Genomic DNA, 144179 nt, shown 5'->3' on the forward strand with positions numbered 1-144179 from the left:
AGGCACATACCGAATAGGAGGAGGAGGAGGAAGAGGAGGAGGAAGTGAAGGTGGAGGAGGGACAGCGAGGGAGAAAGTGTCTCTGGATGCACTTGACGTCTCTGAGAGCAGCCAGTTAGTAAATACTTGAAAAGAGACATTTTTACTCTGTATCTGGTTCCTTATTGGATATTAATGTTTTCCACAAAAACAGTCCAGAAGTATGTAAGTTCTAACGAGTGAGTAAAGCTGTATTGAGCACTTTCAGAATAAAGTCACTGTAAGAACTTTTGAACTGATTTTGAAATAGTCACCCTCTTATACTGACGTCCCTTAACCCTCCTGTTATGTTGCGGGTCAAATTGACCCATTTCAAAGATCAGAAATCTAAAATAAAAAAGTTAAAAGTATTATTTCGCCTTTCTAATGTCACAGTGGATGAATGGCTAGTGGCATTCAGAGGTTCCTTCCATCTTAGGTAATATATGCCTTCCAAACCAGCTAAATACAGCATCAAAATCTGGGCAGCATGTGACAGACGAGGTCTCTCGTGTTAATTTATGAACAACACTTAATAAAAAAATAAAAATGTAAAATAAAACAAACAAAAATCTATGTCATGTAAAATTGTTGTATTTATATTTAGGTCTTTTTTTCAGTTTTAACATGAATTTCATAAAAAAATGAGTGAGTTATCCTCATTGAACCATGATCTTTGAGAAATACAGAACACTATTGCACTAAATATTGATTTAAATGGTCAGTAATGGAGTTAATAGTAAGATTTAAAAAATGTATATTGGGGTTTTTTGGGGTTCGGACACTTTTGGATCATTAAATATTCCCCGGGTCAAGTTGAACCAGGAACATTATTGCTGTTCTAGAGAAACGAACATAACAGGAGGGTTAATGACATACATAGTTAAATGATATTATCAGTGATAAGGCTGGTGTTCAGGTCAGATTTTCCTCCCTTTGCCTCACAACTATCAATGCTACCATGGACTGAGCTCATTTTCTCTAACGGTAGCTAAAAGGAAACAGATGGTATTAGAAAGAGCTACACAGGTGCATCAAAACTGCACATTGCTGAACGCGATTGGAAGTCTTCACACAGGAAGACAGTTAAACCTTTTTCTCTCCGGGCCAAAACAGACTTTATGGTAATTCAGCTACTGTCAGGAAATCCACTGTTGATCATGTATAATCCTGCGCAGGATGCTACCTTCCTTTGTGCTTCAAGCTGAAGGTATTCCAGGCACATTATTATGAATTAGTAAAGATGTAGAAGTGGACAAACCCCCCCACCCCCCACCCCACACACACACACACACACACACACACACACACACACACACACACATTTACACACATACACACTCACTCCTCCAGGTTTCCCCCCCTGGCCGGTTTGGAGGGAGATAAAGGCATCACAGACCACTCCTCACAATGGAAGCACTTCCTCCAGGCCTAATGGCCTCTGAGCCACAGCTTTTGTCCCCTGATTAGCCAACCCATTCAGGGCTCAGCCCCCTAATTGCGTAGCCTGTTTAGCTACCCAGCATTACAGTAAGAATTAATGAGACACAATTACTGCACCCAGGAAATCTCCCGTCCCAGCGACCACTCCGATCTGCAGAGGGACCCACTGAATAAAACCTCCTTGAGTCTCGAATTCATCCTACTGTCAAAAAAAGTGGAACACAAGGTTTTTCCCCCCTCGCAGGAGAAAAAATACATGTATTTATTCGAAGCTATCTCATAATTAGGCCCTAGAGTGAATGAGTGAGTGAGTAAGGGCAGGGGAGGAAAAGAGGAGAGGAGAGGGGGAGGGGGAAGGAGAGAAAGCAGCATTCAATAGCGAAAAGGCCCACAGATACAAAAGGCGGAATAATGACAGGCACAAGAGTGAAACCTGCTTGCAGAAATGAGGAGTAAGATAGGGGACAGAGAGAGGGGGGAGGGGAGAAGATCCAGAGAGTCAGATTCAAACGCAAAGTTTAGCTCCAGATAAATATCACTGTGGATCAGTATAGATTCAGAGTGAGGTTAGCAGCTCAGTCTAAAGCTCATGCTGCACAGGGACACTCCTGAGTCTCGTCCACCCGGGAGCAGATTGTTGCCCAGAGCAAACACAAGTTGTGCAGAAGGGGCCATCTCTAAAGTCACTTCACATCTCATAACCTTCTGAGACACAAAGTGCAGCATGTCTGAGTAAGGAGGAATTGACAGTGACTCAGGAAGGGAACCTAAAATGCTGTCATGCTGTCCTGCTTTGTTCTGAGTTATGAGCTGTATATGGAGGGACTCTGACTGGACAGATGTCCAAATGAACACAAAAAAATAATTCAAAGTTTTGAAGCGGTACCATCAGGAAATTCTCCATAGATCATGCATAATCCTGAACAGGATTCAGCCTATAAAAACTGAAGGTATTGCTGGCACATATTTATGTTTGAGCAACACAGATTTAGCATTTTACACAGTTTTAAGGCACACAATGAAGCAGTCTTGAAGTAATATTAAGAATACTCACATGGTAATTATTCTTTTCCGGCTCAGAAGCTAAAAATCTTTAATGTTTTATTGCTCTGCTCTAGGTTTCAAGTCTAATATTATGTCTGACATATCTTTATTACTTCAAAGCCTGGTTAATCAAGAACTTTTTGAAGACAAGATTACAAACTTTCTTTTTAATCACTGGAGATTTGCTGATTGGTTACACAATACCTAAAGTGGCTGGATGCTAACATTAGCTCTTTTACTTACAATAAGAAAAAGGTTATTTCGCATGTTATTTTTTTAACCGAATGTCTGTGGTAAAACTATAATTCATGAATTATTGCCTTAAAAATCCAAAATTAGGGCATGGATTTAGCCTAATGGGTGAATCACGTGCCCATATACCAGGCAGACGGGTTCGGTTCCAGCCTTTCCCGCATGTCATTCCTCTCCTGGTTTCCCTCTCTACCCACTGTCCTATCCTCTACAAATAAAGGTGTAAAAGCCCAAAAATATAACTTAAAATAAATATAATGTTTGCACATTAGCAGAAAATGTGACCTGTTCTTTGAGGTTTATAATGCTTATTTTCTATCAAAGTAGTGTTGAAGCTTCAATGTCCCCATATTCAATTTTCTAAATTTTGTAATAAACCCAAAGATTGAGGATAAAGTGACTTTCCTATTTTTACCCGTGTGGAAATGTTAACACTACATTTGACCCTCTAATGTTTGCAGAAGTGTTGTGCATACTTGAAAGGTATGCATTTTGGAGAAGGAAGAAACTAGAAAATCCAGAAAGAAGTCTCAGAAAATCTGGAATATAAGACACCGGTTTATGAGACGCAGTCTGTGTTGGGGGGGATTTGAAAAACTGTCTTTTTGCATGAAGTCTTCCATCAATCAATCAATCAATCAAGCTTTATCTATATAGCAGCTTTCATACAAATCAAATGCAACCCAATGTGCTTTACAGCGATTGAAAAACAAGAAAGAAGCAGATGTAAAACAATGACAAGACATATTAGGGAAAGATACTAATGATAATAATAAAAATAATAAAAAAGCAAAATTAAAATTAAAATATAATACATTAAAATAGAGACTAATGCACACCGACAATAAAATGTGTAATTATAATAAGGTAAAGCGTCAAAATTAAGAATACAAATAGTTAAAATAGATTTAAAAAGGGTAAGGATAAGAGTTGAAAATAAAACTAAGGCTAAAATTATCAATAAAAACTGAGTAGATAAAATAAATAATTTGCACTACTATAAGTTATCACACGCTGCCAGCTACTAGCATGCACACTGGGCAATCACTTGCTTCTTCAAGAGCATCTTCTGAGTAAGATGCAATTGTTACCTGTATATTAGTTGCATAAGTTTATAGGACAGAGCTCACTTATTAGAAGCCAAAAAATTCATGTGTACTAAGCACCAACATGCTGACCGACCCAAAGACCTCATTTGGCCCCTGTGTTTTTGGAGCTCGGGACATTCTGGCTGTGTTTGTCTGAGCGCTGACCTTTTGTTATCATCAACTCTGTAAATATTCACTCTCTGTCTCATCTGCTGTCGCTGTTGAGTAGTTTTTAACTAGAGCGGACCAGTTAGGAGAATGGGAAAGGTTGAAATTCTCCTGCTACAATTAACAGGGGCGTCACTCATCAAAATTCTGTCTGCAGCTCCTTGCAGACGAGGGAGCTAATCAAACACAAAGCGTATTGATTGCTCGCACACACCGAGTCGTGTGGTCCACAAATGCAGCTTGGAGTGAGCGAGTGTGTGGAGAGCTTTTCAAGTCCTCTTATGTTGGTTTGTAAGTTCTGAATTTGCAAAAGATTAGCCTCCATAAAGAGGATTAGGACTTTTGTATGGGAATATTTTCAACACTAGTGTAGTCATTTCAGGAATGTTCAGTGGAGCTTTCAGAGTGCCGTGTTTACTCACCTGTCAGTCTGTTTTCTCTTTTCTTTTACTGATTGAAACAACACACACACACACACGCACACGCACACGCACACACACACACACACACACACACACACACACACACACACACACACACACAGGGAGCACTCACTGAGTCTGGTACCGTTGACTGTGCAAACGCAGGTACATTAGCCTCAGTGTTATCTGCACTGGGAGCCTGTCTGTCTCCGGCTCGCTCAGAGAGGTTTACCTGAATGGCCTTTGTTTCGCAGTGACCTCCCCCCCTTAGAGCAGGTCGCAGCCCGAAGCTATTCTACCCTGGATGCGACCCTCCTCAAGTTTCCAGCCTCTCAGAAAAATGGAAAAGAAGAAGAGAGGGAGGGGGGGCGACAGGGAGATGTAAAAAGAGAGGTCAGAGGCTCAGGTGAGCTTAGCGTGTAGCCTGTCAATCAGACATCATACAGCTGAGCTCAGGGGAGGCTCTCCCTTCCACTTCACTGCCCCCCCTCCTCAACCTCAGCTCCTCTGTCCACCTTTATATGTCTTTTGTGGCACATTAAAAAACACTCAGAGTTCTTCTTCACAATTTGCAGATTTTGACAGACCATTTTTCTAGTAGCTCTTGCACCCAGGTTGACTATACAGCCTGCATTTGGCCCTTGACAAACATAACTCGGGGAATCCACAGGATGCGTGTGCGCCGCGTTACTGCTGCGACACGGCTCTGCTCCGTCCCGGGGCTTTCGCCCTGGTCCATAGGATGCGTGTTTGGAGCGGCGCGCACTCCGGAGCAGGAAACCCAAGATCCCTCGAGAACTCCAAAACGCGCGAGAACAACAACGTATAAACTTTTCCTCGTCCATGGTGTCGGATATCTTTTGAGACTGACGTCTGGCCCGATGCCACAGGTTATGATGTAATGTTGAAGAAGTGGTGAAATTTACGATCTTGTGTTTGCACATGGTGTTTATTTTGAAAGTGAGCGGATGTTGCATACGATCCTCGTGCCTGACTTCCGGGATAGTTCGATCATTTCTGTGTGGATTGACGCGTGCTGGGCGCGGGGAGCGGCGAAAATAGACTCTCCGCGTATCTCTGGCAGAGCGGCGCGGCGGAACGCTCCAGAGACGGAGCTGAGACGCGCCGCAGCGCGCCCTGTGGACTCTAGAGCATTGACTTGAATGGGAACCTATTTGCTGCGACGTGCGCGGCGCAGCCGTAACGTAACGCGACGCATCCTGTGGATCTTGGGCTTAAGTGTTACACTAGACTTCTCTCATGTGCTTTTAGGCCTGTGACAACAGTTAAGCATGTTATGATGACAAGCTACAACAAAAATGACACAGATTAGACAACTTATAATCATTAGGAAAACCTTTAAACACAGCTCTTAACAGCATATTAGGAGTAAAAACTCAACAGGAATGCAGTCACGACCCTCATGTTTATCCTCTCTGATTGCACAATTAGTGTAGCAGCCGACTAAGCACACTTGCATTGTCTGGAGATGCCAATCTTAATGGTGTCACTAGCTGATAAAGACGTCGGCAGTCTATACGAGGGCAGATAACATCAGCAGTGTGAGAGTCGAAGCATTATTATTACGCCAAGCCTTACCTGCCTGATGCAATCAGTGAAAATAAAACAAAGTGCCCTCAAAGGAGCTCAGTCAAGCCTGCTAACCTCATTTCAGCAACAAGATTATTTCAATTGATCCAATTACCGTGTGCTGGAGTGGAGACCCCGCGATGTTAGAGGTGGAAGAGAGTGTCAGGAGTAAGCTTTTATCTGGCTGGGTTTTTTTGCAGTCAGATCAGGAGTGGACACAGAGCTGCAGCTGTCAAATCAGGCAGAAACAACACAACAGAAAGTGTGGATACATATCCTGTGGTCAGAGGAAATCAAAATGTCATTGGCCAAACAAGAAGAAGAGAGTCACACTGTAACATTTACAGCACAATGACTCCGTGTCACACGGTTTACCATCTGTGTTTGTTTTTAGTTCTTTTTCTTTGACTCTTTGGACGAAATGGTCCTCTTGCTGCCTAATTGTGCGTCTACATGCCTGTTTTGTTAAGGTCTGGTATTAGACGGACCCACTGATGTTGTCTTCAGTTAGAGCCAGTCAGAGATTGGGGAATAGGGAATGGGACATCAGCTGCTCACACTGTAATCCCGCAAACAAAAGTTCCACCATCACTATGCCTTTGTACTTACACATCAAACCTTGGAACAGCAGGGTTTCATATTGCATTATGGTGTTTCAGAAGCAGAAGACGTATGGCGTGTAAACACACAGCAGGAGCTCCACAAACACACATTCTCAGACGTGCCCACACACACAGCACTGTTTCGTCCTGCCAGCTCCAACACTACACATCACCACCATCTTCCTACCATTCCGTCTGTATTACTAGGCGCGAAAGCAGATCTGAGGCGCAACAACTTCACTTGTTCTCTGCGTTACACGTTGCAGATGAGGTAAAACTGGAGTAAATATTCAAACATAAGCTGGCAATATGTAAGAGTATGTAATCTTCCTTCGTGGCTAGCTAGTCAGCCAGCTCAATGTATGACAAAATCCAGTAAAATCAAAACAAAAATGCAAGGGGTGGCTCCTAATAAAAATACAATAGCATGTCTTTTTCCTTTCTTTTCTTTTTACTTTTTGCAATTGATTCTACTTTTTCCATGTCAACTGAAAATGACATAAAATGGATCCATTGCTCTGGATTGGTTTGGCCCAAATAAAATGTGTCCCATTTGTACAGAAAATTCACTGTCCTTAAGGGCACACTCACATTAGACCCAGCTGCCCCAAACTGTACCCTTCATCAGTCCCCACCTGGCCTACACTCATGGAGATCAAGGTGTGGGAAGTTAGCAAAATAGCTTGTGTTTGCAATTTCAGATGTAAACTTAAAAGATAGACCTGTTGTGTCTAGTTTATGTGCTGTGCTGACTTGCCTTGGTCTTCAGTATAATAAACCCAATCCACCTCACATCTCCCGGCCAGAGCATCGAAAACAATTCAGCACTTAAGCATAACCAACATATTTAAGCACAACCAAACTGACTTCCGGTATGACTCAAGGTTACAGGCAGCGAATTTAAAAAAATCAATGCATTGGTTTGCACGACTTAGCCTAGCTAACTCTTCCTTTTCAGATACTCAGTCAAGACTTTTGTGTTATAAGCTCTTCACAGATGGAAATCTTAAACACCCCAATCTCACTCCACTCTTAGCTGTCGCCCACATACACGGTATGTAATCACAAATGACCCTGGGTTTCCTTCCCCATTACTGTAAACCCTGACAGTCATCACTTCTGTATTTCCACGACGTTGTCTAGAAAGATATGCTCAGACATGCCCATGAGGGCTACCACAGGAGTCCAGTGACTTAATACTATGGATAACACCTGGTAAAGAAACTACTAATTATTTAAAGATAACATAGGCAATATTGTGGAGGTATGGATATTGCTAGAACACCGAACTCTGACATACATATACATGTTATTTAAGTTGAGTGGCTACATTTCTGCTCAAAACACACTTATGTAAAGGTTTGCAAAAATGTCTGGGCTTGGACACCTGGTGGAAGGGATGGGAAATATGTACGAGTGTGTAGTCTTTATTTGTGGCTAGCTAGCCACCCACCTGAACTTATGATATTGCATTAAACTATTGATAACAATGGAAGGGGTGGCTCCCAATAAAAAAAATAACAATAACGTGTCTTTTTCCTTTCCTTTCCTTTCCTTTCTTTCTATTTTTTGCAATTGATTCTAAGTTTTCCAAGTCAACTGAAAATGACATAACATGGATCAATCGCTCTGGATTGGTTTGGCCCAAATAAAATGTGTCCCATTTGTACAGAAAATTCACTGTCCTTAAGGGCACACTCACATTAGACCCAACTGCCCCAAACTGTACCCCTCATCAGTCCCCACCTGGCCTACACTCGTGGAGATTAAGGTGTGTGAAGTTAGCAAAATAGCTTGTGTTTGCAATTTCAGATGTAAACTTAAAAGATAGACTTAAAGCATGACCAACATTACTGAAAACAACCAAACTCAAATTCACATACATTGAATTAGAAAAAGATCAATGCATTGGTGTGCATGACTCATTGTGCACCAGAAAAGTCAGCTTAGCTAACCACCTTTTCAGATGCTCAGTCAAGACTTTTCTGTGGTATAAGCTCTTCACAGATGGAAATCTTAAACACCCCAATCTCTCTCACCGCTGTTAGCCTTTGTCCTATACACGGTATGTAGTCACAAATGACCCGGGGTTTCCTTCCCCATTACTTTAAACCCTGACAGTCATCACTTCTGTATTTCCATGATACGCTCAGACATGCCCATGAGGGCTACCACAGGAGTCCAGTGACCTAATACTATAGATAACACTTGGTAGAGAAACTACTAACTAACAACATTAATGACATTGTGGAAGTATTGATATTACTGGAACAACAAACTCTAACATATATATGCATGTGATTTAGGTTGAGTGGCTACATGGGCAGAAGGTACCAGGTACTGGATCACTCACACTCATATCTGCACCACCCACCCAGGTGTTTCCTCAGCTCATTATGTTTGACGAAGATCTCAAATTAATACCTCTTTGTCTCATTCAGTCAGTCATTTATTTAAGCTCAATGTGAGGGCTGCATTATTACTGTATATGTCTGTGTTTATATAAATAAGCATGTCTTAATCAGGCTGCTAATGAGCATTGTAACATGCTCGGGGTAGCTCACAAGGGACGTCTCTCTGCCTCTGATGACTACAGTAAGAGCCATAGAGGGTTTGATCGGAGCCCGCCAAGAATGAGACGTAAAATCCACAAGGTCGTTCATGTTTTACACATCTGCTACCTCTCTGCTTCTCCGTCTCTCACCCTCTGGATACAGTTTCCCACTTTCCTACCTTGTCGTTTTCTGCCTCGCCTTCTGTCTGGCGGTCATCCTTGCCCTCGCCATCTGTTTCGCAGTACGCCACACACGGAGACGGAGGAGGAGGGAGATGGTGCTGAAGAGAGGGAGAAAAACATGAAGGAAACTCTACTTGCTTACAGTGACATTTTCAGAATCATCGGGGTCATGGTTTAAGGCTATTTTTACACAGACTACTACCTGTGATAGATATGAGAGTTTAACTGTACTTAAAGACTGATTCCTTAATTACAAACTAAGACTATTAGAACTGTTTAGGGCAGTTAATTCTGGAGCTACAACAAATTAATATTATTAATTAAACAAAACAACAAAATGGAAAAGGCCAAGCAAAAAACATACTTCATATGTCCATGAAATAAATCCAAAAACATCCAACATTTAAAAAACACAAAAACAAAACACCACTGGGAGCATGAGGGAATTAGACACATGGCAATCAAGCAACTGTGTGACAATAAGATACAGGTGAAACTAATGAGTGTAATCAAAGTGGAGGGAAACACACATGGGCAGGAAGTAAAACCCAACCGGACACACAGGGAGCAGGAACTACAAAATAAAACAGGAAACACTATAGACTAAACCAAGAAACATGAGTGAAAATTAAACTGACACGGACTACAACATACATGACATGACATGGATCACTAATAAACAACAAAAGGAAGACACAAGGAGGAATTGTAACAACAGAAAACACAAAGGGAAAATAAACTATACAAAAGGGACTCGTGACACATGTTTGATGCTGCTGTAGAAGTGTGTATGTTGGTTGTGATGAGTGGAGCCACACATTGGTTTCATTTGTAGTCAATCACTCAGTTCCCCACACATAGCTTGGTTTAGTATTTGTTTTTTTGTCTTGCATTTAATCTTAAATTTTTTTCAATCATGTTCTATTAATCATATTTCTTTGTCTTTAAGTTACCTGGCTGTGGGGGGATGGCACTTCCTGGTCTGAACAAAAGGCGTGGCCAAGGGCAGACGGGACTCTTATGCTGAGGCCAGCTTCTTGGAGCAGACCATGTGCTCTGATGTCATGGGGGGAGTTTTAGGTTTAGTTAGTATTGCTTTGAATTTAGTTTAATTTGGTGTCCATCTTGTTTACCCCTTGTGTTAAACTTGGTTTGACCAATCCACTCTGTAAGTCCCCTTTCTGTCTCATTGTGGAAGGTCTGTTTGTTTAGTTCACACCTTATATTTTGTCTAAACGGCGATCCTGGCTTTTACAAGTGGACGCTGGAACTGCATGTTTTTGGACTTGCACATTGGCCTAATTTTTCAACCCTGTTAGTCGCCACTAGAACACAGAACTGTTTAACCACTCCTCTGTTGACGTTTCTGTGAGCTAAACCCTTTATGAGCTGGGACTAGAAATTTGACAAATCATAGATCTAATGGCCCTTTTCCACCGGCCCGTCTTAGCCCTACTCTACTCGACTTGACTCGACTATACTCGGTTTGTGCTGCGTTTCCACGGGCGCGGTACCTCGTGTCAGATACCAGTTTTTCGTACCTGCTCTGCTTTGGCTCTAAGCGAGTTGAGCCGATACTAAAAGGTGACGTCGACGGACTGCCGGCCACTGATTGGTCAGAGAATGTCGTCACCGAAGAGTCATGAGCGCAGCTGTGTTATGATGACCCCGTCCACCGTGAGTTGTTACTCGGGCTGGTGGAAAAGGTACCCAAACTGAGTAGAGTCGAGTCGAGTAGGACTGGAACTGTGTAGTGGAAAAGGGCCATTAGTCATATATCTATCTGTATCTAGATAAGAGCTTGTACCAGACAAGAACAGAATCTCCCAACACAGAAATGTGGAATCTCTGAGAATCTATGAGTCCAGGAAAGCTGCACACAAATTGTTCCATTACAGTATTTAAAAAGCAGTTGTGGTGAAACTAAACTCATCCCAAGTGTTCCTGCTGACGAGGCAAGATCTAAACCCTGGCTTTTAGCTCATAGCAGTTGACATAGAGAGACATTAGGTTAAAGGTGCACAGGTAGAGGTGGAACAGGATGCATTCAAAGACCGCATGAATAGTAATGAGATGAGTTAATTAGCAGGACTCTGCTTTCTCTTTCCTCCCTGCAGAAATTAGCGTGACCCCTCCGCAATCTGGTCAGAAACAAGCCGACCTCTTCCACGGGATCCCACTGCTGTGTGCTGAAACAGCAACAGGAGTCTGAGCATGAAAATTAAATCACTACAACCTTCAAGATCCAAAGACAAGTGTTCCTCCTTATGTGTTGAAACCAGATGGTAAGTCTACCTGCTGAAGTGCCGTCCATGTGTCGTTCCAGGCACGCAGGCCTCATCTCCAGTTACACACAGGGGTTAAAAAATCTGCTCCTGCTATTATATGGGCTTGTGATTGTGCGTGTGTGTGTGTGTGTGTGTGTGTGTGTGTGTGTGTGTGTGTGTGTTTCCTGAGTCATTGGATTCTCCATGGGCTCGCTTACCTTTCTGCACAGAGAGAACAAGTTGCATGCTGTTTTACAAGAGGGGAGATAAATCTGACAGGAGTGTCAAGTAGCAGGCGTCGTAGCAGCCAAGAGCAGACCTCTGCTGGCTGGCCAGATTCTTGTGGCATCGGATAGCAGAAAAGTCCAAACAATTACACGAAAACACACAAAAACTCAAAGACACACACTCGCTTAGCTCAGGGAAGGCAGCCAACAACAGTCAGTTCTTTGGCTGCAGGAGAATGGTACAGATTCTCCTCATGGAGGCAATGTTGTTTTTTAATTAGCTGTGTAAGAGAAAAGTGGATCTGCTTCTCTCCAGATTTAACCCACTGTACAGATGTGTGTGACACATTAGGATTAGTTGCTTATATTCAGTTTCATAAAAGAATATTATAATATATATTTTGTTCTTAAACGTGGCATTTACATAGACTGTAGGTCAAAGTTTTTATGAGTAGATAATTGCTTTATCCAAATTACAAAACACCAGATTTTCCTTTTTCTTTCCCCATTTTTTAGGCATGCAGATTTTTGTGATTTGACCTGATTTAAAAGTATCAAACCATCTCTGACATTTTTACTGCCCCCTTATTGACTGGATGGAGAACCTTATGTTTCATTCCTGTTTCAGAAAGAAAACCTATACCACTCCAAATGAGCATATAGCCTCGATTTAGCGCCAACCAGGGGTTACAAAACACCATATCAGATGACCTTTTTGTGAATCCTAGGCATGGGTGTGCTGGTCTACTCACAAAAACTGCTTGAATATTAGTGTGCCACCTGCTCAACAACAGCTTCATTGGACAACATTATCAGCAGCGCCTGATGTAAGTCGATCATGTTGTTTCAGCTGCTGCAAGTTAAGGCTGAGGTTGATTATTTTCTACCAGAAAAGGATCCTGAGATAAAAGCTTGAGTAATCAGAGAAGGACGAGTTGTGACTGATAAGACACGTTCAGCAAGCAAATTTGGCCGTATTCGTCATCGTTTCTAAAGGACTCAGTTTCGGACCGAACTAAAACACAACCCCAGAGATTTTAAACCGACACCTGGTCAGCAGAGTTTCTAAAGGTCCTTTCTTTAAGGGTTCAAAGACAGCAGTGATGAGTGGACTGGTGAAACACTTACAGAGCTTTTAAAACAAGAATCCCAAAGGATGGCCTGAAAAATAAGTTTCTGTCTTTTCAAATGATCCGATGACTTATCAGAAAAGTAATTCTAGACCAAGAAGTTATGTTTTGAATTTAAAATAATCCTTGAATTTGGAGACACATGGTTTGCTTTAGACAGGGACAAAATGTTGTGAATCTCTGCATAAATGATGAAGATTTCCCTTGCTTTCTTACAAGCTATGTAATGAGCAGCTATGAAAATGAATGTCACAAATACTGATATTTTGCCCCATAAATACTCAACTAACACTTCTGAATATTTCACAATTTGGCAACCAAGAATGATAGCCAAATCACTGTCTGTGAACTTAAGACCACTGCAATTATTTATTCCCCATTTCCATTTCCCTTATTCCTATTCTTATGCCTTGTACAAAGAGAGCACAGTTTACCAAAGTCAAATTCCTTGTGTGTTCAAGCATACTTGGCGAATAAAGCTGATTCTGATTCTGATTCTGATTCTGATTCAGAGCAACAGAGTAAAACCTTCATTCTTCCTGATTTGAAAGAGGTATCACATTTTCTTTAGGTTTCTGTACATCAACCGCAGTATCTCTAACCAGCATTCTAAAATGTGCAACATGAAACACTGATTGACTTGTTCCCTTGAAAGCGGACTTGTGCAGCTTCGTGTCTTTTCTCCCACTGTGTTTTTAGTTTTTGCTCTACATGTAAACAAACACACAGAAACACACGTACAGGTCCTCCTTCCTGGTCTCTCAAAGAGGGGCAGTGGCTGTAAGGATTTACAGGGGCCGCCTGTCCTCCCAGCAGTAGGCTGATTAGAGGGGTTGGCTGTGTTTGTTAAGGTAATGGGCCCTAGGTGAGCTAATTCACAGGGTACACGCTCTATGCTCTGTCACCTCAGGAGCACCCCGCTGGAGGAGGAGGAGGTGATCGGTGGGGGTTGGGGCTTGAGGGGGAGGGAGGTAGGTTTCCAGCACTCCCTAAAAATCCCCTCAGCCTTGCTCCTTCTCCTCCAGCCCCACCTGAAAGTGATTACCAGGCCAGCCATGAGCAAACAAGCCCCATATGGAGAGTGTATAGTGGGACTGAGGCTGGAGCCCAGGGAGCCCTCCTCCACCTCTTTGGAGAGAGGAGGCCTGAGCAAACACAGCTAATGAAGTCTTAACAAGCAGCCCCGGGTTAGCGCGAGCCCGCTAAATGCCACGGAGGCTCTTGGAATTGTGTCCAGCAGATTGGCTAAATCTCCTCCAAGCTTTCCTTTACAAGATAAAGTTGCATTAGCATATCTCCATCTCGCCATCTCAGAGGTAAGTCCAGGATCTGGCAGAGAGTCACACTTGATGGGGCTTCCTTTTCTTCAGCGGGAGCACTTGATTCTGACCGACAGAAAGGGGCTTTAAACTGAACACTTTAACTTCGGGTCCTGATGTAACTTGGGTTTTATTCATTGGTGGCTGAGTGTTTCTTCAAGGCTTTGAGATATTTTCTCACAGTGTGTAGCTCAGCGATGAGTGGATTTCCTTTAGACTGGATGGATGTCCTCTCTGCTCCATCCTTCTCTCTCCCACTCTGTGACTGCTGTCTGAACCCTCATTTCTTTCTTACCCTTTCAAACAACATAGTATAATATTGAGGTAAATATCACACCATATATTGTATCACAAAAGCCCCTTTCATGTATACACTGCACTCTTTAAAGCCTCTCCATATTGTCCACATGGGGAGAGATATTGACCCAGAAGCAGTTGCCATTACAGAAGAAGGATATGTGAAAGGTGACTCAAGGAAATCTCAAGGACTTCAATTATTTAGAAAACACCAGTTTATCTTTGATCAGGCCTATACACTCGCATAACTCTGCTGCACCAACCAGCCGAACTTGTTTCCCAATCAAAAGCAAACAGCCTTTAAAAAGCTCCATCCTTGTTATCTCACACCCGCGAATCACTCAATCAACCTCCCGATGCTCGGCTCAGTCTGGGTTGTTTTACTCGTCTGTGGGTCAGGGTTCTCTATAAGGACCTGGCTCCAATCCAAACACAATACCACCAAACTTCAACTCCAGCAGCACTGCATCCCAACTACTGCGCACAAAGTTACATTATGCATCAAATGTGAATGAGGGGTATATTTTACAGTCTAATACCACACATTGGCTTTCAGGCACCCAAACTGCAGAAATTCTGCGAATGAGTGTGTGTGTGAGTGGAGGACAAAACGTCTATTCACAAACATCCCTCTTGTTGTAAAATGAATATCAAGTTTCGAACAGATGTGCTGATCACATGGTTGGCCTCTCTGGCCTCATTTTACCAGAAGCTGCATGGTTGTGTGTCCTTTAAATCTCATTATACAACATTTTCTAAGGTAAATGAAATGTTATGTCTGTGAAAAACATCCTCAAAAAGTTGTCTACAAAGACAAGTATAAGTATGAGACAGGTATCAAAATGAAATGCTTGTATCTAACTTTATTTGAACATTACTTTGTGTGCAGTGTTTCAATAAAGTTTTTGGCAGTTTTGAAGATTTGTTTCAGAAAACTGCAATGGATGCAAGTTCTAAAAGTTTTAGCTCTCATCCTTACATTTTGTGTCTAACTTCTTGTATTTGTATGAATATCACCGAAGTAGTAAAAGTGTTTTTATACTTTTTCCCTACATGTTCAATCTGTATCTTTTTGTAGTCTTACACAAGCACCTAGACAACCTTTTTATTTAGATCTGATCATGAACATATTGTTATATTTGTACAAATCTCAACTGGAACACAGAAAATATTTGTCAAAAGTTGCTCTACCACTCCACACTAATACTCTGTTACAAGATAAAGTCTGGAATCCTTATTTTTTCAATTTTATTTTATTTTATTTAACCAGGAGAAAACCACATTGAGATTAAAAATCTCTTTTTCAAGTGTGTCCTGGCCAAGATCCGCAGCAGCACATATCAGAAAAGTTACAGACAAACAACACATCATTCTGAAACATAACAACACATCATGGGTTTTAGAACAAAAGTCATCAGTCAAAGCATCTGCAAATTGAAGCATCTTCCTCAAGAGCCTTCTGTCTGCTTTTAAATACATTTAAAGAGACAAGCTCACTCAAACCTAGGCTTTTCTGCAACAGGTTCCAGGCTGCAGGTGCAGAGGATACTATTTTTACCCATTTCAAGACGCAATTTGGGGACTGGAAGCAAAAGCAAGTTTTTGCGACTGGGTCACAGAGCAGAGGCTGTAGCTTCCAGTATTTTTTAAATGAATAAGATTCCGTAAATACAAGGGGAGCAAGTTAAGAATTGCCTTATAAACAAGGACATGCCAGTGATGTAGTCTAGTCTAGACAATGCAGTCCAGCCAACTCGAGCATACAGGGAGCAAAACCTGTAATGAACCTCAGAGCTCCATGAAAAATGGTGTCCATAGAGTGAAGGCAATGAGTGGATGCATAAATATATAAAACATCACCATAATCAATCAAAGATCCTGATCCTTAACCTTACTCGCCCAAAGACAAGAAAATGTAGCAAGTTTTACTGAAGGTATTGACAGCAAAGGTAATCATTCTGCTGCTGAATGGCTTCCTATAGCTGCACGAGTTAACTTCACTTCACACTGGAAGAGGTTTAACTTTGGAAAAACTACCTGAGGTAGAAAAGTATTAAGGGTCACTGCAGCAACACAAACAAAGACCTCAAAACATTGTTGGTAAAACATTATCGAATAGACTGTGTAAAAGTGATATGAAGCTACAACCAAATATGCCCCAAGAAAGCCACATACCAGCGATTGTGTTTGCAAAGAGTGGGCACTTCTCTGTAAATAAGATAAGTCCCAACAAACTTTTCAGAATGTAAGAAAAATTTAGGTTTGGGTATACACATGTGCATCCATTAGACCTGCAGACTCCAGGTGAAGGTAATAAAAACAGAGCAAATTATTATGCACAACTTCTCTGAATATGTTCCATGAAAAGCAATGATCAGTTGATTTGTGCATTGCCTTCACAGAGTTCAGCTCCAGTGCGTGTGCAGAGGAAACAGAGAATTAAAGATAAAGATCATTACTACATGTGCACTGATTACAAATATTTGTTGTCACTGTACTTCAAAACAAATTTACACTGCCAGTAATTGACTAACAGATGTAGTTTCATAGCCCTCCACAAATATATCATGTGTAAGACTTCATATGTGTAGTTTTTGAAACATAATCAAGCTTCCAGCTGAGTAAAAAGACATCTGTAGTGGATTAAGTACAAAATACAGAAATATACAGTAGTAGTTGTATTTTGGAGTAGAGTGTAATAACACTCTTTTCCAATACAAACAGACACAACGTTTTTTATGTCTGGTTTCATTTACTTCCGAGTGTCTCTGAGTGTCATTTGAAGCACACATTAATAGTGTTCTAACAGCAGGAGAGATCAGAATATCCTGAGCTTGACAAAGACACACTACATCAGGTCTTTATACAGAAGTAACGGGACAATATCAGATATGAAAATACAATTTAGCACCGTAAGATTACTGTCAGACGACCACAGAGCTCCTCGGACACACTCACTGATAGCAGCTTAGTCTCTGCTGCTGCTGCTGCTCGCTCTTTGCCTCGCGCAATTACGCCTCCCGCGGAGCTCTATGCAAGCGTTAAACGAAACATTAGCACCTCATTTAAAAAATAAAACAGCTTTTCACAAGGACAGACAGCTCTCCAGGAAGTCTTATCATGCGCAAATTAGCCAATTTACCAAACTGGCCTCTCTCTCACACACTCATTTACTCACTCACACTAAGAAACAGAAACACTCATCAGCTGTAGCCACATCCTGCATGTAACTATTGTTGTTGTTACACTATCAGAGATGGTATGTAAAGAGGAGCTACCTAAAGTTCAGTCTTTAGAGGAGAGGTTATAATTCCTGAAAACAGCACGTCATGGCTTCAAACCGGCTCTGTAATTACTTAATTATGATTATTACGCTTGAAATTATAGTTTGGTATTCCTATGTATGTTTGAGGGGGGTTATTATACCTTTATTTGTGTTTATTTCAGGCTAGATTACAACCTGTGCTTATGAATGTGTTATATTTCAGTGTGTGTGTAACACCAGATGGGAAGTGTGATTGCTTCTTATCCATCCCTGCACCCCGGTGCCACTGACACTGGCAAAACCAGTATCCTCATAATCTTTATAGCAAAACATGTAGGTACAAAACTTGATCGACAGCTGGAAAGCACCGCCCCTACTGATCTGTGATTGGAGGAAAGACGCCGGGGGTGTCGCCAGCATGGCTCTTGTATATATCGTCTCCGCGTCGTCTCCCAGCCGTTGATTTGTATGGGAACCGGGACTGAGGTGGGACGAACCGAATGAATGTAGCCGCTGTGTTTTGAAGACAGAAAGAGGCCCACATTTTCTATTTTGTACCGGTGGACAGCATCTCTTGTTTTTGTTATTTCTGATTCATCTTTGTAAGGATACTAGCAGCTTTTCCAAAAGGAGGTGGACTCTCCTCTCAGCCATCTTGCCTGCTGCTCGCCGCCCTGAAGGCTGCTTTCTCTCCTCCTCCTCAGCTGAAAGTAAACACGGCTTGCACATTGCCTGCAACTCCGTGCAAGACCCCGAGAGAAGCGAGATGGGCTCGCTGTGCGACGTCTGAGCGGAGCGGAGGAGAACGCAGAGGATTTATTTCTGTTTGGTACCAGAGCAGAAGAGGGGGGACACGACGCGCCGGAGCGATGGACCTGTTTGGGATATACCTGCTTCTCTCTCTCGCTCTCTTGCCCCGATCCAGCTGCACCACAGCCAAGGAGATCACCTGCCAGGAGATCGCCGTGCCGCTGTGTAAGGGGATCGGCTACAACTACACCTACATGCCCAACCAGTTTAATCACGACACGCAGGACGAGGCGGGACTGGAGGTGCACCAGTTCTGGCCTCTGGTTGAGATCCAGTGTTCCCCGGACCTGAAGTTCTTCCTTTGCAGCATGTACACCCCGATCTGCCTGGAGGACTATAAGAAACCTCTCCCGCCGTGCCGGAGCGTGTGTGAGCGAGCCCGGGCCGGCTGTGCGCCTCTCATGAGGCAGTACGGCTTCCCCTGGCCGGACAGGATGAAGTGTGACCTGCTGCCGGTGCAGGGGAACCCCGACACCCTCTGTATGGACTACAACAGAACTGACTCCACCACAGCGTCCCCTGTTCTCTCCAAACCCACCAACCACCCTGGGAAGGGTTTCAGTCCTCCTAAAAATAAGCCGAGTCGCCCCGGCGCGCCTGGGAAATACAAGCCGCCTGGTGCGCCGTGTGAGCCGGGCTGCAAGTGTTTGGAGCCCATGGTGCAGGTGAACACGGACCGACACCCACTTTACAACCGTGTCAAGACGGGTCAGATCTCAAACTGTGCCATGCCGTGCCATAACCCTTACTTTACGCACGACGAGCGAGCTTTTACCGCCTTCTGGATCGGACTTTGGTCTGTTTTGTGCTTCGTGTCAACTTTTGCCACTGTTGCCACTTTCCTCATCGACATGGAGCGTTTCAAGTACCCAGAGAGACCCATCATCTTCCTCTCTGCCTGCTACATGTTCGTGTCTATCGGTTACATTGTCAGACTGATCGCCGGGCATGAGAAAGTTGCCTGCAACCGGGAGTTCGACCTGGAGCACATCCACTATGAGACCACCGGCCCCGCGCTCTGCACTGTGGTCTTCCTCCTTATCTACTTCTTCGGCATGGCAAGCTCCATCTGGTGGGTCATTTTATCTCTGACCTGGTTCCTTGCGGCCGGGATGAAGTGGGGGAACGAGGCTATCGCTAGTTACTCCCAGTACTTTCACCTGGCTGCCTGGCTCATCCCCAGCATGAAGTCCATCGCAGTGCTGGCGCTGAGCTCTGTGGACGGGGACTCAGTGGCTGGGATCTGCTACGTGGGGAACCAGAACTTGGACAACTTACGGGGCTTTGTTTTGGCCCCCTTGGTGATTTATTTATTCATAGGCACTATGTTCCTCCTGGCTGGATTTGTGTCTCTGTTTCGGATCCGCAGTGTCATCAAACAAGGGGGTACCAAAACGGACAAACTGGAGAAACTTATGATCAGAATCGGCATCTTCACGGTGCTGTACACTGTGCCAGCCACTATTATTGTAGCGTGTTACTTTTACGAGCAGCACAACAGGCAGAGTTGGGAGATCACACACAACTGCTCCAACTGTTTGTTAGAGAGGGACCGCAGGAGTCCGGACTATGCAGTTTTTATGTTAAAGTACTTTATGTGCCTTCTGGTGGGCATCACGTCCGGAGTGTGGATCTGGTCCGGGAAAACTTTGGACTCGTGGAGAACTTTCTGCACGCGGTGCTGTTGGGGGAGCAAAGGCACGAGCGGCTCCATGTACAGTGACGTGAGCACCGGACTGACGTGGAGGTCAGGCACGGCCAGCTCCGTGTCCTGCCCCAAGCAGATGCCATTGTCCCAGGTTTGAATGAGAGAAAAAAGCAGCTTACGAGGACTGCTAATTGTTTGGGAGATAACCCATCACTCCCTGTCTGAAGCAATTTGCATTGTAATGAACTGCTGTTGAGGTGTCCCCCCTTTACCCCCCCCCCCCAACTCACCTCTGCAGGGAGAGCTGACTGAAACAATGTACCTGGTAATCACACACACCTCTCTGAGTAGATGGATTAGAGGTACACACACAATCTGGGCATTACCTGTTTTAGGCAGAGAGACAGTCCGGCTCCTGACTAGCTTCATACAAAGAGTTTTTTTATTGCTGACACAGTGCCAGATAACATTGTACAATTCAATCACATCAAAGATGGTTTAAATTAAGCCTTAAAAGCGCCCAACTATTTTACGGGTCTTCACTTTTTTGTAATTTCAAATGTATTTATACAAGAGTTATGTAAACTTGTACATTTGTGTATAAAAGAAAACTTTATAAGCTATACTGTATATTTGTACAAAGTGTAGATGTCTCTTTTTGTGAGAGAAAGCAAATACGACCTTTATTTTGACAATAAAACATTTGATAAATCTGAACTCTTTCTCTGGTGCAGTGTTTTCCCTGTGCAGGGCTCAGATTTTTGTGGTGTTCAGGACGGCAGCAACAGCAGCTTTTTAAGAGTCCCGGCTCCAGAAAGGAAGCCCTTTTAACCATCAGAGACCGGTAATTAGAGGCAGGGGTTGAGTTGGAGCATCTCCATAATTGTTAAAGTCCTCTTCACATGCCTGCCGAAGCCCGCTTTCTTAATTTAGTAAAAAGAGGGAGTGTTTGAATGGGGGGGTATAAATGGAGGGAACAGACCCTTTTCATCTGCACAAACTTTGATCTCTCTTTTTTAGCAGCCCAGAAGAAAGGTGGTGTGTATTAGGAGTGTCTGTCTGATGTGCCAAGGTTCCCCCTAAATGTCCCCATTTGGATGCTTTGATGGACGTCCTGCTATTCAAAGAGCATTTTGGAGCTCTCTTTTCTGGGGTTTGTCAGAGCTGAAACCTGCCAGAGCCCCCCGCGTCTTGTGTTTGAGTTTTTTTGCTCGCTGCCTGAATTGAAACATCTTCTCCCTCAGCTCAAGCTGTGTCAGCGAGTGCAGGGGCCTTGACATGAATGATATTGAAAAAGCAATGAAAGCCCCACAGGTGGTCTGTTCACATGATCTCACATCTTAGGGGCCCTAATCGAGGAGTTTTTTTGCTACAAATGTATCTGCTTTAGTCCCAATTAACCCAGTGCTCTGGCAGGGGATGATACAGTGTAACCCAGAGCAGAAATGTCTTTGATTTACTGGTCAATGGTGACAGAGGGCTTTGTGCTGATTGCTTTGTTCCTACTTTACTCGTACACTGAAGACGTCAACCCTAAATGTGTTTTTTTTTTCATCAGAGTAGAGTAGGCATGCAGCTGCTGTGAGAGTAACTCAGACACATACATCTTACATCTGTCAACAGACACCAGGCAAAGGCAACCAATGTAACACAAAATGTGCTTTTCTTGAGGTCAGAGGAGCGTCTTCAGTAGCATGTTGCTTCCATGAAGCTCACCTGCAGCTCTGAGTGGTTTTAGTACTTCTAAAGTTACCTGAGAACAAGTGTAGGAGTTAAAACTTTCAAACTTGTTCATGTAAATGTGGCAGCTCTCTCTGTTTGGTAAAGTTGTTGCACACATGTTAACGTCTGATTTATTTTCCATCAGTAGTCCCTGTTGCTCTCAGTCATGAAGTTTGTTTTTCTGGTGTTTACCTCAGAAACCTCAGTCAGTCAGTCAGTCAGTGTGCAGCTCCAGCTCTCACTGCCTGCCTCTTAAATTGGCAAAGGCATGACAAACAGCACCACCTAGTGGTAGAAGCAGCATTGCACACCTCAGCATTCATCCACGCTGAAGTTCAGACTGAGCGCTGGGAAGTAGAGACTGAGAAGGAAGAGTCTTAAACTTAGATGAACACATACAATACATTGTGAAGGGACACACAGTTTTCCAGTACTCATATACAAGATGAAAAAATCAATGGCATGAGAGAAAATGTGACACACTGAGCTTTGAAATGCAGGCCCAAAACCGACAAACATTGTTCTGTTTCAGCTCCTCAGGTGTGAGCATTTGCTGATCATTTTCTGTGTTCTAAAGGAAATCATACAAATAACTGTCAATATGGTTTTAAGAATTTTTGATGGACATTTTCTGTCTTTTTTTCATTTAGGTTAAGACATTAGGAGAAAAGGGAGGGGAGGAGATATTATTATTATTTAGCATTTTCAGAAAAAGTTAGAGTGACAAGAATGAAGTTGATTTTCAAGTATCAGCACAAGGCATGGGAGGAAAAATAAGAGGAGGGAAGTATTAAGAATTGGACATTTCCAATTCAGTCTATTTATTTGGACTTTGTTTTCAAAAGGCACAAAGAAACCTATGTTCTTTTGCTCATTCCGTTTGACCCTGCCCTTAAACACTTAAGTGAGGATGAAACTGCAATTTGGATGAATATAAACAGAATCAAAAAGAGGAGTGACTTAGCCTCCAGAGACGAGCAGCACTTCAACCCACATGTATAATCTTTGTGAATAACATCCTAAATGGCGTAAATCAAAAGTGGCTGATTCACAACACTCCTGTGACTACATAGTTCAAACTGAAGGACCACTTAAACTTTCCCAAAACTGACTATTAGCTTCTTTATTTTATTCTTCCTGGTGCTACTTTTTAGTGAGCCTTTTTTAAGAAGGAGGTCAAATTTAAGGTCTACACAAAAGGTCGTCTGCTGGTCTGTAAAGATTTATTTTCACACACTAAACACACCACTCTGACTGAACCACACCTCCCCCGTACCCACCTCTTTGGCTCCCCATACCAACTGTCCAGGCCGTTAAAGCAGCATGTTCGAGCGTGGACCTCATGCTCACATTGTAATTAACACAGAGGAGAAAGTCTGAGAGAGTCATTAAGAGAGGCTTCACACAGACAGGGCATGGCTCTCACAAAGGTTTTAGTCCAGGTACAGTTTTATTAGGAGCTACTTTATGGACTTTAAGGTGCTCCACTGATCCTGTCAGGGCTTGTTCTTCACTGTGACCATAAGAAACAGCATTTTCAGGTGGTTCCACCTGGGCTGCAGACGTGTAACAAACGTAAGCTAATCTGTGAACCGAGAACTCTTTGGTTCATCCGTGCATGAATCTTCCGCCCGTCTCCTCTGATTGAATTGTCTCCTCACCCTGTCTGTGTTCAGGTGTAGGAGGATCATTCTGACATGCTTGTCTATAAAATATTGATGTCGCTGTTTGATGAGAGGCAGGCGGAGATGAGAGCAGAGGGGTGAGAGGAAGGTCAGGCTTGTTAATACTATTGATCCCTGTGATTCACCTGGGAAAAGGTTTTTTATTTTGTACACATCTTAATGCATGAGAGGAGATGGAGCAGCTGTAGACAGCCGGTGTTGTTCTGTATTAAAGATGAAGAAGCACAGGGGAGAGGCATGTTTGGTGAGCACATAAGTTGCAGAAACAAAACTTAGACACATTAAATGTACATAAAATGGCTAATATACTCTGGGTTTAAGTTGCTTTACTAATCTGTGGTCTCTTACTTCAGAGCATAAATCCAAACTTAGGTTTAAGAGCTCAAACATGCATTACATTAGGCTTCTTAAATCAAATATAGGAGTCACTTCCTATCACTTCTCCTTATTTTCCAGGTTGTGTTCAGTCAGAGGATGATGAATAATAAAACCAGAGTTTCCGTGGGTGTATTCCTCCTTGCATTAAGCATAACAGTGACCTCGAGTTTCTGTGACCCATTTTAGATTAATGTTGCAGCTCCTGACCTCCAGCTCAGCCACATTACTCCCAGCAGGCCCGTACAGACGCAGATGTTGGAAAATAGACGAGTCTATCGCTCAGGCTGGAAGGTTATAGTTTCTGAGGGACGAGGACGTCATTGAAGCTGTTACAGTTTGGTTTTTACATTTCAAAAGTTGAGTTAAGGAAGATGTCTGAGGTGAGACACCAAATAAGAATCAAGTTTTTAATTCAGCTTCACTTTAGACTGAGCCTAACAAAGATGGCCGCCCCCCTGTTGGCAAAGTAACAATGCCTCGTGGTTTAGTAGTCCTTACAGTGCACCCCTGCTGCCTCCTCCAATCCAAGGAACCTACACCTCCTCACACACATACACATACACACGCACACACACACACACAGCCTTAGAACACTGTGTTCCTTCAGTCCTTCACTGACTGACTGACATGTACACAAAGGGAAAACTTCTTTCATCTGTAGCCCTGAATGCTTTTCTCCCTCTCTGTTTTCAGTCTCATCAGGCGAGGCCATCAAGCAACAAATGAGCTCACATCCAGAATTAGAGATGGGTGAGATGCTTGGATCTATAAAAGAAGTGTATGTAGCCATTATGACGTCACTCTTTGGTGTTTGGTTTGTTGTTTTAAAACCTTGAGTTTGGCACTTCAGCCAAATGTGACCATATTTGAAACCAGTGAGAGGATGCACAGGCTGGACCATGTGCAGAAGATATACCCAAAATGAAATAAAGAGCTTTCATCTTTCAATCAAACCTTTGTGTTTTGTCCTGTGGTCAGTATTCTGAGTGCATGTGTAATGTGCATTACTTTTCTAGGATGTTTACACTTGTGAATACTGTTATCTGACTCCAGAAAATCAAACACACTTAACTCATTTTTTCAAGGAAATAGTTTAAAGCACATTGTATTTTATATTAAGTAATATTATTGAAATATAAAGTATGTACAGTTTAGTATTCATACTTGCCTATGTTATAAATAAACATAGGCAAGTAAGTAATGAAAGGTTAGTCAGGTTTGTTTTATTCTGACTTTTCTGATTTGATTTTCAAGTGACATGATTAATTTACTGTATATCGCACCCTTTTGATAATGTGCAAGAACAGTCAACCAAGGAGATTCTGTAACAAGCGTGGTCAGTTAAGTCATCTTTTTGCCTTTCGAAAGGTTTTTTTTTAATTCAGGTTCTCTGATTTTACAAAGGGAGCACATTCCAACTAAAAACCTCTTCAGGTTCCCGACTACACAGAGGCCATTTAAAAGGTAAAGAAGTCAGCACAGCTTGTGCTGAAACACATACGTTGCTAGTCTGTACACTACTTGGCCCAGATTAAAATTCATGAAAGAAGATTAAGTGTGCTGACTTTTTAAACTTTGAAATCTCTGATTGTATTTCTTACAGTGGAGGAGAAAGAGTGTCACAAAAGGTAAGCATTATTCCTTCTAAATCACAGCCACACAAAGAGTCACAGCAGTCATTAAGTCAGGCTGTTAAACATAGTAGATCACTATATCAGTCTTATTTACTTTCATTATTTACTTAACTCATTTATTTTTCCCAGACAGAGTTCTGTCTGTACCTTTTGTTGTGCAGAAATATAACTGTATCGCACGCAATACCAGCTCTGTCCACTTGATGGAGCCATTAACTAGATTGTGTCTTTCTGTCAGTTATTCCTCCATCATACCAAATGCATGAAAATCAACCCCATGTAAATACAGTGGTATCCTATAGGCCAGGGGTTCCCAAACTTTTCAGCCAGCGACCCCCAAAATATAGGTGCCAAAGACTCGTGACCCCCACTGTCCCTCAGAGTGATTTAATGTGGCTTCATTTAGCTGGTCTGCAGAAAATGACCCTACCTATATGAGGATGTGGTTGTGTTTCCTGCACCGTTATGAATTAATCTACAGCTACTGATGCTTTTGATAATTAACTGTTCACTAACTCTAAACTTAGGAGTCATCTGGCAAAAAGAAAGGCAGAAAACCCATTACATTTTCTATTTTCAAGGTTTTATTTCAAGTTTAGCTACTATTTCTGTCTATATTTTTACTAGAATGGGTAAAATGTACTATTTTTAGATAACTAAAAAAAAAAAAAACATTCTGGAAGACATCTCACGACCCCCCATTTGTGTCTTGCAACCCCCCAGGGAGTCCCAACCCACACTTTGGGAACAGACCATAGTGCACTCCTTGCATCCTAATGCCAGATGTCCTTAAACTTCTTCAGGAGAGTCAGGGTGATGAGCTCCCTGAAGGTTTGGACAATTCAACACAGTCATACAGAATTAAATTGTGAACAACATCCACTTTTTTATCAGATTTAAAAACAATCTTATATCATAATCATCCTTAAAATGGCATAATATGATTTTGTATTTCCTTTGAAGGAAAGATCATAGGCCTCTGAGGTTTGAGGTGGAGAATGAAGAAGATTTTTGTCTGTCTTTAAATTGACTGTCAACTACCTGCCTTGTCTCTTGTTTTGTGTTAAAAGTGAATATACAGTTGATTCTCATGGCAAGACAAATGAGAACCGTTTGGCTCGTAGTGAAAATGAGCATTGTAACAGCTCATAGTTGCTTGCCCCCTCAGCCCAACTTTCTTTCAAACAATCGATCAACACAGGATGTGACACAGCGGTGATAGCATGCACAAGATGATATTTGCTTTGATTTTACATGCAGCAACCTGCACATACACTTAAGATGTGATTTTAGTGGACCACAGCGAAGACTGCAAAACATCACTAAACAGGGAGTGCACACTGGAAGAGCAAAGTCTGTCTTAAACTGGACACACTGATAAATATTTCAAAATGTGTTTCACCTGTTTGTCTTCTGTTTCAGATTTAGAGAAAGGAAGTATCACAAAAACACCCTTCCGAAGATACACGCTCTCAAATCAAAAAGTGTAATCACAACAGCATGATGGCAGTTCACATTCTGTACCAGCAGAGGGCAGCACGAGTCCAAACTACAGAGCAGCTATAGACAGGGCAGCACAGTGGACTGCATTAAAAAAAGGTACACATAAAGTGCTTTGAAAAGCTGTATTATAAACCAAAATAATATACACATCCATAACTGTTGTACATATAATTATTATTTAACATTCAGGAGTCACTGACAATCAGAAACCATTTAAAAAATGACTTTAAAAAGAAACGTAAGTCACATATAGATATTACAACAGTGTACATGTATCATTAGATACGGTGTTGAAACTTAACAAGAAAACAGGACTGGAATAAAACTTGTGATAAGAATAAGGTAGTTAAAAAAGTAATTTGATGTGAGTAAACAAACAAAGTTAACTCAGTCCCTTTATGATGAACATATCATGCAGTCACTTTCTCTGTGTTGTTCTAATTTACTGTTTGTACATACAGAAATGTGATGCACTGGAATTTGTATATTATCCAAGTGTTCATGAGCCACATTAAAACAAACAAAAAAATCATTATAAGCTCAGGGCAACTGCCCAGCAGTTCTGCATGTAGGAGGACAGGTGGTGAAGAAGAAGGAAGACCTGGGCTGTGCTGTGCATTTCAGGGCAAAATCTGGTACAGACGATGCAAGTACATCTCCCAGAAGACACGTTAGAGTCAAGGGTGATACGAAAAATTGAGTTTAACCTACAAAATGAGGTCTGCATTCAACTAAACCATATTTTTTTACTCAGGCTAACTCTATTCCCTGAAACCAACTCCTAGCAGACGCTGATACAAGTGTAGTCAGACATCAAAAAGGAGGCTGTGCAAAAGAGTCTGTGTATTGGATAACGCAGATAATGTATGCATACCTTTTCCTAATTCCTGAATAATGTGCATTGCTTCTTAATCTGCATAATTGATGGACTACTTACAAACATACTGTTTGTAACTGGATCTTTTTGATGTGGGCTTTTGATCTTAACACTGGCTGAATACAGGAGGTATGGCACCATCAGACCTTGCTGCGGTCTGAAGAACCCCCCCCCTCTCACCCTGTGGTCACCTCAGGTAGATGCTGTAGGTGAGCGGATAGGTGAGATATGAGGCCAGAAGCTTTTGTTTTCACCTTCAAAGAGACCTAAAGAGGAGGAAGATCAAGGGCTATCAGTTTGCACAGAGAGCAGCCCCTTGGCTACAGAGAGGCAGATACAGGGTGATGATGATTTAATGCAAGAGGCATCCTCATGATCATCTATCTGTGTAATATGGTATAAAGATTTCAAGAAAACAGATAGGGAATGAGTTAATTTAACAACATAGCAGACTCCCTATAAATATCGTCTCTCTGACAGGGGGAGCTGGTGTCTGACCCACATTTATCCAAGCTTTGATCAAGGTGAAACCAAAGCCACAGTGTGCCCAGAGCTGATATCCTGAAGGGCAGCAGGCAGAGCTCTCCTTTGCTCTATTTCCAGTCTCAGTGTTTGTTAAGGCTTGTGTTGCTCTTAAGCTCCACAAGGCCCTGAAATAGAGTGACAAGCTGTCTCCATAAATACAGAGCTCCTATGGGGGAACATAATTGCTTTGTGAGCATTTGTCAGCCCTCATAGTGTCCTTTACTTCTGAAGGAGATATCTTTTTCTCCTCCGATCATGAAAGCTCCAGATTTCTGCTTTTCCTTTGGGCCTTGCCCTCGGAATCCAGGAGGTCACCAAAACTCCCAGGTACAAGACCCAGAGGGTAGTCATGACCTCTGACCCCAGTGACCCTAACACAAAGGAGGAGGCTCTATGGTGGTACCATGTTGAGTAGTGGAAGGCGGGGGTTGTCTATATGGGACAGGTCAAGGCTTGTCTTTGTTTATGGACAGTGTATCCGGGGAAGAAGAGGAGGGGGTAAAACAACGGGGGGAAAACAGGTGGACTGCTCTCTTTTAGAATTCCTCAAGGTTGAGGTTGAGGGCTGCATTGTCCTGACATTCATGACTTGAATTCTTGTCTCTTTGCATCACTTAGCTTCAGAGCTCCTCAAAGGCAGCAGGATCTGATTGTGTGATAGAATCGCAGCAGATTTGATTATGTCATGAGTCGAAGGTGTCTGTTGAATGCAGTGCCGTTTTGGATACCCATCAAGTGAGAGTACAGTCTGCAAAAAGAGGATGAGAGCAGGGTTGTGTTTGCACTGCTGCATTGAAATGTGCCTTGAATGGTCCCATTTCCTGAATTTGGAAATGATCTGACTTCTGTGTGTTTATTGAACTTTTAGGTCATAATTTGGGAACAGCTTGAACACTACTAAGAAGATGTGTTTTATTTGTTAGTTGCTACCTAGACAGAAAGGCAGAAACACCCTTATGGTATGAATCCTGAGGGAGGTATCAGGAATCAGAGACTTTGAGGTCTACTGCTAAATACCCCATACATTCAATTGCAATACATGGATTACCAAAAAAGCTTTTGACCTTCAAGCCAGCTTTTGATTTGGTCCAACATTTGTCAGCAGGAAACATCAAGACTCTCAACTTGAATTCAGCTACCAACATTTTCTCCAACTTTCTGAGTTTCTGTTCCAATTATAAGGAGCTTCATAAAGTTTCCCTTTCATGGAACTGATTTTCAGATCATTTGGACACCATGCAAATGCAGGGTATGCCTTGAGGTATGTCTCAAAAATAACCTGGAGATAAATCAACCCAACCCTTCTGAGTCATACCCACTCTGATCTCTTCTCCTGCCCGTCCTCATTGGTCTGCATCTCTGGGCTGCTTCCCAGCTCAACCAGCGTGTACTGACCAACCCTTCTGGTACATGCTGCTACTGTTACATCCCCTGTTGGTGCTGCTGATCCTATGTGAGATGGCCCAAGGTCCCGTCTGGGTGGAGGTGGTGGTTTGAGTCTGCTGCGTTTGCTAACTCGGATAGATCTTGGTGTTCCCATCGGCTCTGGAGGGAAAAGAGTCAACTCGCTGCTGTTCATGTCTAGAGCTTCATCTTGAGGAATGGAGCAGCCGTTATTCCCGTTGGTGTTGCGGCCTGGCTGTCCAGGAGAACTCGTAGAGATCGCTTCCTGTCCTGAAGTAAGTGATCCCCCAACACAAGAGTTCTTACTGCCTCGCCTCTTCCTGAAACTCCCTTTCTGACTAGCCTCTGCCTCCACATCCGGCCGAGCCGGGGAGGCGCTCTGGTCTGCTCCTCTTGAGGTTCCTCCTGCAGAGAGGAAACACTGCTCCTCCTCATAAATCTTCTCCACTATCATCTTCCTCTTGCTTTTGTGTTTCACTGAGCGCTTTATTGCGCAGATAAAATCCAGAGCATTTAGGAAGAGAGACAGAGCAGCCACTCCAAGCATAAAGTTGAGCATCACTGTCTTCTCCGTGGGTCTGGAGATATAGCAGTCCACCTGGGTGGTGCAAGGTGGGTGTTGGCAAAGGAACCTCTTGGGGATGTAGAAACCAAATAAATAGTAGTGAGCAGCCCCAAACCCTGCCTCCAGCACCGTCCTGAACAACAGATGAAGGATGTAAGCACCTGTGAAGCACCGGATCAACTCTCGTTCAGCCACCAAAGGCGTCTTGTTTCCAGACTTCTTTCTAAACGGCTCCCGGTGGATCTTAAACAGCGGCAAGGCTTTGGCTTGTCCCTCAGAAAAAAGGTCCACAGTAAGGTTGTTCAAAACCTTGTGGACCACGTAGATAATGAAGATGACGTAGGGTAGACACAAGGTGACAAGCTGCACCAGCCAGAATCGGAAGAGAGAGATGGGAGAGAAGAGATCGTAGCAGACGTTGGCACAGCCGGGCTGGATGGTGTTACACACAAATCTCTCCTGCTCGTCCTGATACAGAGGGAAACCAGCCAAGAGGAGGATGAGGACACGGAGGAAGATCATCACAATGAGCCACACCTTTCCTAGGAAATAAACACAGCAGTATTCAAATGTACTGATTTGACAATGCCTTGAAAATGTATGAAACTTGAACCTGCTCAGCTGTACAGAGTGAGCTTCAGTAACAGAACATTCATCATATAAAGGTGGATTTAAGCTTTGGCTTTATGTGTCTTCATTTGTTGGAAACTGTAACTGCAAATGAAGACAACTCACCCATCAAAGTGATGCTGTGATTGACAGAGATAAAGATGACCTCAGAGGCGTTTGATCCAGCCATGCTCGCTTTGCTCAAGATCTTCGAAAACCTTCTAGTCCACAAGGTAAGCCCTGAACCAGAATCTCAGAACCCCGCTCCTTCTTCAACCTTCCTGCGGCACGATTGCTTCAAGTTGTACAATTACCTCCAGGCTGTTGGACACAATGTTCCCTCAGCAGTCACACTCCTCTTGAAGAACCGTTCGCTCCATTCCAGCAGATAAAATCCAACAAGATCCATCTGAGTCCCCACAAAGTCTCTGAAAGTCTGAAGTAAAACCATCTGAGTGACCCCTTCCTCTCTGTCCTGCAGACAACTGCCCGTCCTCAGACAAAAGAAGACGAGAGCGAGCCCCATTGTGGGTCTATTCTTAACACACTTCCAGAGGCACGTTGCCGTCCTGGCATTGCAGAGATATTTTGGTGCTGCTGGTTGTCCTTACAGGAGGGAAAAAAGCCTCCCGGCTTACTCGCTCCAAAATGCTGTATTAAGTTCTCGAGCACAAAAGTGAGCATGTTGCAACTGGCTGTTCCATAAAAATAAAAGCACTTACCGCTTCATGTCCTGGTGATGAATCAAAATAACATGTAGATATGCAGACTGGGGATTATCTCCTGTGAAATGTAAGGAGGCTGTAAATTGTAGTTTCCCACAGCTGATGCCACTTTATGAAGGGTAAGGTCCGACAGTATGGTCCTTTAATGTGGGGGAAATGAAACTCTAGCAGAAGCTCAAATTAGGACAAAAAATCTAGATCAATCAGCTGCTACAATAGATTTAAAATACGATTTAACTTCTGTAAATGAGTATCTCCCTTGTAGAAATACAACATAATGCAGCTCTGCTTTCTAAAAACCTTTAAAAGAGGAATGATCTGTCTCTTTTCTAACATGCTGCGTTGACCTCATGGACAAGGTCTCTGCTGGAACACAGGGGACACAGGACAGTTGGCTCGGCTCATAATCACTACAGATCAGTGGTCGTTAGCACCTCTATACTGGCTCACTGTGAGATTCCCACATGGCTCATTTTGAGTTGATTATAAGGGTAGGATTGGGAATATAAAACAACTTACGCCTGGAACTTATTTAAAGAGCCACTAGAGTACCAAAACTACAGGGGAAACAATGATCTGCATTAGAAAAGATTGAAAAAGTAATGAAGAATACAATGAGTAAAGACAATATTACTAAATTCCATATTGCTAATTTAACTTCAAGGATCAAACTAGTAAGGCTGATTTGGTGTATGTTTTTACCTTTGGGTCTGGTTGGTTTCCACCACATCCACACACTTACTTTATATATTCTTAAAAAAAAAACCCTTCTGTGTTATTGTGAGGAACAAAAAACTAAAGCTGAACAAAAACTCAGTTTCAACCCATAAATGAAATATCAAGTTACCTGCTATCCTCACACTATTTCACAGAAGTGAGTGACTTGGTTAGCTTCATTTAACCCTCCTGTTATGTTCGTTTCTCTGGAACAGCAATAATGTTCTTGGGTCAATTTGCCCCGGGGGATATTCAGTTATCCAAAAGTGTCGGAACCCCAAAAAATCCTAATACACATTCTTTTTTATCTAATTTTTAACTCCATTACTAACCATTTAAATTGTCTAAAAACAAGTTTTAGTCCATTGGTGTTCTTTAATTCTCAGATCATGGTTCAATGAGGATAACTCACTCGTTTTTCATTAAAATTCATGTTAAAACTTTTTTAATGTACATTGGAAAGCCCTAAATATAAATACAATAGGTTTACATGACATAGATTTTATTTAATTTTGCTTTACATTTTGAATTATTATTTTTTTTTTATGAAGTGATGTTGATAAATTAACTCGACTCTTCTTCTGTCACATGCTGCCCAGATTTTTATGCTGCATTTAGCTGGTTTGGAAGGCATATATTGCCTAAAAACGACTTTAAAAAGGGTCAATTTGACCCGCAACATAACAGGAGGGTTAACTGGGGGTGGCTGTGGCTCAGTAGTAGTCTCTCAAGCAGAAGGTTTGGGGGCTTCAATCTTAGGTCCTGCCGCCCACATACTGCCAAGAAATACAAGCTAACTTCCACATGCTGTCAGTCAAAAATTCATTTATTGGTAATGTTAGCATTACCATTCCCCCAAAAATTATTTGTATATGGAATTTTTGAATGCACAAATAAAGTTTAGCATTAAAAACTACTTCAAATACCAAAAATATGCTGTGTCTTTAAAACAAAACAACCAACAGATTTCTGGGATTTCTCACAATCAGCCCCAAAATAAAGACAATTCACCTCTTGCATTGTGCATGTTCCTGGACCCGTACTTTTCTTCACTTACTTTAGTCTGCCCGGTTACTAACAGGTTCATGAGGAACACCTGAGTAGATAACCTGCAACAGGACATTTCATTGGTGTTCCCAGAGGAATCTGCTCCCTACGAAGTCTTTCTCCAAGCACATTACAGGTTTTATCTGGGGTTATTTGGTGTACATAACCCCAGTGACAGATCAGTTTTCTCTAAGCAAAGAGAATGAGACTACTATGCCTTATATTCTGTCTTGAATGGATTTTATCACAGATTTACACTGTGTCAAAGTCAAAAGTTTGAGTTTTTACTTTATTTTCAGGGCAAAATATCAGCCTGAGATCCACTGAATGGATTACAGTCTGTATTGAAAGTGAATTCCTCCTGATCCCCTTCATTTTTCCTTCCAGCTTTTGAAATTAGTGTCATTTCTATGCATGCTAACTACCCTCTAGTTTCAGACCAGAACATTTCCCATCTGTCCGGCAGCTTCTGCTGAGGAGTTTTCCCGCCTCACTGATTTACCTGATCAGCACCTGATCCCGCAGCTGTTCCCCTTTTCCCTATTAGCAATAAGATTAGCATAATTAGATGAAGAGTCTGGGTTGTGTCCATCCATGACTAGCTCTTGTGTAAAATTTGCTGGTGTGAATAGTATAACAGCAGAATTTAAAGGGATAGTTCAGTTTTTTTTTAAGTGGGGTTGTATGAAGTGTTAAGAAAGGAATCCCCAGCCAAACAAACAAGACACTAAGCTGTATGTGTTGATGTGATTTCAAAGGTGACCGTCTGTATACAGAATTTCAAATGTCCATATTTCACGTCATCAGAGGTGTTGGGCAGTTGCTCTTTAAAGCTCTTTACAGCACCTCTTCGTTGCATTGAATTCACTCGTATGGCAATTACCAGAGCAGGGATTGAAATGCAAATCAAGGCTAGTGTGAGGATTAAATGTGTCCCTCAGTGACAATATGGCGGCGTGTAATCTCTGAATTATTACAAGCTCTAAACCATTTAAATGATTCTTTCTGGGAGAAGAAACCCTGCTGAGTCACATTAATTCTACAATACAAAACATCAAATATATTCTTGAAGTGACATTGGGAGCAATCCAGGTGACAACAAGGAAGTGTGAGGTCTCCGATTAAGTGAGTTTTACCGTTCTGGATTCTATTCTGTATGTTGTTTAAGCCAGCAGCAAAACAGGCAGTAATGGTTACAAAATCATCTTACAGGGCAAACACTCACAATCAAAATAACACTCAAAGTTCTCATTTCTGCTACACAATGGCTCAGTTTGCTACTCTAAGGCTATGTTCACACTGCAAGGCTTAATGCTCAATTCAGATTTTTTGTTCAGATCTGATTTTTTGTTTGCGTGTTCACATTACCATCTATAATGTGACCTGTGTCTGATTCCAGTGTGAACTGTTTGCGGCTCCGAACTGCCCCGCATGCGCAAAAGAACAGTAACAACAACGTCACATGCAGCTGTTTCACAAAAGTAAACATGGAGGAAGTCAGCATTTTCACCTTTGTTACAAAGTTGTTGTGCAGTGGGAGCCGGAGAATGGATGACCAGGTGTGGAGGAGGTCAAGTATAAAGAAAAAGAGAGCCAAATTACTTGTTTCGGCTTTTTGCTGAGCTGTGGCCGCAAATACGACTGAGAGTTCTACGTGGATGTGGACACGGAGTCAGGAGTGGTGGGTCTGCAACGTTAATAGTTTCACAGAGACAGAGTTTATTCAAAACTTCTGGATTTCGAGGGCAACTTTCAATTACATCTGTCAGCGGCTGTCCCCAAGACTCCTTCAGCAGGACACTCAATTGATTTAGGACCACATATGGAAGTGGTCTAAATCTGATTTGAAAAAAACTGATTTGGGCCAGATTTGAGTGTTCACACTGCCTCTAAAAAATCTGACCTGGTCACTTGACCCCCAAAAAATCGGATTTGGGCCACTTTAGCCTGCAGTGTGAACATAGCCGAAGTGTTGAAAAACACAAGTTGAATAATAATGCAGAGACCACATGACCACTGAGTTTTTGTCAGTGGAGTTTGGTGGCTTTGAGGTGCTGCATCGACAGTTTCAAAAAGAGGATGTTACTTTTTGACTAAAAAATCTATCTCTGTCGGGATCCTCTATGTAATGTTGTCAGAAGCTTAAAATAACATCTGAGACCAACAGTGAAAACAACAACTTCACTCAATGTACTTTGGTTGGTCTTTGCCACCAAGGATTATGTTGCAGGCATCACATACCATTTCTTTACCACCAGCTGCCTCGAGCAATTCAAAAACTTTTGAACCCATTTATCAATTTCAACTCAAAATAAGTTCAAGTAGAGCGCAACTTTAAACACAGGAGAATTCCCCCAATAAAGACAAACGCTTTGTTTATTACAAGGTTTTAAAGTTTAATTCTCGCACAGGTTTTCCTAAACATTGCTTCAGAAGAGAAGAATTGGGAGCACTTCTATAAATCATAGTTAGAAACATACAGAGAGGAAGAGAGAACAAAGAGAGGGATTTGAATTAGAGAAATCAAGCACAGGATGGCTGAATCATTGGAAAGGAAATGAACACACCAACAATTACAACAGAGTACTTTTTGAAAATATCATTAATAAAAAAAACTCAGTTACAGCAGTTGACTGAAGTTCGAACGGGAATCTTTGTGAACGAGGCTGAAGAAGTGAAATCTGAAAATTGTCTTCAAAGAGAGAAAGAAAAATCGGAGAAAAGTAAAACTCTATGCAGAGGTAGAGTTCAGTGCACAAGGCTATGACACACACCAACCAGCTGACAGAACGCCTCTGCTGTCCGAGTCCACTTTCCACCTCGCATCTGACCACGTATTCCAACCTGGGCCGTATGCCGCACACATACAATAAATAGGATATACAATCTTTGAAAACCTCTAACAGTTTAAACTCACAACAGCAACTCCAGTAACTTTCTTAAAGACAGATTTTAAGTTTTCACTCATTCAAAGCACCACACAAAATAACAGCTCTCTCCAAGTCCTTACAGCTTTTTTAGAAACTCTCCATGTGCAGGAGGACGGAGTCAAAACAACTCCAACAGGAGCCTCCTTCATTTCTCTTGTTGACACCTGCAGCTCATGTTAGAAATCTCTCCAGTAGGTTGACGGTAACAGAACTTTAACAGATGTGGAAGTTGGTGATAAAATGCACAAAATAACAACAAGGCTTGAAGGAGTACACTGATGCCATAATTAAATCTTCACCTTCTGTTTACACAGGGAAATTCATTTCAAAGAAAATGTTGTGTCTCCAACCAAGATTACAGTATGTCATGATATTTCTGAGGAAATTGTTACCTCTCTGTTTGATGACTTAATGGAGGAAACTGTAAGTTATAAGGCAGAAAATAAATCGTTTCAATAGTTTAAATGATTAATGGACAATACAACAATTGTATCAACACTCCAGGTGAGTAAACTGGATGGAATTAAACCAACTACAATCAGAAGTTTTAGGTTTACCCTCCTACCTCTGATTTAAAAAATATCAGTTAGCGTAAAGTATGATGAAAAATTGTTTGATCGTTCAACCACTTCCAGTAGATGTCTGAAACTATGGAGCCCCAAACTGACCTCATTTAATAGATAAAACTCAATACAACAAAAACAATACCACAAGTCAGTTAAAAAGGAATAGAAAGGGGGTGCTGGTGGACCTAGCGGTCAAGGTGCCCCGCATACAGAGGCTACAGTCCTCATCGCAAGGGTTGCTGGTTCGATTCCCAGCTGGTCAACCATTTCCTGCATGTCTTCCCCTACTCTCTACTCCCCACATTTCCTGTCTCTCTTCAGCTGTCCTCTCAAATAAAGGCAAAAAATAGAAAGCTTTGCACTTTTTCTCTTAACTCCTAAACCACAACTTTTCAGCTAGCCAGTCGAGCAAACTAAAAAGTTGTGTTTCAGGAGTTAAGTACTACCATGAATCATGGATGAAGCATGGATGTATAACCGAGATCTACAATCTGAACAAGCGATGGCGTTTATTAAGTCCTTGAATATCTTAAGAGTTTCAGGTTAACTTCAAGGTTATGCAGCCCGGGGTTTACCAATCATCAGCCTTGGCCGATTATCTGGGCAGAAATTTGGCATTTGGATGATATTTGGCCAATCTCTATCCGTGTTTTATTTTACCCATAGCCAATCAAATTAAAAGATTAAAATGTATGCTACTTTAGCTCTGCTGCCCTTGCGTCTTCAGTCAACACTGTCTTACCTTATGGCCCTCCTACAACACGATCTGATTGGCTGTGTGATGTGACCGTACTGTCACTGTAACTGGTTAATTGTTGACTCCTGTACATGATGTTTGGATAAACTTTAATACAGGTTTTTAAAACAAAGTGTTGAAGTTCTTAATATTCCAAGTTCTACATTTTGACAGAAAGCTTTTCATTTTTATTGCTAATGCGTATCGGTTGCAAATACAAGTTACTGATCTCATAAACTACTAATCAAAAGGAGTCGGGACGCTGGTGGCCTAGCGGTCCAAGCACCCCACATACAGAGGCTACAGTGCTCGTCGCAGGGGTCGCCGGTTCGATTCCTGACCGGTCAACTATTTCCTGCATGTCTTCCCCTGCTCTCTACTCCCCACATTTCCTGTCTCTCTTCAGCTGTCCTATGGAATAAAGGCAAAAAGCCCCAAAAAATACAACTTTAAAAAAGATCAAAAGGAGTCAAATAAATGTAAAATCAATGTAATCTATCAGTTGATTTGTCCTGTACCCTGTTTATATATAATTCAACTAGTTTTACTTCTGTATTTTGTGGCGTTGTATTTCTCACTTGTCAGATTGTTACCTCATCTTGTCGGTCAGGGGCTCCATCAGAATCAGACAAATCAAAGGAAAATTCTGACACATAGTTGAGTTCAAAAATCTTGAAGAAATGACAAATTATAGCGCCTGAATTGTCTTGTTTTATCTATATACCACTTATGTAACACATAGAAAGCATGGACACAAGAAAACAGAGAAAACTCTAAAGTGGTGTCTCCCATTCAAATCCTAACACTTCACCTTCCTCTGCTTGATTTGTCATCAGAACAAGGAGTCAAACAGATTTACCGTTCCCATCATGTACAGTAAGAACTGACCCAATATAAATATTCTAACATCATTCTGTTTTACAGTACAACGTCAGTCTACAGACTTTGCACACTGGCACTGTATTTACACTTTACAGAGACAATTAAGCAAAATGTATACAATCTTTCTTTGTGAAAGCAGAGCTGGATTTAATGCTTTTCATTCATTTCGGTCCAGAACAACAAAAATTAACCCTGAAGACTCATGCTTTTAGTGGCTCCTAAATGTCAATAACTGTTTGTGCTGTTTGTTTGTAAGCTGGAAGAACCGTACAAAATGTTAAAGAAGAATTACTTCAAATCATTTGTTCTTTTCCTCCAGTAGAAAGAGGAGACGTGTTACACTAGCTTATTACAGGCACCACAGGTCAGGACGATGGCAGTGAATTTGAAGTACACAATATGAACTCTACAGTACGTCTCACAATCTGATCACTGTTCTCCAGTCTGTGTCCTCTCAAGTGTGCATGCTTCATCATATTTCATCACAACAACAAAGCAAGGCATGGATATTGCTTCATGTGAGTAGCTGTGTTTGAGGCGGGGCTGGATGGCTTTCCTGTAAAACCGTGTTCTGACCAAAAGTGAAGCTAAGTCATTCATGCTTTGTGTTCCCAACCTGCACGATATCATCTGTTGAGTCACTTTAGTTAGACTCAACATGTGAATATTTTCCTTTCCAGATGCAAATGACCAACCAATAGCCAATCTAACCAATGGCTCTCAACATAAACCCAGATGTGCACAGTACATTTTCCATGGACTGAGTCTGGATGAAATTTCCTGCTGCCGGTTACTTGAGGCTGACCAGTGCCCAGTTTGATGACCGGTTAGATCGGATCAGTACCAGGATTTCTCTGATCCACAGAAACTACCAGAAACCCTGCTCAAATGTCTCTGCTTAGTGCTAGTTTCACTGTATCTAGCAGGTCACGTCAACTTAAATCTGGCTTCCTAAAGTCATATGAAACACAAATCAGTGGATTTTATTGTGATTTATTTCCTAACAGGGTAGCTAATGCAACTGTGTAAATGTTGAAGATTCATGCAAGAGAAAAAGCAAACAACTTTCAAATGCTTGGTTTTTTAATAGAGTTGGGATCAACCATTGCCACAGTAACCTCAGGACTCCATCGCAGAATCTCTATGCTGAGAGGCATTCAGGATCACACGTTGATCAATGCTGACAACAACAAACTCTGGCTGATTTCTCACTTCCAAAGAGCACACATTTTCTTTACTTCATTTTTGGTCAGAACTGCCCTTTAGGGAAATAATTGAGGAAGTGGAATTAGACATGATTCTCAGGTCCTTTCAAAGCCCCCAAAGCCAAACACTGACCCTCTCTTTTAATGTTAGTTGTATATGGCTACAATTTAAATGAATACTGTAGACTCTGTCATGATATGTCCAGTTTATCATCTGTAAACTTCGAACGACAGTGAATGTACATGTCTTCTCTTTGTGTATGCTTGGATGTGTTAGCAGAGGTTTCTGCTGGATGGGAATGCAGGAGCAGAAAACACCAACAAAAAAAACACAAAAAAAAGAGGAATTGAGCATTTTAAAATTCATAATGTGCCTGTAAGCTGTCAAAAGAAAAGCTCCCGCCTCAGAAACTGAAACAGGAGATTAGAAAATAAAGGAATGTACAAGCAGGTTCCCTCAATCAGCCGCACACGCCAGTCCAGCCTCAGAGGGGATTATGGGACGCTGTTTTCTCCGTCGTCTTCACACAGTCTCTCACATCACCAGCTTTACTTCTGTTTGGCCTCTTTTTTTTTCTTCTTCTTCTGCAGCTTTCATTCCAACAACTTTCACTCACACTCTTCAGTTTGGTTCAGCTCAGCTCTGTTTGGTTCAGTGCAGGCACCCAGTGAGACTTCTTTTATGTACAACAACCACAGAGGGTGCAGTCACACTTATCAAAGTGCCAGATTGTGAGTGTGTGTGTGTGCGTGCGTGTGTGTGTGTGTGTGTGTGTGTGTGTGTGTACATGTGTGTGTGTGTGTGTGTGTGTGTGTGTGTGTGTGTGTGTGTATTCCAGACTGATCCACTGATCCACAGGACTGCAGCCCACCTGGTTCGACCTGCCTACTTGGCAGAAACACAGTTCAGTTTGTGTGACAGGTGCCATCTCTGCGCTGCAGGCGGTCAGTGTTAGGAAATGATGGCCGGACACCACCTCACCACCGTCAGGTTGTCTGCGCTCACCGACCGTTTCTTGGCTTGTTTCCTCAAGTCCTTGTATTTGTCTTCACACAACCGAGAGATGGCCTGAAGGACAAAATGGAGCAGATGAAAATGGTGAGGCCTGCTTTTTGATGGCAAAAACAGGAAGCATTTCAAACACACACACAAGCTCTGTCACCTGGGAGTGAGACAATCAAGCTTTATAATCCCAAGAATTTGGCTGAGGGGTCAGAGGATTATCTATTTGTGGTTTTGTTGTGATGATTGGATTCAAGTCTTTAAATAGTTTTTCTTTGTTTTCTTAAAAAAAGATTTAGAAAACCTTTTATTTTTGTCCTAAAATGAAAATGTGATTTCTGTGCTCAAAATATTTGACAACATTCCTAAAATCTGCATCGATCTATTGATCATACTATATATTATCAATTAATATTTTTGAAAGAAGACAGCCGTTCCCTTTTCTAAATCAATAACTTTTTCTGTTCATTTTGAGGGACGCATGATGGGGATATTATTGAGCCGATACTGATATTGATAACTGATAATAACCTGCTGCTGATGGCTTTTAAATGATCTTGCTAATACAGGCTTAACAATTAATACAAAAAAAGGTGATACTAGCTGGTCTCACATCAGCGAAAACGCTAATTTCAACAGGCTGGAAACCCCCACATGCACTTTCCTTTTGAGTATAGGTTCTAACATACTTAGATATCGTGTACCTTGAACTTTCAACAGCCAGAGTTCACAGGGCGAAAGAGGCAAATATAGAGACTTGGCAAATGATTTTTAGGAAACTCAAAACCCTTCTACATTGATTATGTTGATATATGGTGGCCTGGAATGGGGGCGGGGGGTGGGATGAGGTTTTGGGCTTAATTTTCTTATTATTGTCATTTATTAATATTGTTTTATTATATTGACTATGGTTTGTTTTTGCTCTTCTCCCCTTATTTGTATGAGGTTAACTTCTTGCACAAGCATGATGTTTCAGCTTGCGCTAATCAATATATTGTTTGTAACAACCTGCATAAAAATATAAATAAAGGAAAAATTTGATCACAAAAAAATAAAACCTGCTGATGGTTGCCAATACCCATGGGTTTACAATCTATTTTATATATATATATATATATATTTGTATTTCAAAATTTTCTGTTTATGCACACCTGAGGCTTATAAAGGCAAAGATTTAGTGAGGAAAGGCATTTCTTTTCACAATAAATACTGGTAACTGAAAATCACTTTTGTTAACACATAAAAAACTAGAGAACAGATCTGACTCCTCAATTGTCTTTTCTTTGAATTCACTGTGAACCGGAGCACTCCTGTGCAGGTAATGTTTTGGTCATGTTTAATTCTTCTTCTAGCCACTGGACTAATGTCAGAGGTCCATATGTCAGTGGTAAAACTCATGTCCCTGATGTTGTTGTAGATCAGACTGTGAATGTGTGTAGAGATCACATCATGCAGGGCAGGGAGGGATAAGTCTGTAAAGTAGCAGCGACTCCAGATACTGTTCTCAATACCACTAGCAGGGGAAAACTTTCATCTTCCACCTCGAAAAAAAGTGGGTCATTAAGTGCTGCAACTTCACTGATTTGTCAGTGACTGTTTTAGCTTTTGGGTTGACACTGCAAAACTTTTTCCAGTTCTCAAATGTCTGTTGAATCTACACTATGACACACTTTTTAAACTATTTTCTACAGCAACTGCTCCTTCATATTTCTTCAAATACATCTTAGTGGTGATGACGACGACTTCAGGTGACTTAAAAGACTGGTCGTGTTAAACCTGAGGACTTTTTTCCTCCACTCTGAATTGTTGAAGCACGTTGAGCAAGTTGTAATTAGTTCTCCTCCTCTGATACTGTGAAAAACATCCACACTGGTGATGCCATTTTTACTCTCTCATCAACTTGTTGCTGCTTGTTTTCTGTATGTTAACAGCAACTTTTATCAATTTATTTCAATGCAACAATTTTTTATTATTGAAAAAATAATCTGAATTCTCTAGATGGATCAGAGACACCATGTATTTTCTTAAACTTGAAAAAATAAAAATAAAATAAAACACACCATGAAAGGATCCTTACACAATTTTAGTAAGACTTGGACCTCCTTTTTTAGAATATTATGACAGCTTACAAGTCCCTCTGAATAGAGATGAACAATAGCAGAGTAGAAGAATTTCTTTCTTTCTTTTTTCTCTTTTATTTTTGAAATCTAATTAAAATTTTAATTCCATTCAATTTTTTTTTGTTTCTTTGGTTCTGTGTCTATTCATCATTGTTATTATTTATTTCTTACTAATATATTATCTTGCTTCCCCTTTTGCTTACTTACACATTATGTTAAATCCGGGCTGTAGGGTTAAAGGGAGGGCTGGGGTGGGATGGGGTGGGATGGGGTGGGCTGGGGTGGGATGGGGTGGGATGGGGTGGGATGGGGTGGGATGGGGTGGGGCATGGAAGGGGAATGGAAACCTTAAATACTGCAGCAGCTGTTCTGTTTTTTTTTTTCTATTTGTTTACCAGCAATGTCTGCTGCGAATAAAATGTACTATGGTAAAGTTTATGGAAAACTCAATGAAAAAAGTTAAAAGAGAAAAAATAATCAATAAAATATTTCCATTAAGTGCCGATGTATACTGGGCATCCATTTATATTTTACTTTCACTCTCAGCTTTAAGAAAATCTGTTACTTCTTCATAGCTGTCTGTTAAGTGCTAAAAATAAAAGGCTTCAAAATGTAAGGATAAAATATGGAAATGTTCTCTCCCACCAATTCAATAACTGCAAAATCTTGTTTAAGTTTCCAGGTAGAAGTATTCTCCCAAACTTTGTGAAGCAATATTCAACAGGTTTTAAAATGTATTAGCTCCACCACATCTAAAAGGCAGTGTGCTTGATTAACACAGCACACTGTGATAGGCAGTTCAACGTAGCATCTCCTGTCATGTTAGGCTTTCCTTTTCAAATATGCACAAAAACCGTGATGATGTGCGCTAACTGGTATTGATTGGCAGAGGTCCAGTCAATCAGAGTAGCTGAAAACACCTGTCAGGGGCTGGACCTGTATTTAAAATACTAAGTAAGCAGACCATAACAGTGGCACATCATGTACAATATCAGGGTCCTCGGGTTGCCAATCTGAATGGAATGCAGCCATTATTTATGCTCTAAATTAGAGCTGTGCTTTTCCTGCTTCACAATGTCAACATGGCTCCTATCAAATGTCTTCTATTCACAGCTAATTATGTATCTGCCAACACTGAGATCATTACTGCTGCGTGGATTTGTTTGGAAAGCTAACCGCAGTGAGGAAGAGGGGAGGAGAAGAGGAAGAGACAGATGTTGAGGCACTGATGCTAATTACACAGCAACACGCCCCTGCACCATGTCCTTCACCCTGCTGATCCTCTACAGGCCGGTTTTGTGAGTGTCAGTGCAGAGCTGCGACCACAGGCAGACTCAGATTTGAAGATTTCTTGGACTCAAAAATATGTCACCAGTTATATATTATGTGTACTTCTCACCTCCAGCTTCTGGGCCTTCTCCCTGCTGAGGGGCTCCAGAGGGAAGCTGAGGTTGTTCGCCTCAGCCAGCGAGCGCAGGTCAAAGTAATACTTGGCGTAGACACTGGACGGCACGTTGATGTTGAACTGCAGCAGCTCCAGAAACTGACGCTCCAGCTCGTTCCTTTGGTCACAGAGAGAGAGAGGATGTGTGAGTTGGACGTGGTGAATGAAATGAGACATTAAGTTGTGAATCAAACCCAGTGCGTTAGATTGTTCAAACTGAATTGTGTTTCAGAATGCTGGGTCCATGAGACCATGCCACTTTTTTGAAGGGTGTAGGAAACCCAGTTTATGCTTGACCTTTTGAGAAGTTATTTATAAGGCTTTGATTTTTCCATTGAAGCCGCCTTATGCCCTGTGTTCCTTTACTTCCTGTTTTGAGAGTAAGCATGCTTTTATTTTGACGGAAATAGACTGTATACACAAAGTGTTTTCCAGTTTTCTGACCACTCAAAGTGCTCTCACATTACATGCTGCAATAACCCATTAATTCTTAAACTAATGGCTGCAGCTGCAAAACCAACTGTCTACTAGTACTAACTAATCCCAGTCAAATGCTAATGACCTCAAAAGCAATTCAGGGTTCAATATCTTGCCCATGGACACCAAGGGATCAAACCACTAACTTTTGAAATACGAGATGACACTGACAGGGTTCCCACTCTTTTCCAGAGATCATTTTCCAAGTAAATCCAATGCCTTTTGATCTTCAACCACCACACTGAGCAATGCAAAAGATGCTACCACTCCATCATAAAGTTACAGGAGTAAATGAACACAGCTTGTAGAACGGTCAACAGTCCAAAATGAAGGATGTTTTAGCAACCTCAACTTCAAAATCTTCCCCTGCTGCCACCAAATCCGTACACCTTTATACATCTACAGACTTTTTTATGTAGAATTTTGAGTATCAATCATAATTTTTCATCTCAGCGACTTAAATGCGTCCTGATTTGTGACTGTCTTCTACTGTGAGCTACCCTTCCAACCCTCCTATAAACACATTCAGCACAGAATTCAGAGACTGAAGAGGAGACAAAGATGTCTGATGCTCTCGAGAGCAGCCTGGCAGATCAATCACCTCACACATATGCTGGGTGTTATTTTCACATGTGCAACACCAACACACACCCAGCGAGAAAATCCCTGGTACACCAACCTAACATAAGCCTCTCTCTTTATCCTCAAAACGAATGATATCCAAGCAAAAGGTCTCCGAGCATTATGTGTAAGAAAGAATATTAATCCCACATCCTCACAATCCTGTTGTCATGCTTCGCCTCATGCTGCACCACTCTGTGATCCCTTCTGCAGCACCCTGACAGCCGGCTTTCATCTGTTTATCTTCACTCATGACCGATTCATTCTGCATTGTAACCTGCAGAAGAAGAAGAAGTGTTCCTCTCTTCTTTTTCAAGCCTTTGTTTCCCTTCCACACATTTACAGGCATGCAGCAACAGACAAGCTAAATTTAGCCTCCACTGTAGCCAAACTCTGCCTAATAATGCTGCTTTTTTTAAATCTCAGCATGGCACCAATTCAGCAACTCTCTTCTATTTCTTTTAGTGTTCTTCGCTCTTCATAGCTTTCACACAGATTCTCCTGCAGTTATTTCAGAGACAAGCTGTTGAGGGGTAGGAAGTGGAATTCAGGAGGGCTGGGTTCTTGAGCCTGGATTTTAAAAGACTAAAACGCATCTTCTGTGGAAATCTCTGGTCAATCTCTGACTCAGTGTCCGGTAAATTGACATATGGCAGCACAGCAGAAGCGCAAGCCGGGCTTTGCTCAGTGGAGAGAGTCCCAAAACAGGTGGATCACAGTCACTGCTGTGTAAAATCTGAGCCTGAAGACAAGAATACACAGCCACTGGTGCAGAAGGGTGGGAATGCAGCGGGGGTCAGAGGTCAGAGCAGTGGCAACACGTCCACAGCATCGTGTTTCCCCTCAGAATAATCCAAGTGAGATTCCAGTGGATTTAAAACGGATGTGGTTTACAGCTTTGGATACTCAAGATGCTTCTTGGCTCTCTGACACCGTAATATTAACAAAGCTATTAATTGAAAATAATACCATGAGGGGACTTTTTTAGTTTTCTAAACCTGGGGACTATTTTTACACATTTTGGTATCTAACTGACTAAAATAACAATGTGAAGATTTAAGATTGCTTCAGTAGATAATAATAATAATAGATTGCAGGAATTGTTGCACTTGTGCCCTACCATCTATGCTAACTTTTGACACCAACATGATTAACATACAGTCATTGTGGGACACAATTACTGAAAGGATTCTAACAGAGCTAAACCTTGCTGCTTCTGGTAAGATCAGCAGCTGTTACATCCCTCTTTTTCATACACACCTGATCATTTGACCTTGTAGAACACATGAGTAACTATTGTAGAGCTTCCATAATAGGTTAGTTTTTTGTTGTAGTGTGTAGTATCTCATTGAAACGTTCCTTTCTCCCATGCTTTTCTTTTTTTTTATCATTCATTTTTTTTGTTGATGTTTTGCATTAAATACTTCCATGGTATATACATCATCTCTACATTCTCCACATAAGCTTTGAAATCATAATTTCAAAATCAGATATATACCAACGGAATTAAAATAACATAACAGAAACTAAAAGCAAATTACGTACAACAAGGGAGTAGTCTTTTCTTTACTTAAAATATACCATAAAACTAATGAGCAGGGAAAATAAAATCCGGTCTATGGAGGGTTACAAAATTAACCCATTTCCTCCAGTTAGCAGTGAATTGCTCTGACCTGTGATTAACAAGTGCTGTAGTCTTTTCCATGTTGTAAATGTCCATTGTAATGTCCATACATCCAATTAGAGTTGGGCTTTCCTGTGTCAACCATTTCCTGATTAACGCCTTTTTTAACCACAACCAGTGCTCATTAGATACTTGTCCTTTTTCGATCAATCTTGAGGTTTAATCCCAAAATACAACATCTTGACCTTAAGAGGAAGCACATCTTCAAAAATAACTTGTAGAGCATTCTGTACATCTCTCCAATAGTCATTGATATTAGGGCAGTCCCACATAACATGGTTTCTCCCATGCTTTTCAAGTAAAAATGCGTTTGTTGCTGAAGTCTGGCAGCTTAAAGAAGACTGATGCACCAGCTATTTCTGGTAAAAAAAAATACCCAACATCTCTTTCCTCCATAAAAAGCTATATCTCTCTAGGAAGCCTTTCAGTGGCAAAAAGCACGTTGAGGATATGTTTGGATTGGGCACATGTAACCCAAATACAATATTTTAGCCGCTAGAGCCTATTTTGCAGCTGATGGTCAAAGCAATCTATCAGAGCAATTTCGAAAACTGTTTGTATTTTAGTCCTCAACACCCCCAAAGTACGTTAAATCAGAGCAAACTCTTTCAAATCAGCATGCAACCCTAAGTCAGGGATGTTCTTAAAGCTACTGTTGGTAGGAATGATGTAAAAAAACTAAAAAAAAATTCTGTTGGGTTTGGAGAAAAGGTCATAATACCCATCAGTGCTCATCGATAAGTGAAGTAATTTGAGATAATGGCAAAATATCTGTGTTTTCCAATGCCTTTGTATCAAGCAATGTTATTATTCCCCTCGTTCCCGTTATCACAGACCAATCAGAGCTACTCCCCAACCCTCTGTCCTGATTGGTCGACTCGCGGCCCCCCTACGTCGCCCTGATTGGCTGGGAAGCCACTACTTCTTCATAGAACGTGAACAACAATCTTTTGTGGGCGGGAGCAGAAAGGGGAGGGGTATTGTTGACATTCGAAATCTCTCTCCGAAATTATGTTTATACCACAACTACCAACAGCAGCTTTAAAGCTGTTAACTTCCTAGTCATTTAGAAGGGCATTTAAATTCCAACTAGCAACTATAGTCTAAAGTTAAGAAAACACTTAGCATAAATATTTATCATAGCTAAACACAGGATCAAACAGTCTGCGGATAAACAAGCCTAATTTGGAGTGTGGCTAACAATAGCAGAGCTAGCACCACCAGCCTTTTGTCCTCCCAGCAGGTTAATGTCGACTGTCTATGCTGGTTAGGCATTGTTTGGCTGGGTTAATCAGGCACAGCTTACATACAACTTAATCTCCATTTTCTCCACTGACAAACCACACCACACTATGAAATGCCAGTTGTGATCTGTGCTTGTTTACATCTGGGTAGTAGAGCATCATGGCAGTTTCTATAGCTATAGCTAAGGCCCCAGCAAGAGGTGGGTGGCTGCGCTCCACACAACATGACCAACATTTCAGGCCTACAATAATGCAAATATTAATAACTCTAACTGAATTTAACTAAATTGTTGCTGTACAAAAGCTAATCCGCAGGGTTTTTTTCGAGAGCACTTACCACCCAGCTCTTGAATCTGTTACATAAAATGAACCAGCACACTCTAAGTTAATTTATAACTGCAGCCAGTTTATTTTTTTATGTTCTCAATAGACTGGAGTATGCAATGAAAATGAAAAGAGAGCTATAAAGGCTGTGTGATGAAGTGCAATTAGATTCAATTTTCATTCCCTGAAATAATAAAACCCAATTTTTGCTACTTCATAACACTGTAGCAGAGTTGTCTTTGGGAGATTTCCTGCTCAGTGTTTATTGTTATGAAGAAGTAAATGGATCATAAAATCACTGTAACCAACATTTCGTTCTGCATTTCCAGGATTTTTAAGCTCTTCTGATTAACCTTTAGTAATTATCTGCTTTGTGGAGGAATAAGTTGTCTTATTATGTTCTTCACTTAGTGAAAGGTTAAAGCAAGGGGCAAGACAGAATCCTCAAGTCTGGCACAAACAACAATAGAGGATCCAACACAAGAGACAGACACACTTTTTGTAACAACTGCTCATAACCTGTTACTTCAGTCTAAGCTTTTGAAATGTGTTTAAATAACAACTGAGTGTTATTGGCCTCTTAAGATCTACAAGGCTGGATGGTTGACCTTGATAGAGGTCTGTAGTGTTTCAGTTTCAGGGTGTATTTTGCCACTCACATGTCCTCCACAGTGATATCCTTGAGAATTTGGCAGTAGTCGACGTTCCACACCGCCTGATCGTCCCAGACCTTGGATGCCAGCAGGATGGCTCCTAACACGATACGCTTCCAGTTTGCGGGGCAGATGTCAATCTCAGCATAGGTCAGGAGCCTCTCCAAGTACACCTGTGATAAGACGTGTGTCACAGGTAAGTACTGGTCTTTCTGGGTAAATCTGATCTCTTTGGATCTAGAGGGTTTTTCTAGATCAACAATCCCACAACTTGTTTTGAATGATTTAAACTGTTTATTGTAGCAGCAGAGCATTGTTTTTATTGTAGGCTCATCACTCCTTGCAGATTTATTTTACATGCAGAATAAAGGAATGATAAGATACTGTCTTTAAGTCCAAAGTTTGAGCCTGTGGGTGGATGCTGGAGAGATGGTGAGGATGAGAGAACTCAGAACTGGTGCAGGGCAGAGCACAGAGCAGAAATCTTTGAGCGTCAATAGACGCTAAATTGTGAGGATTTGTTTGTCATGTGATTGTGAGAATGACAAATGAGGAGTGTGAAATCAGTGCAGCTCAAGTTGCCTGCCTGAACTAGCTCACAAGCACCGCTTCATATACCAGAATCATGTAATTTTGTATTATGCATTACTTATGTAAATAGTAGGTCTCCTCTGTTCTCTCGGTCTCCAGCTTCACCCCACAGTCTGCAGCCTCCCCCGATCAGTAGTCTCCTGCCTGCTCCACCTCCAGGTGAAAACCACAATAACAAGATGTCAAAAGCTGATGAAATCTAGCTTCCCTCGAGCTCGCTCATTAAACTATACACTACATCTTTCCGGCTGCCTCTCTCTCCCAGGTTTCAATCCTCTCTCTCTCCAACAGTAGGCAGAATTCCCACAGTCTGCAGATCACACAGCACAGAGAGCCTGCAGGCTCCTGCTCCTTACAAGATGAGATACTTGTACAGAAGCTCATTCTTCTGATCCACTGATCATCATTTTGTTAGAAAGAGAAAGAGGGAGTGTCTTCTGTTAGATTTTATGGCCGCTGTCGAACATGAAAGCTGCAGTGATTTGCTGCATGCAGGCAACTTTATGTCTCTGCAACTTGCTAATGTGTATCTCACATTTGTTTTTATTATTGAGGCTGTTGTGCACTCAACACTGTGAAATATTTAGGCACATTTATTTTCTTTCAGTAATAAACTCAAGAAAAACAAGCTCTTACTGAAAATGACGAATTTCTCTAATATTTCAGTTTATGTTTGAGGCTGTTGCTGAGTATGTATTTAAATGTCTAACGTCAAATACTACAGTATAATGCTTTTAGCAGTCTAGGTAGAATAATAGACTTTCTAACGATGTGATTTGTATGGTTTTGTAACTGATGGTCTGATACAGGCGATACATCTTGTTCTTGTTCCAGCATTTCTTCTCCCAGCCGACGAGGATCTACACTTCCTTTTTCCCCATAAATAAAAACTGCTGCAAGCTCAACTGAATTCAGACCAGCTCCAGCAGCTTAAAGCTTTGAAATCTGTCATTTCAGATGACAAGTCTGACAAAAAAAAATAAATCTAGTTTGCAGAGATGCTGTTTTTATGGCAGAGGGGGATAGACTTATTCTAACTCTGTCTGTATCGGATCTGTGGAAGAACTGTCAGATTTATGCGACCAAAAATCCTAAAAAGAGTGCCAGATGATAGCTGGAACATAATGACGACACATCTGTCAGGGAAGGATTTTTACCTTCTAATTACTGGATATAATGCTGCCTTGCATATTAGACAAACATAGAAGTGAAAGTTAACCTAAACGTTGTGAAAAATAAATGAAATACTCTTTCTTCCAGCCTGGGTGAACTTGCCCTCTGGCACAGATCAGGTGGCTAATTGGACGAGTCATGCTGGGTAGGTCTGTGCGCCTGCAGGCAATGCTAACCCGTCTCTGTTGTGGCCCAGAGCCTGCCAACTGACACCCCATACACACTCATCTGGCTGACAGACAGCGAACAGCACTGCAGAACGCCTGCATAAATGAGACCCCCAACCACATGCTGAGGAATATGAATACAACAGCAGAGAGAGAAAACAACACAAAAGCACAACAGAGGACTTGGAGGCAGGGTTGTTAGCAAACAGCAGCCCAGGGTGAATGGTCAAATGATTCAATTTTAGGATTTGCAGGATATCAGTTTTGTTACTGAAACTGAAATAGCTTAAGAACAGCCTTTCCTCTTAGTTATCGACGACCAGTGTTTTGATTTTACATGAGAGTTAAGCTGAAGCTGCTGCAACACATCGGTGCAAATTATTCTACAACATGTATATGTTTCCAATCTAGTCCTCATGAATGTTTTCTGTGTGACACATTTTGTCCTCAGTAATTCGCTTTGGTAATAGAAGATAAAGTATAGTATGTAGTGTGTTTTCTGCCTGTTCTTGTTGTTTTGCACAGGACATTCTGAGCGCCAGTTCACAGAAAGAGATATACTGACTTTCTAGCTCTCCATCTAGGGATGCAAAATTCCGGGAATTTTCAAAGTTGGACACTTTCCATGGGAATTAACAGGAATTTATGGGAATAAACAGGAATTTACTAAATTTATGGTTGGATCTTAATAGGGAACTTAGAAAGAGCCAAGGAAGAGCCCATTGCCTGAAAGGGTTTAGCAAAAATGCAGAAGCTAGGCTTTAGAAGCTTGAGAGAAGATGCTTTTTTATTTGCATGTTGAATGGGACTTTTTTGGAGGGAGAGGGGCTCTTTTCATTTAACATTTTGAATGGGACTTTGTGCATTTGTTAATTTTGGGATGGGTTGGGTCAGGAGGATGAGTAATATTTAACTCAACATTCATGTTTTTGTTCTCGTTAATGAAAGAGTTGATTGTTCAATAAAATATTTAACACTTGATAAAGTTCTACTTACAAATAAATCTGTTTTAACTGTATTATTTTGGATGGATGTCTGATTATAACAAACAAATATTTATACTTGGATATGATACCTTTCCATTAAATTACCCTCAATTTCCAATTAATTCCCATAAGTCCCATAATTCCCATAATTCCAAAAGACAGTTTCCAATTTGGAATTTTTCCCAAATTCCCCAGCTTAACTTCCCATGGAAATTTACAAGAGACTTTCCAGAAATTTACTGGAAAGGTTCCACCCCTTTGCAACCCTAATCCTATCCTATGACAGAGCAACTGGAAAGGGAAGAAAGACACTCAGCATCCATCGAAACAGCCCCATCTAAAGTTAGCTGTGTCAGCTAAACTACGTCATAACCACCAGCCAGCAGCTCTGCTCAATTACTGACAGCATGCCAGACTTTCCTCTGGGGGGCTGGAAGAGGCAGGACACGTGTCAGGCTGTAATATGTGTCTCATTTATGCTCTGTGAATAAGTTGATACTGACACACGTTTATCATTAAGGTGTGTGTGTGTGTGTGTGTGCATGGATAAAAAAAACACAATGAAACTAATCACATCTTCTTGTTTGCTTTCCCGTCGCTGTTTGAACACAGCAGCCCACCCACTCAACCGTGCATGCCGTTAACACGTGTGTGCATCTGTCAGGAAGCAGAGCAACTCAAAACCCAGCTAACAGGCCAGCCATATTAACCCCAAACCCCCCCCCCTCCCCCCCAGACCAGGGGGACACACAGGGCGACAGAGTGTGGAAAGAGACCTTACTGGGCAGAGGTGTGGGGACGGGGGTCACACTTCATTTGGGACTAAACCTAGCTGATCACTTTGGGGTTAAACTTAAAATAGGAAGTACCAGGAAAAAAAGCTGATGTACATAAATTAAATTCTGTATAACTCAAGTGTTAATTAACTACATAAAACTCTAAGCACTACTTCACTATTCGACTATTGAAATACGAAAGGGACAGGAATATTTTTAAGATTCAGAATAAGGAATTAGGGTTCAAAATTAAATGAGAGAAACGAATGTGAAGAAGGCACATGACACAAAAAAAGAGGGCAACAAGAGAACCAGGACACAACACTCCCTCCTGGTGTCCGCACTGAAACACACACACACACACACACACACACACTTACCAGTGTGACGATCGCACACTCAGCAGTGAGCTGTGCGGCGCTGAACAGCGTCCTGACGAATCGGTAGATCTGTTTCTGCTCAGGGTCGTATTTCTCGTAATCAGGAGGGAGTTCTGACTTCTAAAACACAGCATAACAAAAATAAAAGACACTGAGTACAACATATGATTTGATTCTTAGTCAAAAAAAGAAAGCCTTTATTGATGTTGTATTTGACATATGAGGTCATGTGGTTTCATCCATTTTTGCGCTGACACAGCCTTGAGGATAAAAAGTGGATAAAAAAATACATCAGAGCGATCCAGATGGTTCCCCAGATTACAGGACTGATTCCCCCTTCTGTGCTATTTATTCTGGTTTATTACTGTTCATCAGCTTGTGTGCTTTGTCTTGCTGATGAGTTTGGACAGCTCTCCCGCTTGCACATAATGAAAATTAATCTTAAATTGAAGCCTTACCGACAATGGATGCAGCTTCTCATCGAAAATGTCTAACACCATTCGTCCATCGGTGTCCCTGGAAAGACAAACAGAGAGGTACATTGTTAGAGTGTTATAGAAACACAAGACAGGTGACATGAGACTGATTTCATTTTCAAATGTCACTTCACTCTGGAAGATATTGCAGATTTAAAATGAAGGTGGTCAAAGAGTCAAAAAGGAGGGGCAGGGGGTGTGACGTTCATGGAGATTGATAGGAGAGGATGAGGTTTTACTTTCAGGTGTTCACCTGGAGAGTGACCTGGGAAGAGACCCTGAGATAAATGCCAGAGGCTACAGCCATGTAACTAAAGTTCAAATATTCTCTACAGTTACACTTAGAGTCCACATCATCCCTTAATTTAAGAGAGTATGCAACACAACTTTTAGAATGCTGACCCTGTTTTCATTTTAGTAGTTTAGGGCTGCTTTCAGTTTGTATGGAGAGAAAATGACACGCACATTAGATTCTCATTAAGTGTTGTTGGCTCCTCTCTGGTTAACGCCTGATTACTTTACAATAATCCACAAAAAAACAAAAACAATCTGCCCTTTTTTTTGCAGCAATTAACTCAAAGCTGACTAATTTGTCTCAGAGATGGCAGCTGCTGCACTGTTAAATTCAGTGTTTTTTAATGCCAGAATCAAGCAAGCTATTTTTTGAGTGACTCTCAAAACAAGTGTTGTTTTGACAGCCTGACACAGATCACTGCTTTTGTTGTGTGAGCCTGTGAACATCTTCAAAATCCCTGCGCTGGATATACAGTATGTGTTTCAGGTGTGAAACGGTGAGCAGAGATCATTTCTACGACTGTGATTTAAAACGTTTATGTTTAAATAATGATGTTTTAAATGAAATATGTAGTGTGTGACTACTGAAGTTGATGCAAATATTATGACTCAGAAAATAACTTATATTTCAAGGTTAGATGGCATGTCCTAGTAGTGATGACGATGTGTTTAGAACATTAACTATTGTTCACATAAGACCTGCACAATATGAGAAAAATATACCATGTGCACTTTGTACCATATTGTTCTGAATGCTCATACTATAGATAACAGTGACACTGAGATTTGTTGTGCAGACCTAATACACATCTTAACTGCAAATTCAGAGCTTTACATTCATTCCAAATCATATAAAGCAGGAGATATTTATTTTCCCACTGTGGAGAAAGGCTGACAATCAGTTCACAGCTTGCTCTCCACAATGCAAAAAAAGGTAGCTTAAATATAGGGTAAGAAAAACTTAATTCAAGGTTAAGATTTCTTAAAACGTGTGAAATTATCTGTCCATGCAGCAATTTAATTTTACCTGACAAGAAATCTTAAAATGAGATTGTTAAATCTAGAAATAAGCAGGCTCTGAAAAGTATTAAAAGGGTTGAAATAAGTACAATATGCGTATTTTTAGCTCAAACTACTTGAAAACAAACTTCCTACAGCACATTTATAAGTTAAATATACTTAATATAAGCAAAGGAAATCTCATTTATTTATTTTGTATACTTAATTTGAACAAATTAAGGCCTGGGGACAAGAAAAACAACTCCAATTTAAGTAAAAAATGACTCACTATTAGAAAACTATCATTACGCTGTTTCTTGATATAAGCTGGCTCATCTTAAAATAAACCCTAATCCATCTTAAAACTAAAATCTTTAAACCAGTTCTTATTCTTAGAATAAACCTCTTAAATATTTCTACAGAAACCACAACAGCAAACTGGATTACTGGCAACACTTAATAAATGTCAGGACGAGCAACATATAACATCAAGAACACTATTAATAGTAGCTCAGGGTTGATGCATACTTCATTTCAAACAGTCTTTAGAGCCAAACCGAAACAAATATATCATTTTGCACAGCAGAAAAATGAGCAATCAATGAGATTCAAGCTGAACTGTGTCTTGAATAGATACCTTATGTGTTATTCTTAAATCAAGCAGCTTGAAGTTGTTACTCAATCAGGAAAAAAGTTTTATTTTGATGAGACTTTAGGTGAGACAACCAATGTAGCTTATTTTAACAGTCATCAACACAATTTAGGATTCCCAGACTAACTGAGACAAAAAAAGACATGTTCATAATCTCAACACACCTATAGAGCACATTTCTCCACTGAACTACGCCCGGCTCGCTCAAGCATCAAATTCAGTCAGCTATCAGAGGAAATGTCACAGTAACTACTGCGCTCGACATTCAACTGAAACCTTGAGGGGCCCAAAGTGACTTTTCTTTTTCATGCAATGTTAAGCCCCACTGCAAACCCCTCACGCTGATTTTTTAATACAAGGCTGTGAAATTCGTCTGTGGAAATGAGGAACAAAACATCATACCTGTTCTTTATGTGGTAGTATATTGCGAGGGCTACACTGTAAAGACAAAAGGGACATTACAAAGTTAGATCTGTGCAGGATAGATATCAGGTAATGGTGATGTCAGAATGCCTTAGCGGGAACCGTGATGTGGTTACCATTGATGGTTGTATTTGAGGTTGGGTGACTGACGGTGCTGTCGTCGAGGAATATGGTGGAACATGAGCTGTACTTCAGTCTCACCGGGCCTGGATGATGCTGTAGTTCATACACCAAACACAAACCACAAACACACATACATATGTCAATTTCATTTCTGTCACACTTGCACTCGGCCAAGCTGACAGCAGCAGAAAGTAGGGCACCTGTACGCCCAAAAACTAAATCAGTGAGTGCTCTGTCAGACACTGTTGCATGCAGGGTGACATTTAAGATGGAGTTCATCTTTGTAGAGGCCTAAACTTCTGTTTTTCATTCAACTAAAGAATACAAGTTTCTCTTTACCTGATTAACTCTCAAAAATTACATATCAATTTCTTACAACTGGTGCTAAAGGAAGGGAGGGATGCACAAAGATAAACTCCCTCCATTACAGTATGTGATGAAAGTGTTGCAGCTACATTTTGACTGCATCTAAAACTAATACTGTTCAGCTTGTACATACCACACACAACTTTAACTACTTATGGAATATTACGTGTCCGATGGGGGGGAAAAAGTGAGAAAGTGTGGGATTCACTCGTAGGACTTACCTTGTTCTCCGAAATATGTGTAAACTTGCAAAAAAAATACAGGACAGCAAAATCACAATGTGCAAACTGAAAAATGTTCACACTTTGAAATATTAGATTATACAATCATTACTGTGTCGTTCAGTCGTGGTGTAGAGCGGGGGTTCCCAAGCTTTTCAGCCCTCAACCCCAAAATATAGGTGCCAAAGACTCGCAACCCCCACTGTTCCTCAAGGTGACTTAATGTGGCTTCATTTAGCCGGTCTGCAGAAAATTAGCCTACCATATGAGCATATAGCTGTGTTTCCTGTGCCGTTATGAATTAATCTACTGCTACTGACCCTTTTGATAATTAACTGTTCACTAACCCTAAACTTAGGAGTCATCTGGCAAAAAGAAAGGCAGAAAACTCATTCTAATTTCAAGGTTTTATTTCAAGTTTAGCTACTGTTTTTGTCGATATTTTTTATAATGGGTAAAATGTATTATTAAAATGTACTAGTTTTAGATAACTTAAAAGAAAACATTCTGGAGAAGATCTCATGACCCCCAATTTGTATCTCGCGACTCAAACTTTGGGAACCACTGGTGTAAAGGACACTATTTCTCCCTCTTAGTGCATGGTTAAAACAGGTTCATATACTTACGTGGTTGATGTAAAGGCTCTTCCTTTTTTCTCGAACTGAAAGGAAGATGAGAAGATAGATGTCAGAGCTGTCAGCATGAGTGCAGTACCCAACCCTCACAGACAGGGAGCAGCATTTATCCAGGGTTTATAAATTCCTAATCTCTGTGGATTATGTATGAACATCAGATGAGCAGCTTTTTCTGTCATTATTTCACACCATGGATTGGAGCATTTTTAAACTACATTATGAGACCTATACATGGCTTTTTTTCCCTGAATGCAGAAGAAACTGTGTTTTAGATGTGTTAAAATAAGACTGAGAATCTAATGAACCCCTTTGACTTGCATGAGTCTAATTTCAATCAAGCATGGTGACCGTTTCATTCAAGAGAAGAAGAAATGTGAAAGCGTGTCTTCTTCCCTCTCTGTTTTATTTACATCTGGTTATTCTAAATGCTGATTTCACTTCAGGAAAATGATCATATTTGAAGCTACTTCACACACAGCTGTGTGTCAGAGCCATGTCTGTGTGTCTGTCTGTCTATCTGTCTGTCTGTCTGTGTGCGCATCTGTCTGTCTGTGTGTGTGCGCGTCTGTCTGTGTGTGTGCGCGTCTGTGTGCGTATTTGTCTGTCTGTCTGTCTGTCTGTCTGTGTGTGTGCGTGTGTGCGCATCTGTCTGTCTGTCTGTGTGCGCGTCTGTCTGTCTGTCTGTCTGTCTCTGTCTGTGTGCATGTGTGCGCATCTGTCTGTCTGTCTGTGTGCGCGTCTATCTGTCTGTGTGCATGTGTGCGTGTGTGTGCATCTGTCTGTCTGTCTGTCTGTCTGTCTGTCTGTCTGTCTGTGTGTGTGTGTGTGTGTGTGTGCGTGTGTGCGTGTGTCTGCATCCATGCGTGCATCTATGTGTGTTTGTGTTTACCCCAGTTTGGGGGAAAACAAAGTTGGAGACAGAGCGAACTGGAGCAGATGCAGAGTGCGGCATCACACACACACACACACACACACACACACACACACACCACACACACACACACCCACACACACACACCACACACACACACACACACACACACACACACAGTGACGTAGTGATGCTGTCTGGCACCTTTTATCCTGACACTGTTTATCTCACACCTCACTGACACACACACACACACACACACATGAAAGTGCACTCTAATGCATGTGTTTTAGTATGTTCCTCTTGGCTGTGGTGTGCACTGCAGGATCTTCACAAAGGTTTTGCATATTTAGTTTAAAAAAAACAGCAATCCTTGTTGCTGTCAATTTTTCCCCACACACACAATTTCCAATGTGCTTTGATGAAGATGCTAAATCACTTCCTCAAACGTCCTCTAAACACATAAAACAGCCCCCTATATACAGTTACCACCTGTAGACCAACATGCACATTAGCACAAACACACACACATATATAAAAAGACACCAGCAGCTCAGCAGATAAGGCACGTCACCTGCTGACAGAAAGCAATAAAGATCAAGAAAGTACAAGAATACAAAAAAAAAGCTGGAGACTACATTTAAAGTTGAGCTCACACAAGCTTGACATACCTGCCTGCTGACAACACACATGAACATGCTTACCTTTCTTGTTGGGCACAGCAACTGAAAAACACAAAGTCCAAGGTGTCTCTATGATTGTTTATGACATGGATGCAAAACTTCCTTTACAGTAGGATAGGGGTTTCTGTGACTGTTCTAAATGGGGTCCACTTCTACACACTTTGGGGTCTGAATTATTCTAAACAGAGGTAGACCTGTCATCATAAGCATGTCATGTTCACTCATTGTTTTACTTTGTTTTATATTTGTCTCGTCTTTCGTAGCCTGCGGACTTGAACAGCTGATCAGTGCGCTGCAGGCGGAGGAACACATCTGTGCTGTGTCTTCAAGTAGTGCAAAAGTGAATGGGCTTTCTGACTTCCAGCTCAGCTCCCTCTTGACCACGACGCCTGACGCAGCACCCACCTGCAGTCAGTCTCAAGATCAAATATTCCCTCACTCTGGAACAAGACTCTGAGATACTTGAAATCCTTCACATGGGGCAAAGACTCACTACCCACCCATCTTTCTTTCAGAAAATCTTTTGATAGACATTGTCTGAGGGGATAAAATCATTTTTTTAACCAACGGCAACCTTTACATGACTCCTGGAATCCACCAGACTCCATCAAGACAAAAAACACCACTTTTCATCTGCCCCAGCCTTTATCAATTTGTTTTAAGTGTTTCATGTTTTGACATAAATGTGTTGAATCCAAACTAATTATCTAAATCCCAAAAGTAACAGAACAACACTATTCAAGAGAACAATCCAGGCAGTGGTAGATCAGCAACATGTGTGTTTTGCAAAGTAAAAATGACTCTTTTTGTTGGCTGAGTCTGGTGGGGAGATGTAAAGTCTCTTCCTAGTTTCAAAAGAGGGATATTACTCTCCTAGGAAAAGGTTTGTCTCTGTAGGGATCTTTTAAAAACACAGTTGATATAAAGATATAGATTTACTTCGATCAGTTGTTTTTGCCCTTTAGGATACCTGAACAGTAGAACGGCCATGAGAGTCATTGATTGTTTTCACATTTATATGTCATGTAACTTTGTTAAATTAAAGATTACAGTGCTGCCGGTTTCCAACTTTTCCTAAAGTTGTGTGTTTATGAATTTAAAATGTCATTTATACAAATTGCACAAAAGCCAACAGTTATATGATTATTTTTACCTACTTCGGCCCCAGGCAGTCATAACGACTTAGTATTATGCCAAAAAGAAGCTTGAAGAGAGAGATGGCTGCTGAGGAAGCCTGATAGTTGTTCCAGGAATTGGCATCGCAGACCGGCGATCTATCTTAACCCTAAGAGTGTTTCCCTACTCCAAAACCGCTTTTTCCTTCAGGCACGTGTTTGGGTGATTTCCACCCTTTTTGGTTTCTCTCTCCTGCAGCTGTTTGTGTGTCAAGGAGACTGTGCCTTCACCAGGGAAGTCTCAAATGTCCCAAGAATGGGTGGACTGAACACCAAGTTTCTATTTTTTATCATTTTTTGTTTTTAGAAATTTTTGGTCCTGAATTCCAAATTTTCAGTAATTTTGTAGCATTTTTATAGTCCCCCCATGATAATTTTTTTCATTTTGTTAGACATGGCACAGTTTAACATAAAAGAACACTACTCTAATTTGTCATGTATGTCATATTTTGAAATATTTTGATGACAAGTACTTTTTATTGGGTATATTATACGGGGTAAAAAACACCCGGCGTTAGTGATGGTGTTACTAATTTTAGTGATAGAGTTCTAGGGTTCATAAGAAGCAGATAAAAGTGACTCATCCTATATATAAATATACAGTATATCCTTAAATAATAAACACATCATTCTCTATATTGGGTATCTCTTTTAAGTAGAAATTGAATTCTGGCACTTTGTTAGCAGTCACTCTGTCTGTGTGGCAGCTGCAGCTAAAGCAATTTACCAAGCTTTTTGAAATCAAAAGTCATTTAAATCCCAAAATATGTGAACAAAAATAAATAAATAATAAATAGGGCCAAGATTTAACAACACTGTTTACATTTAAGTAACTCAAGCAGTGTGAAGAAATCTGCTCTTCTGTAGTCTCTGTTTTGCTTTGTGTACAATATGTTGAGAAAACAGGCCAGCAGACCTTCACACAACAGTCTGAAAGAACTAATTAAAGAGCATCAGCACCAGATATCAGATCAATACATCCACCTTCAGGATACAAACTCGCCGGCTGAACCAGCCTCTCTCCAGAGTGAGCAAAGAGAACATTATTAAGCCTCTTATCATCAAAGTAAAGAGATTATGTCAATTTAAAAAAAAGTAATCCCAGAAAGGAACTTCATCACATTTCAGTTGATTACAAAGTATTACTCTCACTGACTCTGAAGGGTCCAGACTGCCACAGGATCAGTCTCTCTGCCTGACAGAAATGATCAAAACACCTGCAGTGTCTCAAACAGAAAGTCAGCTGGTGTAAAAAAAAAATTATGCAGGAGCCTTAACACTAGAGAGAACGACTTTAATCTGAATTCCCTGCACCGCAGAAACAGCCTGCTCTCCCACAAAGCAGGTGGTGCACGCCGGCATTTGATTGGGTTTGAAGCATAAAAGACACTTTTAAGACGATATCTGCAGCTGTGTTATGGCTTAATGTGCAATCTGTCACATATGGCGACGCTGCACTTTAAGTGACGCGTCTCAGTCGGCAGGTGCTGCATTTATGAGGATCAACGGCAACTGATACAACAAACATTTAACAAGGTAGTGTAAAGGCAGAGCGAGTACTTAAGAGCCGATGAAGGAAGTCGGGTAAAACACCTTCTGTGGAATTTATGGTTTGAATATCAAAGAGGTTTACAGACACAGTGGGACATTAAAACTGTGTGGAATCAAACCCAAGCAGAATGAATGATGGGATTAAAAATGTCACATTAGATTGATGCTTGTTGCATTACATTTTAAGTCTTGCACGGCTTTAAAAATGGCAAGAAATTGTGTGGTATGGTATCCCTTGTATCGCAAGACTCTCTTTACAAAGCATGGCCCTACTGAGAGACACATCATTTCAGAATGCATTCAAACTTGCACAACATATTTCGCAAACTGTCGCAAACTTAAGTCCTCTGAGGCAATCAGAGGACAAACTACAAAACATGGCTCTTTGGTAACTCTTCATCAAACACAACAGTGGATGACAGTCAGCTTGATGGAAACACCCATAACATTTGCCCCACTGGTTTTTAGACTGTATAAATAATGGACGTCACCCATCTGTTTCTGAAGCACTCGTTGGCGGGAGCCATATTACTGCTGTCGAGTGATTGTGATGTAAACAGGCAGAGTTTGAGCTTCCTAACCAACAGCTACAGTGTTCCCACCTGTCAATCAAGTCAGCTGTGCCTCTCATTGGAAGACTTGTAATCTTATGAATAAATCCACCCCCCGTACAGTGTGAGCCGATCAAGTAATAAGCTATCCAGACTACACTCGTCTTTTGTACCAGGCTGTAGAAGTGTTTAGTTCTGCTGTAAAGATCAGCTTTTTTGAATTGGTGTATATGTGGTTTCCGGTACTTCCGGGGCCAACCTCAAGTGGATCCTTGATTAAATGTAGCTCTAGCAAAAGTTCAGACAGTAAGACTAAAAAAGCAATCACAGCAGTTGTTTAACTCTCCTCTCCCCTCGTTCAATAGCTCACCCGCTTCCAGCTGCATGCTCCGGAGCAGTCATTGGTTAATCAGCGGCGCCTGTCATCCAATAGCTCAGTGGCACACCCTTATCGTCAGCCTATCAACTTTCTGCTGTCTTTTTCAATGTGTCTCTCTCTCCAGCTAGTTCCTTCTTGCATTGATGGTGCTACCCCTCCACCTCCCCATCTCCACCTGGTCTCTGCAAGTCTTCAATACCTAGGATTCATCAACCACCACCACCAGTGTCTGGACTCTAGGGGGATTTCTTCTGCTGCCAAATTCACACATCCTACGCTCACAAATTATCCCCATAGAGTTCTTACGCCAAAGATTTCTGTCAAGTTTATTATTCATTAAGTTGTAATAAAAATTGTGTCTCTCCTGATTGAACTGCAGTTTTAGCACTTCCGCATTGGACTCATATTTTTAAACCGGAGGTTGCCGCTTGGTTTGTACCCACTCTCAGCTGTGTCCTTATTAGAGATTAGAGTGTGTGTTCAGTTGACTTATCAATTAACCGTCATCAACTTCAAAAGTTGTCACCAGAATACAAGTGGGTAAAAAATATATATATTTTTTTGATTACAGTCAGCCCTAAATATTGGTTTTAGTATGTCTAAGCTGTAGCACAGCCCCTCACCACTGGTTGGTGCTGCAACTCCAGTTAATGGCTGCTGTCATAATACTTTACAACATCAATGTAACAAGCAGATGACAGATGGCATCTGTTAGCGGTGTGGATTGGCAGAATTCCGATCTAGAAAATGGAGATAAAGTTGTATGTAGACTGTGTCTGGTCAAACTGGCATATAAAAACTGGACTGGAGCAATGTGTCACCAGCAGAGGCATTTGGTCGTTAACCTGCAGGGAGGACTGAAGACTGGTGGTGCTAGCTCTGCTAACTGTAGCCACACTTGTCAAACCACTTTGACATTGTTTGCCCGCATGGGTTTATCCATGTTAATAATTCTTGCTCATTTTTAAGTGTTGCCTGAGTGTAGTTATCTTTTGGGCCATTTTGCTTTAGTTTAATAGGAAAGCTAAAGAAAGACAGACAATATGGGAAGGTGATAGCGAGAGATGACATGCAGCAAAGGGCCCACAATCCAAGTTGGCTCTGGGGGACGCTGAATTTAGGACTGTAACCTCTGTAAGCAGTACATGCCTTAACTGCTGAGCTAAAACTACACCCCAAAATGTTATCTTCCACTGACTTTCTAATAAAAAAAACAACAGCACAATAACACAGAACACAACTTTAACATAACTCAGTCACCCTCATCATAAGTATCTACACCCTCGGCCCCAAATCTGTTCAACAAGGTCCTTATAGATTCTTGGCAAATTTTAATCATACTCAGAACATCTCCAGTAAATGTTTGTTCCTTTTAACAAGATAGTCTTGATAATGATGATGATTAGGATGAAGTTTAGCAGCAAGAAAAGAGTTAAGGGGAAAGGGCATCTAGATTTAGGCTCACCGTCAGTCTGTGACTTGCTGAGGAAGATGGTGCTGGCCCGCGGATGATCTGAGGGGTTGTACTCCATCGGCAGATCTGAGAACATAAAAGAACAAACACACATGAGTTTGAAAGACAACAAATTCAAGATTTGATTTGAAGAGCTTCAGTCTGGATTTGAAAAACAGGAAATATTCTGGCAAGTAATCTAATTACAAAGGAATAATCAGTTTAAAGGGATAGAATCACAAAGTTAAGATGGTTATCCACAATACCTTGTACACATTGTGGGTCACAACCTTTTATTTTCAAGTTAAGAGTGTTTTGCTTTAGGGTCAACCTCCTCTCTTGTAATGGACTGAACTAAATGGAAAAGCAATCTGCCAGTCGACAGTGTGTTGCAGCATCGCTGTGTAAACGGCCGTTTGTAAATCGATGTGCTGAACAAACACAGCAGAAAGGTATAGATTTGTTTTAGATCATTGTGTGTACACAGATACCACCTAGGATAAGCCAGCACATGAGATAGTAGCTAGCAACAGAACGGCAATAAAGCACAAGAGAAAGATCTTCAAGGGTTGGATGAGGTGATGAACTCAGGCAGGAGGTTTGTACAAAATGTGTCTTCTGAGTCTGACACAGACACTGCTAAAAGGGATCCTTTTCACAACAGCTCTGAAAGTTTACATCTATTTTCAGACTTTAAAAAGCAAGGTTAAAATAATAAATGAGACAATGGTCCTGCCATCTGGGCTACCTATGAAAGTGTGTTTAAAGGAGGAAGTGAAGACATTTCAGACAGAAATCAGGTAGCCTTTGTTAGGCATTTGGTGCCTTCTTCAGACTTTAGTGTCTTCATTCACAATATACATTTCCATTAAAGAGACTTACTTTCATAATGCACTTTGCTTGCCTTTCATTATCAGAAGGTTTATATAGGCTAATAAATGGGTAACATGTTAGCCCTGGGTTGGGCATACACAGCATTCATGCTGCCGCTAGTCAGTATGTAGGCTGAGTTAGCAGATCTCTGATTTTGTTCACATCAGAAGAGAGTTACAAGACATTCCCACAACACCCGAGCAAAACTAGCCTACCCTATCTCTTCTATGCTCAACTTACTTGTGTGCATACACTGGCAGATTTGGCTAAAGGCTTAAGTTTTAGAAGCATCGTATTCCAGCCAGCTTCAGTGCGGCTAGAACTTTCTCTCTCATGCTCCCTGTCACTCTCCCTCGACTCTTCAGGTGATTCTCTTTTCTTTAGGTGATGACTTTTGCCCAGCTTTGGCCAGGAACCAGAGGTTTTAAAAACCATACTAGCTTGAGAGAAAACCCGCGCTACAAACGGTGATCCAGTGCAGGGGTTCCCAAAGTGGGGATAGGGACCCCCTGGGGGGTCGGCAGAAAGTAATTGGAGGTTGCAAGATTTTTTATTTTTTTCAAGTAACCTAAAATTTTGTATATTGTCCATTACTGTAAATACATTATTTAAAAAGTAATTCAATTCGAAATAAAAACCTTTCTTTGTTGTTAGATCACTCCTAAGGTTAGGGTTAGTTAACAATAACAAAAGCACCAGTAGCAGCAATCAACTCATAACAGCACAGGAAACACAGACACGTGTGCTAATTTTCTGAAGACCAGCTAGATGAAATCAACATTTAATCACTTTGAGGGACAGTGTGGTCGCAAGTCTTTGGCACTTATTTATTATTTATTTGGCACCTTGTTCTCTATTTATATTTTGGGGGTCGCAGACTGAAAAGTTTGGGAACCCCTGTTCTAGTATACACCCCTTTATTATACAGTCTATGGCAGGGGTTCCCAAACTTTTCAGCCCGCGACCCCCAAAATATAGGTTCCAAAGACTTGCGAACCCCACTGTCCCTCAAAGTGATTTAATGTGGCTTCATTTAGCTGGTCTGGAGAAAATTAGTCTACCTATACTAGCATGTGTCTGTGTTTCCTGTGCCTTTATGAATTAACCTACTGCTACTGATGCTTTTGATAATTCACTGTTCACTAACTCTAAGCTTAGGAGTCATCTGGCAAAAAGAAAGGCAGAAAACTCATTACATTTTCTATTTTCAATGTTTTTATTTCAAGTTTAGCTACTATTTTTGGCAATGTTTTTTATTTTCATTTTTTAAAGATAACTTTAAAAAAAAAAAAACATTCTGGAGGACATTTCACGACCCCCATTTGTCTCACGACCCTCCAGGGGGTCCCGACCCACACTTTGGGAACCCCTGGTCTATGGTACACCCCATGTGTAGTGAGAACACTCGCAGCAGTGAAGCTATCTTTGGTGGCTCCTTTCAGCCATGACACACGTGCATGAAACACTAATGCTGTAGCAGTAATTAACCAGATGACAAGAATCACTGACTAAACCCAGCATCACAGGAAAACGATGTGAAAGTATGTGACATGATCTCATAAACAACATGATCTCTTCAGACAGTATTCTAACTGGCCTGAGCGGGGAAGTGAAACGTGCAATCAGCTGGCCCGGAGTCTGTCAATCATGCATCCAGGCCAGTGGGCCAGTTATAATGTTAAACATTAAACTGAGAGTGACAACAAACGAAGAAGGGAGAGATTTACAATAGTCTGGGTTTAGTTGGTTCCATCCTGCAGCTGAGCTATCTGCTCATGATTACGGTCTATACATGACACAAAACCAGGGGTGTTTGAACAGTGGATCAGTATTACTTCCAACCTGATATGCCCTTTATGGCGCCCAGGTGAATTAATTCAATATCCTGAACAACCTGAGATGAATCATTTGTTGACACAAGGCAATGGTCAGTATTTTATCCGGGTCCTGGTTGATCATTTATTAAAACTGTGACACTAACTACTCCTACTCTAATCTCAAAAGTGGTAAGAAAACTTAAGTAATCCCCCCCTTCCACATACACACCACACACACCTACAAAAATAACAATGAGCAGCTTCCTGGTTCCTTGGGTGATGTCATTGATACAGGAAGGGTCAGAAAAGGACCAACACCCAGACAGACTAATGAGAGAGAGAGAGAGAGAGAAGAGAGAGAGAGAGAGGAGAGAGAGAGAGAGAGAGAGAGAGAGAGAGAGAGAGAGAGAGAGATGCCGGAGCCAGAGACAGAAGTAGAGTGACAGGCTGATAATGGCAGAGAAAAGGACAAGAGGGCGGAAAATGAAGAGATGAGAGTGACAGATTTGTAAAATGATTGACATGGAGGGAGCAGGGCGGTAGAAAACAGAACAATAAGGGTGGAAAAAGATAAAAGAAAAATCGAGATCGAAGAGGAAGAAATGAAATTGACAAGAGGGAGGACAATTAAGGAAGAGAGCAAAAGGTCAGCACTCAATAAAAAAGTAAAAAGCTACTTAAATGTGGGGAAATGACTTTAGAGAAGCTGTCAACAGAACAGGGAGAAGTCACTTGGTAGGATTATTTAAAATGAGTAAAATGAACCTATCACAAAGAATCCACAGATATCTCGAAACTAGACTGATGAAGACCTTGATCCAAGACTTTCCATCCTACCTTTTTGCTTCATGAAAAACTGAAGGGACTGAGAGGTTACTTTGCAGCCAGCTTCACTTTAAAACCTTGAAAAATGTCTCACGGTCAATGCAAACCTTTCGATATAATGTACCACTAAATGTTCCCTCAGTGTGATGGTACTGCTGCTGCTTCTTCAGTATAATAACGGTTACACCACAGCCACAGCCATTGTGTCCAAATCCTTTTGAACTTCTGTCTTATTGTGTTGAGAGCCACTTGAAGAGCCTCAAAGGACACACACACGTACATACACACCACTCTCACACAAACACACACACACAGCCGTGATGAAGGAGGAAGTATCACACAGTGCTGAATAAAAGATGTGTGTGTGGGAAGACGCAAAGGGAGAAGAAGACCTGGAGGAGGACTAATGATGCTGCAAACTGCTCAGCTGTTAGTGAAGTATACAGTACACACATTACACACTCACATATACACACCTGCAAAACAGACCTCAGTGATAAGTAGGTGTTGTACTCGGTCATTGTGTTGAGAGTAAGACGTTTCTGCTGTTTACTTATAATGCTTAGAACACACCTCCTCCTGCAGGCAGCTGCTGGAGTGCTTGATTTGTTCAAATTCATATAAAATGTAAACTGTAGCAGCTAGAGTATCCATTCTTTTTACGATAGAAAGTTGATGTTTATGATGTTCATATCCTCACCTTTTACTTATGTTGACATCATCACACACTGTCACGTGCAAGCAACAGGATGCAGCAGGGTACATGTAGCAGGAGGCTGCTTTTACATAATCCTGTTCAAACTGATCTAACATGAAACTATAACAGGAAGAGCATGAATTACAAATCTTTGACCCTGATATCGTTCAGATTTTAGGGATGTGAGAGATTAAACTTAAAGCTAGGGTTGGTAGTCACGGAAAACTAGCATGAATTTGAATGTAGCATTTCCTCAGGACTCCGTCTAAGGTCAGGTCTAAGGTTTGTATCCTGGTGATGTCACTTCAGGATGCTGAATGTCCTCAGGCTCAGGGAGTGTCCCTCTGGATGGCTGGTTTCAGTGACCTTTAGTACAGTCCCACCCTCCCCCAGTTTTCTCCCTTTCTCCAAAAAAACGAAAAGCACCCAACTTCCCGTGTTTCAGGAAGTAGAGAGGAAATGCAGTTAGGGGAGGAGGTTATACATTGTTAGGAAGGCCGGCAGAACAATGAGCAATGTGTGCAGGGAGAAGGTCAGCGTGTGGATTCAAGTTCCACCATGTACACTCTTCAGAAGCACTGCTGAACACACTCAAAGACACCTTCAGAGGGACGGACGGAGGGAAAACAAAAGATGCACGCTCAAGCAGCAAAAGCTGCCCTTCTTCCCTTTGTTATCCTTGATGAATGATCACACATCTGCCCCCAATACAAGCTAGAGACCCATTCACATTGAAGCCAAAGGAAATCCATCATCAAGGCATTGTCTTGTCAGAAATGGCACAAAATCATACCATATTAAATACAGGGCATGGGACTCATGGGATCCTATAAGACTAGATACATTAGTCAACCATCAGAGACTGATACTGAAGAAGCTGAGCAAGTGTTCTGCTGTACTTCTATTATTTTGCATCAATGTGATGCATTACTTTGATTTGTATGTAATTTATAAGATTGCATTCACATCACATCCATAACTCAAAATTAAATGTCAAATCACATGTAGCATGATGAAGGACTTCATTCATCAATACCACTGACTGTGCGTAACGATGGATGGCAGGTTTCCACCTCTACTCACTGTAAGTAAAGCCAAATACCTGCCACAGTGGGCGACTCTGGAGCCAGAATCTGTGCAGGTGTAGCTCTCAGAGCCCCTCCCCACTGGCGAAAAACACATCTAAAGGCGGGTACACACTACAGGCCTCAAAATCACTAGCTCGACTCTTCTCTTCTGTTGCCCCTAAATGGTGGAATGAATTGGCCAACTCCATTCGATCTGCAGAGTCCCTCTCTACTTTCAAAAGACAGCTAAAGACCCAGCTCTTTAGGAAGCACTATGCACTTAGCTAGACTGTTCTCCACTGTTGTCCCCAGTGGCAGATCATGTCTTCCAGCTACAATTGACTCGCACTGTCCTGCTCTACTCTGGGAATCTGTGTTCAGCTCTTGAGTGACCCAGCACTTGGTACTTTGGTCATTATTGTGGTGATGTTAATTGTTGATGATGATAATGGAAGGTCTTAATTGGTTGGTTGCTTCATTATAGATGTTCCTTATTTCGAAAAAAAAAAAAAATCCTTACTTACTTTGTGCATTGCCTTCACACTGCTTGGCAGTACCTGCACCCAATTGACTTGAAGCACTTTGTTACTCTTACTGATCTTGTTTCCTCTTGTCTAGATCTTTGCTTGTGTTGTTCTTGTTCTCGTGTGTACGTCGCTTTGGATAAAAGCGTCTGCTAAATGACATTGTAACATTGTAACATTGTAAGGATAATCGTAGCTAATTTTTGTCCCGATCTCCCCCTTACGATCAAATCCAGCAAAGGCCCGATTGTCTGATGTTTGCAAACGACATAGTGTCTGATTTTCCTGTGGTGTGGGGTGTGTCAAGATTGATTTTGTCCGGTCAGAGACGCTCGGAAGGCTCAGAAAGAGAGATCGTAAATAATGAACATGTTTAATATTTGCGACCTAGAAATCCTGTAGTGTGTGGGATGCTCCGAGAGGAGCTGAGCACGCACAGTTTGTAATGTCACGTGTACCGAAGCAAAAGCCAATCAAGACATGAGCGACTCAGCTGACTGACAGAAGAGGAAGTAAAGACAAACAAAAACATGGCGCCGGCGAAAACTCACCGCTGTAATGAATACAACTCACGCTGTAATGCATACAGCCCACATTCCCACTGTCTCCATGACTTTTTCCATAATCGTTTTTCTTTTTTGTGTGTAATTTCAGAAAGTAAGAGGCCGAAAATTATCATCATTGCTCCTTCCTGTTCGTCCGTCGTGTTTGTTTACACCGAAGTCACGTTTTACAACGCAAGATTTGGAATATTGAGCGTGAAGAACCTGATACTCTGCTGAAGAATGGGTTAGTGTGTGGTGTGCTCCGTAGTGCACACAACACACTATAACATCAAAAGAGAGAGATCTTGTGCGATCTGTCTTTTGTCATCATCAAATGTGTGGTTTCTAAATGTGTGATGGTTTGAAGAATCCTGTAATGTGTGCCAGCCTTTAGCTCAAAGATAAAATGGCTAAGACCCTTCAGGTGGGTACGATCCACAGGAGAACAGATCCTTGTATCGCTTGAAAGTGGAAGCTAATTGTTATTGCCTGTTGTTTGCTCTCACTGTTTCTCCTCTCTATCTGTTAATCCAATGCACGCATGGGAGGCGCATTTGTCAGTCATGGTGTTGTACCCCAGTTTTAGCAGCAAATAACAGTTTAAAACCTAAGTACTCAAAAATATATAGATAAACGCTTGGACATAAATCAGCAATCCGTCAATGTTCGGCTAAACTCGGGTTAGAGTCAGTCATTGGGAAAATGATCCTTGATCACTCCTCTTCGGGAGAACATTGGTAACTGAGATTAATTGAAATATGGATTCACAGAAGATCAACGTAGAGTTGAATACATTATTGCCCTAGATTACATTGAATAAGCAGCTTAGCTTGCCTTCATGCAGTGTTTGAATCTCAGAAGATCCACGTTCAAAGCTCTGTCAGAATGGTGTACATTTAGTAACAACTCTACATTTCCTTGAGTAAATTCTAAGACCTTTAGACTTCAACAGTTCAAATAATTGAATTCAACTGTAATCACAGTCAAGGTCACCCCTGTTCTGAATTTCTTGTCTTGAACAAGGAAAACCCTCAGCACACATCTCAACCACCTGCAGGACTCAAAGAAATGATGCATTTCACCTCCGCTGGTTAAACGTGCAGAGGAATATCTGTATTACTGTGGTTAGCCATTCACTGGCGTGATGCCTGGCTGCCCTCTGAGTCTGTCATGAGAGGCTTCTAGGGTTTAAACATCAGCTCAGACAGGGAAGGCCCTTTGCTGATTTTTGGCTTCCCTGCTGAGGAGCCAGCCGGAGGGGATCCAGATGGTGCAGCACGGCACCGCCCGGCTGTCAGCAGCATGCTATCAACACAACCGCCCACACGTTAAGATAAGAAGCACAACGGCACCATCTTGTGTTCGGAGTGTTTGAAAAAAAAAAAAGAGCACATGCTGTGGCTGCTGTTTGAAAAATAGATCTGTTAGAAGGAACACTGTGTTGCATGGTGGTACTTAATGTGACGCTGGGCACTTTCTGCTTTGCAGAATTGCAGACTGCTTTGCTGCTGCTGCTGCTGGAAATGATGTCATCTGGTTTGGAACACTGATTTATGAGGATTTGAGATTTGTTTCACTTGCATGGAAATTCTGGTATTATTACCCCTCACATTTAATAACACCACTCTGACTCCCCCCATATTCGAAACCTCGGTATAATTTTTGACACCAACCTCACCTTTGAAAAACATGTCACCCACATCACCAAAACCGCCTTCTTTCCCCTGAAAAACCTCGCCCAACTCCGCCCACTACTCTCCTTCCCTACAGCTGAAACCCTTATCCATGCTTTCATCACCTCCAGAATCAACTCTTATATGGCTCATCACCCAAAGTCCTCAATAAACTCCAGTACATCCAGAACTCAGCTGCCTGTCTCCTCACTCACTCCCGTGATCACATCACCCCTGTCCTCCAAAACCTCCACTGGCTTCCTGTCCCCCAACGCATTCACTTCAAACTACTCCTCCTGACTCACAAAGCCCTCCATCTCACTGACCTGCTTCACCCTCACAACCCCTCCTGTGAGCTCCACTCCTCCAATGAAAACTCCTCTTCCAACCTGTTAGGACCAAGCACCGAACCTGGGAAGACAGGGCTTACTCCATTGCTGCCCCCGCCCTCTGGAACTCCCTCCCCAAACACATACGCAACTCCACCGACCTACAAACATTCAAATCCCAGCTCATAACACACCTCTTTTAATGTTAATGTATTTATAGTCACTGTGTTTCTATTTTGTTTCTTTTAATCTGTGTTATTTGTGAATTGTCTGAGTTTTTTGAAAAGCGCTACATAAATAAAATGTATTATTATTATTATTAATAAACACAGGACCTTTAATATCTAGCTGTTCTGCCTTGGTGAGTTTAATGGTTTATTCCTATGTTAATTTTGTTTTGGTCTGGATTCACTGCCAAATTTGTGTATCACACTATAAAACACTTAAGCCGCATCTTTTTTTCCCAGCAGGTGTTACAGATGGAAATCCGGCATCTTGAATAACTCCCTGGTCGATCTTATTCGAGTATTAAAACGCCCCAACACTGCCCACTCACGACTGACTTTGCAGACACAAAGCCTTGCAGCTTGGTCCCCCCTGTCACACTAAAGCTAATGTAGCGTAACCACCATGTCTCTTGATAAGCACGGCACATTAAGCTAGAGCACAGAGGTGTCACTTTGTTTCATTCTATGAAGGCTGTGCCACAAATTATGTACAGGCGTCTGTCTTGAGAGTGAGAACACAAATACCTCGGGTGTACTGGAGCATCTGTGGTTAAATAACTGTTATGTTTTAGAGTAAAGTTAATAGAGGAACTGGTAAGTCTCTGCGTGAGTTAAATAGAAAGCATCTTACCCTCTTCTTAGACTTTAATTGGAGGCATTTGACCTTAAGGATTATGTCCCAGCTTTTACAATCTTTCTGAAAGCTGGCGCAAAGTACTGGAAGCCATAACATTTGCACCTTTAAGTCAAGAGTTTCTGATTTAATTTGTAAAAAATTAAAAAGGCCCCTTGGTTATAATACTATGATTTCCATTTCAATATACTCAGTTTAACCTTTCTTCAGATGCAGAATTCATTTAAAATGGTGCCTCTGAAATGCAGCTGTGTCATAATTAAAGTGACAACAAAACAACAATAACCTGAAACTATTAAAGCCTGCGTTCATTTTAAAATCTGATCCCTCTTTGTGGTTGTCTTCCAGTCTCATGCACCTGTTTTCTGGTTGTAACAGCCTTAAGAGCCACATTTGATGCGGCAAAGAAAAGCACCATTTATCTGCTACTTGTCAGAGCGCAAACTTTATGACCGCTGCACTAAAAGATAGCGTTATATGGCCCCGATAACACTTCTGTGAGAGTGTTGGTGTGTGTTGTGAAATGTGAGAAAGTGTGAGATGAAAAAGAGGCGACAGAAAGAGCTGTCACCGTGCTCAGTGGGCATTGTTCGTATATACGGTGTAGACCGAGGGGAGATCCTGGCAGTTAATTGGCTTTAACATGTGATAAGACAACATTGCAGAGCACAGAGGAGGGGTGGACTTCACTCTTTATAAGGTCTACTGTGTCATTAAACTTAGCCTCTGTGGATGTTTGTTATCTATGTTATGACACTTAACACCTGATTACTCAATAATACAGCTTCTGTGTTTTTATTGGATTGGAACAGCATGTGTGGTAAAAACTGCAAAGACAAGAAACAATGTAGCAGAAATATCCAATCTGTGCAACCTGGGAATGATGTTCTTTCTTTCCAAGATAAGTAAGATATACAACTTTAATATCTCCTAAATATTTGCCTCACACTTATATGAGTCATAGATTTTGTGGATTTATTGCTGAATTCGCAACATTCAAAATTCTTATACCCAGAGCAGAGGCTGGGTTAAAGGAGGATGTCTGTGTTTTGGCATATTTCCATATGAATCGCGCTGTGTGTGCTTTTCATATACTGTGTGTGCTCATAAAAACCTGATGCAATTTTAGCCTTGAAATAACTTACCTTACTATCGATCCATAAGACAGAAGTGTAGAAGTGTAGATAGTGTATATATCTGTTATATTAACTATATGTTGTTTATTTAATCATATTTTATATCCACCATATCATTATAACTATTACTATTATTTTATCTTATATTATTTTATATTCACCTTATCATTTTTTATATTTTTTTTTTCATTTTATTTGATCTTATTTTATATTCATCTTATTATTATTATTATTATTATTATTATTATTATTATTATTATTATTATTATTATTATTTCGTTTATTTTTATTCTTTTAACTATGTAAGTACATTATCGTATTCTCATGTCCCCTGTTGTAAGCTGCTGGACCAAACAAATTCCCCCTAATGGTGATCAATGAAGTCTACCTACCTACCTACCTACCTACCTACCTACCTACCTACCTACCTACCTACCTACCTATCTATCTATCTATCTATCTATCTATCTATCTATCTATCTATCTATCTATCTATCTATCTATCTATCTATCTATATCTATACATCTATCTAGCTAGCTATCCATCCATCCATCCATCATCCATCCATCCATCCATCTATCATCCATCCATCCATCCATCCATCCATCCATCTATCTATCTATCTATCTATCTATTTTTCCATCCATCCATCCATCCATCCATCCATCCATCCATCTATCTATCTATCTATCCACCCATCCATCCATCCATCCATCCGTCTATCTGTCTATCCATCCATCCATCCATCCATCCATCCATCCATCCATCTATCCATCCATCCACCCATCTATCCTATCTATCTATCTATCTATCTATCTATCTATCTATCTATCTATCTATCTATCTATCTATCTATCTATCTATCTATCTATCTATCTATCTATCTATCTATCTATCCATCCATCCATCCATCCATCCATCCATCCATCCATCCATCCATCCATCCACCCACCCACCCACCCATCCATCCATCCATCCATCCACCCATCCATCCATCCATCCTTTCTTAGATTATTATTCTGAGTTTCCAACAACTTCTGTGAAGGAGTTTCAGAGTACTTCTCACCGGTGTCATGGAGAGGTGACACTGACAAGTGCGACAACGATCCAAAAGCTGAACTTTTTTCACTTGAGATCATAGCAAAAAAAAAGGGGGAGGAAGAAAAGAAAAGAAAAGAGCTGATTCCAAGGTAGTTTTTGCGCTCTAGTTTTCAGGGAATGGGCACCATGAGAAAATCTTGCTCACTCAATCTTTTCTTGAATCTCAACAAACAGCCTCTAAAAAAACAGTCATTAATAATAAGCTGGATTTATTTGCTGTCACTCTTGACTGAATGTTAGTCTCTGAACTAAAAAAAAAAAAAAGCCAGGGCGAAAGGTTATATAACAGATTAAAGAATGAAAACCAGGTTAATGACAGGCTAATGCTTAATGACTCGCTCTCTTACCAACTTTCTCTGCACTTCTGCAGCAATAAAAGAAAGCCCCAGCAGCATCTTCACAGCAGCTCCTAACAGCTAATACGTCCCTGAGCTCATATCATTGACTGCCAACATCTGCCAAGCTCAGTGCTCAGTCATGTGGACTCATCAGAGGGAGAGCTGAGCTTTTATTACTCGTAAACCAACAGACGGAGAGGAGTCGATATTGTACCTGAGCTACAGAAAACACATTCGAATTCAAATGGTCAGCAAGACTCATTTACAAGACGTCTTCTATTTGAGCTCACATGCTGCATTCGAGGAACACTGAACTGTAATAATGGCAACTTTTTAGATCCAGTTTAGTACAACACAAAGGTCATAAACCTTTGTTCCTGCCACTCCTATGAGTCTGAAACTGAGGCATAAGAGTGAAATATTAAAACAACTGAAAGCAGTCAGTCATAAAGTCTTAAATGTTGCAGGCAGTTCTGCTTCAGTCGAATGACAAGTGTGAATTAAATTCCTTGAAGAAAAAACAGACTTTATATTTCTCTGTATTGCAACATTTCTGTGAAAATGAATCATCCTTAGAAACAGTCTGAGGCGTAAAAATCACCAGAATACAAAAATACCACCGACTGTAGAAGAAAGGAGAAGAAGAACCTGTGATGTTTGATTGAAATTGAAAGTTTAACTTTCTCTTTTGCTTGGTTCAGGATTGGTAAATGGGCCTTTTCCTATTGCGTCATTTCGCCTGGTATACTCTTAGTCTCTCTTAAAAGGAACTGAGGCTAAGAAACTTTACTTCTTAGCCTCAGTGTGTTTCAAATTCTTGAGCCTGACTGAAACAGAAGTAGGGCGACTCTTTCAGCATATTCGGGTCAATCAGAAATGCATCTGTGTCAGGTTCATGTTTGGAGATATGCAGAGATAGAAAAACTTAAAATGCAGAAAGCAATGCTTGGACTGATATCAAATCAGAGCTGTTTGATGGTGGTGCTGGCAGGTGTCTCCAAAGAATTAAGAATGTACTATCATGTAAAGGCATGCTGGCTAGCTGACTGACAAGTCTTCTTCTTTTGCTCCTGCTACTTATCCTTCATCCATTCTCTGTTTTCTGGTGGGAAGAAAACAGCGTAAAAAACAACTACGCGGAGGTATTTTACCTGCTCTCAGTGCCTCATTTTCGGCCACGTGAGTCCGAACGTGGATCCTCGAGCCTGAGGGAAAGCGTCCCCACTCCGAAAGGGGAGAGGTAGGCGGGGGTTTGCCTCCCCAACGCGAACATGTTCACATGAAACCCTTCACCACTTCGGCCCGATCAAACCCCGAGCTTCAAGGCCGAGTCGACAAATGCTTCATCATATTTCAGGTATTTGCACCAAGGAGTTCTGCGTCAGTGTGTGACATAATGAAACGCAATGCAACGTACCGCGACGTGACGTGACGTCATGCTTGGAAATGAATCGTTAAGAAGAATTGATAACATTTGAGGTGTACAATTCTGATGGAATTGATCAATTAGAACCTGTTCTAAGTCGGATCCGGTTTTCGATTCACACCCCCAATTGCGACAGCCCGTTTTGCCAAATTTGCTAATCAGCCATATTAACTGAAAGCTCTACTGGGGCTATTTGATGAAGTGTAGTTAAGCAGGAATTCAGTCTGAAAACAACAACAACTTAAAATGTTGACTTGATCCTGACTCCCTATGACCATGCTTAGGGAAAAGTTAAATGATCACCAAAGATACAAAAATTCATCCTTTTGGGATCATAAAGGTTGCAACAATATTTAAGTGTTTACCAAATTATCCTTAAATATACCTAAGAGCTGCCTTTTTTACTCCTGTGTCAAAATAATTTGAAGCCAACAAGTTAAACTTAGAAAACAATCATTTGTGAATCACTCCTGGAGAACTGCAACTAAATACAGCAAAGCTCATAGGCCCTGTCTACCTGCACAGCATTTCCTTCTCTGACACATCCTTTACTTTAGTAAGGACAGACCTTGTGAAGAACTACAATGATGTCCATCCTTGTAGCTCTGTGTTTGTACGACTTCATTAAGGCATCCAACCACCTCTGAGTCCCCACAGTTCATCTCTGTGATTCGTTCCCTGCCAGAGTACCTGAACATGTAAACTGGCATGTCGGATGTGGAGCCCTGCTGTAGATTACTTGTATAGTTGACGGATGGCTGTGATTAGATGAAGCTGAATTAAAACAGTATATTAATATACTATAGTATAGAATGGGAGTAAAGACAAGGGGAACTCTCCCATGAAGGAAACCGTGTGTTGTTAAGAAGGCAGCAGTGAATGATGCTGCAATGACAGGAAAGAAAAAAGATGTTGCAATAGAGAAAGAGTGGCTCCACTCCAAATTGTTATTGACATTTCATTTAGAGAGGCCAGTAGCTCAAAGTTTTTTTTCCAGGCACTCTAACAGTCCAGTTTATTGTGATGGCATTGCAACATCAGATAATATTATCCTTCCATCTGTTTATTGGACTATAAAAACTTTATCATCTTTTATTACACTGAGACTTGAAGTTGCCTAACTCTAACATGCTTCTGTTGTTTTTTCTGTACTTGTTATCGTTACTGACTCTAAAATAATCTAGCCAACACTTTCGCCTTCACACTTAATGTTTACAGCATCCAGGGTCAGGTGTTTTACAGTGAAAAAGGCCCGTGTACAGTTCTACAGTGGATATAACTGCTTGCTCTTGCATCCTCCATCAAGTAAACCGCTGTCAGCTCTAGAGTTTGTCTTTGGCAACTAAAGAAGCAGCGAGCATTTGTGGGATACATCTTCAGTCACAATTGTGTGCTGGATGCCCGGGAAAGAATTAGACACTACAAAGATCATATCTTATCACATAAACACAAACATCTGCTAAGGTATAAGGTAGGATGTTCCCAATTAATCGACTATCGATTATCTGATTGTTAAGAACTTATTCGAACACATTTTTTTGTTTCGATTTTATATCACGTGGAACAAACATCATGTGGTCTTATATTCCGTTCAGCTATCATGGAGGTGTTTTAAGTTTAAAGCATGTTTCGATGTGAATCAGCTGACTAAAGGTGTTGTGCACGGCAGAGACGCACAGCTCGGGGCTGCAGCTGAGTGAAAAACTCCACAAACGCTTTTTTCTCTGCTGCCGGACTGATTATGACTCGGTTGCGCTCCCGGCTGACACCTGATCGCGTCCACATGCTCATTTTTCTCAATAAGAACAAGTAGACAGAAAACTGGACACAGTGAGTCTGCAATATGTTTCTGTGCTGTTCCCTTGTTGAAGTCTGAGCCCTTACTTTAAATGACTGTGTGTCTGCAGAGATTATGAGCCTGCTCCACACGTTGATATTCAGGGTGTTTAATGTTTTGAACACCTCAATACGATCCGTAGCTATTCAATACTGTCAGCTACATACATTGTGTCATGAAGGGAAATTTTATTCAGGGGGAAAAACGCATTTGGCATTGTTTTTGACGTGGAAAACGTCTACGTCTTTTTTAATGATTAATCGATAATCGATTGTTAACATTTCCAAAGATCGATCACGGAATAATACTTGAAATGTACATCCCTAGTAGTATTGGAAAATTTGACTGAAGAAGAAATTATGTCTGTGGGGTGCACAGAAGAAACAGTCTATGATTGAAACACAACTGAAGGAAACACATTAAGGTGTTAGGTGAGAGACTAGTTGTTTGTCTCTGGTGACCTGTCCAGAGAGCAACCGTCCTCACCCTTTAACAGGATAAGCATGAAGAGCATGGAGATAATGGATTGATGGACAACAATAGCCTTATCAAAATAGAGAAAAGGTAAGATGGGAAGGAATCTCATCGGGGGAAAGAGTCCATGAATTCTTTAATTCAACACTCGGCTGTTAAACCAACCCCCTCTCTCTCTCTGAACCCCTCTCTTCCCTGTATCCTCTGCTTTCTGTAGCTAGGCAACACTAGCTCAAAAGGCAGGCCCATCAAAGGACAGACAAAGACAGACAGCCGGGCTCGCTGTCTTTTTCTTCTTTTCTCTCTCTCCCTCTCTCAGACCTGCGTCTACGCTACACTGCACTGATACAGTGAGGCTGGGCATTGCAAAGTTCATAAACAGATCTAGTGCATTTCCCAGGCTGTGATCTTTTCCAACATAACATGATTGAAAGTTGTTTACAGATGAATGCTACACTTTTATTTTCTTAATTTCTGAACAGAGAAGCAACATTAAATCTGAGACAAAAATCAACTCAGACAAGGAGAAGTTATCAGAACTTGTAAACACTGACATACGTGTGGCAACTATAATTTCCAAGATTTGCCCCAACAAATCACAAGATTTAGGATGTGTCTTATGCTGTCAGAAACGCATGTGCACACCTTCAGAATTACAGAGCGGGGGTGTGACTGTTGTGAAGCATGGGATCCACGGGTGTACACACACAGCAATTACGGTACAAAGAGGCAGCTGGGTTGACAGACACAGAGGTCCTACGTGTGCTGACACATCGCAAAGAGACGGCCAATTACAGGCAACTGCACTAGAGGGATTTAAAAATAAACCACTGACGTTGGTATACAAGAGTGATGGAGCCTAAAAATAGGCATTTGTATAATCACCTGCAGGATGTCACTGATGTTTTTAGAAATTTACTTGGTTGCAATTTGCACGGTTGAACCAAAACAATCAAATGTTTCTGAAGAGCCTGTCTCTCCTCTTTCTCTGCAGAGCATCAGACATGCACCCACACCAGAGAACAACATTAGTTTCTGACAAGGAATGATGAAATTGTCATGATTTGAAATTGTAGGAAACTTTTGCAGTTGCTCAGGTGGTGAGCTGCACTTGCTAACGGCCAATTTCTACCAGATCCGAGTCTGGTCCGTCTCCGATCCGTCACAGCATCAGATCTGATAGGTTTCTATTCTACTCAATGTGTTAACTCCCACTGGATCTGCTCCTTTGCGTTGCGGCTGCGTCTCTGATCCAGCAGGTCGAAGCCCTCCGGATCAGATATTCACGACTTCTAATTTTGCCAGATGCCGGAGCATGACGCATACATTTCAGCAGATTTAGATCGAGCAGGATAGAGAGTCAGGCACCAAAACAAAATGAAAACATCTGGTTAATTTTCAGAATAAAACACTCTGTGTTATCACCAGATAGTATTTCACTTAACTACAACAACAAACCGTCATGATGAGCGGAACCAGGCCTGGAGTCAACAGGTCAGAGATTTTCAGAGGACCACAAACACAACATGGATGAGGAGAGGAGGAGGAGAATCCTTGATTCAGTGATTGCCGCAGGAAAACCTGACCGGACACGGATCTGGTGGAAGTCCCTGGTAACACACCTTTAGCTGTAATGTGGGCCACCCAAGTCACAGCAGTCTTGCTCTGCTCCTGTATTTTAAGTGTTTTTCTTTTGTTACAGGGAAAAATGTGCAACATGAAGAAAGCATACTTGGATAGGGAATCATCTCTTTATCTGAGTGTGTGAAAAAACAGAACTTTAGGCTGCACATACAGTACTCCCCCTAAGGACTACTTTGCAACCGTTAAGGCCTGAATCTGTTCTTTACAACTCCAAACTTTTGGCCCCTATTAGTTCTATATTCCTCATGTCATGTTGGAAAAAAGATAAGGCCAAAATCTAATATTAGAATGATCCTTTCAGTGTAGGAAAAAGCTTGAAAATATAACAGCAGACTGGAAACAAACTGTATGAGTTTCATGACTCAGCAGGGTAAGTCACACATGTATCATTAGTTGGTTTTCCCCTTCATCTATTCTAATTCCACAGCAGAAGCACAGAGAGTAAGTCTATGTTTCTGGACTGTTCAGCTGTGATGCATTACCCAACCATTACCCTTTACTCCTTGCACAGCTTCTTGTTCCATCCTAAACCACTGTGTGTGTCCCTCTCTCTGTGAGGTTCATCCGGTATCAAGCTGTGGAAGGAGCAGAGGATGACAGGAAGGCGGTATGTGCCAAGCTCTGTCCTACTCTGTCTGTGTTGACATTTCTCCACGATGCATGCATACACAAGTGTTGGCATGCACACGCAAACATGCCCCCGGCCACTGTGCATGAATCGAGGCAAACAAAAGCAAATGCGCCATGATTAATGATGCACAGATTTTGGCAAAGATTTTGTGTCACAGCTATCAATCATGTGCAGCAATAAAACAGTGACTTAAACATAAAATCAACAACAATTATCACTAGGGGTGGGAATCAAAAACTGGATCCGACTTGAAACAGGTTCCAATTGATCAATTACATCAGAATTGTACACCTCAAATGTTATAGATTCTTCTTAACGATTCATTTCCCAGCACGACGTCACGTCACATCGCGGTACGTTGCATTACGTCACACACTCTGTGACGCAGAACTCCTAGGTGCAAATAACTCAAATATGCTGAAGCATTTGTCGACTCAGCCTCAAAGCTTGGGGTCTGGTCGGGCCGAAGTGGAGAAGGGTTCCATGTGAACATGTTCGCGTCGGGGAGGCAAACCACCGTCTACCTCTCCCCTTTTGGAGTCGGGACAATTTCCCTTAGGCTTGAGGGGCCACGTCCGGACTCACGTGGCTGAAAATGAGGCACTGAGAGCAGGTAAAATACCTCCATGATGACCCCTGAGTAAAGCAGTTTTCCTCTCCAAATTCAAAGTCTTTTCTTCCAGGCTCGAGGGGCCACGTCTGGACTCACGCGGTAGAGAATGAGGTCAACCTATTGTTCAGTATGTTCAAGTTGAATATGTTCATGTTCAGTCTTGTGCAGACATAATTTTGGAAAAAATAAAATGGTTCCTTTTTGTTCAGAAGACGTGTGTAGAACTACTTTTTTTCCCCTCAAAAAAATACTCAGGAATCGTTAGGAGCATTGATAAGGAATTGGATTGATAAGCAGAATCAACAATGGCATTGACATTGATAAAATCTTATCAATTCCCACCCCTAATTATCACTCATCTCTTCTCGTGAAATTCAGCAGATGTATCATTTCCTGCATTAGAACCCTGCAATATAAACCATCATTCCCAGTCCAGCTATCTCTTACTCTCTGTACAGTGTGTCAGGTGTTCGCCCGATGCTGGCAGACTCAGGTTGAGCCCAAGAGCCAATCAGCAGCATGTAATTACCTCCACACCTGCTCATCAAGACCATCAACAGCAACTCGAGTGGTCCCATCTGATGGCTGCACGCTCAGTTAGCTCGCTAAATTAGCTGAGACTTCACAAAAATAGGAACCAGCGACGGGGCTTCACTCACTGCTGTCCACACCAGAAGAAAAGATGAGGATTGTCGCCGTTTCTCAGATCATAACATGCTTTTTCAGTCATATTAATATCAACCAGATACAATTATCCATAAATTGTTGCAACAATAAAAACATAAAAAGCTTAAAAAAAATTAAAGCTCGAGTTCTATGTATTTCTTTGGTTTGGAATATGGTGTAACACATCTCTGCTTTGGATGGTGTTTTTCGGTGAGGTCACACATGGTCACAGACACTAACCCTGTAAACTCAATCTGACCAAAGGATTTAGCTTTCTGTACTCTCTGTCAGAGACAAACAGTCCTCATTTTGTGGGACAAATTTTCCAGTAATGCAAGTGGCCTGCTGACAGCTGTACCCAAATGATCTCTTGAGCTCCAAAACACCACGACTAATTGCCATCGAGTCCCATTCCCAAGTGTGTGCCTGTGTGTGTCTGTGTGTAGCTGAAAGCACCACTTCAGCCAGCACACGGACAGATTGCATTATGTAAGCTGATTTCTGATTATATCACTCAAGAGCACTGATGGGAATCGACTCAGACACTCGACCATGGGGCGCTCGCTGATTTTTGCTCCTCCTGCTTACTCACTCTTGACAAGTCGGTTTTGGGGAATATACTCCAAACGAGGCTGTGAAGACTTGGATCACAAAGGCAAACTGGCATTTCCCACGCTCCACTACACAGCTGACAAAAAGCTCAAGCTTTGCAGTTTGGCAGCACGAAACCAAAACACAAAGAGGTCAAGTAATTTTACAGCACAAGTCCCGTCTGTGTTTTTCTCTCTCTTTCGTACAGTATCAAAGCTGATGTAACCATCAGGTATGAGAAGCACCCTTTTATTCAGGCCTTCTAGTCTGAGGGAGCATCACTGTTGGTTTTTGACCACTTTGATTAGTCATCTTCTTTGTCTGTCATCTTGTTGAAATATGGTCTCTTTTTGACCCCTTGGTATTTCTTTTTTTCCAACTTTCCAACAACAGGTGCTTCATATAAACCACATCTAATAGACAAACAGAGCAGGTCTAGACCGTACTCTATGTTAAATCATTAACAAAGGCCCAACATAAAGACAGGGTATGACTCAGTCTTATCGCATCTTAATCCACCATGAGCATTGCACCTTGCAGTATTTAGCAAGTTACAGATGCGAGGAAATACGTATTTTTAACAGGCAGAAACCTCGAGCAGAACCAGACTCATGTTAGACAGCCATCTGCCTCAAGTGAGTTGGTGTTGGGAAGAGGGATAGAGGAGAATAAGAGAACGATGTCTATAGGCCTCTAATATTTCCTCTGATATTTCCTCTGCCTTGATTTTCATACTGATGTTACATTAACTGAGAAGTTACAGAGGCATAAATATTGTGTTTTAAATTGGCAGTATGTAAAGGGCTACTGTTGGCATTGTTTTGAGATAATGTTGAAGTCAGAGACTTAGTTTGAGGATTGGAAGAATACAGTAGGGATGGTGGTTGGGGCAATGATTGGGTTAAATAAACATGTCTGACTTGACTTCTTACGAGGTTGACGGTCTCGACTGTACACATAGATCTGTCTTACATGAAGCATATATCTTAATTAACAAATGTACAGAGAGTATTTTGATCTAGAAAGTGGAGATGAGTTGTATGAAGGCTGTGTCTGGTTAATCTGGCATATAACCACTGGACCGGAGCAATGAGTAACCATCACAGGCATGTGGACGTAACTTGCAAGGAGGACCAAAGGCTCCTGGTGCCAGCTCTGCTCATGTTAGCCATACTCTTTCAAACAATTAAACTTTATTTACCTGTAGACTCTGTGATCCTGTGTATTTGTGTGCAACCGTTTCATATTGTCGATACTGTTGCACATCAAAACTTTTAAACTGCAGCTTAGGGTTCTGCCTGGGAGTCGAGCCAGCGACCACTGAGAGGAAGACTGTGAACTTTAAATAGAGCTCTCTTTTTCTGCAAGGCCAACTGGTGCCCCCATTGCTTATTTGTGATGGTTAATTTGACCTCTTTATTCTGAGAGTCCTCATTCATTTGGTGTTAAATTGACCGTGGAGCTTTCTACATACAAAACTGATTCCTGAGAGGTGCTTGGAAAATGATCATATTTGGAAGCATATGTCCACCGAGCCACTGATGATGAATGAATCTGAAATTTAAGTATGTGTCTTTGAGTATTTTGCATCATACAAAACCAAGTCCACTCATAAAAAAGTGGAGTATCAAGTTTTTCACTCTATGCAGCATTAGTCTGCTTCGAGGAGTTCAACAACTGAACTAAACTTCAAACAATGTACTCAAATGATGAACCACAGCATCATTCACTCCTCACTCCGCACTTTACCATGACCCTTTACGGAGGCATAAGCCTGAAGGGTTCTAAGGACCTTGAATTATTTCATATCACGAATAATGTAAAAGAAGAATGAATGAATTCCCACACAGAGACTCTTCGTGTTATTCTAACAACCACTGGCTGCCTCCTGTCTCTCTATCAGAACCAGCAGAGCACCAGTACCAGTACAATGTGAATTTCTCTGGAGACAGCTGCTCTGACAGTGAACACGCGAGCAGGTAATTTATGGACAGCAGATGGATCTCCCCTCCCGTACACCGAGTCAAGCCAAAACCAGACACCAGAATGAGATTGTCACAGGCAATTGCATTTCCATTAACACTCTGTGAATGGCTTAATTTGTTTTTCAAATGGAAACCATTACCTCTGAAATGATGTGTATTTCCTTCTGGAGAAACTGCTGGCTTTTTGTGAGAGAGTATCAGCAGATGAATTGTTTTTATGAAGCAGGGACAGGGAGTCAGTTCAGCAAATGAGAAACAGAACCTAACAAACACCTAATGCATCTACTATGTAGTTTGGCAGCGTGCTTCCAATCTGTCTCCAGTTTCAGTGGTTGTGTCTCTCCTGTCAGTTTCTAGCAGGCCTGTGCGATATGACAAAAATATGCTGCTTTTTAACCTGCATTATTAGCTAAAAGACACAGTGTTAATCGTTTTTTAACCCCTGAATTTGCATCATTTAATTTGAGGGGTATCTGATAGTCAGCTTGTGCATCATCTGACAGCATCAGTATTATACCAGGCCTCAATGAGACAGAAAGAGTTTCGTGTTGACACTAAATATTTCCTTTCAATAAATTCTAACTGTGATATGATGTGATTTATGGTGCAGCTCTAGTTTTGGAGACCAATATAAAAACAAAAACAATCTTGTTTCAATTATTTGTTATTATTCAATCTTTGTTCTAGCATTTGATAGTTGACTGTCTGGATAAAACTGCAAGTTTTCAAAGTCATTTTTTTACTGAGAGTTTCAGCTGAAATGTGATATTTGCTGCCCTGGTTTCAGACAGCTCATCAAACTGCTGTCAGAGGCGTTCAGAGTCTTTGAAGAGCTGGCTCTCCTGACTTGTTTCACCAAAAAAAAAAAAGACAGCTAGGTTTTCATGTGGATCATTAGGACATCAGAGAAAAATAAAGACCCTGGTGGGACCCACACACAGGTTGCGTTTTCGGAACACAGCACGGAGCAGGACCGCCGGACAGTTGGAGTCATGTGACCGCGGTTTTCTCACGGTAATTACTGAATCAAGGATTCTCCTCCTCCTCAACTCATCCATGTTGTCTTTATGGTCCTCTGAAAACCTCTGACCTGTTGACTCCAGGCCTGGTTCCGCTCATCATAACGGTTTGTTATTGTAGTTAAGTGAAATAAGATCTGGTGATAACACAGAGTGTTTTATTCTGAAAATTAACCGGATGTTTTCATTTTGTTTTGGTGCCTTACTTCCTGTCCAGCTCCATCTGCTCTGTTGAGATTGATACATCTTGCTTTGGCATCCGGCAAAAATAGAAGTCTTGCATATCTGATCCGGAGGGTTCCGACCAGCCAGATCAGAGACGCAGCCGGAACGCAACGGACCGGATCCAGTGGAAGTTAACACATTGAGTAGAACAGAAACCTATCAGATCTGACACCGTGACGGATCAGAGACGGACAAAACACGGATCTGGTGGAATTTGGCCGTGAGTCTTGACACATGAGGTGCATGCTACCAGCTGAATAGGTCCATCCTTACATAGTTCATAGAGAATCCTCAATACAGTCATCCTTCACCTCAGCATGCTCAAAAAATGGGATCATACCCTGTACATCTAGGTCAACCCGTCTGCAATTCATAGTTAGGAGACTCCCCAGGCTCATCAACCAGGCATGAATAATCCATGTCCAGATTTCAATTAGCCTGCAAGCAAGACTCATCAATATGTGTGTGAGTGTGAGTGTGAGTGTGAGTGTGAGTGTGAGTGTGTGTGTGTGTGTGTGTGTGTGTGTGTGTGTGTGTTTGTGTGCACTCCAGAAATAACTAACTTTCACAGTGATGAGACAGACACCAGTGCAGGGCCTGAAGCCATTGCTCATTTACAGATGTCTATGTTAAGTAAAACCCAACAGAGAGAGACGTCCATCTGTTTGATGCTCAGTCTCGCTGTCCTTCCTCTCACAGACACAGACATTATAGGAGGCCCAGGTTTACCTTCACTGAGAGCGGCTGTGAAGAAATACAACACTACCATGTCCTCTGATCAAATTAAGCTAAAAATATCTCTGCTGCTGGTTTGGAAATTGCAAAGAATTTCCCTCTAGACCTGCAGCCTTTTTCCAGGTATGTCCAAAGACAACACAGCAACAGATCAACCAGCTGCGTGATGAACGGCAGCAAATAAATCCCCTGAATAAAATCTTTTACAAAAAAAGCTCAGTGCTGGATGAAAGCAGACCATGTCTCCACTCATTTTAAGCTCCTTATACTCTAAATTGAATTGATAGTATGTTTGCCTCAGTACTTTTATTTCATAATTTCTTTCATAATGCATTATCAACAGTGAAAGCTGTAATTTGATTTCACTGAATAAGTCCAGCCAAGACACATAGATTATCTCTTTATTTAAACTCGAAAATCATGGAAATTAGCTACAGCATCTATGCATTACATCAGTTCTTTTGCTCTGAAATGGACCCACGTTAAAGTGCATCATCCCAAATAAACAGATAATATTAAACAACTAAGATGTATTTTAGCCTAGTCATAACTAGAGATGTGTGCATTAAGTCGCCTAAATAATTAAGTGTCATCAACACCAGTCATATACTGCATGTTGTGTCTAAGCTGAACACTGCAAAAGCTCAAAACTTAACAAGCGTTGCCTTACTTCGAGTATCTCATTAGAGGTAATGCAAGTCAAATCCACCTGACATGTCCAGATAAGTGTCTCTACTTGAGATATCACAAGAAGAACAAGCCTGAGTGCATATAATTAGGACATTATTCTTATTCCAGGAAACTTGAGTTAAGTACTTTTTGGTCAGATTTCTTGCTTGTTATATTTCCAAGTAAGACACCTCTCTGAACATGTCAGGTGAATTCTGCTTACATTAAGTTTAGTGAGGTATTTCTTAGTAGAAATAAAACAAAAACTTGCTTTGAGTTTTTGCAATTTAGTGCAGGCACCCAGCACCAGCTGGGCTGTAGCTCTGGTTAATAGCTACTATCATAATGCTGTGATGCTCTACTACCTGGATATAGATATATCTATATATAGAGAGAGAGGGATATATATATATATATATAACTTTAAAAAATATATTTTTAGGGGCGCTGCTGGCCTAAGCGCCCCACATACAGAGGCTACAGTCCTTATCGCAGGGGTCGCTGGTTCGATTCCCTGTCGTGACCATTTCCTGCATGTCTTCCCCCGCTCTCTACTCCCCACATTTCCTGTCTCTCTGCAGCTGTCCTATCGAATAAAGGCAGAAAGCCCAAAAATATATTTAAAAAATTACATATATTTGTTTTTAAAGGCCCTGTGAGGAGTTTTGAACTGGCTGAGAAACAGTCTGAAAATGATACTGATGCCTCTTTATGACCTTCAATAGCAAACAAGACCATCAGCAACAACACTGGCACCTTCTCTGTTGTCATTTTTAATGCCTGAAACCACCCTGAGGGGGTAGGTGCCAGACCAGATGATGGACATCTCGCTTCAGAAACAGCCTTTATTTTAATGTTTCATGGAAAATAATCACATTGCCTGATAAAGTTGACTGTTAAAAGACAACAGGACGGGGTTTTTGTTAAAAACACTACTTTTGCATGTGTAGGACAAGAGATAAGAGGTATCACTTTGTCCACAAGGGGGCGCCAGAATCGATACAAAACAAAAGTTCCTCACAGCAGCTTTAAGTTATCTTTTGGGGCACTTTCGCCTTTAATGGGTAGGACAGGTGCAGAGAGACAGGAAACGTCGGGGGCAGAGCAGGGGAAGACATGCAGCAACTGGAAGAGGCCAGGAGTCGAACCTTGCAACCCCTGAGGCGAGGACTATCCTGTAGGGCTACATGGGGCACGCGCTTCAACCGCGAGACTAACAGCGCCCTGAGTTGTCAGTATTTTGATTTAGAAAATAGGGATAAAGTTGTAAGTAGGCTGTGTCTGGCTCTATAGCTAACCACTCGACTAGAGCAATTTGTTACAAGCACAGGCATGTGGACAATTGATTATGTCCAACTGATTTGACATTGATTACCTGTAGACGCCGGGATCCTGTGTTTAGCTATTTGATATACATTTTTCTACATTTTGACTGTTTTCTGAGCGCTTTATGACCTTGAGACTACTCAGCTGCTCTGAATTTAAACTTCTGTTAGGAATATTAGGAAATTTATCTGCTCATACCCCCTAATATGTTTACTCTTAATACCTTCTTGGCTTATACAGGTTTGGATAAAAGGTGCAAGGACATAAACTTCATGTCTGCCCACAGCCAACTACATTCCTTTTTTAAAAAGCTGCCTTTAAAGTCAGGAGTGAACACTTCTTTATGGAGCTACCTCTGCATTTTTCATGTAAAATACATTTAGACTGCAGGCATCCAGTGGGTGGCTTCTCCACGAGCCACCAGCCATAGAGGCTGCAAGTTCCTCCTCCTGCAAATCAATTACCCTACATCTGTGTTGATAGCAGCCATAAAACTTAACTACTACCGTTTAGACGTGTATATCCACAGCAGTCGACATGTCTTTATCACAGTCACATACGAGTGATGTGTTTGACCCTGAGAGACACAAGTGAACGGATTGGCAAGCAGATATACTGTGAGCTGTGAGACGCAGCCTATAGAGCATGACAGACCCAACACAAATAGACATAAATAAGCTGTCAGGAGAAGCATAAATCTCCAGCCTCTTTATCTCCGATAGTTGAACGAGTTATGACGAAAACACACAGGGTTTCTGTTGAGAGCGGGCGATTCAGATTCTACTGCTGATTTGAGAAAAAGGTCCCGTTGAAAAACCCTGTGATACTTGAAAGGAGGCTGTTCAATAAGCTCTGTGTGTTCGGTCTGTGCACACAGAACTGTGTGTCATCACTGTCAGCTGTTCTCTTGGCTGATTATTTTGTGATCACATGCTCAACTGAGCCTGCGTCACACAAACATAAACACACAACATAAACACAGGCAGGCAGACAGGCTGGCAAACAGTAATACTGTGTGGAAACAACATTAAGTCAGATATAGAAAAAAGCATGGCTGGCATCAAACTGCCCTACTTCAGGAGTGATGATGAAAACATGAAGTTGATTCTGAAGTTGACACAAATACTACAGTATCAACTTCATGAGCACTCAATACACAAACAGGGCAAAGAAAACTGATCTCAGACCTGCTGCTTCAACGAGCATAAACCAATGACCTCTCAAACCATTACATCAATGTTTCCAACCGATCCATTTCACTGTCATTTTAGTTCCAATCCCTCATTTTAAAGCTCTCAACGTAGGCCTGGGGTGGCTGATGGGCTTGTAATCCACTGGTGAAAGCCTGTGGAAAAAATATATATCATTTTAACTAACTAGCTTTGAAGAGTTGCTCATTATGGGGCAATGCTCAAGCCTTTTGGTGTTGGTATTGGTATTGGTATTGCAGTCTGTACTGTGATGGAAAAAATGTATTGCAACACTAAAAGAGACCAAGGTAAACCCTTGACTCACTATTTCTTCACCACATGGTCTCCTTACGCATGTCAATATTTGTTGTTCACCACGCCTTAAAGATTATGCCATCTACATATTTTAACCAGACTTGTGGATTTTGACTTTGTGAGACTTTCTTATCGTGTGTACCACAGAAGTTGGTGTTAAGATGTGTTATGATGTTCTGAAATACACTGAAGAGGAATGCCACAGTGATGAAACTCCTCCACCAGTTACTCAACCAGGGAACATACTGGAAAATGTAGTGAGCTAAGTGAGGTTACAGAAAGGTAGCATTGTAAATATTAGGGTTGCAAAATTCCAGGAATTTTCAAAGTTTTAAACTTTCCATGGGAATTAACAGGAATTTATGGGAATAAACAGGAATTTACTAAATTGAAGGTTGGCTCTTTACAGGGAACTTAGGAAGAGCCAAGGAAGAGCCCATTGCCTGAAAGGGTTTCGCAAAAATGCAGAGGATAGGCTTGAGAAGCTTGAGGGAAGATGCTTTTTTATTTAACATTTTTAATGGGACTTTGTTGGGATTGCATTTTTGTCCATTTTTGAATTTTTGAATGGGTTAGGTCAGGGGGAAGAGTAATATTTAACTCAACATTCATGTTTTTGTTCTTCAATGAAATAATTGATTGTTCAATAAAACATTTAACACTTGATAAAGTTCTACTTAAAAATAAATCTGTTTTAATTGTATTATTTTGGCTGGATGTCTGCTTATAATGAAACAAATATATTTATGCTTGGATATGATACCTTTCCATTAAAGTACCCTCAATTCCCAGTTAATTCCCATTAATTCCAATAGACTCAATATTCCAATTTGGAATATTTCCAAAATTCCCCAGCTTAACTTCCCATGGAAATTTACCAGAAACTTTCTGGAAATTTTCCACCCCTTTGCAACCCTTGTCAATATCTTGTTTTTTTTTTTACATGGGATGCTCATTAGTGACCAATTTCCTACCGGTTCAAACAGAACTTTGAAGTCTGACTCACAGACCAGTCTAAAGGTCATTGAAAAAACTCAGAGTAGTCAAAATCACAGTGGTTTGCATAATGTGGCGAACATTAGCAGAGCCAGCACCACCGGTTCACTTCCACATACCTGTGTTGGTTACTCAATACCTCGGTCAAGCGTTTATATGCCTGTTTAACCAGACACAACCTACAACTATATATACATTTTCATGATCAAAAAACTGACAAACCTGTGCCACGCTATGGGATGTCACCTATCATCTGTGCTTGTTTACATCCAGGTAGTAGAGAGTTAAAGCATTTCGTCAATAACCATTTACCTGAGCTACAGCCCCAGCTAGTGGCGGGTGGCTGCATTACAGCCTAAACACAACATATGATCAGGACTTCGGGACTACAATTACAATTAAATCAATAATTTTCTTAGCCAACTTGTGATTGTGGGGCCTACTAGCAAGGGTGCCAATGTTTAAGCATTAGGTCAACTTAACATGCACATCCATTTCCGTGACTAACTCCAATTTGGTGTTTACTTGAGGGGACAGGCATGCACGCAGTCTGTACAACATTAAGTCAATAATCATGCATGTACTTTCATGTACTGAACAGAAATCTGTTTGTCTGTGTCTAACATCTGTGTGACCTGAACAACATCCTCTTGACAGTTAACTGCTTGTTGATCAATTCTCCATACTCGTCATGAGATGCTGCTACTCGGTGAGCATTGCAGACATGTTATGTTTGAGTATTTATAAGTCTAGAGTCAAAAAGAAGGGAAACAGAGGAGATGGCTAAGTCATGTAATCAATGAATCCAGGACAACATGTAACTCAGATTACCACAGCGAGCCCCACACGGATACACATTACTTGCATTTCCTGACCATTAGCAGATGAAGTGAAAGTTATCTGTTAAGGAGTAACAGAGTCGCATAGCTGAAGTTAGGCTTCACTCACATGTGACAAGAGAGAGGGGGATGATGTTGACCATCTAAGCCATGAAGAAGTCGTCATGAGTTTATTAAGCAGTTGAAAGACTTCCTTCAACATTTCATGAAGCAGTGTTTCTCTGTGGATTACAGGGGTCTTCTGACTGTGGAATGCCATTAGAGGTCCAGTGACAGGGGTCATAAGGTCGTTACCTAAAGACTTGTGTAAACAGATTAGGAGGACAAACAGTAAAACCAGCTCCAAACCAGTTCCTGAACTCTGCCTCCTTTCCTGAAGACATGCATTGTAAGAGAAACCAAACATACCTTTGTGTTTGGATGTGTTTGGTCAATTGACTGTTTAAAACTGAAGACTTGCCCTTAGCATGACCTTCTGTTTTTGAAACACACACATTCAGTTTCATTCAGCATATATTTTCAGAATCCACCCTCTGAAAAACAGATTATCAGCAAACACGTATTTCATTCATTACCAAGTAATTAATCCTGACAGTTTTTTAATGATTTCGATTCGTCAATTTGTCTATTAAATGTCAAAAAGAAGAGAAAAAAAAACTCTATAACGACTTCCTGGAGCTCAGAGAGGAATCAAATTGGGGCTAGGACCATTAATGGATTAACTAATTGAATGATCAGCATACAATTAAACTGCATGAATGATTTTGGTAATTTTTCAATCATAAAATCCAAATCCGCTAGTTCCATCTTCTCCAATGCAAAAAAAAATGCTGCCTTTCTTTGCAATCGCCATGGACTCTGCAAATGAAAATATTCAGTTTGTACATCAATTATTGTTTCAGAATTTAAAACAGCATGAATGTCTTTTTGGTCCTCTGAAATCATACTGAGTATACTACACCTTCTCCATCAGTCACAACCCAGCTGAAGAGGGTAAAGTTCACAGAGGCTTCATTCATTCATTCATTCATTCATTCATTACTCACAACATGCAGCCCAGTCCCTACAGCCGTTTTACAGCAAACTGTTTACACTCAACAATCATGCTCTGGGAGGAAACCTGCCATGTGTGGAGGAACTGATGTAATTCCAAGTGGCATTTTGACCTGATTTTGGTTGGCATTTTTGGTTTGCCCTTTAGAGCCATCAGCCTGTTAGTACCCACTTTCTCTGCAGAGATTTCTTTCCACTGATTTTGATGATTGAGACTCTGTGATGCTGTGACGGGTCCTGTTCTGCTGCATGCAGTACGGCTGCTTCAAGAAGCTGCATCAAGGTCAGTTCCTGTTAGTGTAGTCTTTTTGTAGTATTGTAATAATCTGCAAACTTAGCAGGAGAATAGTCTGGCTGAACCAAAGTTGTTAGCACAGGAATGCCACTTCAGGTTGTCTCTATTTATTTACTTCTTTATACCAAACACAACCACAGCAGGCATACTCTTGACCCAGCAACCTTTGCACAACAGTGACTTGATGTGGTGGAAAAGTTGAACATGAGGAGTCAAATCCTAAAAGCCAAAAAGTAAAGTCTGGTTCTGCTCAAGGTTTCTGCCTGTTCAACAGAAGTTTTTCCTCACCACTGTAGCTAAATACTGCGTCCAATGCTGATGGTGGATTAAGATATAAGATTGAGTCCTGTCAGTAAGAGGGGACTGGATCATCCTGTTTTGGTGTTGGGTCTTTGTTTATAATTTAACATAGAGTACAGTCTAAAACTGCTGTGTTTGTAAAAACGCCTTGAGATAACGTTTGTTGTGATTTGGCACGATACAAAAAAGATTGATAAAGCCTGCTTTATTCCTTAATTCCAATCATTGTCAAAACTGACCATTTTGAGTGTTATTTCTGTTACAGCTAGCAACAACTATTTTGAAACTGTTAGTTCACATATTATGTAAGTAGAGGAAAACTCTGCATTTAAATCTAGGGTTGGTAGTCACGGAAAACTAGCATGAATTTGAATGTAGCTTTTTCCTCAGGGCTCCATCTAACCCCTCCCCCTCACCTCAGAGCTCCTCCAAAACGACGCCCCCACTCACGTGCACGAGCGCCACTGATTCAGGACCATATGATTGTGACTGATTCAAAACCGGTCCTCAACCCATCATTTGTGTTTTGCACTACGTCAACTCATGTCTCGCTCAGCGGTAAGAAAACACCAAAACATTATCATAGTGAAAGTTAAAAACACAAACAAACATGGCTATTGTTAGTACTCACAACTGTCATTATCCCGTTGTACCGGTGACACAATATCAGGTGAAAAGCTATAATACATATAATACACATTTTCTGTAGGACTTACTAAATGTCATTAATTCTTTTGCTTGTCACAGCCCCCGTGGTGAGAGCTTTTTAGACTCTGATCCGAACTACAGTCCTGAGCAAAGCACCTCATCGGGTCAGAGGGGACAGGCCCGAGGTCGAGTGAGAGGGGCAGTAAATAAGGGCAGGGGAAGCAGAGGCAGGAGACGGGGAGTGAACGCTTGGGAAATGTACGCGCAGGAGGCGGGCAGAACGGCAGGACGGGATTTGATTGGTTTCATAATTTGGCTCCTGATGGCAGTGATTTGTTGGTGTTTTCCCAGGTTTACTCTGGCTGTAGATAGCAGCTTTTTTTTTCACTCTTTCTTAAGAACACATTATGTATTCATTGCCATCGAGACAGAAAGATCATTTTAACCAGTATAACAAAAAGTGTATCTAAATCTGATTACCAACCCCAGCTTTAAAAGCAGCCAGTGGTAGGCTCTCAGACACAATCTTCATCCTGTGAGTCAGACTGCTCCTGGTGTTCCTCCTCAAGCATAGCTGCTAATTTATTTTCAGGTGTTGCCTACAGGGAGCAAACAGACCAGGCACCAGTAGATGAAGATTCTGCAGTTGAGGATGCACCAGCAGTTTCGCCACACATAGATGATACCTGGGCGGCCTGCCAAAGGATATCTGACAACCACTGTAGCTTTTTTCTTGTTTTATCTGTATATGATTGCCATCAGTGTTCGATAGACTAGCAGCCATCTCTCTCTCTCTCTCTCTCTCTCTCTCTCTCTCTCTCTCTCTCTCTCTCTCTCTCTCTCTCTCTCTCTCTCTCTCTCTCTCTCTCTCTCTCTCTCTCTCTCTCTCTCTCTCTCTCTCTCTCTCAGTGTCTCATCACCTGCTCTGCGGCTAACCAAGGAAGAAATTGATATGTGATACACAACTCATAAAAATGTTTACGACAGTATAAACACAAGACAGATCACAGTGTCTTTCATTTCCAAGAAGAAGTGACATTAATCTGCTCCTCTGGGTACAGTGTGGAGTATGACTGACTGAGCGGGTGTTAATGAGCATTGAACGCGTGACTGGTCATTTCCTGTCAGCTCCCTGTAGATCATGAATGGACATCCCGCACCGTTCACCATTATCACATCGCCACCCACTGGAACTCAACTTCACACTCGCCCTCCAACATGCTGTCCCGACCTTACACTCCCATTCACACACTGACACATGGTGGAGGTGACGTAAGACAGCAGACTCAGTCAAACCGCCTTCTGGACTCGGTTGAGAAAAGAAGATATTCAAATGGAGCAGTCTTGGATTCCCAGGTCTTACCTGCTGTAGGCTTCAGACCAGGTTTGTTTGAGGCAGCACCAACATCAGCTTCTAACTGGGTTTGGTTATTTTCTGAATCCATAAAATACACAAGTATGGACAGAGAGCTGGTAGTTTCCACAACTAAAACATCTTTCCCCCGTATCCAGGTCTAGAAGTCTCGGCCATATGACGTGTCATATAGAAAGGAACTTGATACATTCGCTCAAGTGCTGTAATGAAGTATAATTTTCAGGTACTTGAATTTCACTTTGATGCTGTTATTTCCTTATAACTTACAGCTGGAGTTACAAGCTAATCTATTACAGATCTTACCCACAAAACACCTTGGTACCTTGGAAACATTTTTTGCAATTTCATGGCCTTGATACGTGTTTTTACATCACTTCAAAATCCACTAGTATTGTACCTATTGTTGTTTCTGTTCCTGTATCTCGTCTGTTTGTTCCTTTGGTGTTTATTCCCTTCTTTGGCTCTCTGTGCTGCATGTTTCATGTATAATGGTGCAACATAAATAAAGTTGGTTGACGTGAAATGATTTGTTTCATGCAAAACTCTCTATGCAGTCAGATTTAACTGCACTGATCATTGTACATTTTCTTTGCAACATGTATCAGGGTGCATGCTCACTGACAGGCGACCACTTCCACAGTCACATACCCTCCTCAGCTGCTTTTAGTGCTATTAGTGTAATATCAGTACTTTATTTGTTGTTATAAAGTTCTGAATGATGCTTTTTTTTTTTCTAGCACAGCACTGTGTTCACCTGTTATAGTTATCTCTTGACCTCTTTATTCCTGCTCAATAGGGTAGTGGAATAATGACTCTCATATGAACTGTGCAACACAATCATCATATCACAGGTGTGCAGAAATATGCATATTTTTCTTTGAAAATAACAGCTCTCTGACAGATACTCCTTACATTTTGGTGTAGCCTACTTCACAACTGCTTGACGTGGCTTAAATGACATTATTCCCTCATTCTATCTTCTGGTGTCCTCCTATATTCTTAAGGTTATTAGATATTTGATGTATCCTTACATGATTGGCTTCTAATGTATCAAACATTGATACACAAATAAAACCCCAACATATTGTCCCTTTGTTTTAGACGCGACTCAAAGGAAGGGACATTCCTGCACTCTACCTGGCAGAGCTCTAAACTTCAGGAGTTTTGGAAGTGAGTATGTGATACTATAATAATAATAATAACTGATATTTATATTGTGCCTTTCAAGAAACCCAAGGTCGCTTCACAGGGTCAGGTAGGGGGCCTGGGGGGTAGGTGGAGATATCTAATGGGGAAAGGCTTTGAGGAAAAGGTGCGTTTGGATTGCTTTCTTAAAACTGTCCAGGGTTGGGGCACTGCGGATGTCGGGAGGGAGAGAGTTCCACAGAGTAGGGGCTGCCACACTGAATGCTCTGTCCCCGAAGGTCCGCAGCTTAGTCTGGGAGATGGAGAGGAGACCCAAGTCCGAACACCTTACCAGATAGGGTTGCCACTATCTCTAACATTTATGATGAAACTCTTCCAATGGATCCAGAGATTTGTTTGCTGGGCAACTTTGTTAATATTAATTTCAAAGATAGCTATGCTCTCAAGCTTATAGAAATCTTGCTGATCATTGCATTATTGAAATTAATAAATGTGTTCTGCTAGAGAAAATACAGCCTGAGAAATAGGAGTAACACATTTTATAAGATATGGCAACTAGGGATGCACCGCTCCGATCCTAGTATTGGATATCGGCTAGATCGGACTCAAAAAGCTGGATCGGATATCGGTGACAAAGGGCCGATATATAGAGCCGATCCATATGGCAGATCTATTCATCTCAGTTCTATGCTTTACTGTGTTTACAACAGCCATATGCGTCTCCTAAGTCATCGCATTTTTGCCCGGTGGAGCATGATGGAGGATACCTACAGAGACTCTGCACTTTAGCTGCATGTCACGCTTGTTTTGCTAACAACTCCGCCGTTAACTCTCAACACGTGCAGGGGTAATGTTTCGACGGATGGCAGTCGCACTGAAAAATATAATGAGAGCCCAAAGGAAGAAGTTTCCGTCAGCTGTAGCCTACTGCAAAGAAGAAAGAAACCTTCTATTAATGGATTCAAAGTGTGAAAAAACGGACAGGTTATCGGATTTAATTGTTCCGGATCCTTGAAATTAAGGGATTCCAGCCTCTGGTTTAGTACTTGGAACCCAAGTACAGTTCACCATCAAGTCAGAAAAGCCTGAATGTTGCCAAAACATGATTCTATCCTCACATTAAGGAATAGAGATTGTTAAATCAATACCAGGATCGGATCGGCTAGTATCGGTATCGGCAGATACCAAAGCCCAGGTACCAATATCGGTATCGGGACCTAAAAAGTAGGATCGGTGCATCCCTAATGGCAACCCTATCTGGACTAGACTACATGGAAAACCTGCAATCTCACATGATGGACTGTGCCATTGTATAACAAAATTGTATTGAGAATGTCTTGAATATCATCTTTGAGGTGAAGATTCATTTTTGTCTCTCGTCTATTTTTGTAACTTTTTGTTTTTCTATTTTCTATTATTGTTATTTTGGAACTACCTACTGTCTGTAGCCTATTTCTTCTGTAATATTAACTTCTCTCGTACAGTAGGCTTCCTTCTATTATTTTCTATCCTATGTCTATTTTATGTTTGTGTTTAAATCTGAAAAGCAAAATAAAATATAAAAAAAAAAAAACATGGCAGATTCGCTGTCTTGGGATAGTGACGTTATCGTTATATGGGCATTGCATCTTGAGTGATCCTGTCTCACAACACTATTTATGGTGTAATAGTTCTAAAATATAGTCCAAGAAAAAAAATTGTGCATTTTCCAGTATACCTTTAACACATTAAAGGTGCCTACTTCCATCACTTCACATGGCTGATTTCCAACATACTGTTAGTCCACTGACAGAGCAGCTCCAGCAGCAGCTCTGTATTTATTGGTGTAATGGGTGGGTGGGTCCGCTGTACAGATGTTGCAAGCTCTCATTATCTGTTAATTCTGCAGCAGAGCAATAACCCACTGTCTCCAGCTATAGGGCAATATCTTTTTTATTACGAGTCCCTTTGAGAATTGAGTGTGTTTCTTGTGTTTTTCATCAAGCTGCATCTTACCGTCCAGGTTCTCTCTGTCGCTGATGTGCTGGAGGTTGCAGCCCGTGTCCTCCCGGCTCAGCTCCGGCTCCGGCCGGTAGGGCTCGAGCCTTGAGTGGTTGTTCCTCCGGTGTTTGGGGCTGGAGGACACGCAGCAGGAGGTCGTATTCCCCATGGTGAGAGCTGGTCTTCGTTATAATCCACACCCAGAGAGATATCTCGAGTCTTCTCCTGTCTTCCCGTGCTGTTAGCGTTACTCCAAGGGGAGGAAAAAACGGGGCGGTAACGCGGATAACCAGGCAGCCCCTGTGCAAGTACGTACCCGGGGATCCACAAGCGTTACACAGCCTTCACCGACCTTACAATACACGTAATCGGACAAGTGTAGACATTTCAAAAGATGATGAAAAGGCAATCTAAGAAGAGGAATCTCAGGAGCAGCACAGTGTCCCTTCCAGACGTCCAGGAGGGCAGATATTTTACAGGCGTCGGTTTCGATTCCTCTGCCTTGTAATTTGCGTCCCTGCGTCCTGTTTTCTTCACAAACGCATTTTGGCAACCTGCAACTTTATGACGACACACATCAAATCTAAGGATACGGTACTTTTCCGAGTCGAGAAGATATTCAAGCCTGCAGAGCTACATTGTTGCCGATGTACTGTAGTCTGCTGCTGCTGCTGCTGCTGCTACATCCGCTGCCGTGAGGCGTTAAGGTACACCTCGGAAAATAGGATACTGAACGAGGGCAGCAAGTGGGTTGATACCACGTTAACCCTCCTGTTATGTTCGTTTCTCTAAAACAGCAATGATATTCCTGGGTCAATTTGACCCGGGACATATTCAATCATCCAAAAGTGTTAGAAACCAAACGAATCCCAATACACATTTTTTATCTCTAAATTTCAACTTCATTACTAACCATTTAAATCAATATTTAGTCCATTGGTGTTCTTTAATTCTCACAGATCATGGTTCAAGATAAGATATACTTTATTTGTCTCCCTTTGGGGGAAATTCTTTTGTTACAACAGCTTACAACACGGGACAGGGGAATACAACAATGTACTAACATAGTTAAAAAATATAATAACAATAATAATAATAGCAATGACAAGGGTAAAATATAATATAATAAAATAAAATACAATAAAAATAAAATAAAATAAAGTAAAATAAAGTAAAAATAAAATAAGATATGGCAACTATTACAAATATATACACACTATGTACACTTCTATCTGATAAATATAAATGAGGATTCAATGAGTATAACTCACTAGTTTTCATTAAAAATTAATGTTAAACCTTTTTTTTTTTAATGTACATGGGAAAGCCCTAAATATGAATACAATAGTTTAACATGACAATTTTTTTTTTTACTTTTTTCAAACTTTATTTTTATTTTTATGAAGTGATGTTGATAAATTAACATGACACCTCTTCTGTCACATGCTGCCCAGATTTTTATGCTGCATTTAGCTGGTTTGGAAGGCATATATTGCTTAAAATAGACTTTAAAAAGGGTCAATTTGACCGGCAACATAACAGGAGGGTTACATTAAATACATATATTATATTTTTAATGATTTTATATAATTGTTATTTATTTTCTGGTAGTAAATGAATATGAAAAACAATTATTCAAGGTAATGGAAAATCATTAATTTCATATAAAGCGATTACATAGGCTTTTAGCATTAATTGCTTCTATAAATTTTTAAGAAATAGGGGAGGAAAGTGAATACAAGCCTCTTAATTAATTTTTATGTGTACTTCCACTGTTTGCATTTTATTTTTAACTATTTTTACCAAACTGCAGATAAGGCGATAATTACTACATTTGGGACAGCACGTAAAGGCATCTCACAAAACCTACAGCTCTGTGGCTGCTACGAAAAAAGGTTCCGGTTCAAGTGGGTGGTTACAACTGTGTATTAAATGGACAATTATGACAAGACCTTATAGGGGGGTAGGACTACAATTACACGTGTAATGTAGAATTTGCACTAATAGAAAAAGTTATCCTTTGGGTGCAAGAGGAATCCTGAAGTCCAACAATGATGCATTCAATTTCAGCAATATTTACTCCCAGTCAGAATAATTACCCAAAGTACAGAAAATAAGTACTGGTGGGTGGGTGAATTTAACACCTGCACAACACTAACTGGACAGAATACATCTGTCTAACCCATATTTGTGTGTGCAGGTCAATGAATTAATGTTGATTGATGACTGAGAAGTGCACAAAGGCATTGTTAATTCTTAATCTCTCTGTAGGATTAGATTCGGATTAGCAGAGGTTAATGTAAACAAAGTGAAGTGTTGAGGAATATCCTAATCCCTTGAGATGCTTCCTTGACATGCCACACGTCGGCCTAAAGGATGAGGACTCAGACTGATTACTGATAATGCATGAGGCTGGACGATGTTTGAGAATAGAGAAAGGGCTTTTAGCGTGATTACATTGGTTCCCAGGATCAAGTAAGGACACGGTGCTGTAGTGCCGCCTGCTGGTTCAGGACCCGCATTACATGAATCATAGAAAGATGACATTGTAGCTTGCTTGAGGTATATTTTTAAATCTGAAATATGTTTTTGCAGCAGTCACAAGATTGCGACGCTCTGTTCTTATCCACAAGTTACATCTGTAAGAAAGAGCACAAGGTTATTTTCTACAATTCTGCACACTATGCTTACACAAGTGTCTGCTGTAGTGAAATGAGAGCCTATGATATAGACACATTCAAAGGCAAACTCAGTCTCACCAGAGACAATTATTTTCATTGATGTATACCTCATCAATCTTTCATCTGGAGTCATTTGATTGGCTGATTCAGGGTGTTATCTTATCCTCAACAGTTTATTCTACAGTGTAGTTTTTATCTCAGAGACTGGGATGGGAATAAGCGTTCAACGCAGGCCTTAAATCTTGCTGGTATTCGATCTTGTCCTCAGTTGATGACACGAGGAGTGACAGATGTATCCTAAAGTTGTGAGTCAGTGAAATATCAAAGATCTTTAAATGTTTAAGCTCTGTGACTCCAAACAATCATGCTCCCCAATTAAGAACACCGGGTGCTGGATGTGTAAAATCCAAGTGTGAGAGTTTGAGGGGGGACTGCTGCTCTTCTGACTCGACATAGATCTTTGTTGTCAGTGTTTGCCAATTAGTAAATCCCATGGAGTGTTTTAAGGCTTTTCAGTGTGGGTTAGTTTGTGGATAATCTGCCCCCCTACAGGGCTTTCCATAGGGAGGGCATCAATCAATATGTACATAGAGAAATGTCTCTGTTTTTCGTGCAACAATGTCTTGAGAATATGTTTAGTCAACAAGTAAAAAAACACTGGAAATAAAAAATGTTTGGGTTGAATGTGTTTAAATCATCATAGTTTCTATCTGCACTGTACTACGGCAGGCCTCTTCTAGGTGTCTGTCACCTGCCCAAGGTTACAGAGATGGAGGAAAGAGGAAAAAAATCGTTGCAATCAAGTCAACCATCACTTGAAGTTGAACTTCTGCGCAGATACCCACGGTTGAGTCTGAGCACGAAGATAAGAGCTTTATTAAACACTCAAAAATAAACTCTTGCATGAGTGGTTGTCTGTGACTTACATGTTAACACTTGCTTAAAAACTGCTCATCACGAGACAGCATTTTTCTGCAAGGCTCCTGCTTCACACTGAACTGTAATGTCCTATATGTTAAGTTTTCTTTTACCATGTGTGAAAACAACTCAGAGACTGAACAAGAATTTTATTGGAACAAATACAGTGTAAAAATATTTCTATAAGACCTTTAGGTAAGACGCAATCATTACCAGGGAGTAACTTAGGTGCTGAATGAGAGAAATAAAACAGCAACTGAGAAAAACTTCAAGACACCTCAAGTGATTGGTAGATAATTGACTCCTGAATTCAGCTGTACTTTACTGTGATGGAACAAAACAAGATGAGTTAAAACAGTGAGTGACAATTCATTTCCACAAGCGTGTGTAAATGTAAAAGAGAACTCTGGTTTCTGCAATCTGTGGGCGTTAACGCACACAATCTCAGCTCAGTATGTCCACTTGAAGTTTTTTGTTTTCGCCACAGACAGACTCATGTTGTTATTTGAAGTATCTAACAATATTACAGAAAGAATCTCTACTGATATTGACCTTTAAGTTCAATAGTAAGATGCGCTTTGATTTACAAAACAGCAGTTACATAGTTTTTTTCAAAGCCATTTCCAGACTCCGTTAACAGAAATTCAAAGTTGATTTAAAGAACATTGATATTGCTCATCTAGCACTGATTTTTCTGCTGCACAGGTACAGTGTTGAATCTGAGAGCAGTGTTTTTCAGTTTAAAAAAGGCTTTCACAAAAAGGTCTGCCTCTGAAGGGATACTGTCTGAAATGATGTCAGACATTCAGAATAACTATATTACAAAATAAGCACTACTAGTGGACTTACTTGGGTGGGAACATCTACCTGCCAGGATTGATTTGCAGTCTTTAAACCCTGTTTCATAGCTGCTGGATGAATCAATCTACTGGAACAGTTGCTAAACATTTATGCACAAAAGTACAACAAAAACAGGAGAAAATTGCCTGAATAGATAATAATGCCACATGTTGGAAGCAGATATATCCTCATACAGAAGCACAACAGGTGGTCTCTGAACAAATTAAGATGTAATACAAAGTAAGATGAGTGATAAATACAGTGAAGTAGATACAAAATAACAAATATACCTGAAACTGACCCAATTGAATTAGAACATTCGGCTACTTGTGGCATTTCAGGCACAAACCTCCATCAAAACAGACCATCACAAAGACTAGGAGTTAATATAATATTTTAATGGAGAGAAAATCTCATGACTGAATGTAAAATGCAGGGCAGTTAAAGAAGTTATGGCGTTTTTGGATTATCCTGGTGGAGTACTTCCATGCTTTGAAGGGTGTTATTGCAGTGCTGCTCCTGGGCCTTCAGGTGCTCGCTCAGTTCTCCATCTCCAGGAAGATGTTGCCATCCTGAAGGTAGTTCATATATTCCTTCTTCCTCTTCCTGGATTCTCTTCAGCTCTCCTCTGCAAAGTGACACTCACTGATCATAACCCCGACCTGAAACTATGTTCCGATTTTTGCTTGTGGTGGAGTATGGATAATTCAGAGCTAGAAATGTTGACATCACCGTGTAAACTAATTTAACAAACAAGGAGTGTTTTGTCTAAGTGTGTGTGTGTGTGTGTGTTTGTGTGTTTAAAAGCAAAACCAGAGTCCTCAAAAGAACCCACAGATGTATGGCAAACTGTCTGTGTGCTCCTCCTCGAGTCAGAGGACTCACGCGTCTTTGTGTGAATAGATGTCTTTCAAGGCTCTCAGCTCCTCAATTAGAGTCCTGTTTTGAATTTCGAGCAAATCCACACGTTTTTCAAGGCATCTGACATATTCCTTCTTCTTTCGCCGACACTCCTTGGCGGCTTCCCTGGAATCAACAACAATAACAGCAAACCATGAAAAAAAAAAAGGGAGCCTCTAACATCTTGGCTTTTTTCCCAGATACAACAGAGAACTCATTCAATCCATAAATCAGTGTGTACACCCAGGGAGAAAGAAGGCTCACATTACAAGAAATGCAAGAGGTTTGTGAGGTCATGTGGGTACCGAACACTTGGATGTTGTCGATTTTTTTGTTTGTGGAATGAGATACCTTTGTGACAGGGGGGAGGATATCATAAACAAACAAACAAATCGAAGAAAAGCATCAAACAAGATTGACAATGATTGATGGGAGTAAAGTTATGATGTGGGCGGACAGGCAGCATATGAAAAAACAAGAGGAGCAGGAGGCAGTGCCAGCAGTGACACATGGTTGTTTACAGCAAACACACAGGAAGCTCAAAGTCTTCCACTGACAGCGGACAACAAGCACAGTAAAGGCCCGGGGTAATTCATCAGGCTCTGCAGCAACCCATACTTACCCACGTACAACTGACACCCTCACAAATAAGCTCTGACAATCACTTATGCTAGCTAACGTGCATTACAGAGGAGGTGATGTGATGTAAGACAACCTGCTAATTAGCCGCTAAAAACAGTGGATAGAAGAGAGTGATGCAGTGGCACGATGACGGACTTGTGAATCCCATTATTACATGCACGCAGTTATTTTCATCCATTGTCATTTTCCATTTGTAAGGTGTTTGTGTGTTAGGCAACAGTGAGGGCTTTGGAGGACAACTGTCTTGAGTTCAGTCTCTGTCTCAATCTAGGTATTTTTCAAATGTTGACCATCTGATTTAAAACACCTACAGCTCTCTTTGGTTGCGTCATGATGAACACTGATGCTAACACACCTTATTTAGCTAAAGTTGTTTGCTTACTGTATATTACACAGTATATTACTATTATTACTCTATACTAGGGTTGCAAAGGGGTGGAAAATTTCCGGTAAATTTCAATGGGAAGCTCAGCTGGGGAATTTTGGAAATGTTCAAAATTTGAATTTCTGGGAATTAACTGGGAATTGAGGGTAATTTAATGGAAAGGTATCATATCCAAGCATATGTATTTGTTTTGTTATAAGCAGACGTCCATCCAAAATAATACAATTAAAACAGATTTATTCTTAAGTAGAACTTTATCAAGTGTTAAATATATTATTGAACAATCAATTCTTTCATTGAAGACCAAAACATGAATGTTGAGTTAAATATTACTCATCCCCCCCAACCCAAGCGATTCAAAAATTAACAAAAATACAATCCCAACAAAGTTCCATTCAAATGTTAAATGAAAAGTGCATGTAGGGGGCGTGGTCTCTATAGCCCTCCAGTAAGCAGTTCGCTATGTGCATGTAATTGAGGAATAGCATAGATATTCAACTTTACTTGCATGAAATCAGGTTGTGTTATTCAGGATTATGCTAAAATATATTTTCCCCAACTATATTTAAGTTCCCTATTAAGAGCCAACATTCAATTTAGTAAATTCCTGGTTTATTCCCATAAATTCCCGTTAATTCCCATGGAAAGTTTCCAACTTTGAACATTCCCAGAATATTGCAACCCTACTATATACTATATATTACCACCTCTCTGTGCTGCAGGACTGAGAGATACAGAAAATCATTCATCCCTGCAGTCATTAGGCTTCATAACTCTCTAGCCAATGGGAGATGAGCTGACAGACACCTGAATTACTTGTTTTATGTGATTTTTATAATTTTATCTGCCAGACACCTGAACTTCCCTTCGGGGATTAATAAAGTACATTCTATTCTATTCTTCTCTCTCTCTATTAGCTTATAGTAGCAGAAAATCTATACTCAGAGACCTTGGACTGGTGCGTGGGAATGTTCCTGTCTACCTGTTCTTCATCAAGCGGACCTGCCTCTTCTGTTCGGGGTCCACTGCAGGCTTCGGAGAGCTGTGGACGCTGGCACCTGCGACGCCCTGGCAGCCAGTCATGTCACCTGAAGAGCCTGGGAAGACACAACACAACATATCTGTCACACTTTGGAAATATCTGAGCGTCAAAAGACTCATGCAATATGTAAAGCAGTGTAAAACAACCAGTCTGCTGTCTAATAAGGCAGTTAAACCTGGAAGCTGATGTAACATTACAAAAGGGTCATATTGAGGATAACTACATATACTGTTTAAATGTTGGTGTACATAGTATACAGATTGGAAGGTGACATTTGTATAGTGACAAATATGCTAATGTAACCTGCACCATTTGGTCCAGTAGGATCATTTGCATGGAAGTGTGACTTCACATGTACCTCTGTATAATGAATTTAAGACTCCCCCATAGGCGTTTCTAGCCCATTTTAGGGGGTGCTGAAGCATCTCTAAATTAAATCCTGTCACCCCTAAAATTTGAGAGATTTTTTTAAAATGTTACTGTATGTCATTTTTAACAAGCTAGAAACGTTTTAACAACAAAAATACAGCAGCTCCACCGCGTTTTACATGTTGTGCATTGCATTTCAAATGAAAGTCCAAAAAATAACTCCAATGTAAATTTTTGGTATTTTTGGTATTCACTATATGAGGCTAGTTTACTCCAGATAGATACATACTGTTTTATGTATATGTTGAGGAGCTGCTGTTATCTTTTAATGAGTTATCTTTCCCCAGAAATTAGGGTTACCATATGTTTCTTTTATGATTCCAATCCATTTCTCTTTTGTTGTGGCTCAGCATTTAAATAACATTTATCAGATTCGATGGTTCAGTAACAGACTTTCCCAAAAAGTGTTACACTTTTCTTTCAGTGGAATTTATCTTGCCCGGCTCAGCACCCCTAAACATCCGATCCTAGAATCGCCCCTGGACCCTCCCAATAGAGAATGAGATGTGTACTACAAGCGTTGTCCATATAATCGCTGCTTGTGTTATTCGGCATATTGAGGTCATATTTTAGCTGCTGTAATGTTAGTTGTGTCAGTTTGATGAGGTAATAACTAAGGAACAAATAACAAGATAAGGTGAGGGCTTGTTCCTTTTCAGTAAGAATGTCTCTCACATGTATAAAGAAATAAAAAGATGCTTTTTCCTTATCCTCACCATACTTTAAAAAGATTTGAAAGGGATTACTTTCCACAAGGTCATCAAATCTGAGCTGTTTTAATCCCCACTGTTAAATTCTATACTTGTATCTCATCAAATTTATGTTTGACACCAGAGAAGAAAAAAAAAACCTCTTTGGTGCCATTCTTATCACTGCCTGCTCTATGCCAGTAGCGCACACAGCCCGTTGATGATTAAGTCTATGATGTGCTGGAATTTCAAAAGGACAGCATATCGTCACTGAGTGGCTGGCAAGTGACGTCAGTGCACATCTCATTCCCTGCTCTGCATTTACATGTAGCTGCTGGAGGTCTGTTCCAGGAAAAGCAGCGACGTCAGCTGCTGCTGCTATGTGCTGTGAGTGGGTAGAGTGCTAAAGCGTTTCACAAAGAGAGAGAGAGAATGAGTGAGAAAGAGAGAGAGAGAGAGAAACAGACCCTGTAAAGAGATTTCTCACTGGAGGGTGATTGTTGCAGCTTACAGTGGAAGATTAAGTTTTCATCTATTCTGTTCCAAGAGCCAAGAGGCAATGAAATTCAGCCTTCTCATAAATGCTTGATAAAAAGTATGAACAAACGTGTGATGTCTGAAAAGCTTTCACCAGAATTTCTTTAATGTCAACTCAAGTTACCAATAAATCCCCTATGTTGATTGTTGCTATTAATGATCACTAGCAATATTTTGAGATATTCCTAAACAAGTGTTCCTGCTGAGGAACAATCCAACAAAAGACTCAATTTCCCAAAGATCAGGCAGTGAAATAAAGGATATCAAACATACCTGTTTCTGTCTCCTCCCCTGTCACAGCCATACAGTATCTACTCCCAGGCTCTCCAAAAGGAACTCTCCCCTTCTGAGTCTTCCCTCTGACTGATATGTTACCACAGCCAACAGCGAGGCTATGTGTGCAATTTACAATTAGAGGCATTGACATCACCATGACATCACTGGCCCCCTGATGTCAACAGCATGGTTTTCTCTCTCTCCCTCGACACAGCGCTATGAGTCAGGGGCTCTGCTGTTTGTCTTTGGAGGAGGAATTTTCTACAGCTGGAGTGAAGCAGAGCAGCGAAGAATGCAGCTTGTTGAGGATGGAGTGCCAACAGAGGCTTTGATGACTCTGACAATTACATTTCTACCTTTTAGAATATGAACTATATTTAGCCTGAAATACCATAGTATTTTATAACCCCAGTTATAGAGACAGATTGACCATTATTTATCGTTCCCTAAAAGTTTATTTCATGTAATTGCCACATTCAACTCTAAAGCAAGGTTATTTATTTACCTGACTTATTATAGGCATGTATTTCTTGAAATTGTCCCTCCCTCATCTGACTCACTTCACACTCGAACCCACAGGAGCTGGCGCCCTCTGCAGGTATTACACAGTTAAACAGAACAAAAAAACCTTGCTATGATGACATCCTACGTTTTGGTTGTGGATTTACTTTGTGTAACAAGTAGGATATTCTTTTTTAGTGCATTTACTTTTTATTTTCTTATGCTTATTGCTGATTCTCAGGAAACCGATGAATAAGATACGTTCTGGTCATTCCACATGAATGCAGTATTTCAGTTAACCAGACAGCAAAAACACGCCGTCTTCCCACAAGCGCTGGCTAGAAGGCAAAATGAGTGACCTCTGGGTGGAGCAACTAAAGGTGCATTTCAACCAAGAGTTCCGGGGTCTTTTAGCCCCCATAACTAAAAGGTTCCTGTGCCCCCAAACTTGTCTGCGTTTCGACCGCGGGCCAAAGTCCCGGTTAGATCGTGCAAATCAGGCCAGTGACGGATGGAGAAAAAAATATATATTAAAAAATAATATTTTGAAATCTTAATAAATAACTAAACTAGTATGCATTCCCAGGAACTCCCTCTGTGTTTCAACAACTGTGTAAACTCCACAAACACTGTTACATTCAGCCGAAAGTCCCATGAAAAGTACTACCCCAAAGCAGGGGCTTTTCAGGGGGGAGATTAACAACCCCTGAACTAAATTTAGACCCTGGTTCCTCTGGTCGAAATGCATGTAGTTCAGGGGTAAAGTCCCTAGTTCCGAGGTAAAGTTCCTGCGTTCAAAAAACGCCTTTAGATACACAAGCCATGGCTCACTCAAAAAGTTTATGAAGATATGGCATCCATTTCTGCACTGTATAGAAAGAACCCCTGTTAATTGACTTCCACTTATTTCTTTCCAATATGTGTATGATTTATCCCAAATATTACCCTCTCCATTATCATTATGTTCTTTCTCCCTTTGCCCCTCTCAGTGATGTATCTTAAGCTGCTCAGGTGTAGGCAAGTGTGTAAGGCCATTATGTGTTGTGTTCAGTATGTTCAATATTGTGTGTCTGTATACAGTAGTGCTCATAAATTTACAAAACCTGGCAGAATTTGTGATTTTTTTGGCCATTTTTCAGAGAATATGAATGATAAGAGGAAAACTTTTTTTCACTCATGGTTAGTGGTTGGGTGAAGCAAATTTTTTATCAAACAACTGTGTTTACTCTTTTTATATCATAAAGACAACAGAAAGCACCCAAGAAACCATACATTCTGCCAGGGTATGTAAACGTATGAGCACAACTATATGTCTAAAAAGTAATACAAATATTCAAATACATGAAAAGAATAAATTCTGATGTGTATGAGGAGAAAGTAAAAAGAGCCTTTATTGAATTACAGCAGCAATGCCACACTGTTTGAAGACGATTAGTATCACGGCAGTGTTAAGTACTAAATTGTGATTGGTCCTTACAGGGCAACAGTTCTTGGAAACTTTCTGTTACTCCTTCAATAGCAGACCGTGAAACAAACCACTGCTATAGCTGTGACTTAATCACAGACTTTGGACGACTAACTGTTGAAAACTGATCACATAACCCCTCTCCTTAAAACTCTGCCCTGGCTCCCTGTTTTTTTTAGAATTGATTTTAAAGTTCTCTTTACATCCTCCATACATCACTGATCTCCTGTCATTTTATGTTCCAGCCCGATCACTGAGGTCCTCGACTGCTTCCCTTTTAAATGTTCCTCGTGTGACTCACACAAGCACCGTCCAGAAAGCTGTCTGTTTTTACGCCCCTAAGCTGTGGAACTTTCTGCCTCTGGACATTACAACGGCGAGCTCTCTGGGTGTTTTTAAAAGTAGACTTAAGACTTACCTTTTTAATCTAGCTTTTGATTTGGAGTAATTTATTTTTAGCCCTGGACTGCATTATTATTTTTATTATCTTAATTATTATTTTAACCATTATTATTTGAATCATTTCTTTAACATATATTTATCCATTCTAATTATTTATATATTTATTTCTTGTATTTTTATCAATTGATATTGATAACACTACCTTATTTTTAACTTTTTTTCCACTATTACTTATTTTCTTAATTTTACTGTCTTGATTTTATTTTATTTTTAAGTATTTTAAGTATAATCCTGCATTTTTAATTTTACCACTGCAGTTGTTTTCTGTCTCTCAGTTATTCTATGAAGCACTTTGGGCTGCATGTTTTTATGTATGAAAGGTGCTATGTAAATAAAGTTGAGTTGAGTTGAGTCATATCAACGGACAGAAAGAAGTCTGGTTAATCTGAGGTATGATTGTTAATGCTGGGACAAAAAGAAAAGAGATGAAAACAGAGGGGAAAAGGCAGCAGAGGTTAAGGACACAAAAACTGTAAGCTAAAACAGAGAAATGTATAAAACTGAAGATGGTGCATGAAGTAAACACTTAACAGACCACGACACAAAATACACTTCGATTTAAGGACTGATAACAGAAATGTCACAGATTTTCAGATGTACAAATCAGGATCCTTATTAAGATAGACTTTGTTGATGATATCTCATTTTTCAAAAAAAGTGAAGCCAGTAAAAGCATTTTAATATGCTTTCCTTTTTACGACCAGTAGGGGGCGCCTGCTCATATGGAGCTCTATGAAAACCGTCTCTACTCTCTAGTTGATTTATCACTTTAGTAAACAAAGTCATCATGAGTTTGTGGTCTTAATCGCAAGTATTCATTTCCACTTTTTGTGCTGTTGTGTTTTATTTAATTGTTTGTAACCAGCCTGACTATTTCACTTCCAGCAGTGTGAGAATCCAGTGCTGAATGTTGATGTAGACTTACAAGTCTTATAATAATAATAATAATAATACATTTTATTTATAAAAGCGCTTTAAAAGATTCTCCAAGCGCTTTACAGGAAAATACAATTATACAATAGGAAAGCAAAAGGAAAACAGTGCAAAAAAGCAAAGAAAAGCAAGGCAGCAAAATAAAACAAAACAAGAAAAAAATCAATCAATTATAGTTTAAAAGCCTTTCTAAATAGGTGTGTTTTGAGTCCGGATTTGAATTTGGTGAGTGAGGGAGAGAATCTGAGGTGTTTGCTTGGGTTTGGTGAGAGGGGTGAGGAGGTTGGCGTTGGTGGAGCGGAGGTTGCGGGAGGGATTATATGGCTGCAGAAGGTCGGTGAGGTAGGAGGGAGCTAGGTTATGGAGGGCTTTATAGGTGATGAGTTATGTTGGCTAATCATCCCCCTCCCCCTCAGTGTATTCTGGAGCTCCTGGTGAATGCTGTGGTGTTTTGCCATGGTGGTCAACAGGTAATGTATAAATAATGGTGCATCGTGTCTTTTTTTCGCAAGTTATTGTAAACATGAAAGCAATTATGATTTGTTTATGATATTATTCATTAACTGTGAGATGCAGCTCTGATACAAATGCCAAAAACGGGCATGCACTTCTGTGAGATGGCTTCTCTAAAGGTGTAGAAGAGGACATTAGACAGACAAAGGGACAAGGTAGAGGCCAACATGAAGGACCAAGGCAAATTTTCAAATCCTGTTGTGACACACCTCTGCAATAACATGTCTGTTTATAATTTGTTACCTTCTAGGAAGTATGTAGGATGCTGTTGCATGCAATTGTGCATCTCCGGGTGGTGGGGAAAGGTGTTTGAAGGGGGCTGTGGTGTTTGCGTGCAGGTCATATCCATAGGTGACTGGCTCTGTGTTTCCCATTGATGCATGTCAGCAGGACTTCCGTGATAAGAGCAATCTGGAAGCATGGACCAAAAAAATATCAAGTACAGGCTTTTCTATCACAGGTCTTGAATGGGACAACAAGTATGCTTTGAACAAAAGTACTTGACTTTGTGAAAGCTTTATCACCATTACAAATACTGCTAAAAAGTAAGCTGTGTCTGTTAATCTCTTACACTGTATTGTGGTTTGTTTATCAGTCTGGAGCTTTATTTCAATCATTAAATTGGGACTACTTTCTGAGGCTGTCTGTTTACTTAGCCATTCGAATTGCCAAATCTACGTTTAGATTTTGAGACTGTTCATTCATAATTTTTGTAATACAGCAGTATCAGGTAGACTTGGAATAGCTTTGACTTGTAACACATTTAAACAAATCCCACTCTTAAACTGGTACTTCCCTTAACCCTCCTGTTATGTTGCGGGTCACATTTACCCTTGTTTAAAGTCTATTTTAGGCAATGTACGCCTTCCAAACCAGCTAAATGTGGCATAAAAAAATAAAATCTATGTCATGTAAAACTATTGCAATTATATTTAGGTCTTTCCAATGTACATTCAAATAAAGTTTTAACATTAGTTTTAATGAAAAACGAGTGAGTTACCCTCATTGAACCATGATCTGAGAGAATTAAAGAACACCACTGCTACTTTATGAACCATCTCGACCTCTGAGGTCATCAGGTACTGGTCTGCTTTCAGTCCCTAGAGTCAGAAGGAAACATGGTGAAGCAGCGTTTAGTCATTATGCACCACATATCTGGAACACACTCCCTGAAAGCTGTAGGTCCGCTCCAACTCTCACCTCTTTTAAATCAAATGCTAAGACTTTTTTATTTGCCACTGCCTTCCTATCTTAGCTTATTTTAACTCACTTTAAATGCACATTTTAAATGTATTTTTAACATATTTCTAATTTTCTTTTTCTTTTCTGTTTTGTGTTTGTCTGAATGTTTCCAATGCTTTTAATGTTTTAATGTAAAGCACATTGAGTTTCCCTTGTGTATGAAATACACTATACAAATAAAGTTGCCTTGCCTTGCCTTGCCACCAATGGACTAAATCTTGATTTAAATGGTTATTAATGGGGTTAAAAATTAGATTTAAAAAAATGTGTATTGGGATTTTTTGGGGTTCTGACACTTTTGGATAATTGAATATGCCCCGGGTCAAATTGACCCAGGAACATTATTGCTGTCCAGAGAAACAAACATAACAGGAGGGTTAAAGAACTTCCAGACCGAGACAGGGCTATGAGCAGAGTGAATTTAAGAATACCATGATTGATAATGTTGCTTCGTGACTTACAAAACAAACCATAACTGCACTAAAATGTTCTATGGCTGCTAAACAATCACCATCAAAGCATTAATTTTACACAGCCCCAAAAACATGTGTTTTTGAAAACATCAACACTTTTATATTACACTTAAATCAAACACACAAATAGTTTAAAAGCATCAGGGAATAAATCTGTCAACAGGGCTAATGTCTGCCGATACCAAGATAGTGGTGCATCCCTACTGATACTGATTTAGACGGGAGAGACCTGTCTTTTGGCAGTAGAAAGCGTTGAATAATTACAGCTGGTGAGAGGATAAATTGTGTCATTTAATGTATTTTGAAACAAGCTTACAGCACTGGTTCTTGCTGCTCTGCTGGTAAATCGGTGTAGGATAAAGCGGCACAGGTGCAGGTGGCCCATACGTCTCTTCTGACTTGATTTGATTCATTCTGATCAAGGCTGCCGATGAGGACGCTCAACTTGAATTTCTCCTGTGGAATGAAAGAGGGTTAGAGTTGAGTTAGTCATTTAAACAGTGGAGATACAAAACATTGTTGGGTACAACAAGACAATAAATGATGGTGCTTCTGAGCTAGATAGATAGATAGATCCTCTAATCCTGTTATTTGTTACTCACTTGCTTAATATCAACATCCATTTTAGATGTGTATTTTGCTTTGAGTCATATTGTTGTATGTAGAGATAGACTGTTACTCAGGCTCACAAGGCAGATTAAAAAATAATGATATAATGTCTGCAGACCAGCAGGTCACTTAGGCTACTGTTGATCAATGTTTAAATCCCCCAAGATATCCACACCCTTTTCCCACCCTATATTAGAATCAGGAGAATCAGAATCAGCTTTATTGGCCAGGTATGCTTGAACACAGAAGGAATTTGACTTTAGTGAACTGTGCTCTCTTTGTACAAGGCATAAGAATAAGACATACAAATAAAATTAAAATATAATAACAATAACATCAGCAATAAAAACAAAAGAACAAGTAGGCATGACTAATATGTACAGACTAAAATAATATGATAATAGGGCAGTGGTGAGTAGAATAGGTAGTTTTTACATTAAAAAAATAGTAGTTAAATACTAAAAATGTAAAAAAATAAAAAATAAAATATAATAATAATATTTACAGCATTTCAGATCCAAAACAGTTGGCTAATTACATAAATATCAGTCATATTCTGAAATCTATAGCATAAGCAAATGTATTTTTCTATTTCATTAATTAAATCCACCAAAAAAACATATAAAACATGTTTATGGCTAAGATGACTATATATATTAGATTGCATTATGCATGGACTGAGCAATATGTCTATTATAAGATACTTTTATCTTATCAAATGCAAAGAAACAACAAAAACAACAACAATGTGGTATCAGCATTATACATGGTAATATGCCGACCTGTGAGTTTAAGTAACCACATTAGGAAACGGCTAAGGTAATCTAGTTGATGTTTTGGCTAGCTACTTCCAAATGTTTACAGTTAGGTCAGCATCAACCGGACGCTCATTGAATTAGTCCCAATAACTAGCTAGTAAAGTTAGTAAACACTTATAATAAAAAACATTTGCCTTCGTCACATCAATGTGCTCGACTTAAAGTATGTTTACCTGCTGAGGAAGTTTGGACAACAAACACAGTTAGATCATCAACAAGTATATAAACTCTTATGCTAACGGTAACGGTGCGTTATTCAAATGCAAACTAACGTCAGAGTGCTTACACGTTGTGATTGGACGATTCTGATTGGTTGATTTTCCTTCAAATCGCATCAACTTTATATATATTTAATTAAATTCAACTTTGCTTATTTGGCATGAACAAAGACATGGACAGGGGAATACAACAATGTACTACCATAGTTAAAAATATAATAACAATAATAATAGCAAAAATAAATCTAATATAAAATAAAATAAAATAAAATAGAATAAAATAAAATAAAATATGGCAACTATTACAGATATATACACACTATGTACACTTCTATCTGATAAATAGATAAGGTAAGTTGTTGCACGATAAAAATTGCACCAGTTTATTTAAAAACAAACATACACAGTATGAAGAACAGTGCGATTCAGATGGATACAGTAGTTATTTGTGAATGTGCCAAGTCACATAGTGACTTCCATGTAGTGTAATGAAAGATGAGAACTGCTGATTAACGGGACACAGCAGTGCTGGTGTTAAACAGTCTGATTACAGATGGGATGAAGGACCTGCGGTAGCGCTCCGTCCTGCAGGGTGGGAGTCTCAGTCTGCTGCTGAAGGAGCTGCTCAGGGACCCCACAGTCTCATGCAGGGGGTGAGAGGGATTGTCCATGATGGATGTCAGCTTGGCTAACATCCTCCTCTCACCCACCTCCTCCATGGACTCCAGAGGACAGCCCAGGACAGAATTGGCCCTCCTGACCAGTCTGTTAAGTCTTTTCCTGTCCCTGTCTGTGCTCCCTGCTCCCCAGCAGACCACTGCATAGAAGAATGCAGATTCTACCACAGTGTCAATATTCATAACATATTATATTCATTACATATTATATTCATTACATATATATAAATTACATACTATATATATTACATATTATATACGCATTAATGAACGATTACCCATACAGCATATCTCAATGTCCTCACTTGATGCAGTATGCTCATAAAACCTTCACTTAATATCAAATATTATGGGATGGTGCGTCCCTCAGGCTGTGACAGGCAGACACATATTTAGCAGCCAGAGGAGCTGCTCACCCTTCCCCAAGGAGAACTGACAGTTTCTCTTCTGGGGTTAAAGTTGGGAAGTTTGTTACCATTTTAGTAATTTCCCTGTAGTGGGAATCTCTTAGTCAAGAGAACTTACTGCAGTGGAGGAGGAAGTGCATCCCTGTCTCTATGTCCCCTGTAGAGCAGCAAGCACATAGACGCTCCTCTCTGGGCAGCCATGTCTGCCTGTATCTCCCTGTGCCTACAGCTAGCTGGTGGTCACTCAGCCTGCATTTGGTCAGCATACGTCTTTGTTTTGTATCTCTGACACTGTACAGATATTCAGATCATTTTTAATCACGGTTTAGGGTCAAATAACAATTCACTCTACTTCGGGTCTTTGTTTGGTTTCTTTAGCACTTTACACACAACACAGTTGATCCAAAGGGCTTTACTACAGAAAATGAGGAACACAAAGAGAAAATGAATAATAAAAAACACACAAACAGAGGGAGAGAGAGGGAAAAAAGAGTGGTAACAGAGCAATATTCCAACTGAAGCTCCCACAGCTTCATACAACGATGAGCAACATACTCCAAACTTTTTAAAATTCTAAAACGTCTTTGCTTTATCCTTAATATTTATCAATTTGATTAAATTCACTTTTCCTTATTGGCATGAACAAAGACATGTTGTTGCCAAAGCACATAAGATTCATACACTCATATACATTACATATTTTATACTCATTAATAAACAATGGTGTCACCCATACAGCATATCTCAATGTCCTCACTTGATGCAGTATGCTCATAAAGCCTTCACTTAAAATCAAATATTATGGGATGGTGCGTCCCTCAGGCTGTGACATCTCTTGTATGTGTACATGTGTTATCTCTCATTTTTTTGTTGTAATTTTGTTAATATTGAGCAATTCCTGTCAAGAAAAAAAATCTGAAAGAGAATTTAAATCTGAAAAAAGAAAACGTAACACTCAGATTAGAAGAGAAATAAAAATACGTTACATCCCATTAAATTCCTGTGGTTATTTTTCTTCAGGATCCTTTTTTTAATATTACAGAGGTGCTGTATGAACACAAAGCTGAGAGTGAAACAAAATAACTATAAGCAACATGGAATAAGGAAAAACACAAGGTAATACATATAGAATAGAATAGAATAGAATAGAATAGAATAGAACAGAATGCACTTTATTCACCCCCAAAGGAGAAATTCAGGTGTCTGGCAGACATATTGCATGAGTCTTTTGACTCTCAGATATTTCCAAAGTCTGGCTCTTCTTGTGACATGACTGGCTGCCAGGGCGTGGCAGGTGCCAGTGTCCACAGCTCTCAGAAGCCTGCAGAAGACCCCGTACAGAACAGGCAGGTCCGCTTGATGAAGAACAGGTAGACAGGAACATTTGCACTCACCTTTCCCAAGTCTCTGAGTATAGATCTACTGCTACTATAAGCTAGAGAGAAGAATAGAATAGAATGTACTTTATTAATCCCAGAAGGGAAGTCCAGGTGTCTGGCAGATAAAATTATAAAAATCACATAAAACAAGTAATTCAGATGTCTGTCAGCTCATCTCCCATTGGCTAGAGAGTAATGAAGCCTAATGGCTGCAGGGATGAATGATTTTCTGTATCTCTCAGTCCTGCAGCACAGAGATGAGCCGTCCACTGCCGCTGTTTCTCTGGTCCACAAAGAAGTTGTGGAGTGGATGATCTGTGTAATTTAGAATGACCTCTAGCTTCTCCTGTGTGCATATCTCCACCACAGCCTCCAGTCAGTCCAACCTGGTTCCAATCACAGTGCCAGCTTTTTTCACTAGTTTTTTCCAGTCGGATATGATATGATATATATATATGATATATGATAGATATGGAGCACAACAGCATAAAACAATCAGATGTCAAGACAATAATATTTACAAACTTTAAGTCTAGTTGGAGTCTTTTAAAAAATTATAAATATGTCAATCATCAAGTATGATGAAAAGATTAAAGATTAAAATAGATATGTTCTGGGCTATGAACTATGAACATACATGACAAAGTCATTCCTAAAAACGGAAGTAAAGGAAAGTCGATTCAGATACAAGTGTACAAAGTAATCAATGTCAGTTCTTCTCTGTTGTGATGGGCAAAATTGAGGTAGAAGTTTCAGACAGACATTTCGAGGTTTGTTGGTAATTAAGTGATTAGAAGTCCAAACTTTCCCTCCAGACATTTGGGACAAATGTTCTTCAGTACCTGTGGTTATTTTGTCACACTCAAACCCTCAGAGGTTTCCGTAGTTTCAGGGCGATACCATTGCTACACGGGTACTCTTTTGGCTCAAGTCCGTGTGCTTTCTGTGTCGTTGTCATGTTTATACAAGCAATAGAGAATACATTTTTCGATTCTTATACATCTAAAAAAAACACTCTACAATTATAGAGGGTAAACAAGCGTAACGACCAATGTGCGGCTGATCATAATACACCCCTATAGAACACAGTGGTATATTCCAAGAGGTAGGGAAGACCTGTGAGTGAGACAAATCAAGCCTGTGACAGCGGAGAAACTTGAGTTTTACAACAAATAAATACCAAACAGAGGTGAGTACTGTTTGAAAGTCCATGCTTGCCTTTAGTAACCTGTGTTGTTTAACAGCAGCACCATGTTTTGCCGAGCTGTCAGGACAATTGTGTGGAAATTGCAAAGAAGATGACCATTTGCTAGCGTTAGCAGAGCTCTCGTTAGCTTCCTGCTAGCTTACTAGCTGCTAGCCGATTCCTCAGAACTGATGGGACTAGATCAGGAAGAAGTAGCATGCTAGCTAGAAACTGGGGTAGCCTTTTTAGCTAGCCATCCTATTTTGGGATTGGCATTCCGCTAGCTGTAACCTTAACTTAGCTGCCTTTATCATGATTACAAGAAGGCTGTTTATGTAGATACGCTAACACTTTCCTCTAATGGACGGACATCGATATACGTGAATGGGTTAGTAAGAAAAACTGTGCATGATGATGTTGCAATGTTTTCCCTGACGTTAAATCAACTGGTATGAATGACGAGAAACACAGGGCCTAGTTTTCTCCACTTGCAGGTAACCTGTGATTCTTCTGGTGTAGATAAAGAACTTTATATATCGATTTATGAGGTACTCTTATATGTAGATCGTGCCGCTACAGTAGTATTGATACCTAATGGTTAGCTCCCTGAGTTCCCTGGTTACAAACGTCAGCAATACCTCCATGAACTTGAGCACAATATCAGTCTCATCTGTTGCTGTTATTGTGATTTGAGCAGCTGTTTGGAAGCGGGATTTTTATATTAACACTTATATTTGTTGGTGCACATGTTGACTTAGTCTTGTGTCTAGACATTTGTACAAATATGCTAATCTTAATTGCATTAGATGAGTTAAGAAGACTAATTGATAGGGGACATACACAACATCTGGCTGATTTATTCATGTTGTGTCTGAACAGGAAGATGTTAAAACCCTTCATTTAAAAACAATATAAAATTAACATTTTCAAACACTTAAAATCACAACTCAACTTTGTTTATGTAGCACCTTTCATACATAAAAACATGCAGCCCAAAGTGCTTCACAGAATAACAGAGAGACAGAAAACAACAGCAATGGTAAAATTATAAAAGGCATGGTTATAAATAACATATTTAAGAATTAAAAATAAAATCAATGTAGTACAATTAATAGAATAAGTAATAGTGGAAAGAAAAGTTAAAATAAGGTTAGAACAAGATCAGATGAATACAATCAATACATAAAAAATTAATGTTAAAGAAATGATTCAATTAATAATAAAAATAATAATGCAGTCCAGGTCTATGAAACCCACACATATAACTACACCAAAGAAAACAGTTCCATATAAAGGAAAATAAATCCGTGGTCACATGAGGGATGCACATTATAATTGGTGTAACATCAGTACTGTCCAAAAAGCTTAAAAAGTTAGTTTCCAATTAGCAGAAAAAAAGTTAATTATCATTGTTGGCTGAAGAATGGCTGCCTATATGTATGGCCGATAAGGTGACGTATTAATTATGCACACGCACTGACAGCTTATGCACACAAAGGAGCTTCAATGTATTGGCTGTATGGAAGTTTTTTGAAGTGCTTTTTGCTATGTTTGTAAAGCACAGGTGATGGGACAAGGAGCAAAACAACACAGATGCAACACTATCTGTTTAACTCTGCATCTCAAGAGCCAGCATTCTGTAGCACTTCAAGTTTCTGAAGGAAAATATCAGCATATGATATATTTATATATGTTTTAAGTTTGGTCCTAATAATACCAAAGAGCTGTGGTGGTGCATCAGTTCATGTACCTGTCTGTCCTTTGACTTTTTTCTCTCATTTTTAGCCTAAATGTTTGGAGATAAATTCCTGCTCTGACTGTCCAAACTGCTGGATAGTCAGGGGTGAAACTGAAAAAACCTAATACCAAAACTGAAACAAAAAGTCCAACAGTACATCCGATTATTATTCAATTCCTGCACTCACTTCTGTATTCATGTGCTTCTTGTTTTTCTTCCAGGGTGAAGGAGAGACAGTACGATGTCCTTAAAGCCGCGGGTGGTGGATTTCGACGAGACATGGAACAAGCTACTGACGACTATCAAGGCGGTTGTGATGCTCGACTATGTGGAGAGAGCCACGTGGAATGATAGGTTCTCGTATCCTACGCCAATGCAGCCGCATATAGAAAATTTAATTACAGCGCAAGATTCTCGCTGTGAGCAGGGTTTATGGATAAGACGTAAGACAGCTGCTCGTCACAGAGGACAGGTGTTAGCTTTCAATGAGCCTGATTTGATTTAACATGTACTGTATGGTTAATACTGGTGTAATGATTATGTTTTACAATGTACCTCTCTTTTAAAAAAATGCTGAATACATAATATGTTAAACGTCAGTGTCAGGCAAATCCCTTACCCGTTATATCTGTATGTAACTCTGTGTTTACATCTACACAATGGAGTCCTCACTGTTTTTCCTGAATTCTGGTATCAGGGACATTTATGCCTTGTGCGTTGCATACCCAGAGCCTTTGGGTGAAAGATTATACACAGAGACCAAGGTGTTTCTTGAGAACCATGTCCGGCAGTTGTACAAGGTAAGCAATCCAAAATAAGAATCCGTACAGCACATTTTTGTTGTTGTTTTTTTTATTCGCACCGCCTCTTTAAAACTTGCCATGCCTGTGTGTGTGTGTTTTATAGAAAGTCCTGGATTCAGAAGAGAAGGTTTTAGTGATGTACCACAGATACTGGGACGAGTACAGCAAAGGAGCTGACTACATGGACTGCTTGTACAGGTAACACTGCTGCCTTACTTTGACATCATGCTGTGTTTCCACCTGGTTTCCCTCACACAGTGTCGGTGAGTCACTTTGCTGAGTCTGTTATTTTTTTCCCTCAAGAATTAGATTACAATTCCAAAATAGTGCATTACACTTTATTAATCTGACACATTATCAGTCTGTTGTCTGAGCATATGCTGAAGCTGTACAACTTCAAGCAGTTAGCCAAAGCAGCTGTCCGTCTTTGTGTCGGTTCCATCAAGTAAGCTTTGTATACCAGTGTGTTCTAATTCAATCAAACACTTTAATATGCCAGTGTAAAGTTTTTGAACACCTGACATATTACCATGAAAAGTGTAGTGTCAAGTGGGCACAGGCATTTAGTGTGTCCTGATTTATCCTAAATCAATACCCCCTTGGAGGGCTCTCAGATCTATTTTTATATGATCTTCCCACCAGACTGTCTTTGCATACATATGCCTTTGTAATTTACTATGTCACTATGAACGAGAGAGGGAGAGAGAGAGAAAGGGGGACAGTTGGCTTTAACGATGACATAGCAGTGTTCAGTTCTTAATATAGAAGAGTGTAGCATGTTATCCTCAGTTGAGGTCTACATTAATGCATGCTGTATGTTTGCATCCTGTCACACATAAATCATCCTGTAGGAGGAGGTCGAACTAAAGCAGCCAGTTAAAGCCTGCCTTCATGGTTTATGTACTCCACTTAACACTAGCTGTGAATTAGCTGTCTTTAACTCAAGTTGTAAGAGAGTCAGGCTGAGTGTGATTGGTGGACCATCGATGAGAGAAATCCACGCAGCTGCAAAAACCAAACATCACGTCAGCTTGAGGACACAGCCATCAAAATAATAGCGTCACTCTTTCTGGTTCAGTGTCCTGTTTCTATCTCACTACCTGCTCCCTTTTGAGAAATGTTGAAACACAGCAGAAAAGTGTTGAAACACTCCTTTAGTGTACATATTTCAACATCCCAGCAGCTCTCATGAATTAGTTGCAGCACTTAAAAGAATACTCCGTCCTCATTGGTGTTTCATAAAAGTTTTCCAGTGACACAGACGCACAGACTTCTTACAAAGCCTCCCCTTTAAGCTCTGTAACTGTTAACCATCTGCATCAGACAACACCATTGCTTTGTCTGCTGGATGTTCAGCACTGAGCAGGTAGTGTGCACTGATAATATCAGAGGTTTCGCCGGAAACTGCTGCCCACAAAGGGTTAATTAGAGCAATGACACACAGCCATACAGTGAAAGAAGTGAATGTGTGGGCTGTACAACCCAAACAATGTGCTAGAGTGCACCATAGAGATCTAACTCTACTTCACTGTGTCCTTTTACATGACACAGAGGATTTTGTGTTCTTAATCTGCTACCAAGCATTCATTAATAGAGAACCCACTTCCTCATGATAGTTTGTATTACTAAGATGAGAGTTCATCTCAAACCACAGACCAAAAAGTCGCACAGGGAGGCCTTCAGCTGAAGCTTTATTCAGCAGTTTGAAGCCGACTCTATTTTTATCGTATCATGAGTAATCTGTTTGGATTATCTGTACATTTTAAAGGGATCATTGATGAAAAACAAATTGCATTTTAGCATTTAAACTGTGCTGCAGAAAATTAAATGATAATGTAAGTACTATAATACATGTTTGCAGGTGGCGGAGTGTGAATGAGGTTCAGCTCAGGTTTTTTAAGTAGTTATTGAATGTTTTGTGTAAACCAGCAGAACAGAAGTTACTTTTTGGATACACAAACCTCAGTGTTATTGAGAATATCTGTTACCTGCTAATAAAAATTGCTATATGTCAAGATATTGACGTTTAAGCTTCCATTACTATTTAATAATTTCCTGTAATAATTTAGGAATAAAAGTATTTTTTTAGTTTATTTTTAGTTATTGTTTTTCAAACATTATTTATACATTTTTTCTGAACAAATAAGTACATATGCAAACACATACATGAACATGCACAACATCCCCAAACCACCTGACATCAGAACAGGTTTTAAAACAATACAGAAAAGTGACAGATAAAGGACAAAACAGCAAAATAACAATAATAATAATCCTTATAATAATAGTAATAGATAAATGAGAAATTTGTAAATAACGATACATAAATGAAATGAAATAAGTAAATAACAAGAGTGTAATTACATGGTGAGTATTAGCCATAATAACAAGCAAGTCTGTATGGAGACTAAAGGTGCTTTTCGACCAAGAGTTCTGGGGTTTTTTAGCCCCCAGAACTACTTTCCCCGGAACTAAAAGGTTCCTGTGCCCCCATTGTAGTCTGCCTTTCGACCTCGGGCTGAAGTCCCAAGTAGATTGTGCAAATCAGGCCAGGGACGTATGAAGAATAAAAATGATATTCAATAATATTTTGAAATCTAAATAAAAAACTAAACTAGTATGCATTCCCAGGAAGTCCCTCTGTGTTTCAACAACTGTGTTAACTCCACAAACACCGTTACGTTCAACCGAAAGTCCCTGGACCTTTGAAAAGTACTACCAAGTACCCCACCAAGCAGTGGCTTTTCAGGGGGGAGATTATCTACCCCTGAACTAAATTTAGACCCTGGTTCCTCCGGTCGCAACACACGTAGTTCAGGGGTAAAGTCCCTAGTTCCGGGGTTAAGTTCCTGAAGTGGAAAAACGCCTAAAAGGATCAAGTGCATAGTAGGTAACCCATCCGCAAGCAGACACCCAGACCTAAAGCAGCACCAAAGGCAAAAGTGTTTAGAACAGCAGACTAGATGGACAGGAAATTAGGCTCCCATGAGTGTGAATCATGCACCAGTACTAACAGTAAGTAAAGGCAGACATAGAGACATTGCGTAAAGGGGATTCATGTATTCTGGTGTGTTTATATTTTTATCAAACTGATTGAATAACTTGTTCTGGAAAGTTAACAATTCTCAGTTCTGGTGTAAAAACATGAAAGCAGCAGTTTGCTTATGCCTGTTGACTAATCCGCTAGTTTCACATTAACCATGAAGTTGGCTCAAACAAATACTACATCCATAAACTGTCACTGGTCCAATGATTAACCTCTCTTTCCTGGGATGCAAGATGACAACACCTACAGCTCTTCTGAGAACTGCGACTTCCAAATAAGTAGCAATTCAACTGTAACTGTTCCCACTATCACACTATCTTTTATGATATCTATAAATGCAATAAAACAATTGCATAGAGTTCCTGAGCATGCTGGACTTGAACTTGACACTCCACAGCCACAGAGTGAGCAACGCTAGAGACACCAAAGAATGATCGCCGAACAAAAGCTGAATGAGCCTCCATGATTGAAATCAGGCTGCAAGTGGCGACCCCCTGTAGTGGTGTGTGGCTTAAGTGTCTCTTGACCTTCACACACACACACACACACACACACACACACACACACACACACACACACACACACACACAAATGACAACTCCTCCAGCTCCTCTTGATGAAGTTGGTATTAAGCATGTTAACCTCCTGCCTCTCTTTGTTCAGGTATCTCAACACTCAGTTCATCAAGAAGAATAAACTAACAGAAGCAGACCTGCAGTACGGCTACGGAGGAGTGGACATGAATGAGCCGCTCATGGAGATTGGAGAGGTGCTCACTGATCCCCCCCCCATTCACTGATACAAAAACATTTCCTGCACATCTGTACTTCAACGCACACTGATGTCTTTAGAAAGTTAAAGATGTACACATTTAAGAAGAGGAAATTCACAAGTTGATTAAGAGATTAGTGAAATTTGACTTCTGGGAGCACGGTGTTCTTGACAGTTTGATGATATGATAAGATTAACTTTTATTGATCACCCAGAGGAAGTTTACTTTACTACAATGCAATAAAAGGAGCAAAGTTATAAAATGTTATATAATAGAAAACATAGAGGGTTAAAAAAATAAAAGGTTAAAAATAAAAACTATACACACTGTTGACTAGGGATGTAACGATACACACAACCCATGATTCATTTCGAATCCCGATTTTTGGTTCACGATACGATTCACTCACGATTCTCTAACGATTTTCAAGAAAACTGGATTGAACTCCAAATTTAAATAACTATTATTTTATTTCAATTCTCAGATATGGACAGTTGCAATATATATTTCTTATATTTCTTTGTAAACAAAGTCATCCTTTTACATTTTTAAGGTGTATTGTAACTCAAATAAAACAACTGCACACTAAAATCACCGCACAAAAATACCTTGTCGGAAAATTTCAGAACAATTATAGAGAAATGGAAAGTGAACGATTCCCAAATGAAAGTATTAAATATTAAAACAAATAAGGTAAATCTCTTTGAATTAGGGATGTAAATTTCAAGTATTCTCCTTGATCGATCTTTGAAAATGTTAACGATCAATTATCGTTTAATCATTAAAAAAAAACGTTAAAGTTTTCCATGTCAAAAAGAATGCCAAATGCGTTATTTCTCCCTACATCAAATTTTCCTTCATGACACAGTGTCTCATTGAGCAAAATAAGCATTTAAACGCAGTCATGTGTCAGCTGGGAGCAAAACCGGGTCAGAATCAGTCCAGCAGCGGAGAAATAAAGCGCTCGTGTAGACCTGTACGTCAGCCCCCAGCTGAGTGCAGTCAGCTGATTCTGAAACATGCTTTAAACTTAAAACACCTCCACTCAGCGAGTGATGAGAGAGTAGCACAAGAGACTTAATTATGTTGAACAAGCAGAGTATAATGCAGATAGCGCCTTCTACTGTTTAAAAATGATATCCCGATACAAATGATGTTGAATCGATTTTAATCCACCCTTATTTGTATCGATTTTTTAACCATTTGAGATATATGGTTACATCCCTACTGTTGACACATTTTCACCTTCAGAATGATACTTTGATAGATATTTGTAAAAAAAAAAAAAGGAGCACAATAATAATACACAAAATACACTAAATGTTTCTGTAACCAGCTCCCCCTCGTGTGACGCCCTCTTCTAATTGCATGTTGTCTGTTCATTTGCTGTTGCAGTTGGCGCTCGATATGTGGAGGAGGCTAATGATCGAGCCCCTTCAGGCTGTCCTCATCCGGATGTTGCTGAATGAAATCAAAAAGTATGTTTTTCCCACGTGTTGTGAAATCATCATGTTTACAGAATGCGTGCGTAACCCTGTGTAGATCATGTATTGCTGATTATCATTACAGCAAAGGCAGATTTCCAGTCTTGTGCGTTATTATATCCGGGTGTTGATTTCTACTGTGGCTGCAGGATTGAACCTAAACTTTAACAGCCTTTGACTGCTCATTAAAACAAGACCAAACACACGCTTGTTCCTGTCTTACAGTGATCGCTGTGGCGAGAACCCCAACCAGAAGGTTATCCACGGGGTCATCAACTCCTTTGTTCATGTTGAACAGTACAAGAAGAAGTTTCCACTAAAGGTAATGGACCACATTACTGTGTTTTAGTGGGTTTCTCAGGGTTGTGGATGACAGTGTGGACCACAAGGTTAGAATCTGAAGCTACATTCTTTGTCTGGATTGTCCTGATGACACTTCTGATCATCAGAAAGTCTTTTTCCTTATTGTTTTTTCTGTCATCCATAAGAAGTACAGCAAACGCTAATTTAAGTTTGTACATGCCAGTGATTACTTCATCCTATGCGTCTTCTCCCTCTGTTGCAGTTTTATCAGGAAAACTTTGAAGGGCCATTTCTGATAAAAACAGGAGAGTATTACAAACAGGAAGCCTCCAATCTACTGCAAGAATCCAACTGCTCACAGTATATGGAGAAGGTAGGAGAGATGGACAGATAATGCAAGTATGTGCATGCCGTGTGAGTGGAGGCGGCCATGTGAGCAGGGGAGCTGATTTAACGCTGTAATAGACTCAAAAAACTCCGCCCGGCTGCTCTGCTCGTAGCTGCAGTGGACTTCTTGATGACTAACTTTGTGATTCTTGCTTGGCATGAGTGTGAGAGTATCTGTGTGTACAAAAACATTCATGTTGTACGTTAACCCAGAGAGAGTGTGTGTAAGTGTGTTTGTCTGAACTGTCAGGTCATGTCGGTCCTCTCCTCTGACATAAGAGTTTTAATCCGAGTATTAGCGCTGCTATTACCCTGCTAAGGCTGACAACACAGACCCCCACATAACCTCTCTCTCTGTCTCTTTTATCTTCCCCTCTTTACTCGTTCTGGCAATAATCTGATCCTCTGATAGTTTTATCCCTCCAGCCTGCAAACAGGATCATCGTTAAAGCTTTACTTAGGCATTAGAGCACTATGTGATATGACCACAGCAGACTCTGTGGTAAAGTTCAGTCCCCTGCTGCCTGCAGTGACTCCACCACTGCAACTTATCCGACCCAGTTTGTATATGTGTGTGTGGGGGCACACTGTGTACCAAGTGTTTGTGTACAAAACGTAGGAGACAGCTTGGTTTCTGTGAGAAATTTTGATTTGTTGTTACATTTTGTAGATTGTATCATAGGAGGTAAACAATTCATATTAAAAGACCCATCAAGGTACATTTATAAAACTTTGATTTCCCTGTTTCAGCACGTTATTAGCTCAGTCATTAATATAGACCATTCTCCACATTACACTTTTTTTTTTTAAGTTATATTTTTGGCCTTTTTGCCTTTATTTTATAGGACAGGTGGAGAGAGACAGGAAATGTGGGGAGTAGAGAGTAGGGGAAGACATGCAGGAAATGGTCAACCGACCGGGAATCGAACCGGCGACCCCTGTGACGAGGACTGTAGCCTCTGTATATGGGGCGCTTGGACCGCTAGGCCACCAGCGCCCCCACATTACACTTTTAAGAGCTCTTGCTCTATTTTAAAGTTTTTGTGTAGTTAACAAAAATGATACATTTGCAGGAACTCAAACATTAAGGAAATTATTCAGAATCTATCAAAACCCTTAGATATCCCATAATATACATTCATTTTTTTAATTTTTTATTTAGATTTTTCAAAAATGAAAGTACACAGAGACATAAGACAAAACAATAACAGACATAGGAAAGAATAGATACAATATAATAGGAGACACCACAACACTGGACATGACTCTGGTACATGATAATTCATAACCAATTCATGATGGGTGAGTTCAGGTATTCAGGTACACAACAAAACATCTAGGAGGCTGAATAGCAGTTATAACAGCAGCAGGTAGACAACAATACGGAAGAGTCTCCTTGCAGAGGACCATGAACACAGATAAATACAGTACAAAGCTCTTAACCCAGACCTCTCCTGACAATATCCCAGAGCCCAAATAAAGTACATTCATAAAGATAAAATTTTAAATGGTGATTTTTATATCAAACAGATTGTGTGTACGCCAAGCAGCAACCTCCGGTCTAAAAATATGAGTCCAATGCGGAAGTGTTAAAAACTGCAGTTCATCGAGGATCCTGCTTGAGGCTGGCTCCGGAAGTACCGGAAGTCACATACACATGAATGGGAAAAAAAACGATCTTTAAAGCAGAAATAAACATGTTTACAGCCTGGTACAAAAGACAAGTGTAGTCTGGATAGCTCATTTCTCTACTGGCTCACACTGTGAGGGGGGTGAATCTTTTTTCTAACGCGGCGATTTCGAAGATATTGAGATTACGAGTCTTCCAATGAGAGGCACAGCTGACTGCGGGAACACTGTAGATGTTGGCTAGGAGGCTCAAACTCCGCCTCTTTACGTCACACTGGCTTGACAGCAGCAATATGACTCCCGCCGACTATTGGCCTCAAACAGTTCTTCAGAGACAGATGGGTGACGTCACAGATCCTACGTCCATATTTTATACAGTCTATGGTGTACGCTGAATATAATCAGACACACAAAAACACCACCCGAAAAAATCTGCCTGCTCGCCTTTGTCACTTGATTTAATTGAGCAGAACAAAGGCGCAGTAGGTTGCTCACAACATAATTAGTGTATGCCAGAACACTTTGTAACAACAGATCCGGACACACCTGTATTACATTAAACTAATCCTACGCTGCATTAAAAATGTACTCTTTATTTGTTGACATCATGTTGTTTCTTTTTTCTGATATAAGTATATTATTTTCTGTCTGTCTTCTCCAGGTTTTAGGGAGGTTGAAAGACGAAGAAATGAGATGTCGGAAGTACCTGCACCCCAGCTCCTACGCCAAAGTCATCCATGAATGCCAGCAGAGGATGGTGGCAGATCACCTGCAGTTCCTGCACGGGGAGTGCCAGAGCATCATCCGGCAAGAGAAGAGAGAGGGTCAGTCCATCACAGGCCTGTGTCTTCTTTATCAGAGATCTACGTAGCATGATTTATTTTTAGACACTTTGATACTGGGAACAAAACTGACTGTCATGCTGTTGTTGTTGTTTTTTCTACAGACATGGCCAACATGTACACCTTGTTGCGAGCGGTGGCCAGCGGGCTGCCCCACATGATCCAGGAGCTTCAGGTCCACATCCACAATGAGGGAATCCGGGGCACCAGTAACCTCTCTCAGGAAAACGTTAGTACTGCAGCACACATGCAAAAACCAGGAAACACAGGACAGTGGATTTTTAAGATGCTGTACTTTTTTGTAGAGAAACTGTCATTTTTCATTCTTATTCCCTGAGTAATTGAAATAGCTTTAGGTGATACATCCCCATGTAATTATGCTTTCATCCCCGGTTATTGCACTGCTGATGCCAGGGGACTCTTTGATTTGATGTTTTTATGTGAGGCTACAAGTTACAAGCTGAATTTATTCATTTGAATTACCAACATTAACACAGTTCTCTGTCTGTCTTAATGAGATACTAAAACGACAACAAAAAGCACAAACAAAAAGTTAGTAACTCCAAGCTTGTGAATATGAACTGTGTCCGTACTATTAAACATTAAATGTATGGAGATTTTATGTTTAGAAACATGTGGAATCAACAAGTAATAAAGTACTTTTTAAAAGTTTTTTGAAAAACAAACTACAGTGTAGTCAAATATACTTAAAAAATGTTTGCAAGCTTCGGCCTGTATGGCCCCATTCCATTATGGTGTGCTCAGTTGACTCTCTGGCTCGGTTACTCACGTCTCAGCTTGATGTTAGTACATGAGTACTTTTCTCTATATCATGTTTCACTGCAGACAGCACTAACTTAAAGCTGCTGTTGGTAGTCGTGATATAAACATCAGTATGGAGAGAGATTTCGAATGTCAACACTATCCCTCCCCTCTCTGTGCTCCTGTAACCCTGCCCACAAAAGAGTGTTGTGCGCATAGACATATAAAGAGTAGACGCCGCATTGGCTGCAGGGGTGCAAGAAATAAGGCCGCCATCTTTGTCTGGTCATTCTACCTGTAAACATAAACTGAAGCAGCAGAGACTTCAAGATGCCAGTGCACTGTGCAGCAAAATACCTATCATACATCACATATATCACATATCAGAATATTCTATTACTGTTAAGCACACTATGAATATTAAAATACCCCGAACCATGTGTCCTGTATCATACCTACATGTATGACATTTGCAAAAAAAAAAACCTGCATGAAAATCAGTTTAGTATTCAGTGAGTTATGATTGATTAAATGCGCTGACACTTAATTGCACCTGCCAAACACATTACTCTGAGTGGAGCTGGTGACCGGACCAAGATGCGGCCCCACAGCTCGTCAGTGCCAATAGGTAGTAGCGGTCGATGCGGCGTCTACTCTTTATGTGTCTATGGTTGTGCTCGTTTTATGAGGAAGTAGTGGCTTCCCACCTAATCAGGGCAACGTAGAGGGGCCGCCACTCGACCAATCAGGACGGAGGATTGGAGATTAGCTATGATTGGTCCGTCATAACGGGAACGAAGGGAATAATAACATTGCTTGATACAAAGGCATTGGAAAATACAGAGATTTCACAATAGTCTCAAATGACTTCACTTACAGATGAGTACCGATGGATATTATGACCTTTTCTCTAAACCCAGCAGAACAAAAGTAACGTTTTTGACAACATTACTACCAACAGCAGCTTTAATGTAAGCAAGACCCATAACTGATCATCAGAAAGACATTGCATCAAACTGTCACAACATCATCTTGCTACATCACATCAACTGACCACAGCATTGTTTTACATACGTCATTCAAAAGGTTTCAGAATGATCCAGCTGGGGGTTAGTTCCATATTTAATGGTTTCAGTTGAGGTTAATTGTACTTTAGATTTCTCATTCTATTGTTGAAGGTTTTTTTTTACGTGTGTGTGTGTGCTAAGACAAATTTACCCTTGTGTTGCACAAGCGACGATTCTCTTTGACCAATCAGATCCCTGCTGTGCCCGTTCTGTTATTGGCTCTGGTCAATTTGAATCTCAGCAACAGTTTATGCAATACAGGTTCCTGGTACCTTGTACATCTTTTGCAGTTGGAAAAGCAAAAAAGACGGAAATTGAGTCAAGTAAAGTCGAACCCAGCTGTGTAGAAAAGTAGGAGTGTAGCAGTGTACCCCCCATAAGAGACTGATCTTGTTGTGATAATGTTAACTGTGTTTGTTAACTTCGGCTGCAAATCTGTCTCTCCCTTCTCTCCAGATGCCAACCCTGTTTGTAGAGTCAGTGCTGGAGGTTCACAGTAAATTTGTTCAGCTCATAAACACAGTCCTAAACGGAGATCAGCACTTCATGAGCGCACTCGATAAGGTAATAAACCTCAGATTCTCATAACTGAAGAACGATGTGCTTATAAAAGTCAATGCTTTTAGAAAGATCCTTCTTTCTGCTATACTCTCTTTAAAAGCATGACTACATCTCCACATGTGATAAAATGAGGTACCTCTGGTGTTGACATAATCTGAATTTGTCCTCGTGATATCTCATTCTCAGGCTTTGACGTCTGTGGTGAACTTCAGGGAGCCTAAGTCCATCTGTAAAGCCCCTGAACTTGTAAGTACACACACACAAGCACTCACACACACAACACATACAATGTGACACACAGTGCTTTGACCAGGTCATGTCCCTCCTGGTGTCTCCATGCAGCTGGCTAAATACTGTGACAATCTGCTGAAAAAGTCTGCGAAGGGAATGACGGAGAACGAGGTGGAGGACAAGCTGACGAGCTTCATCACAGTGTTCAAATACATAGACGACAAGGACATCTTTCAAAAGGTGAAAAAAGAAGCTCTTCTCACGCTGAATTACGTAACAGCTGTTGTATGAATTACAAATCTCTTTTGATATTTTGATGTACAGTCCTGGTTTTTGTGCTCAAAATAGATGGAGACATCACAAAGCATCCATTTTTAGTTTCATCAATAGTTCCAAAATACTCTGCTTTGAGTAAAAGTTGTCTGACGGGCCGGTCTGTTCTTCATGTCTTGATTTTCTTTGCTTTCCACAGTTTTATGCCAGAATGTTAGCAAAGCGGTTAATACATGGTTTATCGTTGTCAATGGACTCAGAAGAAGCCATGATCAACAAACTAAAGGTAATCCACAAACTGAACTTTAATAGCCCTCATGTGTGATACGTCTAATGATGTCAGTATCTCACCCATCTCACAAAACATTCAACTCTCTGTCGCTCTTGTCTCTATAGCAAGCTTGTGGCTACGAGTTCACGAGCAAACTCCACAGAATGTACACAGACATGAGCGTGAGCGCCGACCTCAACAACAAGTTCAACAATTTCATCAAGACACAGGAGACGGTGGTGGACCTGGGCATCAGCTTCCAGATCTATGTATTACAGGTGAGAGGGACACACACACACACACACACACACAAAACAAGCAGAGGGCTCAAGCTTGTTAAGATTTCTTCTGTGTTCAGTGCAAGAAGTCACGTTGAGGTGTCTTAAAACATCGAGACAGTTGTCTGCTGGAAATGTTTTGCTTTGCGTCCCGCAGGACTTATTAAAAGCTCTGATAGCATTTCCACCATACTTATCATCATTTTCCATTATGAGCTGGAGTAAAGCGCTGTCTGGTCGTGGCTCTTTAAATGTCCACTTTGTCTTGTAACAGATAAGACAAACTGGCTCTGCCTTTGGAAAGAATGAACACGACACAGTCTGTTGGTCCTTGATTTAAAGCTCTGTTTTCCTTGTTAACTTCTTTTTTTTTTATTAAGCAGACCTGGGAAATTACTTTCCTCTAACTCACTGATTTCTTTTCCTCTCTAATGTGTCTGCTTACTTCTTACTGACACACTTCAGCTGCAATGCATAATGACTCACTGAGTTTCATTATGTGAAGGGATTGCGCTTTTATCAGTTGGGCTGATAAACTTCTGCTTTTATGTCTGAAAAATGCTCCAGTTAAAACAGAACACTATCAAAACCCTGCTACATTCATTTGTTTCAGTATTTTCAAATCTAATCAAATCAACTTTATATAGCACTTTACACATAACACAGTTGATCCAAAGTGCTTTACAACAGAAAAAGGGGAAAACAAAGAGAAAATGAAATAAAAAACACACAGAGTAAGAGAGAGGGAATGAAGAGTGGTAAGAGAGCAATATGATTAAACATGAAATTAACAGTAATAACAACAGTAATGATAAGAAATACAATTAACAGTGCCGTGATTATTTGAGCCAGTTAAAAGCTAATGACTAAAAGTGTGTTTTAAGACGACTTTTAAAAGTCTCGACAGAGGGGGAGAATCAGATGGTGGGGGGAAGAGAATTCCACAGTTTTGGGGCACAGATGGAGAAGGCCCTGTCCCCATATCTCTTTGTCCTTGCTGTTCGGGCAGACAGGAAGTTTTGGTGTGATGATCTGAGTGCTCTGACAGAGTGATACGGAGACAGGAGTTGTGAAATGTAAGACGGGGCCAAACCATGAAGTACTTTATATACTAACAGAAGGATTTTAAAATGAAAGTTAATGTAAATAAACTCAGTGTTATATGTTTTATGTACTGTTGTTGTGACCATTTTTTTGGTAAATACAATATAACACTGAGTGACACATTTTATTGTTTTATGTGGATGGTTGTTCATCTGTCCGAGGTGAATACATTTTTTGAAAATGGGTATGATGTTTTGAGTTTTTATTACACAATCTTTTCTCTGACCTTTTTGAATCTGGCCCCTGAAAACTAACCCATATTACAGAAAATACTAAAACTGATACTGAAAATAATAAAAACTAAACTAAAACTAAGCATTTTCAAAAACTAAAAACTAAACTAGCAAACCTTGTTTAAAAACAAATTAAAACTAAACTGAAATTGAAAACAAAATGTCAAAACGAAATCAAAATAAAAACTAATGAAACATGCAAAACTATAATAACCTTGGTAGGGACCCAGGGTTTAGAACACAGCTTGGACTCTACCTGCCTCAGAATTCATCTCTTTGTTTCCTCTTCACATTGTGTAATGTTGTGAAAAATGTCATGTTGTTGCAGGCTGGAGCCTGGCCTCTCACACACGTCCCCTCCTCCACATTCGCCATCCCCCAGGAACTAGAGAAGAGCGTGCAGATGGTGAGTGGACACGGATGGAGCACAGCTGGACCGTGCTTGTAGATAGTTTATACATATTAAAAGAGCATGTTGCAAAACTCCAACTTTGTCTTTACCTTCTTCTTCTGCAGTTTGAGTTGTTCTATAATCAGCACTTCAGTGGGAGGAAGTTGACCTGGCTACACTATCTTTGCACAGGTAGAACAAACACACACACATCTGCACCATTTATAGCTACATTTTGAAGATGCATCAGTGAGAGCTAATATTTAAAGATAGCCATTGGCTGAAGTAGCAAGAACAAGAACAGGGTTTGTTAGACGGTTTAACTTTGTCCTCTTTGCTCACATCAGGCGAGGTCAAGATGAACTACCTGTCCAAGCCCTACGTAGCCATGGTGACCACCTACCAAATGGCTGTGCTGCTGGCCTTCAACAACAGCACGACGGTGACGTACAAAGAGCTGCAGGATGGCACCCAGATGAACGAGAAGGAGCTTCAGAAGACCATCAAGTCCCTGCTGGACGTCAAGATGCTCAACCACGACTCAGAAAAGGTCTCAGACTTCACCAGCATACCTGTTTCAAAGTCATCAGTCCAGACATTTTGAAAATAATGACTGTTATTTCTTTCCCTCTGCTCACAGGAGGACATTGAAGTCGAGTCCACGTTTTCACTAAATATGACTTTCACCAGTAAAAGGACAAAGTTCAAGATCACAACGTCGATGCAGAAAGACACACCACAGGTCAGACAAGTGGCTGTCATCATATTGAAATCCTCACCATGCTGTTTGTACACTCAAATATCTAAACACTTGTCACATGTCTGTTTGATCGTTAGGAGATGGAGCAGACGAGGAGCGCAGTAGACGAGGACCGCAAAATGTATTTACAAGCTGCTATAGTGAGAATCATGAAGGCCCGCAAGGTGCTCCGACACAACGCCCTCATCCAGGAGGTGGGTGGAAGTTCATTCCAAACTCTCATTTGTTTATACCTCGAGGGGCTGACAGAAACTTCTATTAAAGTAGCAGTTAGAGGGATAAACTTGGAATTCAGTAAAATGCTAAATTTGTTTGGTCAGCCCTCGTTTATGCTTGGCAAATAGAACATGTAGTTTTATTACATATCTATCCCATCATTGCTTATCAATGGAGAAAAAGTAATTACCTGCAGGCAGTTTACACATGCACTTATGGTGGTTAAAGTGGTTATAAATGGCATAAATATGTCGGTATGGCAGTTTGCTATGCATCATTATATGATTCTCTTGCAATTCACAGAACATCACAGAATTGCTGTATCGTGATATTCTTGTATTTGGTGTCATGTCGGGGGATACCTTACCATTCCAAGCCTTAGACTCTGCATAGTTTTGGCATTCTGGCCATCAATATGTTCATGTTTTTGGAGCCAAAAGTAACCATTTCTTGATAAAAGTGTGCCTCTGCATTGCATGTATTCTAGGCTGCTGTGATATCAGCTTGTAGCCACATCCTGAAGCATACTATGCTTAGTTCTTAATTTTGGAGTTAGTCTCCATTTAGGGTAAAATAGACATGCTGTTTTATATGATACAGTTTCCCCCTGCTGGCAATTAGCAAGAATGCATGTTTAACACTGTCACCAGAATTCTCAAACTACTAGACTGACCATAGCAGTCATTTTGACTGGTCAGATATTATTTTCATTGGATAATCAATAAAAAGATCTAAGAATAAATTGATGGAATAAGCAAAAAAAAAACACATTAGGGCACAAAATGAAAATTATAATGAATGAGTATTTCGTTTATTTAATTGACACCAACATAACTTCGCTGAAATTACACATGCAAACTCGAACTGAATCCATTTTCTTTGTGAAATAAAAACTAATTTATCCTGCCTTGAAAATAGATTGGTGTCATCATAAGACCGCAACAATGAGAAGTCAACTGTTTGTTGAACAATGTTGCCATGGCAATGCAACAAATTATGTTTCACCATAAAACAGAAACTTGATTACCCATCAGAAGAACTTCTCTGAATTTGTATGATGAGTGTCCTGTCGTCAGACATGGACATGACAGTTATGGATAACTGTCATTTTCCTTCTAGTTGTCATTTTTGCCTCTCTTGGGTTTTGAGTGAAGCTAAAGCTAGATTTTAGCTTCACAGAGTATAAAAAACAAAACAAGCAATAGAGCAGGAGAGAGAGTGGGAAAATGTAGCAAATAGTGAAATATGACACCCCTTGTAAAAAGCATGAAGTCAATGTGACTGCTATGGTCATTCGAGGTAGTTATACTCAGATCTCTTTTGAAGTTTTAAGGATGAAACAATGTTAGAATAAAATATACACACATTTAGGAAAAGTCAGGGTCCTATTGCTACATAGGTTTTCTTTAAACAAAGTTATGATGTTGCAAATATTGAAAGCAGTCAAAATGACTACCTTGGTAGTTCCAGTGTTAAGGCACATCAACATTAGTTCTACTTTTGAAAGAGGCTGTGTTATTCATATTGAAAAAAAATATCATCGATAAAAAAACATTCTATTTATTAAAGTACTTCATATACTGTTCAAGAGGCATGTTTGTGGCAATGTATTAACTTTGTAATCACTCTATTGTAAATGTTCCCATCTGCAGGTCATCAATCAATCCAAAGCCAGGTTCAACCCAAGTATCAGCATGATCAAGAAGTGCATCGAGGTGCTCATCGACAAGCAGTACATCGAGCGGAGCCAGACCTCTGCAGACGAGTACAGCTATGTTGCGTAGGCAGAAGAACCGAGCGAGGGAGCGCTCACACTCAAACACTCGCCTGTGTGACTGACCGGCAGAAGCAGGTTTAAAAGAAATAACAAAACAGACTCATTCATCCATTTAGGTTTTGGACTGTCGCTGTCTGCTGAGATTTTCTGCAGTGACTCAAAGCAGGACTGGTGCCTCCATCTCTGAAAACAAAACATGGTCATCGTGTCACGTCAGACGGACAGCTAACACCACCACACACAAGACCCTCCTCCCGACCCCCACCCCACCTTCTGATTTTTGAGCTGTTTACAACATCACCAGTGCCACGCACCTGTGCGTCAAACGACAAAAAGAAAATGCCTATAGCCGCTGGGGAGAAAGGAGCCAATAAACATAGCAGCCGAGCGGAAATAAAGGAAAAAATAAGAAAACCGGGAAGAGATAGTGGTGACATCAATGACACATTGGTGGATACACATTAAAAACATGCTTTCTTTTCTCACGTTTGCAGTTGTCGTGTGTTTATTTTTCTTTCTTTGTTAAATGTACTGAAGTTAGGAAAATTATTGTAATAAAACTGGTATACTGACTATTGTATCTACTTTCAAATGTAAAGAAAAATGAGGTGACAAACATGATCCTGCTGCTTGTCAAATAAATAAATAAAAACACTGAAAGGTTTTATGTAAACATTTGGCTGGAGTTTTCTTATTTCAGTGATTATGTTTTCCAGTCAATGTGTCACACTGAGCTTGTTCTTCTGTTTTACAGGTTTCTATCAGATTGTCTTTGATGTCATTGCAAGCTTAGAACAGGAACACAGGAGCATGTTGAAACCACAAAATAACAATGGTCATGATTTACTGTTTGCTATGAGACTACAGATTAGTGGAACTCCTGCCTGAGTCAGTTTTGTCATGACAGCACAGTTCAGTGGTTGGCTCTGGAAAAATATAGAAAAGGTGAGTTTAAAACCAAACTGTGAATCAGTTTGTAAGAAACTAGAAACCAGTGTTAAAGGCATTGCCTTATTCACCTTATTTCCACTACTGATAACCAGTGGTGGACAAAGTACATATCTTCATTACTTAAGTAAAAGTATAGATACTTCAGGTCAAATATTACTACAATACAAGTGAAAGTTGCTCTGTCAGATTATTACTTGAGTTAAAGTACTGAAGTACTTGCTTTTAAAAATACTTAAATATTCAAAGTACTTCTTAAAAAATCTCAAAACATTGTGTTTTCACAAAGCATGGTGGCAGTCAAGAATACATAGGAGTACATTCTGTTACATTCTGTTTATTTAGACACCATTACTTGAAATCTCTAAAAACTATACCATGGAATAAAAACAGTCACTAAGTCACTCCAAGCACAGACAACTTAGTTTGAAATGTTCATCTGGAATGAAACAAACGTTATGTAGCTCAACTCACTTTCTCAGGTTGGACGGCGAATTCTTGTATGTTTGGGCAGGGTGGGAAGCAAGGAGAATATTTCAAAAGATACGTATCATTCTTCATTTCAAAAACATCTAACACGGGCTGAAGATATGACCATGAGTGCTCAGGTGGAGAATTATAGCCATCATTACCACCTCTAAATGAACTGCCTGATCTGATTGATGCTCTGTGTTACAAGATACAGGTACGGCTAAACCACTGAGACAAACAGAACTACACAAACATTTTACTGTCTTAGGGATCAGATTTCAGAAAAGAGAAGGAAACTCATGAGCTGACTTCAAAGCAAAGGTAGTGAGTAACTATAGCTTTGATAGAAATGTAGTGGAGTAAAAAGTACAATAATTATCTTCTGAATGAAGTGCAGTAAAAGTAATAACTATCCCCCAAAAATAATACTCAAGTAAAGTACAGATACTCAAAAAAATGTACTTAAGTACAGTATTCCAGTACATTTATTCTGTTACTGTCCACCACTGCTGATAACAGGAAAAACACAGGTGTTACTGTTTAACCAGGTCTCATGGTTACATTTTTATGATGCAAATATGATATGTACATTAAGTGTATACAGTTTCCTTCTGTCGTGCAGCATCTAGGCAGGTTGTACTGGCTGCAAAGTAATCTTTCATTGTGAATGCATCTTGGGTGTTCATTTTTGTGCATTTGATAGACTGTTATTCTGTGTGTCTGAAAACCTTAATTTACGCACATGCGTAGTACGAAGCATTCAGGACTTCAACAGCGCGTGAGGTGAGCCAGTTAAACAGCTGTAGTGCTGACAGCTGTCCATGGTGCTGACGCAGGCAGAAAATACAAAGAATGTGATGTAACTGGGAGGTAATGAAGCACGATGGTCATGATGCAGCTCTGCTCCGTTTTCATAAGGAGCCTGTAGCAGGAAGAGATATGCACATTTCACAATGTTTATTTTATTTATATGTTATCGATCCAAACGGAGTCAGGGGGCAAATAAACAGATAAAACACTACTGTAGTCTCTCTTTCGGAATTGACTAATCCCAATAATTTTATTATAGGAATACAGGACCTCGTGGCGCAACGGTAGCGCGTCTGACTCCAGATCAGAAGGTTGCGTGTTCAAATCACGTCGGGGTCAAACCTTTTCAGACCACTGACCACTCCATTTCCACCAAACGCACGGCACAGTTGTGTTGCCTATCAAATACGTTCAATCTCTCGTTGAAAGGTAATGTTAAACTGAATGACCAGCAGCAACTCCTTGTATTTGGATTCTCATAGTGCCATCTTTCACAGCTGTCAATTCAAGTATACTGCTTTGTCAATTTCCAGGTTGCATGGAGAGTAACTTAAAATAAGATAAGATATACTTTATTGGTCTCCCGTTTGGGGACATTCTTTTGTTACAGCAGCTTACAACATGGGACAGGGGAATACAACAATGTACTAACATAGTTAAAAAATATAATAACAATAATAATAGCAATGACAAGGCAAAAAAGAATAGAATAAAAGAAAAGAAAAGAAAAGAAAAAGAAAAGAAAATATGGCAACTATTACAGATATATATTCACTATGTACACTTCTATCTGATAAATAGATAAGGTAATTGCACCAAGTTATTTAAAAACAAACATACACAGTATGAAGAACAGTGGGATTCAGATGGATACAGTAGTTATTTGTGAATGTGCCAAGTCACATAGTAACTTCCATGTAGTGGAATGAAAGATGAGAAAAGAGGATTAACGGGACACAGCAGTGCTGGTGTTAAACAGTCTGATTGCAGATGGGATGAAGAACTTATGTCAAATTAAACATTTATATATCACATTAACTCATAAAATATAAACACTAAGTTCTGTCAAGAAAAAAGTAAAAAGCCTGACAAATGTTCTCCTGTCATTTCTTAACTGAGCAAAATCCAAACCAACTCTCCTCCAAGAGCACCACTCGAATGATAAATATATAATTAAAAAGTAGTATTTGTTCATTTCTACTTCACCCAGATCTCACCGCAGAGACAACATGAATGATCCTGGACGGAAATGTACTTCACACTTTCCAACAATAAATCTGTCTTGTGTACGAACTGTTCAATTAGCATGTGTTTTAAGACTGTTCTTTAGATAAGTGGAATTACAGTTTTTCTCAGTCATTTCTTGACATCCACCACGCTTTTCTCAGCACTATAAGCACAAAACCCAATTTTCAAACTACATTCACCAAACCTCTGACTCTTCCTGCAAAACCAAACAATGTTGTCAGATCATACCCCAAGTCACTCAAAATTAAAACAATACTGAGCAGTCATTACACACTACATCAAAAAATTGAAAACACAATGCTCAGGACATGAAGCTGTAGAAATAATGTTTATTGTTCACAGTAGTAAAACATAAAAAATAAAAATCCTCTTTGAATTTAGCACTATCTGTATTTCTATCTACTTTCTATCGCAGTAGCTTGGATTTCATCAGAAGTTACTGTTATTTGTTTTGTTTTTTTATTTCGCTCCCCTCCTCTTTCTCATCGACCACCTCTTACACACACTCTTCCTCTACCTCTCAGATTATTTCTGTCCATTGTACAACCTTCAACAACCAGTGCTCCCTGAACTGGCTTATATTGGTTTCCTCACATCATTAGCCACAAATGTGATCAGTTTTGAGTGGTTGTGTTGAAGCTGTGACACCTGTGCTTCAAATGTGTTTAACTTTTGCTACCTGTGCTTACCACTATGCAACACAAGTGCATCACAGTACAACATGTGTTTTACTGAGTGGGAATGTGTTTGCAAGTTGTGTCCAACAGGGGAAAAGTGCTCATGGTTTTGCAAAAAAAGAGTGACTGATTCAACACATGGGTTCAGGCCGTTAAAGAATTTGGTTCAGACAAGAGGGTTTAGTGTTTTAGCGATTAAGAAATACTGTAAATAATCATGGTGACTGCTATCAGTTACTAAAATAAGCCTGAAAACATTTGACCCTGGTAAGATTTGAACACACAGCTTGATGAACTGGAATAAGACACTCTATCATTTTTTTGACACCATGTCGTCCTTCTACAATTCTTAACTGTTCCCTTATCTTTGACACAAGCTGGGATGTCTGGTTTTGAGGTGTAGCAAAAAAGAGTGGAAAAAGCTTTGAATTCAATAAAAACTACATTCATCTAATCTAACTCAGCTGACAAATACTCTGATCACTCAGGGTTAAAATGTACCTAAATGTGTAGGTCTCTTGTGTGATTAAGATTTGTGCAAAGAGGTCAGCACAACTCAGCACCAGCAGACTCAGAAT

The 144179-nt window shown here is 40.5% G+C and overlaps 5 protein-coding genes and 1 non-coding gene across 7 annotated transcripts; 3 read left to right on the forward strand and 3 right to left on the reverse strand.

The window, feature by feature from the left end:
• Positions 1-18296: 18296 nt before the first annotated feature.
• Positions 18297-21044, forward strand: fzd8a (frizzled class receptor 8a). Its single transcript, XM_034706533.1, has one exon. It carries the CDS (start codon positions 18739-18741, stop codon positions 20482-20484), a length of 1746 nt encoding a protein of 581 aa, XP_034562424.1. The 5' UTR covers positions 18297-18738; the 3' UTR covers positions 20485-21044.
• Positions 21045-29960: 8916 nt separating this feature from the next.
• Positions 29961-31419, reverse strand: LOC117829334 (gap junction delta-4 protein). Its single transcript, XM_034706963.1, has 2 exons — positions 31356-31419; positions 29961-31162 (listed from the first exon to the last, which is right to left on the reverse strand). The coding sequence occupies exons 1-2, from the start codon at positions 31417-31419 to the stop codon at positions 29961-29963; spliced, it is 1266 nt and encodes a 421-aa protein (XP_034562854.1).
• A 7188-nt stretch (positions 31420-38607) lies between these two features.
• On the reverse strand, positions 38608-101016 carry ccny (cyclin Y). The gene is given in 12 exon segments (XM_034706909.1): positions 38608-41106; positions 44560-44722; positions 49614-49780; positions 53681-53800; positions 54139-54196; positions 56504-56539; positions 56641-56668; positions 56671-56740; positions 57861-57895; positions 59445-59465; positions 64545-64619; positions 100313-101016. Coding segments are annotated over 12 exon segments (1044 nt in total). The 5' UTR covers positions 100467-101016; the 3' UTR covers positions 38608-40989.
• Positions 101017-105113: 4097 nt separating this feature from the next.
• LOC117828886 (cyclic AMP-responsive element-binding protein 1-like) lies at positions 105114-116947 on the reverse strand. Its single transcript, XM_034706258.1, has 6 exons — positions 116826-116947; positions 115542-115681; positions 113754-113921; positions 107646-107760; positions 105622-105762; positions 105114-105364 (listed from the first exon to the last, which is right to left on the reverse strand). Exons 2-6 carry the CDS (start codon positions 115636-115638, stop codon positions 105187-105189), a joined length of 699 nt encoding a protein of 232 aa, XP_034562149.1. The 5' UTR covers positions 115639-115681; positions 116826-116947; the 3' UTR covers positions 105114-105186.
• A 3479-nt stretch (positions 116948-120426) lies between these two features.
• Positions 120427-140120, forward strand: cul2 (cullin 2). Of its 2 annotated transcripts, none has more exons than XM_034706256.1 (21): positions 120427-120522; positions 122479-122617; positions 122955-123057; positions 123164-123258; positions 126770-126875; positions 128274-128356; positions 128588-128684; positions 128928-129038; positions 131343-131520; positions 131628-131752; positions 133809-133916; positions 134100-134159; positions 134256-134384; positions 134617-134703; positions 134814-134966; positions 136632-136709; positions 136820-136886; positions 137042-137244; positions 137335-137436; positions 137532-137648; positions 139323-140120. In XM_034706256.1, exons 2-21 carry the CDS (start codon positions 122499-122501, stop codon positions 139452-139454), a joined length of 2253 nt encoding a protein of 750 aa, XP_034562147.1. In that variant the 5' UTR covers positions 120427-120522; positions 122479-122498; the 3' UTR covers positions 139455-140120. The 2 variants fall into 2 exon arrangements, with proteins under 2 accessions (XP_034562147.1, XP_034562148.1); XM_034706257.1 differs by having other exon boundaries at positions 131343-131505; positions 139323-139932.
• A 1823-nt stretch (positions 140121-141943) lies between these two features.
• On the forward strand, positions 141944-142015 carry trnaw-cca. Its single transcript has one exon. It is a non-coding gene; the product is annotated as a tRNA-Trp (tRNA).
• Positions 142016-144179: the final 2164 nt, after the last annotated feature.

This window comes from Notolabrus celidotus, chromosome 17, assembly GCF_009762535.1.
Source record: "Notolabrus celidotus isolate fNotCel1 chromosome 17, fNotCel1.pri, whole genome shotgun sequence".
NCBI lineage: Eukaryota > Metazoa > Chordata > Actinopteri > Labriformes > Labridae > Notolabrus > Notolabrus celidotus.

Excerpts from the sequence above, each read along its gene's own strand:
- LOC117829334 (XM_034706963.1), bottom strand. The coding sequence starts at position 31,419 with ATGGCTGGATCAAACGCCTCTGAGGTCATCTTTATCTCTGTCAATCAC. Across the intron at positions 31,163-31,355 it reads TCACAGCATCACTTTGATGG|GAAAGGTGTGGCTCATTGTG; the intron begins GTGAGTTGTCTT and ends TTTATTTCCTAG.
- cul2 (XM_034706256.1), top strand. The coding sequence starts at position 122,499 with ATGTCCTTAAAGCCGCGGGTGGTGGATTTCGACGAGACATGGAACAAG. Across the intron at positions 123,058-123,163 it reads ATGTCCGGCAGTTGTACAAG|AAAGTCCTGGATTCAGAAGA; the intron begins GTAAGCAATCCA and ends TGTGTTTTATAG. Across the intron at positions 134,967-136,631 it reads TCCAGATCTATGTATTACAG|GCTGGAGCCTGGCCTCTCAC; the intron begins GTGAGAGGGACA and ends ATGTTGTTGCAG.
- LOC117828886 (XM_034706258.1), bottom strand. The coding sequence starts at position 115,638 with ATGAATCAAATCAAGTCAGAAGAGACGTATGGGCCACCTGCACCTGTG. Across the intron at positions 113,922-115,541 it reads GAGCAGCAAGAACCAGTGCT|ATTGCTCTTATCACGGAAGT; the intron begins GTAAGCTTGTTT and ends CCATGCTTCCAG. Across the intron at positions 105,365-105,621 it reads ATCTATTCACACAAAGACGC|AGGAGAGCTGAAGAGAATCC; the intron begins GTGAGTCCTCTG and ends GTCACTTTGCAG.
- fzd8a (XM_034706533.1), top strand. The coding sequence starts at position 18,739 with ATGGACCTGTTTGGGATATACCTGCTTCTCTCTCTCGCTCTCTTGCCC.